The 144179-nt window shown below is 40.4% G+C and overlaps 1 protein-coding gene across 2 annotated transcripts; it reads left to right on the top strand.

Moving 5' to 3' along the window:
* Positions 1–44778: 44778 nt before the first annotated feature.
* Positions 44779–118769, top strand: LOC109886303 (cadherin-8). Of its 2 annotated transcripts, none has more exons than XM_031809652.1 (12): positions 44779–45018; positions 47496–47953; positions 76937–77231; positions 91799–91918; positions 95499–95666; positions 95869–96056; positions 99442–99689; positions 110929–111065; positions 112883–113004; positions 113625–113742; positions 116348–116599; positions 116727–118769. In XM_031809652.1, the coding sequence occupies exons 2-12, from the start codon at positions 47699–47701 to the stop codon at positions 117206–117208; spliced, it is 2385 nt and encodes a 794-aa protein (XP_031665512.1). In that variant the 5' UTR covers positions 44779–45018; positions 47496–47698; the 3' UTR covers positions 117209–118769. The 2 variants fall into 2 exon arrangements, with proteins under 2 accessions (XP_031665512.1, XP_020333611.1); XM_020478022.2 differs by having other exon boundaries at positions 44782–45018; positions 116721–118769.
* The last annotated feature ends 25410 nt before the right edge of the window (positions 118770–144179 follow it).

Here is a 144179-nt window from a genome sequence, read left to right as displayed (position 1 = left end):
CACTCCAGCAGGTATATCTCACTGGTCATCCCCAAAGCCAACACCTCCTTTGGCCGCCTTTCCTTCCAGTTCTCTGCTGCCAGTGACTGGAACCAATTGCAAAAATCGCTGAAGCTGGAGACTTATATTTCCCTCACTAACTTTAAACATCAGCTTTCTGAGCAGCTAACCGATCGCTGCAGCTGTACATAGTCCATCTGTAAATAGCACACCCAATCTACCTATCTCATCCCCATATTGTTTTTATTGACTTTTCTGCTCTTTTGCACACCAGTATCTCTACTTGCACATAATCATCTGCTCATTTATCACTCCAGTGTTAATCTGCTAAATTGTATTTACTTCGCTACTATGGCCTATTTATTGCCTACATTCTCACGCCATTTGCACACATTGTATATAGACTCTTTTTTAAAATCCTTTTTAAAATCCTGACCGGTTGCATCACCGCCTGGTATGGCAACTGCTCAACATCTGACCATATGGTGCTACAGAGGGTAGTGTGTATGGCCCAGTACATCACTGGGGCCAAGCTTCCTGCCATCCAGGACCTATATAACAGGCGGTGTCAGAAGAAAGCCCATAAAATTGTCAGAGACTCCAGTCACCAGAGTTATAGACTCTGGAGCGCCAAGTCTAGGACCAAAAGGCTCCTCAACAGCTTCTAGCCATAAGACTGCTGAACAATTAATACAATTGCCACCTGACTATTTACATTGACCCTCAACCCACTCTCTTTTGTACATTGCTGCTACTTGCTCTTTATTATCTATGCATAGTCACTTCACCCCTACCTACATGTACAAATGACCTCAACTAACCTGTACTCCTGCACCATGACTCGGTAACGGTATCCCCTGTATATTGCCTCGTTATTGTTATTGTTATTGTGTTTAACTTTTTATGATTATTTTTTACTGTAGTCTATTTGGTAAATATTTTCTTAACTCCTCTTGCACTGCACTGTTGGTTAAGGACCTGTATGTAAGTATTTCACTTTAAGGTTTACACATGTTGTATTCGGCGCATGTGACAAATAAAGTTTGATTTGATTTGTCCGCACAGAATGCAGACATCAATATTGGGATTTTTTGTTGTTTTTAAATGGGAATGGTGACATCGGGTCCGGGTTTCACTGCTGAAGGAACCGGGGGTGAATCAGCTGGCTCGTCCGGCTTCCATGCCTTAGCTGGCTCGAGAGGTTTTCTTGCCTCGGTTGGCTTGGCAGGCTCCCATCCCACATCATGATTCAGCCGGCTCGTCAGGCTCCCACGCCTCAGCCAGCTCATCATGCTCCCTGCCATCCCCCGTCATGCCTCTGCCGGCTCGTCGGGCTCCCATGCCTCCGCATGCTCATCAGGCTCCCATCCCACGTCATGCATTCAGCCAGCTCCTATAACTCAGCCGGCTCGTCGGGCTTCCACGCCTCAGCCGGCTCATCGGCCTTCCACATTTCAGCCGGGTGGGGGGGGGGAACTATCATGCCTGCTCCTGCTCCACCTCTCTGGCGCTCAGGGGTTGCCAGGCGGCCCATCATTACGCACACCTGTCACCATCGTTACACGCATCAGCGCTTCATGGGACTCATCTGGGCTTATATGTCCATTTAACCATTAACTATTCACTCCCTGTACTTGATTCTCGTCTCCCAGTGTCTGTCCTCACAATGACTTGGGTGGCTAGAGTCTTTGGCAAATGATTGGGACTTTCTCTCCTGGATGGCAGGAAGCTTGGCCCCAGAAATGTACTGGGCCGTACGCACTACCCTCTGTAGCACCTTACGGTTGGATGCCGAGCTGTTGCTTACCAGGTGGTGAAGCAGCCAGTTAGGATGCTCTCCATGGTGCTGCTGTAGATCTTTTTGAGGATCTGGGGACCCATGCCAAATATTTTCAGTCTCTTGAAGGGGAATAGGCATTGTTGTGCCATTTTCATGATTGTCTTGGTGTGTTTGGACCATGATAGCTTGTTGGTGATGTGGACACCTGTTCGGCCCTCCTTTTCCTGTAGTCCACAATCAGCTCCTTTGACTTGCTCACATTGAGGGAGGGGTTGTTGTCCTGGCACCACATGGTCAGATCTCTGACCTCCTCCATTTAGGCTGTCTGTAGTCAAGCCTACCACCGTTGTGTCGTTAGGAAACTTAATGATGGTGATGGAGTTGTGCTTGGCCACGTAGTCGTGGGTGAACAGGGAGTACAAGAGGGGACTAAGTACACACCCTTGAGGGGCACTCGTGTTGAGGATCAGCATGGCAGATGTGTTGTTACCAACCCTTACCACCTGGGTGTAGCCCGTCAGGAAGTCCAGGATCCAGTTGCAAAGGGAGGTGTTTAGTCCCAGGGTCCTTAGCTTATTTATGAGCTTTGTGGGCACTATGGTGTTGAACGCTGAGCTGTAGACAACGAACAGCATTCTCACAAAGGTATTCCTTTTGTCCAGTTGGGAGAAGGCAGTGTGGAGAGCAATTGAGATTGAGTCATCTATGGATCTGTTGGGCCGGTATGCGAATTGGAGTGCGTCTAGGGTTTCCGGGATGATGGTATTGATGTGAGCCATGACCAGTCTTTCAAAGCACTTCATGGCTACAGATGTGAGTGCTATGGGGTGGTAGTCATTTAGGCAGGTTACCTTGGCATTCTTGGGCACAGGGACTATAGTGGTCTGCTTTAAACATGTAGGTATTACAGAATCGGTCAGGGAGAGGTTGAAAATGTCAGTGAAGACACTTGCCAGTTGGTCTGTGCATGCTCTGAGTACATGTCTTGGTAATCCTTCTGGCCATGCGGCCTAGTGATTTTTGACCTATTTTAAGGTCTTGCTCACATCGGCTACCGAGAGCGTGATCACACAGTCGTCCGGAACAGCTGGTGTCCTCATGTATGCTTCAGTGTTGCTTGATTTTGTACATAATGTTTCTGCTACTGTCTATTATGAGAATTAGTCGACGAGTTGGTAACCCGCCTCTGCCATCTATCCTATTAGCCAACGTGCAATCACTGGAGAATGAACTGGATGATCTCCGTTCGAGTGATGCGAGCCTACCAGACAGGCTGAATGCCTTTTATGCTCGCTTCGAGGCAAGCAACACTGAAGCATGCATAAGTTACAAACAATGTGAAATAAACACACAAAACAGCACAATTAGTTGGGATCCTGTAAAACAGCATCCATCCCTCCGTCGCTATTATCAGGTCTAGCTAGGTGGCTAGGTTTTTAAAGTTAGTTAGCTGGATAACTTTAGCTAGGCTAGGGGTTAGGGTTAAGTTTATGAGTTAGGTTAAAGGGTTAACTTTAGGGTGAAGTGAAGGATTAGCAAAAATGGTTAAGGTTAGGGTTAGTGGAAGGGTTAGCTAACATGCTAAATAGTTGCAAAGTAGCTAACAATTAGTAAGTAGTTGAAAAGTTGTTAATGATCTAAAATGCTATGGTGAGATGAGATTTAAACTCACAACCTTTGGTTTGCTAGACATTTGTGTTATACACTCACCCATCCACCCCAAATAACCACTCTACTTTAGGTTTTGCCTTAATAGGGCGTTGGGCCACCACAAACTGCCAGAACAGCTTCAATGTGACTTGGCATAGATTCAGCAAGTATCTGGAACTCTATCGGAGGGATGCAACACCATTCTTCCATGATAAATTCTGTAATTAGTTTTTTTAGATTTAGGGGTGGAAAATGCTGTCTCAGGCGCCGCTCCAGAATCTCCCATAAGTGTTAGGTTGAGAGCTGGTGACTGACACACACACACACACACACACACACACACACACACACACACACACACACACACACACACACACACACACACACACACACATACACACACACACACACACACACAAACATCCATGTAGGATGAAAGGAGATCAGGTTTATACAAGCTCATGGCCATTCTCACTCACACATGAAAATATTCACACTTACTAATAAATAAATCTGTCAAGCCCAAAGCTTTTTGGAAAAAGGGATTTAAATCAGATTTGTTTGAGGGCGATGGATATGTAAAAAAAAAAAAATGTATATTTAGTTGATGGTTGGTCCAAAGCTCAGGGTTTGGTATTACCTTAGGTTCTGTTTCTGTGCAGTACCTTAAAATGATTCACCAATTACCGTCACACTTTCTGAAGATTTGCGAGGTGAAAACACAAATGTTGCCCAGGTGTGCATGGAAATACCACATTTTAAGACACCAAACTGAGCAATACATTTCAAAGTCTGAATGACTACTGAGGTCCGATCCAGTCTGTTGACAACTGCAGTTATTGTTTTGAAGTTACAGTTGATTGATCTCAGTAAAGCCGTGCCCTAAAACCGCTCATGTGTGACTTAATATACTCCAAGTCTGTGATCTGTCAACCTTCGAGGGCTACAACATTTTACAAAGACCTCAGATGAGAAATTGATCTGACAACCATTCAAGGATAAATCATTTCCACAAGTTAATTACATTGAACAATTTACATGCATGAAAATCTGAAGCATCCGTGCAGTGCGGTGGAGCCAGGTTTCTAAAGATCAAAGAGCTCAGTGAGAGTAAATGTTTCTCTATTTTTCTCTGTTAAAGTATTGAATCATGTCTCAGACAATCCTCACGTTAACCACATAGTCAAACATAGCTAGTAAAATTTGGATGATAGAGAGCCAAACTAACCAGTTTATGTATTTATTCTGCATTCTTGGTGGAACAATTTACAGTCCATTTTTCATTTGATTTGTGTGGTTTAATTACACTGAAGATAAATATGGAAATATCCTGTAAGTGGCTTTAATCTGGTCAAATTTTTCAATTTGTGCCATCCTTGAGAATAATACAGAGAGAGGTACGAGTTTTTATGGATAGCTAGTCAATAACATCAGCATGCACTCCTCTTCTTGGCTGGGATCCAACCTGTTAATACCATTAAAACAATATTGGTAAAAGGCTCTGTGCTGGCAGTGGAGAAAATCTATCAACTCTGTTTGATCAGATTGGATTCCCTGTGTATATGGGAACATGTGTTTCCACACTCCCCTGGAGTAGCTGTCACTTTCAGACATGATGGTTCTCCCTGGGCAAAGAGCACCCATGGCTGCTTACAAAACATTTATTGTTTTTTAGTGGAAGGTAGTCAGAACCCCCTCCCTCTATCCTCCAAACCCCACTAATCAGTGGCAAAGCTTTATTTAAGTGCTTCCTGTTGTGACCTGTTCATGACTGACACTAGCATTTAAGAAATACAATGAAATGTGCACAGTATCATCAAGGTGGAGAGGAAGAGTGGCGCGTAACATTTTAGTCTGAGCGTGCCACTAATATTTCCTCCCAGAACATGCTGTCATCCACAAGCCAGCACCCATCTCAATGTCATCAGTCATGGGTGAAATAGTTCATTCATGGTTGATGAGCACAGTAGGTGATCACCTGGTCCAATGAGAGGGCCTGATAATGAGAACCAGAGGTCCTACAGCAGAATGCTCCAATAGAGGCTGGCAGAGCAGTGCTGTGGTAAAGGTCAGCCATTAACGACTTGGCCTCATGACATCTATATCAGTGCACATCAGTCAATGTGGGTCTATCATCAACACATCGCTGCCAGGCATTTATCAAGGGGTCAAGTCCAATGATGTTGTTGCAAACAGAAGCACAACATCACTCACCAGTTTGTAAGAACAGTGATGGAAAGCAAATTTGAAGCATTTAGCGGGGAGAGAGAGAGAGAGAGAGAGAGAGAGAGAGAGAGAGAGAGAGAGAGAGAGAGAGAGAGAGAGAGAGAGTGAGTGAGAGATGTACCGAATGTAAAATACTAGTGTTGTTGTTAATTTTACAAACATTCTTTAGAAAAGTCAAAAGTGAACATTCTCAACTGTTATCACAGTTGAGAATCCTTCCCTGTAAGTGATGAAGCCCACAGACATTTGTAGGTTTGCGCAGCCAACCAAAATTCTACTCCCCACATGAAGCCCATTTTTTCCCCCTAAACCAATAATCCTGCCCTTTCCTACTGGGTTCACTTCCCCCTCTTTCCCACGGATCAGAACATCCCACATGTTGGTATTTGGAAACCTTTTTTTTTCATATAATACCTATCAGAGCAAGTCGAGTCTTCCAGCAAGATATTAATATTGAAAAGACATATGCAGGTGAGAAAGTGGAAGAAACAGTCGCTGTGCAATGAATGAAAAACGACAGGGGCGGGGTGAGTAAGGGGAGAGAATAGTTGTGTTGATGCTTCTTGTGTCAGATTCAAAGGGGATTTTCACATTATGATTCTGTAACAGTGTGTTCAAAGACCTTATTACAACGCCATATTAGCATTCATGTGCCATTCAAAATGTAAGTCCAACACCTGCATGGGTAAAAGGACAGAATTTGCGATTAGGGGAATAGCAGACATTCACAAAACAAAGGTAGACTTCTTTGGAAAGGAATAGATTATAATTAATACAGCTGAAGCTTTCCACTTGTATTTACCGTCAAGAGAGAGTGACAAACAGTGACAAACACTGTTTATTAGAAAATGTCAGAGATTAAGCATACAAATAAGTCTTGGAGAAGTTTGTCTCCAATTAGAGATGTTTCTGAACAGATCATGTATCACTACTTGGATGATGTATGTATTTTATGGAATCTTGTTTTCTTTACTTATTTTTTGTTATTTCTACACTGACTCAAATTCATAGCAATGGATTTAGCCTATTTTCACCCTCAGGATGTAGTTTGTTCACTTAAGCATGCGGCAGCTTCCGATGGAGGGCTTTGATGCAACTGTGCTCGCCTGGTACACCCCACAAGCTTTGTGGTGCTTCATTAACTTTTTGCTACGAGTTCATATTGTTGCGGGCTGTGCATTCAACTCAGCTTCATGTGCTGCCGATGGCTGAACACAGTCAGAGCTGGCTATGGTGACAAGCACATACCACTCAACTCTGGATGGTGAAATCGGCAGTCCTGAGATGTGCATGTCTACTTACCTACAGCAACTGACCTCAAAATAAAACAAAAAGTCTGTGTCGCTGTGGACATTTGTGTCAGAGAGAGAGAGAGAGAGAGAGAGAGAGAGAGAGAGAGAGAGAGATCAACTTGCGTTAGAGCACATTACTTCTGTAATTACGATGTACAGTAAATGACAAAGCATATCTGAGGAATTAATGATATACAAACTGTGCATTCAAATTTAAAAAACAATCTAGCCACCTTGTAAGTGGTAACCACAAACGTAGATTTCCATACCAACCAGAACCATGAACCAGTAACGTATATTTAGCCTGGCACCAGGAACAAACAGAGTGAAGATGCCGACAGTTGGCTGGATCAATAAGGCGGGTAAGAAGAAGTGGGTATAATACAGATGATTCCTAAATGGATGTGAGATGCTTCTGCTCCAATCCCTTTCAGTGATAGTCAGTTTGGCTGAGATTGGGGCACGAGTCTCTCATTATGTCATTCATATTAAATCCCACCACTAAGCCTTGGGAGCAAACTATGCAATACAGAGAAAATTGGTCTGTTTATCTACAGTTTACTCTGTTGATGAAAACTCTTCTTATTCCAAATTAAGGGCTTTTTGTAAAGCTCATTATTTGTTTATCATTACCTTGCCGATAAAAATACAACTTATCCTTAAGACTTTTTAAAATGAAATATTGCAGGAAATGTCCTTACATAGTGTCATTACAGAGTTGAGTACCAAACCAGGATAATGTACCACTGCTGTTGTTGAACTGTTTATTCTGAACCTGAAAAAAAACACTGAACAAAAATTTAAATGCAAGATTTAAAGTTTTGTCCCATGTTTCATGAGCTGAAATATAAGATCAGAGAAATGTTCCATACGAACTAAAATCATATTTTTTTGCACACGCTGGAGAAATGTGCTCTTTACGTTGTCATGACTGTCTTGATCAGGTCAGGTTACAGGAGACCACAACCCTACAGATTATCTCTCAACCCCAACAGAGGAGGAGAGATCTAGGGGTCTGAAGATGTGGGGAGTTTTATGGCCCCCACGCCCTGGTAAATCTCAGGCCACAGACAAATTCCTTTGTCCTGTTACTATGAAGAACCAGACTCAGAACATTAAACATGAAATAAAGGGACTTTGGAACAATGGTTTCCGTCAGCCACAATGGTGGTCATGACGATAGATGGACTATGAAAATGTATGTCATTTTTGTTCTGTTATTAAAGGTTAATAGATGACGTTATTACGAAAACATTGTAATGTGAAGGGTTTTCCTAGTATATGTTTGATGATTATACATTATATGTTGTATGGAAAATATCCAAATCAAAGAGAATGTTTTGGTAACGATGAAATGTGAAGTGTCTAAAATTGGATTTGAGAAAAACCTAGCCCTTGCCTCATTAACTTGGTACGCCCAGAGAATGGCCCTAAAGGCGGTTACGCCCACTTCTGACCCAAGGGTATAAAACCTGTGAGTATAGAATTTACGACAGGACTACGTGACCCCAGCTGCAGCACGGTCTGAAAAGTTAACCAACCCAGAACGCAACGCAAGTTTGTGTGATAACATGCATCTTGGTGAGAAGTGTAGGAGTCAGGCGCAGGAGAGCAGGGATGTCTGAGAAGCGTGTTTAATAATATAGTCCACCAATACAAAACGGCACAGACAAAAATCCCAAAACCACGCTCTCGAATACTCAGAAACTCGTGCAAACGCACGGAGGAACAAACACAGTTCCGACACTTTACATACACGTGCATAATAGCGAAAAAAACAACAAACATCAAATACAATCGAGCGCAATACACACAAGTCTAATCCTGCACGAATTACGGCAGGTAACAGGTGCCCTATATACCCACAGAAATCAAAGCAATTGAAAACCAGGTGTGAAAAGGAACACAGACAAAACAACTAGAAAAAGAAAAAGGGATCGGTAGCGGCTAGTAGACCGGCGACGCCGAGCGCCGAGCGCCACCCGAACAGGGAGAGGAGTTACCTTCGCTAGAAGTCGTGACAGTTTGAGGACAAAGAAATCCTTTTCTACCCAAGCTACGGATGAGTAGCTGTGTCTAAGCGGGTGAATTCAAGTCGAACCACCTAGCCTCCATCTCCCATCGAATCGTGGTATCTAAAGGGTTTCATTCCTATGAGCTGTCAGAGCTGTCTGGCCTCAGAAGACCCCTTCCAGAGAAAGGGGTGAGGGAACAGACTCCTAAGCCAAAAGGACACTGACACCAGGAGGACGAGCAGGGAGGTGCGCAGGAGAAGTGCATCATCGAACAGCGGAACGGTCCACGCAGAGAATCCCCGGAGATCATCACCACGTAATTACATCATTATATTCTGACCCACAAGAGCGGTAGTTTGAGGCAAGGCTAAGGTTAGAATAGCATAGCTGACAAATTCACCAAATGAATATTTATCTTGTGTACTTGTGCACTTCTTTTTTCTCTCTGTTTTGAAATTCCCATTGTGGGTAACACCCGCCATATTGTGTTGGCCCGTTATAGTAAGTTCTAGTCAATAGCCTACAATGTGTTTTGTTTATGTGTATCTTTTATCATCATTTTAGCTTTTTAGTAAATAAATATTCAACTAAGATTGGTGTGGTGCGAATTCATTCGAGGGACCCGGGACCGTGCAGATTCAAGGGCTATACGACATTCATGTTATTAGACTGATATAGGCAACTGGTTAATTAGCGGCTGTGGTAAAATCGATATTCTGATATACTTTGAGTTAATTTGGGAAATAGAAACTCAATAAAAACTAGGTGCCCAAGGTGCCCCAGGTTAATGAGTTAATAATTGCTTGATTCAGTTAATCACGTAATTAGAAAGTTGTAATCATTCGATGAGCAACAGTCATCACATTAACTAATACAACGTCACGACAACGTATTGAATCCTGGTTTCAACTGGCAGCCAGCGTGTATGGCGTTGTGTGGGTGAGCGGTAAAGTGATGTCAACATTGTGAACAGAATGCACCATAGTGGCGGTGGGATTATGGTATGGGCAGGCATAAGCTACGGACATCGAACACAATTGCATTTTATCGATGGCAATTTGAATGTACAGAAATACCTTGACGAGATAATGAGGCTCATTGTCGTGCCATGCATCCGCCACCTTCACCTCATGATTCAGCATGATAATGCACAGCCCCATGTTGCAAGGATCTGCACACAATTCCTGGAAGCTGAAAATGTCCCAGTTCTTCCATGGCCTACATACCCAACATTTCACCCATTGAGCATGATTGGGTTGCTCTGGATTGACGTGTATAACAGCTTGTTCCAGTTCCCGCCAATATCCAGCAATTTGCATATCCATTGAGGACGATTCCACAGACCACAATCAACAGCCTGATCAACTCCATGCGAAGGAGATGTGTCATGCTGCATGTGGCAAATGGTGGTCACACCAGATACTGAATGGTTTTCTGATCTAAGCCCAACTTTTTTTTACGGTATCTGTGACCAACAGATGCATATCTATATTCCCAGTCACGTGAAATCCATAGATTAGGGTAAAAAAAAAAAATCTTCAATTGACTGATTACCTTAAATGAACTGTAACTCAGAAAAATCTTTGACATTTTTGCATCTTGTGTTTATATTTTTATTCAGTGTACATAATGTCAATAGGAGAATCAAACAGTATTGGTTGTCCTAAAAAGCATTAGGTCCAATTTACCTACACAAATGTATGGTGCAAGTGTAGCAAGGTAATGTATGTTTTGCCAGTACATGTAGCAGCATTCACTGAATTGCCTATTGTGCCTATGGGTTCCCATACGGGAACTACACCCCCTCGTTGAGCTGAAACGGTGGCGCAGGGAATGCAAAAATATTATTAGAAATATTTAACCTCCACACATTAACAAGTCCAATACCTCAAATGAAAGATAAACACCTTGTTCATCTACCCAGCGTTTCAGATCTTTTAAATGTTTTACGGCAAAACGTAGCACATATTTATGTTAGACCACCACCAAAACAAAGACAATAGGCAGCCATTTTGTAGAACAAAAGATACAATCACAAAAGCAGGATTAAAAGAAAAATCATTCACTAACCTCTTGAAAATCTTCATCAGATGACAGTCATATGACATGTTACACAGTACATTTATGATTTGTTCGATAATATGCATTTTATATCCATAAATCTCGGTTTACATTGACGCCATGTTCAGAAAATTCTCAAAAGTGTCTGGAGAAATTATAGAAAGCTGCGCCAGATAACAGAAATACTCATCATAAACTTTGACTAAAGATACATATTCTACATATAATTAAAAAGATACACTGGTTCTTAATGCAACCGCTGTGTCACATTTTTTTTGAACGTTACGGAATTAGCCTACCATGCAATAATCTGAGACAGCGCTCAGACGTAACAATATTTCTCCGCTATGTTGGAGTCAACAGAAATACAAAATTACAACATAAATATTACCTTACCTTTGATGGTCTTCGATCAGAATGTAGTGGAAGGAGTCCTACTTCAACAATAAATAATTTTGTTTCATAATGTTCAATTCTAGCGTCCATGTAGTAGCATCTGCTACCACTTTCAGCTCAAACGCCCAAAAAATGACTTCTGGTCCAGAATAATTTTGCATCAAAACTTCCAAATTACATATTACAGGTCAACGAAACTGGTCAAACTAAGTGCAGAATCAATCTTCAGGATGTTATAAACGTACAAAATGAATGGCATTCCAACCCGGACAATCCTAATCCTAAATTCATCTGGGGCTGACTGGAACGGACAAAGCAGTCTAACGCACATGCGCCCTCAAGCACGTGAATATTTTGTGACACCGTAGCAAATTCCTCCCCATTAGGTCAAAGTTCACAGCAAATGCTCGATTACACTTTCTACTGAATGAGGACATCTAGTGGAAGACATAGAAAGTGTTACCAGATCCATAACTTGTTGGGAAGGGAGGGGGCGATGACGTCAAAGTTGCCCCAACTTTCAGGATTCCAAAACTAGTTTGGAAGATTGCCTGCCCTGTGAGTTCTGTTATACTCACAGACATAATTCAAATGGTTTTAGAAGCTATTCAATAATAGCTTTTTCTATTCAATAATAATAATAATAATAATATGCATATATTCGCAATTTAGGATAGATTTTGATGCAGTTCACTATGGGCACGCAATTCATCCAAAGGGGAAATACTGCCCCCTATCCTTAAGAAGTTGGTCTGTTTTGTCAGTGTTTAGCAGCGATATTACGAATAAAACACAGTGTTTTGTCCTGTCAAATACCACACATATTGCCACCCATAATGTAACCAGATGAGGCTCCTCAGAGGAGGAAGGGGAGGACCATCCTCCTCACTGAATTTCATAAAAATGAAAACAGTGAAAGAATTAAAAAGTTATCCGTTTTAGATAAAACTATACTATATATATTCACATGTCACCAAATAATATAATAAAACACACTGTTTTGCAATAAAGGTCTAAAGTAGCCTCAAAAGCACTCTGTAGGTTGTGTAGCCAGAGGACAGCTAACTTCTGTCTTCCTCTGGGTACATTGACTTCAATACAAAACCTAGGAGGCTTGTGGTTCTCAACCCTTTCCATAGACTTACACAGTTATTATGACAGCTTCCGGAGGACGTCCTCCAACCTATCAGAGCTCTTGCAGCATGAACTGACATGTTGTCCACCCAATCAAAGGATCAGAGAATTAATCTATTACTGAAAGCATAAGCTACAGATAGCTAGAACTGCAGTGCATAAAATATGATGAGTAGTTGACTCAAAGAGAGAGAAGGACAATACTTGAACAGTTTTTAACAAACATTTTTATTTTATTTCTTAAAACATGAAGGAGAAGATTTTTTGTTGTATTCTTTTTTCACTTTAACTTTCACTTACTTAGCTAGCTTGAATGCAGCTAGCTAGTTTAGCCTATTCAAACACCTGGTTCAAACAGAGAGGGATGCTATGTTAGCTAGCTGGCTCAGGCTGTCAGACACTGGAACTCTTCCAAGTTAGGGTAAGCTTTTGATTTTATTAATTTATTGCCACTTTGGCCTGCTGGTGTAACTGCTAAACTGCTTGCTGCTGACTGTACATTGTACTGCATAATTGTAGGGGTTTACTAACACATTAGTAGTAGCTATGTTGAGTATGATGTTAATGTGGTGAAAACTATGTAGGCTGTGTGTAGGGGTTATGATATGAAGGTTTGGCTTAGAATGTTTTTTATTCGCCTGGTCTCAAAAAGCTGATGTGTTGTGCACGGAAGTCCACAAACTAAGTAAAAAGGTGAGAGCAGAGTGCGTAGATTTGAGAAGTAATACAACAAACAAAAGGATCATGCTTTTTATGTGGCTGCTATGAAAGTGACCTATGTTTGATCAGGGGTGTATTCATTCTGCCGATTCTGTTGAAAAAAGTTTCTTAAACGTAAGCAAACGGAACGAAACGGGGATAAACATACCTGAATTTGTCCAATATAAACTCTCATTGGCAACTTTTGGACTAACGATTACACCCTAGATCAGCTAGATGCAGGCTAGAGTGTGCAAGGCAGTATTGAATGTGTCAATGTCTGTCACCTTGATTACTCAAATGTCACTCAACCTGTGCACATTTGTTGTAAATTCATTCATAGGCTAGGTTGTAGCAGCCTCATGATGGGTATAGGGAAATTTGAGTATCATGTAGTAGCCTAAACCTATCGATGTTACATTGAGCTGGGTGAATGGAATATGAATGACAGTCATCCAATATGCTGTAATAGAAATAAGGCCATGGTCATAAAAAAAATTTGCGTCCTCCATCATCTTAAACAGAACCGACCGCCACTGATTGTAACCCATTTATAGTGTAATGTTAGGTTAGATACTATCAGCAATCGTGGGTGATACAGTGCGAGAGGAGCTTTGGACCTCAGCAGTTTAACCATGGGTGGTTGAACAACAGTGTCCTTGATGTTCACTGTGATCAGAGAGTATGAGATATCTCAACATGGAGAGGAAAGCAAGATAAACAATGATCAAAGTGGAGAGGAAGAAAACAACCCGAACAGTAACAGAGGATATGTTGCAAATGAGAGTACTCTTAATTAGTGCCAGACGAAATCGATGCCCCCCCCCCCAATGGCAACCTGGTCTCAAAGCATTACGTATGATTCTATACATATATCCGAGACCTTCCATTTAGTTTGATATGTTACGTTTCATATGGTATGTATTAATTTGTGGATTCCATCATTCATTTTGTATGTTACATATTACAATTCGTATTAATTATTATAAATATGCAAAAGTACAATACGTTACACATTTTCTAAATGTATGATATGTTCCGAATTCATATTGGTTGTTGATAACGTTGTTATTGTTCAGGTTAGGGTTAAGGTTAGGAGTTAGGTTAAAGGGTTAAGGTTAGGGTTAGGGGAAGGGTTAGCTCAAAGGGTTAAAACTTCTTCAGGATTGGTGGGTCCCTTTCGGGACGGTTGAGCTAATGTAAGCTAATGCGATTAGCATGAGGTTGTAAGTAACAAAAACATTTCCCAGGACATAGACATATCTGATATTGGCAGAAAACTTAAATTCTTGTTAATCTAACTGCACTGTCCAATTTACAGTAACTATTACAGTGAAATAATAGCATGCTATTGTTTGAGGAGAGTGCACAGTTTTAAACATGAAAAGTTTATTAATAAACAAATTAGGCAGATTCGGGCAGTCTTGACACAAAACATTTAACAGAAATGCAATGGTTCATTGGATCAGACTAAAACTTTGCATATACACTGCTGCCTTCTAGTGGCCAATATCTAAATTGCACCTGGGCTGGAATAATACATTATGGCCTTTCTCTTGCATTTCAAAGATGATTGTACAAAAAAATAAAATAAAAATTATCTTTTACCAGATAATTTGTGTTACACTCTCCTACAAACTTCAAAGTGTTTCCTTTCAAATTATATAAAGAATATGCTTATCCTTGCTTCAGGGCATGAACTACAGGCAGTTAGATTTGGTTATGTCATTTTAGGCGAAAATTGAAAAAAAGGGTCAGATCCTTAAGAGCTTTTAAATGACTGACAGAATGCAATATGGAGTTTTATAAAATAGTTTGGGGTATGGCCTTGTCTCAGAGGAATGCTTCTCGGAGCCAGATTCCAATGACAGGTAGCGATTTGCTTGGCAGCTGACATATATTGTATTGTTTATCAGAAGAATATTTTTTTTTTCTCCAAATGCAGGAATGCAGAAATGCTCATACATTGGATATGTACAACCTCAAAAGGGAACAGAGCTGAAATTTAGAGTGCTAGACCATCGTCTCCCATAACCACAGCTGCTTAGAACGCTTTACAAACATCACTAATTTAGACTCCATGGCATGTTTAATGAATGTCTCCTACTTTGAACTTTAACATAATACATTGATCTCAAAATAAGGAAGAATAATTGATTTACCTAAGGCAACCCTGGGGTTAATTATTATTGACTATTAGCAATTATAAGGGGATGTTAGTTTCTTAGGTGAGAGTGATACATTTTATATGTTTTGAGTTTTCAGATTTTTCACTGGACACATATCCCTTTGCAATTGACACAATTGCACGGGGGTTAGCAGGAATGTGTTTCATTCTAAGCAATATGGGGTCTATGCAGTAGAATAACCCCCCTTCTTCGTCACATTTTTATTTTGGCAATGGTAAATTTGAGAAAAAAACTGCATTTCATTGGATCAGTCTTTCAAAAGATATCAGTAGACATGCTTTAGTAGTTATTTTATTTATGTTTGACATATGGAAACAGCTGAATTTATTGTAGACAATCTGTCTGTTTGGATGTGATCGTTTTGGCTTGCTAGTGCTTAATGGAACATGAGTTTCATAAGGGACAAGCCCTCTGACTTTGATGGACTTTATTTATCAGAGAGCATGTATACTTATAGACTGTGGTGGAACTGATCGAGGTTGAACAAATAATCTGCCAATTCCCTACACTGAAATGCGGAACCAACAAAAAAAAGCTAAGTCTCCCAACCTCTCATCCCCAAGAGCTGGATCAGCAGTTAACAGTAAAACTGTTGGAGAGGAAGATGAGAAGTTTAAGAGGTAGCATGTGAGGAGTGACTGCTTGCATTGGTATGTGTGCCTTCTCTTAATGTTTCACTATGTAATAATTTTTCTCTAAAAATTGAAATCCATTAGGGTGGTATCATCCATATGATTAATTAACTATGACCCATAGTCGAAAGCATCCTTCAGTTGAGTGGTTATGGTAGAACAGAGGTCATTAATTTTATATAATTGTGTAGCAGGTAGAACCATGGGAGGTCCATCACTGTGTGGCAATATTGCATATGCTGCATCCTTTCCATGTCAACCATACAGTATGAACAACTCTCTTGTTAAGAGCATTGGAGTTGTTTCCAGTACAGCTCGATTTATGGATTGCTTTCCTGCTTTGGGAGCAGCCAAACTAACAAGTGTGGTTGTCTGTCAGGGAAAAAAATGTAGTTAATCAATGAGCTCTCCTGGTCATCCAAGTGCAGGACTTGAACGTCAACATTCCGTCTCTACTTCACACACAAGCTGTCCTATCCAACAGTGTGGAAAAATATGCTGCTCGTTGCCACTCTACTCACATCTAAACTCAACACTTCTAATTAGCTTTTCCCTTTCTCCCCACCTGGCATCAATGGCTCACAGTCATGGACAATGTGTCGTTCTGGACACTAACAGCACATGGAAGGACATTAATCTCTGAACACAGATTTTTTTATTATCTCCCCTTTTTATTTAATTTTCATAGTTTCCCTTCTCTCCACTCTCTCGCAACTCCAATGACACGTCACCCATCTAACTTCATTTGAATAAAAGGCGTGGTACTTGGGCTGATCTCTCATCAAGCACAGAGCTTTAGTTGGTTTGTGAGAGAGCTGTGTGTGTTGATGTGCATGCAAGCATGTCTGCTACCTTTATTTCACGATTCTAACCCTCTCCTCATTCTGCTGCCAATTTGTGCAGGCTGGGAAGTGTTCCAGGAACCTTTCTAAAGCACCTGAATATTCATCTTCATTAAGGCATCATCACCCCAGCACACTCCACTGCTTATTCTTTTTAACATGGAGCAAGTAGTCCAAATGTAGGAGGTCAGACAGGAAGAGGTTAAGGTGCATTATTCCAACCTGGTCTCAGAGCATTTCGTATTCTTCTGTACATAAAAACTAAAGAGTAACAGATAGGGTGGGATGTTAGATGGATAATAAGTGTTGTCTCTGTTATAATGAACAACAAATACCACACTCTTCTCATTGAGAGTGAGAGTGAGGGGTGACTGAAGGGTTGATGTAACTTAGTAGGTGAGGAGAAGTAACAATCACAGTCAGAGAGAACAGTCATATGGAGATCTTGTATGTGTCTCTAGGTCTTGGTTAAACTTAGATGATTGAAGAAGAAGGGATGAGGAGGAAGAAAAATATTTCTGTGTTTGGTCTACCTTTTCCTCTAGATGCCAAATCTAAATGTCAATTTGTTGTTTGTCTTATCAGTTTATAGGCACCTCTCATCAAAATGAGAGGTAAATGATTATTACATTTGAAATTATTTCCACAATCAACACATCTGTAAAAAGGAGACCGTATAACTAAGTTGAGAACATGTTTGGGAGATGGAAACAGGTGGTTTAAGGGGTATACAAACAGTCTATCTTAAGGCATACAGTACATACACCTATGGGTAACAATGTTGCACGAGCAAGAGATAATTCCATGTAATATTTCCTGACACAAAGCAGGCTATTCTAAAGTTGCCGCTCAATGTGAGCAGTACATTAACAACCTTCACAGAAACAGGGCCTCGGAAGCAAAACAGTTACAGCCAATTACAGCATCCGTTTCTTCTGTATTATGTCTAGGAGGCATTGGCATGGTGAGCTCAAATTCAGTGATGCCTGTCAGATTGTATGTAGGGTGCTTAATCAAATGTTCCAGCGGGGTATTGTGATTTGTTTACAGTTTGTTTTTGTTGAATTTTCCATTATACAGGAATAATAAAATAAAATAAAAGTACTACCATTAGCATAGTAAACACATTTCATAATGTGTGGGAGTAGCCATCTGCATACGAACAGGGTTGGGTAGGTTACTTTCTAAATGTAATCAGTTACAGTTACTAGTTTTCTGTCCAAAATTGTAATCAGTATTGTAACTTTTGGATTACCCAAACTCAGTAACATAATCTGATTACATGCAGTTACTTTTAGATTACTTTCCCCTTAAGAGGCATTAGAAGAAGATAAAAATGTATGTTACCAATTGAACGACATCTATTGCAGTATAAATCAATGTTCAAATTTACATATCTGGCCATATACTGTATAGTTACATTTTACTTTATGGGTTGGTTATGAAGGCTTCTTCTAACCCATTACTTTCTACTACTTATAATAATACGATTAAATTATATCTTTACATTAAAAACCAAAGTCTATCTGGAATTATAATTAATTTTACTTTTACTTTTGATAATTAAGTATATTTTAGCAATTACGTTTACTTATGAAACTTAAGTATATTTAAAACCAAATTATTTTAGACTTTTACTCAAGTAGTATTTTACTGGGTGAAATACTAGTCCTTTTCTAAAGTGGAGAGCATTAGCAACACTTTTGCAGTTCTTAGTGATGTCTTTTTTTTAAAAGAAGCGCTAGAAAGAATTACCTACACATACTGAGCAGCTCATGTTATAGACAGAAGCATGATACATCGCAGACCAATCCGAACTCATCTCACGGCATGTCCAGTCCAGCCATTATCTCAGCCAGTCACAGCTAGCCGGAAGGTCCCTGACTTTTTCCGTGGCTAAACCAACTAGGCTCGTAATTGTATTTGTATTTAGAGCTAGCATACAAGTTTGTTATTAAGGCACGTGAAAGTTCACATGTTCCAGAAGGCATTTCGGCCCGAAAACGCATTTTGACAAAAAATGTATGTTTAAGTTAAAATGCCTCTCCTGTGAAATAGTGATGCGCAACATACGCCTAGTTTCCTGAAACGAGTCACATATGTTAGCTTTGGTTGTATACTAGGTTAAATGTTGTATGTGGGTATCGCAGGCTGTCGCACAGTCATGAAACTTTAAATCCCTTTAAATGAATGCAGAAGCAAGGAAGCATGAGGAATATATAAAACAGGATTTTACAACATTAACTTGGTGTGGCAGGAGGAATTATGAATTATACACTCTGTACATTTGGATTACAGTTGCTATTCTAAATGTACCTCCAACAAAAGCATCATCCCCTCAAAGTATTTTATATATATTTTCTTTTCTTTTTCTTTTAATAAAAGTATGATATAAATTGTCGGTGACAACCGCCACTCAAACTGATCATAAACTTGGACAAAGAGTCAAGAGTCAAGAGCCAAGTCCAGACTTTACACTATTTATAAACCTCAGAAATGGACAGGTTTGCAGTAAAGTGTGAAGGAATAAGGGAGAGTTTTTTTTCTTCCCCCAAAGCCTCTTATGACCTTAATGTCCAACCTCTATATCCTAAACAAGCATTTATTTCAATCATTGTCACAAGAAATCTAAAGAAACATACATTGGGATGGTAGTATAACGGATTCTTTGAAAACAGTACCATGTTTACATTTACATTTTAATAATTTAGTTGATGCTCTTATCCAGAGCGACTTACTACTGTAATTGATGCTTTATCTTAAGGTTAGCTAAGATAGACTACCGCACATCACAGTCATAGTAAGTAAAACAACTTCATCAATAAGTAGCTATCAGCAATTTCAGTGCTAGTAAGACATGTATTTATTTCTTTGTATTCCGTGGTTAAATTGCGATTATGTGGGTAGTTGAACTGGCCACAAATGTATTTTTCATGGTTGTTTGTACAGTAACTTAAATTCTACAAAATTATTACTACTGTTTGTGGTCTCCATTCTTCAGGTGCTGGAATTTTTTTCTTCATAAATATAACCCCTTGCTGTACTGACTATTTGAAGCAAACATTTGAATTTAATGTTCTAATATCCCAAAGGATTAACAAGATTATTGAATACAGATAGCTAAGTGACAATTGTGCATTATGGTCGGTACGTTGGACAACAATAATTGCACCATTTACTCTCAAATGACCAGATTGAGTAACAGTTTATCAGCTATCAAGGGTGATCAGCATGACAGTGTTGCCTGCAGTATGAGCTGTGTTATTATTGGATCTGATATGGCCTTGACACCCAGATAACATGTCATGTAAGGAATTCAATGAATAAATGCCCACATCACAATGCCCATGTCATTCTCCTCCTCTTTCTTTATAAAACAAATATTTTTGCTTATCTTACACTCCACCCCACAATTTAAAGGGGCCAATTAAAATGTAAACAACTCAACTTAGAATAATATAGATATAGGAGGGGTAAAGTCTCACTGTACTGTACTTGATCAGTTATGAGTTTTTGACAATTCTAAGACATACAACTTTGAAACACTTGTTCTTCAAAACTCCTTAGCAACCAGGTGTTAACAGTATAAGTAGTAACATCAATGGGTTGATGATTAGTTGAATCAGGTGCAACACCATGAATAGTACTAATGTAACCAATGATAACTGCTATATATACAAGGCAATACATACATGGATCAAGATAAAGGATCACTAAAAAACACTACTAAATATTTGGTCAAGATTCAACACATTATCTAGTCATCTACCTAGCGTCCATTCTTCTTTTTGAGCAATACTCTGAGATGCCACTGGCACTGCAGTTAAATCCCTTGGAGTTAAGAATGATAGAAAATGTAAGAAAATTATGAAGGATAATTTATGTTTGTCAGATATGTTATGCTCAATCAGTGAAAGGCCTCTAGAGTGCATCCCCTTAGTATCACTCTTCCCCTGAAAACCTGCCGCTGCCTCAATTACTTTACGCCGTTACAATAAAAGATTAATGGATGAAGTAGATTTTGGTTCACAGGGATTAATTATGTCTCATTTTCCTGCTCCCCCTAACAGATGAGATATTCACAGCTGTAAACCTGGTGGCAATTTTTGTCAACACATACAGAGGGAAATTAATAGACTTTCAACAAGCAATCTCCCCGGAGAAGATGTCTCTGGACTTGGGCGAAGGAAGGAGATGGTCAGAATCTGGTCTATTTTAGCTCTGAGATATTCATTGTGTTTTCCTTCACATTGTGGTGACAGTGTGTCAGTGTGTATACGTACATAGATGCTAGTTGTCTGACACTGCCCCAAAGCAATACATGCCCCCTGATGCCTTATGCGTGGTCTACTGTTTATAAAGGAGTTTTCTGAGGAGATGTAGCTACCACAGCTATCATGTAAATTCGTATTCGGCATGAATGTAAATATACATTAGCATGTACTGTATATTCATATTATTCATACTTCCTAGCGTAATATAGTTTGGTAAATATCATGCTGTTTGTAATATTTAACCTTTACTTGGTTAGAGAGAACAGGCAGAGAGGTCACTAGAGAACTAATTCTTATTTGCAATGACAACTTCGCCAAGAGGCAAAAACACAACAAAGTTAAATATGCAAAAGACAGCTATATGTGCCTCTATCTCAGCAGATATGATGTACACATGTTTATGAAGTTATTGATGTGTTGAATCACAAAATCATATAGTTTTGAGTGCATGTTTCTCTTTTATAATACAACTTGTGATAAAGCAGTACACAATCAGAGGCACACAAGGCTGTCCTTGGCATAACTCAATCTCGCTCCTATGACAGATAACATATTGTGTTGGTTACAGCCTATGGGTGTAAATCTGCCTGCGCCTGTAGTTGAGGCCATCAGGTTCCCACCTCTTTATATGCCCACTACTTGTTCATTAGTGTGGTGGATTGTCAAGGGCTATTCTAACCATTTAGAATTTTCAGTGATGGATATTGGCAAACAGCTTGCCTCTGTGAATAAGGATAACCTTCCATTTGATCAATCTTGCACCCGTCACTGAGACTATACTCCCCAATAAATCAATATCTAGGATTTGTTTGACTTAGCACTTTCTATTCTTCTCAAGCTATATGAATGTGTTCACATAGTAAATTGTAGCTATAATTTTGGTTTATGTATCAAACATTGCACAGGCCTAGATGTGATATATCGCTAGAGCGATTATTTCCATTTGTTTTTGAAGGAATATTTAACTTGGACACACTGGGATTTCATGTCCAACATGTATAGCGATGGGATGAAAAAATACTGTTAGTTAAACAGTTATCGTGTAAGCATAAGTTACATGCGTTCCTCAAGGAATTTCATTATAAGTATGTGTACTGTGTACAGACATTTATTCATTTTATGCCTAAATTATTTCATTGATTTTGGCTGCATGGTTCCTCTTGGAAATGTTTGTGTCTATGATTCTTGCTACTGGAAACTACAATGCAAGTTTAGATGCAGGCAAGGATTAATAGCATTTCAAAAGTGAGCACTACACAAGAAAGCAAAAATGAGGTACTGATGGCATTTGAGTGGAAGTCAAGACCAGTGTTATTTTTCATCAAACAATTTATTTAAGACTCAAAGTAAAGCAGGACTATGAGCTTTATAATGTTGTTCCATTAATATTATCTCAACTCAAAGAAAAGCTTTTTCCTTTTAATTTCATGTTAGAACAGAATCCTTATATTGTAATACTCACAGGAGAAAGTTTGTGGATGGTGCAATTACAATTTTAGAACAAAACACTTTTGGTGCGGCGGAGCAATCCCCCTGGACCCTTGGGCTCCTTCATACTATCTGTATATGAGATGGAGTGGGTATTTTCTAATGACTTTTCAAATAATATGATGGGATGTCAGCCACATACACCAATTATTAATTAGAGTGGTGGAATCCCATTGGGATTACTTCTTGGTAAGAATGTAAAATATGCAATCCCCCAGGTACCAAGCAAAATTGTATTTAATCTTCAAATGCAGGATTTGGTTTTAAGCACCACCATGAGATCGCCATACAAACATTTTGCAGTTTAATACAATTTTGCGTACTGGACTCTGGAGGCGCACTGGAGGCTTGGTGTGTGGGACGGGTACAGGTGGCACCGGGCAGAAGACACACACATCAGGGCGAGTGCGGAGAGGAGGCACAGGACATACTGGATTGTGGAGGTGCACTGGAGATCTGGAGCGTAAAGCTGGCACAATGCGTCCTGGCTGGATGCTCACTTGAGGAACGCAAGGATCGGACCAAGGTGCAGTGTGGTATGCGTACATTCTTATTTATTTAAAGAATGAACACTGAACAAACTAACAAAATAACAAAACAAACCGTGAAGCTATACAAACTAGTGCTGACAGGCACATAGACAAGATCCCACAAATACCAAAGGAGAATGGCTACCTAAACATGATCCCCAATCAGAGACAATGATACACAGCTGCCTCTGATTGGGAACCATATCAGGCCACCATAGACATACAAATCACCTAGACCTACAAAAACCCTAGACATACAGAAAACCCTAGACAATACAAAAACTAGCGTACCCACCCTAGTCATGCCCTAACCTAACCAAAATATAAAGAAAACAGAGATATCTAAGGTCAGGGCGTGAGAGCAATCCCACAGGTACCAAGCAAAATTAAGTTTAATCTTCAAATGCAGGATTTGGTTTAAGCACCAGCATGAGATCGCCATACAAACATTTTGCAGTTTAATACATCATAAGTATTAGTGTGTTGAGTGCAACCTTGACCTATCTTTGAACTTGTCTTCAACTACATTTTGATTGGAGATCAAGCATGCACTTATACAGTGTCATAGACTTGGATGTTGTCTACCAAGTCCATATGTTAATGTGAGCTAGTAGGTAGCTAGCTAGTTTAGTTCAGTTTGAAAAATAATTTCAATGTTACATAATTTCACCAAATTGGATATTATACATTTGAGGCTTTTTTGTTAACATCTGTGTCCTATTTTGTCACTGTTCATATTGCTTTGGGAAAAAAAGCTTCACCATTTTCCACACCTTTCATTTTCATCTTTTGTCCACAAAATAAATTGACAATAATCTCTCATTTTGCAAGAAGACAGATGGCACATCCCATCCTCCATAAGCGAGTGACTGTCTCTCTTAATGAGTGCTATTAAAGGTAACGCGAGTCATTATTACAGTACCTCTTCTATTTATTACGACCATCAATGTCTACTTTTAGAACAGATCTCAACACTCAGTGTCACATAAAACTCCATTACCATATATGAATGTCCAATTACTTCCTAAATCCTAAATCAGACTTTTGTAACTGTAGGCTGTACAGCAGGCTGTCATATTCATCAAAATACCAAATTTAATATGGATCTGTACCTCTAAGGCTCACTTTAACTAGTCTTTTATCTGATTCAAACCAAAGCACAGTGTGTTTCGGTTTTAGGTGTGGTCTAATACAGCTCGTACACTGTACCTAGATATAAACCCTTTGACGGTTAACAGTTTGCATGCATAATAGTATGCAACTACAGTTAATGTGCAACACACTATCACAGATGATCACGAAATATATAGAAACAAAAAAGTTAATTGTTTCGTGTCCACCATATGATTTTCTTCATATTGCATTTGTGTCCAGTAAATAATTTTTTTGTGTCTACCACACAATCTTCTTATGAATGAATTTGTGTCCATGACACAATTTTCTAGTTGTGGCTAATGTTAGCTATGTTAGTTAAGTGACTAACGTTAGCTAGTCTAAAGGTTAAGGTTAGAGTTAGGGGTTCAAGTTAGGGGTTAAAGTTAGGGTTTGGTGTTAAGGTTAGGTATGAGGGTTAGGGGTAGGGATAGGTAACATGCTAGCTAAATAGTTAAAGGGTTAATGTTAGGGTGAGCTAACATGCTAATTAAAAAGTAGTAAGTAGTTGCAAATTAGCTGAAATGCTTAAGTTGTCCATCATATGATTCGAATACATAATGTTTGAATTGCTACACCTTCGCATTATACACCCACCCATCCTCTCCGACCAACCTCCCTCCTATCGTTTCTGTCTTAAGGAACCTACTGCCTTCATCTGTCATTCAAAACCGTGTGGTGGACATTAATTATTAAATTTGTTCATCTGTCTGTCACGAATTTCGCATAAGTAATTTGTGTCTATTTCATGATAATTTGTGATAGTGGGTTGTTAATTAATGTTATGACAGTGGATACACATGTCACCTCATTGCCACAATAACGTACACTCACTGATGAGACAGAGAGGAAAGTCAATGTTGGCCACATAATTGGGAAATAAGTGAATAGATATGTGGATATGAATAAATAAGGGGCATATAATTAATATGGGGACCAATCTAAAAACCCATGATAATTAAATCTGCTGTGTTTTTCAATTTGCATGATTAAGATGTTAGTTATGTTGTTCATTTACGTTACAGGTAGTTCATTCTGAAAATGTCAACTTATCAAAAATCTCAACACTGCACTTAATTATCTGTGGGGCTTTACAACCATCAACGCTAAAGCAATTAACTTTAATTTGCTATCAATTAAAATGTGATTTTTAAGAATGTTAATATGCCAGGAATTATGCTATACCAATGCTGCTTTCTTTAAACACATATGTCGCCCAAAGCCCTCTGTGTGAGTATGCAGATATGCGTGTAAGAAGAAGGCACTTCAACTAGCATAAATATTACTCTTATGAAGTGTTCCCTATCTCTTTTTTGTATCTTGTTTTGGGTCAGGTGGAATAGAGAGTACATTTGGCACTATGCACTGGAGGGTTGATGGGTAAAATGATGTGAGTGATTTTAGTGGGACTTGTTGAACACGTTGTGACATGTTTACTAATAAGACTTTCAAGAGCGGTTTCAAATTTCAGACTCGATACTCGAAGTTGCAGTGCTGGGCACTGAAAAGTATGTTGACAACTAAGTAGAAAATATCTTAGGAACCGGGGATAGGTATGTAGGAAACATGCATGGTTTATCAACAATCTGCAAGCAACATGGAGTGTCACATTAGTTAGCAATGCATGGTGACAGGCTGGCACTGCAATGGATAGCTGCCGTTTTACTGGCTCCTTTTTAGACGCTGATCTTAATGTTTTTTTTACAATGTTTCCAGTGGTGTAAAGTGCTTAAGTAAAAATACTTTAAAGTACCACTTAAGTCGTTTTCTGGGGTATCTGCACTTTACTATTTATATTTTTTGACTTTTACTTAACTTCATTCCTAAAGAAAATGATGTACTTTTTACTCCATACGTTTTCCCTGACACCCAAACATACTCATTGCTTAGCAGGACAGGAAAATGATCACATTCATTCACTTATCAAGAGAACATCCCTGGTCATTCCTACGGACTCAGGATCTGGCGGACTCACTAAACACACTTGCTTTGTTTGTAAATTATGTCTGAGTGTTGGAGTGTCGTAAATAAAAATAAATAAATACAAAATACAATGGTGTCTTCTGGTTTGTTTAATATACGGAATTTGAAATCATTTATACTTTTACTTTGAATTTAGATACTTGCAGAGTAACTTTCATTAAGCTTTTTTAATTATTCAAAACCAGATGTTTTAGGTTTAGTTAAAGTGAAACACGTCAATTCTGTTGTTAATTTTGACATTTTGTTACAAAAGTGATATACACTGAGTGTACAAAACCTTCCTGATATTATGGACAACCCCCCCCCTTTTTGCCCTCCCTCAGAACAGCCTCAATTCATTGGGGCATGGATTCTACAAGGTGTCAAAAGTTTTCCAAAGGAAGGCCGGCCCATGTCAACGCCAATGCTTCCCACAGTTGTGTCAAGTTGGCTGGATATCCTGGGGGGTGGCCCATTCTTTATACACACAGGAAACTGTTGAAAGTGAAAAACCCAGCAGCGTTACAGTTCTTGACCTACTCAAACAGGTGCACCTGGCACCTACTACCATACCCCTTTCAAATGCACAAAAATATTCAAACTGTGACTGGGACACATACACAATCCATGTCTCAATTGTCTCAAGGCTTAAAAATCATTATTTAATCTGTCTCCTTCCCTTCATTTACACAGATTTGAGTGGATTTAACAAGTGACATAGGGATCATAGCTTTCACCTGGATTTGCCTGGTCAGTCTATGTCATGGAAAGAGCAGCTGTTCCTAATGTTCTGTACACTCAGTGTATTTTAGTAGTAAATCTCTTTTTGGCCCTAGTGGTTCAACTCTGCATTGAAATCGTGATGTAGAGGCACCTCTACGTCGTCTCGAGGGAGGGGTTCGGTATGACTGGGTGGCACCACCTCAAGGCTTACTATAAAAGCAGGTGACAGCTCGCCTTATTTGGCAATGGTCTTGGTAAGTGGAGTGTACCAATATATTTTGCATGATACCTTGATTACTAACATTATACAAAATTCAAAAGGCAGTGCGGTACATTTCCGCAAATGACCAAATTCAGCGTTTTGATCGTTTCATACATATTGTTTCATTGATTTGATTGTTTCATACACATCGTTAATACACAAAGAAAAAAAGCTTGTACTTTATGAGGATTATTTGCTCATATCTGTAGCTACATCCATCAGAACATGAAATCGATGACAATGGTGGTCATGTCAACTCTGTATTTTTTTCCTAACCGCTATGAATCATTGATAGCGGAGTCAAGAAGTGTGCAATTGCGGCCTGCAATTTGGGGCAATGCTGTATGTGGGCATTCCTGCATCTGCAGGAATCCCTCTTTATAATTAAATTTGTCAATTTTTAAGCTAGGAGGTAGGGACGCTCCAGTACACAATAACGTTGGATGCCAGCTATCGATGAATCCCACAGAAGAAGGGGCGAGGGCGAAAGCGGTAGCTAGCTACCCATACACCGGTAGACAGTGTCCTTCGTCCCTGCCTGTTAGGCGCTGTTTTCCCACAGTTATGTTAAAAATGGAAGGCGAAAGGCGGGAGTGAAGGACACTGTATGCTAGCTTAACCAGCTAGTCCGGTACACAGCCGGCGGGAGGCGGGGGCAACTAGATAGCTAGCACATAGTGTCCCTAACTAGCAATCTATCTAATTACCTAACACACAGTGTCGCCCTAGCCTCCGACCTGCTGTGCTAGCTGGATGTGGGGGCACCAGTAGACAGTGTCCTTCGCACCCGCCTGTCAGCCACGGTTTTCTTTGGTTCACAGCAGGCCGCACCACAGCCTCCCACCTGCTGGGATGACCGGTAGACAATGTCCTTCTCCCCCCGTTGGGCACTGTTTTAATGCAGTTGTGTTAACGACGGTGGGAGCAGGTGCTCCCCCAGGCGAGAGCGAATGACACTGTCTACCGGTGTCGCTCCCGCTAGATAGCAAGGGGGACTCTGGGAAGTGGGGGGGGGGGGCAAAACACTCAGATAATAATTCATTTCCCTTTTGACCCACATTCAAACAAGCATGAAGATGTTGTGCATTCATGCAGGAACCAATGGGGTGCTCGAGGGGGGACATTCATGCAGGAACAAATGGAATGATTGAGAGGGATGTTCAAGAAGAAACAAATGGGATGCACGAGGGGGGTTGTTCCTGCAGATGCAGGAATGCCCACATGCAGGAACGCCTCGAATTGCAAGCAAGCGGTACCAGAGCACCATATCTAGGACCAAAAGGCTTCTTAACAGCTTCTACCCCCAAGCCATAAGACTGCTGAGAAGACTGCCGAAAAGCTAATCGCTGTTTATTATCCACAGTATGCATAGTCACTTTACCCCTACCTACATGTACATATTACCTCAATGACCTCGACTAACCTGTACTCCCGCACATTGACTCCAGTACCCCCTGTATATAGCCTTGTTATTGTTATTATATATTATTATATTATATCCAAGATGGCGTAGCATTCAGACGTTTTTGTCCTGTCGTGTCCCTTGTATATATCGTTTTATATATTTTTCGTCACAATTCCTTTAAATTATTTTGCGAAACCTCAACATCTAAATACTCTCCTGCAACCCACCTCACCCAATGTGGCGTGGACATGCTTTTTTTTTCCTAAAGTATTTATATTTACTTCGGATCCGGAATCCCTCAACTGAAGCTAGACAGCTAACTACCAGCTATCAGTCAGCAAACCATTGCCAGCAGTCATCAGCTAACCTTCAGCTCAGAAAGCTCTCGTCGGTTCGAACAACGTGACTCTAACCAGAGCATAACGGACCTGTTATTTTTATCCCCGGATTCCTACCGCAAACGGAACATTTTCATCTGGATCTTCACAACTAGCTAACCGCAATCTCGGATGACTACTCCTGGCCAGCGTTTCCATCCCAGAGCAAGCACCAATTAGCTTGAAGCTAGCCCGGCCAGGGCTCCTGTGCTACCACTGAAGTATACTCCTGGGCTACAATATCCGGACCCCTTCTACAGCCGGTACGGGGCATGGAACCCCGCAGATCCCCTACCACCGGAATACCGACATAATCTGCCCGAGGACTCCAACAGGCCCCTCAGGCGCGACGTCCGCTGAAGGCCCATTATGCTAACCAGCTAGGCCTGCAAGCTACCTAGAGCTACTTGGAACCCTACTAATTCCACGACTGGTCTATCGACGTCACCGCACGAAGAGGCAAAAACAGACGTCCCCCAAAGGCTAACATCGCGACGTCCCCCAAAGGCTAACTTTCTAGCCCCTGCTATCTGCTTGCTTGCTAACCCGGTCTGCTAACTGCTAGCTTGCCGGGCCCGGTCTGCTAACTGCTACCTTGCCGGGCCCGGTCTGCTAACTGCTAGCTTGCCTGCCCGGTCTGCTAACTGCTAGCCCTTGCTAATTGCTTGCTAGCTAAACCGGTCTGCTAACTGCTAGCCTCTGCTAACTGCTTGCTAACCCAGCCTGCTAACTGCTAGCTTTCCCTGGTCTACTAACTGCTAGCTGCCGGACCCGGCCTGCTAACTGCTAGCTTACCTGCCCGGTCTATAACTGCTATCCCATGCTAACTGCTTGCTTGCTAACCCAGCCTGCTAACTGCTAGCTTGCCCCGGTCTACTACCTGCTAGCTTGTTTAGCCCCGGCCTACTAACTGTTAGCTTGTTAGCCTGCTAACTGTCTGAATCACTGCGTCCCCAGCCAGCCCAACCACTCACTGAACCCATATGCTCACCTGGCTATGCATGCCTCTCTCTAATATCAATATGCCTTGTCCATTACTGTCCTGGTTAGTGATTACTGTCTTATTTCACTGCTCAATATGCCTTAACCAACCATGTTGTTGCACCTCCTACATATGCGATGACATCACCTGGTTTAAACATCTCTAGAGATCTCTCTTCATTACTCAATGCCTAGGTTTACCTCCAATGTACTCACATCCTACCTTGTCTGTACACTATGCCTTGAATCTATGCTATCGTGCCCAGAAACCTGCTCCTTTTACTCTCTGTTCTGAACGTGCTAGACGGCCAGTTCGTATAGTCTTTAACTGTACCCTTATCCTACTTCTCCTCTGTTCCTTTGGTGATGTGGAGGTTAATCCAGGTCCTGCAGTGTCTAGCTCCACTCCCACCCCCCAGGTGCCCTCATTTGTTGACTTCTGTAAATGTAAAATCCTTGGTTTCATGCATGTTGACATTAGAAGTCTACTTCCTACGTTTGTTTTACTCACTGCTTTAGCACACTCTGCCAACCCAGATGTCTTAGCCGTGTCTGAATCCTGGCTTAGGAAAACCACCAAAAACCTTGAAATTTCCATTCCTAACTATAACGTTTTCCGCCAAGATAGAACTGCCAAAGGGGGCGGTGTTGCAATCTACTGCAAAGATAGTAATACAGAACTCTGCAGGCTGTCTATCTGTACCCAAACAATTTGAGCTTCTACTTCTAAAAATTCACCTTTCCAGAAACAAGTCTCTCACTGTTGCCGCTTGCTATAGACCTCCGTCTTCCCCCAGCTGTGCCCTCGATACCATATGTGAATTGATTGCCCCCCATCTATCTTCTGAGCTCGTGCTACTAGGTGACCTAAACTGGGACATGCTTAACACCCTGGCCATCCTACAAACTAAGCTTGATGCCCTCAATCTCACACAAATTATCAATGAACCTACCAGGTACAACCCCAAATCAGTAAACACGGACACCCTCATAGATGTCCACCTAACTAATTCGCCCTCCAAATACATCTCAGCTGTTTTCAATCAAGATCTCAGCGATCACTGCCTCATTGCCTGCATTTGTAATGGGTCTGCGACCAAACGACCACCCCTCATCACTGTCAAACGTTCCCTGAAACACTTCTGCGAGCAGGCCTTTCTAATCAACCTGGCTGGGGTATCCTGGAATGACATTGACCTCTTCCCGTCAGTAGATGATGCCTGGCTATTCTTTAAAAGTGCCTTCCTCACCATCTTACACAAGCATGCCCCTCTCAAAAAATGTAGAACTAGGAATAGATATAGTCCTTGGTTCACTCCAGACCTGTCTGCCCTTGACCAACACAAAAACATCATGTGGCGTTCTGCATTAGCATCGGATAGCCCCCATGATATGCAACGTTTCAGGGAAGTCAGGAACAAATATACACAGGCAGTTAGAAAAGCCTAAGGCAAGCTTTTTCAAACAGAAATTTGCATCCTGTAGTACTAACTCAAAAAAGTTCTGGGACACTGTAAAGTCCATGGAGAATAAGAGCACCTCCTCCCAGCTGCCCACTGCTCTGAGGCTAGGAAACACTGTCACCACTGATAAATCCACTACAATTGAGAATTTCAATAAGTATTTCTCTACGGCTGGCCATGCTTTCCACATGGCTACCCCTACCCCGGTCAACTGCCCGGGCACCCTCCACAGCAACCCCCAGAAGCCCCCACCAGTTCTCCTTTACCCAATTCCAGATAGCTGATGTTCTGAAAGAGTTGCAAAATCTGGACCCTACAAATCATCTGGGTAAGACAATCTGGACCCTCTCTTTCTAAAATTATCTGCAGAAATTGTTGCAACCCCTATAACTAGACTCTTCAACCTCTCTTTCATATCGTCTGAGATTCCCAAAGATTGGAAAGCTGCCGCAGTCATCCCCCTCTTCAAAGGGGGTGACACTCTAGACCCAAACTGCTACAGACCTATATCTATCCTACCCTGTCTTTCTAAGGTCTTCGAAAGCCAAGTTAACAAACAGATTACTGACCATTTCGAATCCCACCATACCTTCTCCGCTATGCAATTTGGTTTCAGAGCTGGTCATGGGTGCACCTCAGCCACGCTCAAGGTTCTAAACAACATCATAACCGCCATCGATAAGAGACATTACTGTGCAGCTGTATTCATTGACCTGGCCAAGGCTTTCGACTCTGTCAATCACAACATTCTTATTGGCAGACTCGACAGCCTTGGTTTCTCAAATGATTGCCTCGCCTGGTTTACCAACTACTTCTCTGATAGAGTTCAGTGTGTCAAATCGGAGGGCCTGTTGTCCGGACCTCTGACAGTCTCTATGGGTGTGCCACAGGGTTAAATTCTCGGGCCGACTCTCTTTTCTGTATACATTAATGATGTTGCTCTTGCTGCTGGTGATTCTATGATCCACCTCTACGCAGACGACACCATTCTGTATACTTCTGGCCCCTCCTTGGACACTGTGTTTACTAACCTCCAGACGAGCTTCAATGCCATACAACTCTCCTTCCGTGGCCTCCAACTGCTCTTAAACGCAAGTAAAACTATATGCATGCTATTCAATCGATGACTGCCCGCACCTGCTCGCCCGTCCAGCATCACTACTCTGGACGGCTCTGACTTAGAATACGTGGACAACTACAAATACCTGGGTGTCTGGTTAGACTGTAAACTCTCCTTCCAGACTCACATTAAGTATCTCCAATCCAAAATTAAATCTAGAATTGGCTTCTTATATCGCAACAAAGCATCCTTCACTCATGCTGCCAAACATACCCTCGTAAAACTGACCATCCTACCGATCCTCGACTTAGGTGATGTCATCTTTAAAATAGCCTCCAACACTCAACTCAACAAACTGGATGTAGTCTATCACAGTGCCATCCGTTTTGTCACCAAAGCCCCATACACCACCCACCATTGTGACCTGTACGCTCTCGTTGGTTGGCACTCGCTTCATACTCGTCGCCAAACCCACTGGCTACGGGCCATCTACAAGTCTCTGCTAGGTAAAGCCCCGCCTTATTTCAGCTCACTGGTCGCCATAGCAGCACCCACTCGTAGCACGCGCTCCACTGGTCATCCCCAAAGCCAGTTCCTTCTTTGGTCGTCTTTCCTTCCAGTTCTCTGCTGCCCATGACTGGAACGAATTGCAAAAATCTCTGAAGCTGGAGACTCACATCTACCTCACTAGCTTTAAGCACCAGCTGTCAGAGCAGCTTACAGATCACTGCACCTGTACATAGCCTATCTGTAAACAGCCCATCTATCTACCTACCTCATCCTCATACTGGTATTTATTTATTTATTTTGCTCCTTTGCACCCCAGTATCTCTACCTGCAGATTCACCTTCTGCCGATCTACCATTCCAGTGTTTAATTGCTATATTGTAATTACTTCGCCACCGTGCCCTATTTATTTCCTTAACTTACCTCATTTGCACTCACTGTATATAGACTTTTTGTTTTCTTTTTGTTCTACTGTATTATTGACTATGTTTTGTTTATTCCATGTGTAACGCTGTGTTGTTGTATGTGTCGAATTGCTATGCTTTATCTTGGCCAGGTCGCAGTTGCAAATGAGAACTTGTTCTCAACTAGCCTACCTGGTTAAAAAAAGGTGAAATACATTTTTATTTTATTGTTACTCTTTTCTTTTTTTTTACTTGAGTTAATTTAAGAAATATTTTCTTAAATCTTATTTTTCTTAAAACTGCATTGTTGGCTAAAGGCTTGTAAGTAAGCATTTCACGGTAAGGTGAAATTCGGTTGATGTTGTATTCGGCGGATGTGATAGACAAAATAGGATTTGATTTGATTTGCAGTTGCACACTATTGACGCTATCCACTTAACCAGTTGGCTCAAAGTTCAATGGTTGCAAATTCTAATCCCACATGGGGCGGATGTGTTATTTTTCTTCAAATCCTTTATTTACAATATTCAACCACACTTTTCTAATTCTGAAATGTGAAAGCGTACCTGTGATAGGAGTCATCCTGGTAATAGTTGTAGGTTTTCATAGACAAAGTCCATTCTGTGATTTAATTTGATGATTGGAAAAAGAGATACTGTGTAACTTCGGCATTGCGGGTTGGATTTAATTGAGCCACTAATCTTAAGTTTCAAGATGATGATTTTACTTTTCTTCCCAACACGATACCTCAATAAATATGAGTCCACATTTCAAAGATTAGTTGGGCAACCGATGGGGGATTTGAACACCAAAAGAGGTGATAGATGTCATGAAGTTGGTGTCTTACCACTGTGAGCTAACTGTCCAGAGCTGTACTTGCTTGCTGTGAACATCATTTTATTATAGGAGCATGCAAGTGTACTTCTGGCAAGTATGCTTTAGAGAGAATGTATGGGATCATGTACAACTAGGTTTACCCACCCACAATTTGAAAATTGGTGAGCAATTCCAAGACCCACGACTTCTCACCTTAATGCATTTTTTTAAATATATTTGAAGGAATTGGCCAAAGGCTGAAATTGGGGTTGAGATTTACCCTTTAAGTGTATTTGAGTAATTACATTTATACTTTTATACAAGTAGTATTTTACTGGGTGACTTTCTATTTAAACGAGTCAGTGGCCCAGGACATAATGCTCACTCCAGACCAGGCACTAATCCCAGAGACACAGAAAATGAAAAGATGGAGTAAGAAAGGCCGACATGCGGGCACCCTGACAAAATGATGTTGTCTGCCTCTACCCTCTGTTCTATTGGTGAATGTACAATCACTGGAGAACAAATTGGACGAGCACCTTTCAAGACTTTCAGGACCTAAAGGACTGTAATATATGTTTCCCGGAGTTGAGGCTGAACAGGGACATGAGTAATATACTGTACATCTAGCTGGTTTTTCTATGCAACAGCAGGATTGAATGGCAGTATCGAGTAGGTAAGCTCAAAGTGGGAGGTGTGTGTCTCTTTATTAACAACAGCTACTATCTCTAATACTAATATTAATGAAGTCTAAAAGTTCTCCTTGTCTGAGTTACAATACTTAATGATAAGCTGCAGATCATAATATTTGCTAAGAGAGTTTTCATCTATATTTTTTTACCACCACAAACAGATAATGTCGTTAAGATTGCACTCAACGAGCTGTATAAGTCCATAAGCAAACAATAAAATGCTCATCCAGAGGCGTTTCTCCTAGTGGCCAATGATTTTAATGCTGGAATCCATCTTACCAACTTCTACCATCATGTCACCTGTGCAACTAGAGGAGACAAAACTCTAGATCACCTTTACTCCACACAGAGAAACACATACAAAGCTCTCACTCGCCCTGGCAAATCATTCCAGAACTCTATCCTCCTGATTCCTGCTTACACACTCAATACGGAAGTGGTACAATGAAGCAGATGCTAAGCTACAGGGCTGTTTCACTAGTACAGCTGGGAATATGTTCTGGGATTCATCCGATGGCATTGAGGAGGCCGAGCTTGCCCCCATTCAAATTGATGGGGCTGTAGTGAAGAGGGTCGAGAGCTTCAACTTCCTCGGTGTCCACATCACTAAGGATCTTTCATGGTCCCCTCCCACCAAAACAGTCATGAAGAGGGCACAACAATGCCTCTTCCCCCTCAGGGGGCTGAAAAGATTTCGTATAGGCCCTCAGATTCTAAAAAAGATCTACAGTTGCATCATTGAGAGCATCTTGGCTGGCTGCGTCACCACTTGGTATGGCAAATGCATGGCATATGACCTCAAGACGGTATAGAGGGTAGTGCGTATGGCCCAGTTCATCTCTGGGGCCCAGCCCAGCTCCCTGCCATCCATAACATCTATACCTGGTGGTCAGAGGAAAGTCCTAACAATTGTTAAAACACTCCAGCCACCCAAGTCATAGACAGTTCTCTCTGCTACCACATGGCAAGCGGTACCAATGCACCAAGTCTGGAACCAACAGAAACCTGAACAGCTTCTACTCCAAGCCATAAAATAGCTAAATAGTTAGTTAAATACTGTAGTTAACAAAATAGCTACCCGGTCTATATGTATTGACAATTTTTGAACTAACTTTTTTGAGTCATCACATGAGCTGCTGTTTCTGTTTATTATCTAACCTGTTGCCTAGTCACTCTATTCCAAGTTACACTGTATATACAGTTGAAGTCAGAAGTTTACATATACTTAGGTTGGAGACCTTAAAATTTGTTTTTCAACCACTCCACAAATTTCTTGTTAACAAACTATAGTTTTGGCAAGTCGGTTAGGACTTCTACTTTATGCATGACACAAGTAATTTTTCCAACAATGGTTTACAGACAGATAATTGAATAGAATTCACTGTATCACAATTCCAGTGGGTCAGAAGGTTACATACACTAAGTTGACTGTGCCTTTAAATAGCTTGGATAATTCCAGAAAATGATGTCATGGCTTTAGAAGCTTCTGAAAGGCTAACCTGTCTAGGACTGGGAACCCCGTCCCGCTAGCGGAACCCCTCGCCAACAGCCAATGAAATGGCAGGGCACCAAATACAAATCAACAGAAATCTCATAAATCAAATTTCTCAAACATACAATTATTAGGCACCATTTTAAAGATACAATTCTCGTTAATTCAGCCACAGTGTCTGATTTCAAAAATGCTTTACGGCGAAAGCTCCACAAACAATTATGTTAGGTCACCACCAACTCACAGAAAAACCCAGACATTTTTCATGCCAAATAGAGGAGTCACAAATAGAGATAGCACAAATAGAGATACAATTAATCACTAACCTTTGATGATCTTCATCAGATGACACTCATAGGCCTTCATATTACACAATACATGTATGTTTTGTTCGGTAAAGTTATATCCAAAAATCGTATTTTATATTGGCGTGTTACGTTCAGTAGTTCCAAAACATGCAGTGATATTGCAGAGAGCCACATGAACTCACAGAAATACTCATAATAAATGTTGATGAAAATACAACTATTATACATGGAACTTTAGACACACTTCTCCTGAATGCAACCGCTGTGTCAGATTTTTTTTTTACTTTACGGAAAGAGCATAATCTGAGAACGGCGCTCAGAGCCCAAACCAGCCAGAGAAATATCCGCCATGTAGGGTAGTCAACATTATTCATAAATAGCATTATAAATATTCACTTACTTTTGATGATCTTCATCAGAATACACTCCCAGAAATCGCAGGTCCACAATAAATACTTGTTTTGCTCAATAATGTCCATCATTTATGTCCTTTCTTGTCGAATAGCTTCTTTTGTTAGGGCGTTTGGTAAATAAATCCAAAAGCGTGATCTGGTCCATTCGGACGAAACATTAAACAATGTATATTACAGGTCGAAGAAACTTGTCAAACTAAGTATAGAATCAATCTTTAGGATGTTTTTTATCATAAAAGTTCAATAATGTTCCAACTGGAGAATTCCATTGTCTGTAGAAAAGCAATGGAACGAGAGCTACCTCTCAAGTTAAAGGCCGTGACTGAGAACGAGGCTGTAGGCAGTCCCCTTAGTCAAACAGCTCCCTTTACATGAGCAGCCTGAAACATCGTTCTAAAGACGGTTGACATCTGGTTGAAGCCTTAAAATAAGTGTAAAATAACCCATATCCCACAGTGTATTCGATAGGGGTGAGTTCAAAAACCACAAACCTCAGATTTCCTACTTCCTGTTTGGATTTTTTCTCAGGTTTTTGACTGCCATATGACTTCTGTTATACTCACAGACATCATTCAAACAGTTTTAGAAACTGAGTGTTTTCTCTCCAATATGCATATATTAGCATCTGGGACTGAGTCGGAGGCAGTTCACTCTGGGCATGCTATTCATCCAAAAGTGAAAATGCTGCCCCCTACCCCAAACAAGCTAATTGACATAATTTGAGTCAATTGGAGGTGTACCTGTGGATGTATTTCAAGGCAAAGCTTCAAACTCAGTGCCTCTTTACTTGACATCATGGGAAAATCAAAAGAAATGAGCCAAGAACTCAGAAAAAAAAGTCTGGTTCATCCTTAAGAGAAATGTTTAAATGCCTGTAGGTACCATGATCATCTGTACAAACAATAGTATGTAAGTATAAACACCATGGGACCACGCAGCTGTCATACCGCTCAGGAAGGAGATGCGTTCTGTCTCCTAGAGATGAACGTACTTTGGTGCAAGAAGTGCAATTCAATCCCAGAACAACAGCAAGCCGAAGAACACCATCCCAACCGTGAAGCACTGGGTGGCAGCATCATGTTTTGGGGGTGCTTTGCTGCAGGAGGGACTGGTGCAATTCACAAAATAGATAGCATCATTAGACAGGACAATTATGTGGAAATATTGAAGCAACATCTCAAGACATCAGTCAGGAAGTTAAAGCTTGTGTCTTCCAAATGGACAATGACCCCAAGCATACTTCCAAAGTTGTGGAAAAATGGCTTAAAACCTCACTAGGCCGACATCCAGTGACATTGCAGAGCGCCAAATTCAGATACAGAAATGCTCATTATAAAAATTAAGATAACATACAAGTATTTTACATAGGTTTAAAGATGAACTTATTGTGAATCCAACCAGGATTCAGATTCAGATTTTTAAAATGCTTTATGTCGAAAGCATACCTTACGATTATTTGAGAACATCGCCCAGCAGACAAATTATTACAAACAGTAACCAGCCAAGTAGAAGAGTTACACAAGTCAGAAATAGAGATAAAATTAATCACTTACCTTTGATGATCTTCGTATGGTTGAAATCAGAAGACATTCATTTACTCAATAAATGTTCCTTTTGTTCGATAAAGTCTCTCTTTATATCCAAAAACCTCAGTTTTGTTTGCGCGTTTTCTTCAGTAATCCACAGGCTCAAACGCAGTCACAACAGGCAGACAAAAAAAATCACATTTGTATCCGTAAAGTTCATAGAAACATGTCAAATGATGTTTATATTCAATGACAATTAGGGTTTCTTCAAATTCAATTGTTTTTAGCCTAAATAATCGATAATATTTCAACCGGACAATAACGTCATCAATATAAAAGGTAAACAAGAAAGGCTCTCTCTCAGTCGTGCGCATGAAAAAGCTCTGTGACACAGCTGGGTCCACTCATTCAGACTGCTCTTACTCCCTCATTTTTCAGAATACAAGCCTGAAACTATTTCTATTGACTGTTGACATCTATTGGAAGGCATAGGATTTGCAATTTGAGTCCTAAGTCAATGGATACTGTATTGGCATTGAATAGAAAACAAACAAACAAAAAAATCCTACTTCCTGAATTTATTTTTCTCAGGTTTTCGCCTGCCAAATCAGTTCTGTTATATTCACAGACACTATTTTAACAGTTTTGGAAACTTTTGAGTGTTTTCTATCAAGATCTACCAATTATATGCATATCCTATCTTCTGGGCCTGAGTAGCAGGCAGTTTAATCCAAAATTCTGAATGCTGCCCCCTACCCTTGAGAAGTTTTAAGGACAACAAAGTCAAGGTATTGGAGTGGCCATCACAAAGCCATGACCTCAATCCTATAGAAAATGTGTGGGCAGAAACTGAAAAGCTTGTGCGAACAAGGAGGCCTACAAACCTGACTCAGTTACACCAGCTCTGTCAGGAACTTATTGTGGGAAGCTTGTGGAAGGCTACCCAAAACGTTTGACCGAAGTTAAACAATTTAAAGGCAATCCAACCAAATACTAATTGGGTGTATGTAAACTTCTGACCCACTGGAAATGTGATGAAAGAAATCAAATCTGAAATAAATAATTCTCTCTACTATTATTCTGACATTTCACATTCTTAAAATAAAGTGGTGATCCTAACTGACCTAAAACAGGGCATTTTTACTTGAATTTAATGTCAGGAATTGTGGAAAACTGAGTTTAAATGTATTTGGCTAAGGTTGTATGTAAATTTCAACTTCAACTGTACATATCTACATCAATTACCTCGTACCCCTACACATCGAGTTGGTACTGGTGCCACGTGTATATAGGCATGTTATAATTACTAATTGTGTATTTATTATTACTTTTATTATTATGTGTTTTACTTTTCTATTATTTCTCTATTTCTTTCTCTCTGCATTGTTGGGAAGGGCCCCATAAGCAAGCAGTTCACTGTTAGTCTAAACCTGTTGTTTGCAAAGCATGTGGATTTGATTTGATTATCAAAGAATGGTTTGTTTCCTGTGTGCTAATGGAGCGCCCTAATTTAGGCCTGCAGTGGTGACATGCTGAAGTCCCCGTCTAGGATGCCAGTTGTACACACTGCAATGGCTCCGTGATTAATTCCTCTGACAAAGCAGTAACTAATGATTGATTGAAGATGCCCTAAAGACCATTTCCCCTTCACTTACTTTGCCTTTTTCAAAGTCATCTGATATTTTGATCACCAGTTAGGGCCATGTCAGTACAATTACTCACATATTTAAATCTAAGCAATAGCCTGTCCTCATTTAGATAGTATACAGTGTTTTAGTGATTTCTAAGATGATGTTCACTTATTTCATTATATTTAATTTTATCCGGAAAAAAGTGTAGGATGTTAATCTTATTTAAAACCATCATTACCTTCACTCAGTGTGAAGAAAAATATTGGTTACATGCCAGTGGTGTAAAGTACTTATGTAAAAACACTTTGAAATACTACTTAAGTAGTTTTTTGGAGTATCTGTACTTTACTTTACTATTTATATTTTTACTACTTTTACTTTTACTTCACTACATTCCTAAAGAAAATAATGTACTTTTTACTCCATACATGTATCCCAACACACAAAATTATTTGTTACTTTTTAAATGCTTAGCTGGACAGGATAATGGTCCAATTCATGTGCTTATCAAGAGAACAGGAAGGCCCTAAAAATTGTCAAAGACTCCAGCCACCCTAGTCATAGACTGTTCTCTCTGCTTCCGCACGGCAAGCGGTACCGTAGCGCCAAGTCTAGGTCCAAGAGGCTCCAAAATATATTCTACCCCCAGGACATAAGACTCCTGAACTAGTCAGGAGTCAAATGGTTACCCTGACTATTTGCATTGTCCCCCCCACCCCCCACCCCCCTCTGGAACGTAGCTGCTACTCTCTGTTATTGTCTATGCAGTCACTTTAATAACTCTACCTACATGTACATATTACCGCAATTACCTCGACACTGGTTCCCCCGCACATTGACTCTGTACCAAAAACCCTTGTATATGGCTCTGCTATTGTTATTTACTGCTGCTCTTTAATCATTTGTTATTTTTATCTCTTACTTTTTTTTGGGGGGGGGTATTTTCTTAAAACTGCATTGTTGGTTAAGGTTCTTGTAGGTAAGCATTTCACTGTAAGGTCTACACCTGTTTTATTCGGCGCATGTGACAAATACAATTGGATTTGATTTGAACATCCCTGGTCATCCCTAATGTCTCTGATCTGGCAGACTCACTGAAGACATGCTTCATTTGTAAATGATGTCTGAGTGCTGGAATGTGCCCCTGGTTATCTGCAAATAAAATAAAAAACAAGAAAATAGTGCCGTCTGGTTTGCTTAATATAAGGATTTTTTAAAAGTATTTACACTTTTGATACTTATGTAAGTATATTTAAAACCAAATACTTTTACACATTTACTCAAGTAGAATTTTACTGTGGTCATTTTCTATTAAAGGTATCTTTACTTTTACTCAAGTATGACAATCGGGAACTTTTCCCACCACTGGTATATGCACAAAAATCCTTATCAAGATTATTTAAGAAGACGGAGTCTAAACACGAAAACTTCATCCTCTCACTGGTCCCAAGCAAGTTACATCAGTCTAAAGTTCTGTCAAGGAAGATAATACAGATGAGATTCCATAAAGCATAACATAAGCATAAAGATGTGTGACTCTTAATTTCAAATAGATGCTCCAATGTTAAATGGCATACTGTAGCATAAGCAAATGCAAATGGCTTGAGCATAAAATAAGGAAAATATTCCTACATAGCGGAGGCTCTTAAAAATATCAGTTTTGAATTCCCATCTGAAATATGCTGCAACATCAAAGTGTGAGTGGGCGGGAAATTAAATGGCTCATAAAAAATAATAGTAGAGTTGATATCTTTGCTAATTGGGATCTATGGCATCTCGGTCAAAGGCCCTAAGTAGTGAGTCAGGGGAAACATTTTTAGCGGATAAGGAGAAATCATGTAGTGTAAAACATTTTGAGTTTCCCGGAAATTAATGTCTGGTAAAAGATAGATTGACTTCTACCACTATTACTGCTACTTTTACAACTACTATTACTATTAAGTATGAATCAATAATATTGATAAATGATATTGAATTAGACTGGGAAATTGTGTCAATGTAATCCCAGTCCTGACACGAATATCAAAGGAACAGTAGGGCCTATAAGCATTAATGCATTATGTGCAGCACAGATGTTTAATAAGGAGGTCTCACAATTGAAAAACACAGACATGTCCCTGAGTGTTTACTGAACCTGACCATCCACTCTGACTAATAAAGCCCATTCCCTGAAGGCCTGAAGGACTGACCAGTCGGTGTCTCTCTCTGTCAAAGCTGCAGCTTAATAGGCTGCTGAACACTAGAGGGCTCTCACTGTTACTCTGTTTCACTGAGACACTACACTGCAGACCTATTCTGCTAGTGCACAGGCCTATATCTCACATTAAACATGGAGTGCTCTATATCATAATCTACAGCGTGACCACTACCAGTAACAATGGAAGTTGTGGTTAAGTTAGCAGTGGTAGTAGTTTATCTGTTGTTTTACCCTTCAGCTACTGTTTCCATGCAACAATAGCTTTGCATGAAGCAAGAATGCAATACTATCCCTTGTGTTTTGTATTGTATGAGTACAACGACTATTTCATCCTTAGTCAAGCAAATAGAGTGCCCTTTCAGTGAAAACATACTCTATGACAATATAATTATGCATACACCTTTTGTTATAGCCTGCTCATATGACCTACATCTAGGTTTTTCAGAGAAGACCATTTTTCTTTTGATAATAATTGTTTATGTTATTTTGATGAAGGACTTCAAGCAACACAATTCAATAAATGTTGTTTTCTCTCCATCATTTCAGCACCTCTGGCTGCAAATAATTGAGAGTGAGTAACCTTCTGAAGCAAACAGTGTTTTTAGTCAAAGGAAAGTGTTGCTTAGACATGAATAAGCATTTTAAGGAAATTGTCTGTATAAACACATTTCTACATAATCAGCTATAACTGAGGCAAAACACGGCAGTAAGCCCACATTTTGAAAAATACAAACATGTCCCTGGACATGGTTTCTATTCAATTAAAAAGTATAAGTATTTGGCTAAATGCATCTTCACCATACATGCTGCAAATTTACAAAGTACATTTCTCACAACTTCTCGCGACGTACCTGTTTGTGTATCAGGTGACCGTGCAGGCCTGCCTAAATGAGTAGCGGGTTAATTGATATATTTAATTTCACTATTGGAAAGGATGGGGGGAGGAAAACCCAACAACAAATGCTCTATGAGCTCATATAACTGGATTGAAGCAACTAATTGAAGTCCATTTGTTTCTATTGCTTTGTTCGACTGAAAACAGTGTAAGATACAGATACACTATATACACACAAGTATGTGGACACCCCTTCAAATTGGTGGATTTTCCTATTTCCACCATACCTGTTGCTGACAGGTGTATAAAAACGAGCACACAACCATGCAATCTCCATAGACAAACTGGCAGTAGAATGGCCTTACTGAAGTGCTCAGTGACTTTCAACTTGGCACCATCATAGGATTCCACCATTCCAATAAGTCAGTTTGTCAAATTTCTGCCCTGTTAGAGCTGCCCCGGGCAACTGTGCTGTTATTGTGAAGTGGAAATGTGCTAGGCCACCCAAGCTCACAGTACGGGAAGCCGAGTGCTGAAGTGCGTAGCTCGTAAAAATCGTCTGTCCTCGGTTGCAACACTAACTACCAAGTTCCAAACTGCCTTAGGAAGCAACGTCAGCACAATAACTTTTTGTAGGGAGCTTCGTGAAATGGGTTTCCATGGCCGAGCAGCCGCACACAAGCCTTAGATCACCATGCACAATGCCAAGCATCAGCTGGAGTGGTGTAAAGCTCGCCGACATTCATTGGACTCTGGAGCAGTGGAAACGCATTCTCTGGAGTGATGAATCACGCTTTACCATCTGGCAGTCCGATAGACGAATCTGGGTTTGGCGGATGCCAGGAGAACGCTACTTTCCCCAATGCATAGTGCCAACTGTAAAGTTTGGTGGAGGAGGACTAATGGTCTGGGGCTGTTTTGCATAGTTCGAGCCAGGCCCCTTAATTCCAGTGAAGGAAAATCTTAACTCAACAGCATACAATGATATTCTAGATTATTCGGTGCTTCCAAACAGGCCTAATCACCCAACATCAGTGCCCCACCTCATGAATGCTCTTGAAGCAAGCCCAGAAAGCAGTGTTTCAACATCTAGTGGAAAGCCTTCACAGAAGAGTGGAGGCTGTTGTAGCAGCAAAGGGGGTTCCAACTCCATATTAATGTCTATGATTTTGGAATGAGATTTTCGATGAGCAGGTGTCCATATACTTTTGGTCATGTAGTGTATATTTGAAACAATACTCTACCACCGACCCGACCATAAACGTTGTGCGGTGTCGGAGCGCGTGCATACATTTCCGAGGCTGTTGACCTGCCTCTTCATCAGTCCAATGAGCGCGGCAAAAGGGGAGGCTCTTCACACCGAACATTTCTCCTCCATCTCCTCACTTTTCTAGTCAGCAAGCAAGCCTGTCGGAGCTACAATAAGTAGTGCCACTGCGGGGTTACTAAACTGTAAGGATTTCCACCGTGTCTTCACACTTTTTGTTATATTTTTTCATTTGTAAACGTCTCTCCTTGAATGAAAAGAGAAACGCAATTGCAATGCTTTTAATCCATTTTTGAAAGGGTCAAATGGTGCAAGCACAAGGATGCGAGATACTGTAGTAAGTAACAAGGAAAATATATTAACAGGTTTATGAAAATGTTTGGGAGAGAACGGGGCTTTTGTTTGATCTTCTATTGCATGTTTGCATATCGTTCTGCATATCAAAACAACTCAGAGATTAGCTTGTGGATTAGGACAGCACAATGAGTCGAAAGAAAGGTTGACAAATGACCGGCTAACTATCTATGTGAAAACTATTTAGGAAGTGCAGCTTTCCAATGTCGTAGTCTATTTTCAGCTCCGTGTATTTTTATCTCTCTTCGATGGATAGAAAAGGAAACTACATGTGTTGAATGCTTAACTTCCAGGCAGTGCAGTTGAGACGACGTGCTGTCCATTTGCAGTGAAACCATAGTATGTAAGTAGTTTAACTTAGCAACTTGTCTTCGTTTTTTGTGTGGTTACCAACCATTTCAAATGAATGAGAAAATCATACATTGTTGACCAGGCGTTATGTTGTCACTGGACATTTATTCTGAATTACTTATTGCCTACGTGTTGTAGTCTATTTTGTTTCTCGACGATGCAGGCTAGGTGTAGGCTAGTACGGTAGTTGAAGCCCAACGTTACCTCATGTGGCGCTATCCACTCTGAGTGGTGCTGAAACCAGCCGGCAACGAGCTAATACGGCACCGGTCTTCATGTAATTCAATGAGGGTTTCAGTCATCATTAATAAGCATAATTTCAATGTTTGGATGTTTATGATGTTTCTATTTCTTTATTCCTTTATTCCAATTTCAGCAAGTGAACGTGATTAGGCAGCAGACATACAGATGCATTGTTAGGCTTCTGGGGTGTATAATTAACATAGCCATAGCATGTCTCAATGTAAACTTGCCATGTCGTCCACATTGAAACATGCTATGGCTATATATACAGACACATACATACATATATATATATATATATATATATATATATATATATATATATATATATATACATATACACACACACATATATATATATATATATACACACACATATATATATATATATATATATATATATGTATATATATATGTATATGTGTATATATATATATGTGTGTATATATATATATATATATATATATATATATATATATATACACATTCTACTGTAATAACCACGTTGACTATATTCAATTAATATTTGGCACAGAGAATGTTGTCATGTTTTACTTGGCACTAACAGTAGGTATTTGAAATCCATCCAGTTCATAGAGGGATTATGTCTGTCTACTGTCTGTGAAATGTCGGTATCTGCCTCAGCCTTGCTTTTATCCCTGACTTGTTTATCACAGTTTATTTGAGTAATTTCTAATAGCTATGTCGTACACAGGCCTTTATCAAGAAATCCCTATGAACTCCAATGCTGTCACTGCTGTCTTTTTTCTTTAACAACTTTGATAAATGGAGAGACCGTTTTTGAGTGTTTGCATTTGCCCATGAGATTTTTAAATTATTTTATTAATGAGGAGAATGATTGGTCGTTTCCCATTTCATATTGTTTAATCTCAATTGACATAATGTGGAAGATTCCCTCATTGGTCTGTATAGGCTATTTAAAATCCTATGAATTCTATGATTGCAGGACTAAAATTGGCATCTGTATGCACATTGCAACATGCCTCTCTTTTACTTTTTCTAGTAAATGAACATCAAGTTCTGTAGACATTTCTTGTATATTAGATTTAAGTACCATGAATGGTATATTTGTAAAACAGTTTATGTACCACAATGTTAACACTGATTTCTCTCTTTACAGTCAAAATAATAGTTGATTTTCATTCAATCACTTGTATAGAAGTAGTAGATGAGTTGATAAGCAAGATTATATCATATTACTCCAGGCATGATCTCATCAGGGATATAAGTACTTACTGAAATAGATTACCTGCTCTGATCTTTTCAAGCCTCAATTACAGTTATATGTGGGACATTTGACTCATATGGCTATGGTATTTGATGAAAAGCATATTAGTAAATGCATTTGATCCAAAGTAATATGAAAACAATTATCATAACCAACATGTAATTGCTCAAAATCTTTCAAGGATAATCTCCAGAACATCAGATTAAAGATAGGCAATCTCATGTATCAGACTGGACCAGATGTATAAGACCAGAGACACAATCATTTACCCTACATTGTAGCAGTCTGATATGAGCACAGGATCACACAGGGTAATGCTTTCTGCTGCTTCATACCATTTGTAATGAAGAGGACTTGCCTCTTCAGCTCTTCCTGCTCCTGTCATTATCTTTGATTAATAAATGGTTGATATCATTGTTATCGTCCATTGATTATCATTAACTAACTCTAGTGATTGTTTGTACGAGTTAAATATTAAATATTGCTTTAAAAGTCAGGTACCACTGATCTAAAGTGAGGACCTTGATTTCGCTCTCTCGGGTTCCTTCCTTTGAATACTGGAGTTGCCTTGAAATTTATACGATTAAAACAGATCACCTCTGTTTTCTCCCTTTTAGATCGTTCACACTGCTGGAACACCAAATGGATGGTGTATTGAGTAGTACATCCCCTCACCATTTGCAATGGAGGCAAATGAAGCCATGTGAGTGACCTTCATCGCACAATGAATTCAAGCTCTGACGCGCAAAGAAGGAAGAAGTAACCTTTGTTTATCATCTAAGGGAGAGCTGTTGATTTTGGGAAAATAAGTGTCATAACAATGCCCAAACGGTCCGAGGAGATGCTGACAGACGTGTGGACTTCCTTGTTGCTTGTGTGGATTACGTGTGTTCCTTATACATCCATGACCCCCATCATCAGCCAGTCCAAAAGTTTACAAACTGGTTCCACTGCGCTCCTACGTGGCCTCGTCGAAGGACAAAGAATACTTAGTCGAGCCAAGAGAGGATGGGTTTGGAATCAAATGTTTGTGTTGGAGGAGTTCTCTGGACCAGATCCAATTCTAGTTGGCAGGGTGAGTACTGTAATTGTCAGCTGTATATTAAGCTTGCTTATCGTGTAGAAACATTAATTCAGCCATTTAAATGCTCCACAATAGTTTTTTTCAACATTTTTGTGGGCTAGTTTTAGTGCTGGAGAGAGAGACAGACACTGGCCTGATCTCATGCAGGGTTTTGGAGAGAACAAATAAATCCACAGCTACCAAATTCTGCGCTGAGGCGTTTTGTGTAGTGTCCCTGAAATACGGAATAACAGAGTGAAAATGAATAACTAATGATGCGTTACATTGCAGTGGAATGACCTACAGTACAACCATGTGTACAGTAAAAATATCTACTCGTTGTTTTATTCTATCTTTTTCTTTTCCATTTTCCGTTTTCGTTCTTTTGTTGGCCAGGGTTTTGGGTGTGGTTTTCCTTTGAAGTGTTTGTCATAGGAACACAAGGATAAAAAGAGGGAATTTTTGCAACATTTCATTGTTGAGCATTTGAAAGAGCCCTATAATCCAAAGGATGAGGGACACCTGGTACCTGGCCTGTGTAGACGTGGCCGGGCCAAGGCTCAGGGCCCAGGGCCCAGCGAGGGTTGTTGACGAGGCAGGCCAAAGCAGCTTGTTCACAGCTCATTGCAAGAACGCACCTGGGGAGTCTCAACCTGGCAGCTACCACCTCTGACCATTACCCAACCACTCTAGCACATGCAACAGAATATGCCATCAAGGATAATATTTGACCCCACAGTAGCATGATTTACACATACCGTACTGCAGCTGTTTATTGATTTATTGATGAGGTTATTTCTTGCTGTATATTTTGTACCTTAATGCTGTCATGACATATACTACTAGTAGTTGGGGTCATGCTGAAATGACAAGGCAGCTATTATGTTGTTTGAATGATTGCTGCACCTATATCTCAATCCCTATCCCACCATTGCAATATGAAAAACACATAGTTTTATGTTCAATCATTGCGAAACATAACAGCGATAAAGAAGGAATTCATGATGATCATAATTAATAGCACAATGGTACTATAAAGCAAGGGCTTCATGGTTTGGTAGAAGTCTCTAAATATTAATGAGGTGGAAAATGAAGCCCTACAGTACTGTCTGAAAGCCTAAAGTTTGGCAGGATGTCACCAATTTAGCACTCTATCTTGATTTTTTGGGGTGATTATTGTCACATGGGTATATCATTAAATCACATGCTCAAATGCGGTGTTTACATATGTGTTTTCCAACTACCATACAAACACCAAAATATAGATAAATGCAGCATTCATATTTCACGAGTTTCAGTTAAACAGTCTCTGTCGGATCCTCTAATGGCTCTTCGTATCCCTGTAATGATCTCCAAGGTGTATCTTTGAATTAGATTGATGCAGCTTTTGGCATGCATATAGAGTTGGTCACACTGCTGGAGAGAATTGCCAGGAGGGTTCATGGCAAATAAGGATAGCACTCAAATCTGTTTGGTTTTAGGTGTGCATGAAGCCCCTGTTCTTAGTCGGGGATTGTTTTAAGCATATTTAGCCGTTCTCACTCAAAATAATTAGCATGTGTAGGCTGAAGGACATTGCAAGGATTGTAGGAGTTAGTTTGGTTGAGGATGGATTTGTCTCGCATTTGAGAGACAGTGTTGATGAGTTGCATTATTATTCACAAGGTTAAGTACTCATGAGCATGGCTGGCAGAGCAAAGATAAGTTCAATGTTGCAGTAAGATACAGGTGTAGGTTCTTCATTTGATCACCCTGTTGTTGCAGGAAATGTCCTGTGTAGCAGGAAATGCTCACTTGTGGGGTATTCAAGGTTTAAAAAGGCTTGTAACATTTTTTGATTTCCTCATGAAAAATGTATCAACCTCAACAAAAATGTCCATTAATTTTAATCCACACATTAAAACCTGTTGCTGCAGGATTATTTTCCTGCTGTGAGAAACTGGTCAAATTAAGATCCTACACCTGTATGATGTCTCTCTCTCTCTCTCTCTCTCTCTCTCTCTCTGTCTCTCACTCACACTCTGGCTCTCTCTTTCTCATGCTTAATTAAAAAATGAATCAAATGGAAGTGGGAGGTGTGATTCAGATCTCAGTTTTTCAGTGAAGCCTGTGGTTGTGTGTTGATTATTGAGGAACCCCAGGCCGAGATTAGACTCATTCCATCCTTTACATTTTATTGTGCGGCACTCTGATGTTTAATTATACATAGATCTCCTGTCTTTTCAGCGACCAAGATCCCCTTGAGTTCCTGCTGGCATTGGAAGGAGACTATTAGCATAAATGTAAAAGTGAGCGGTGTGGGAGTGTGAGATGGTCACAATGCAAGACAGCGTCATCCTTGCTGTTCTTTACAGCACCGCCAGTCTGACATTGTGATTCACTGAGCTGGATCTGCGTTACCCTGTGTCACTCCCATTTGAAGGGAACGCCTGTAAAACTGAAGCTGACGAGACAGCTGTAAAAGCTTGTTGCTCCAATGTAGAAGTGGTGTGCGGGGGATTTTAAGTTTAACCTTGATTGAGCAATGTCTCCAAAATAACAACTCATTAAGAGCAATGTGAGTGCAGGTGGGAGATTTGATTTGTAGAATGACATATTAACGGCATAAAGTGTATATTCTGGCATGACGTTTAATTATTATTATTTTTTTCTAATTTGACTAAGTCTTCCTCAGACTACTGTCCAAACATCTCACAAATCCTAGTCTAAGCCAGGATAGTACGTTTTCATGGTGACTTTTTAAAAACTTTTCATCCTTGGATTTAACTCTCTGTGAGTTGAACTCTCTGTGAGTTGAACTCTCTGTGAGTTTAATCATTTAATGTTGCAAAGTGCACAGTCATTTTAATCCACAAAACCAAACATTACACTGAAAGGAGAGATACATATTCAGCAAATCAACATTTTTTTCCCAACCTAAGAAAATTAGACTGTTTGTAAAGCGTCAAATTGATTATAGCCTGTGTTACAGTGTGCTGTGTCTCACATAGCGCTGATGCAACTTTCATTTTCCTTTTCCTTTGATCTCATGTATTTTAATGTTTTGAAGAATGGATAAGAATGGACTCCATTCTTCCCATTGTGGTGCAGATGTATCCAAATGATCCTGTTTCTTATTGTCCGATGCTTTTATCTCTGATTCAATTGTATGTGTTTTGCACAAAGAGAATTGATAATAAGCAATTAATATTCAACAATTCATACTGAGCTACAAGATTGTGAGGACTGACAGTAATAAAGAGATTGGGTTTGATTATTAATGCAGAAATGAACGTTTTATATATGTATATATTTTGGAAGAAGATGTTTCCTTTTGCTGTTCAAAACAAGATATCTGTAACCATAAGATGGATAGCATGCAAGGCCTGCAAAAGTGTGGGCTTGGATATAGATCCTGTATCTCACATCCCTACTAACTTTTCTTTGGTTATCAACTGATTTGATTAAAATCACCCATATATTGATACTAATTGTTTGATCAAAAGCTAATCACCATCACTATCATTTTGAAATATTGTCATAGGATATTTCACTAAGTGACAACCACTCTTAGTACACTGCTCCTCACAGGTGAAAAGACACTCATCGGGTATCCAGGCAAGTCCCAGATGTTTGTTTATCCCATAAGAGTACCAAGGAGCTGACTGAAGTTTTACTCCTATTCACCAGTCAGTTCGCTCTCTCCTTCTGTATGATAGGCTTTGTAAAGTGAGAGGGACTCTTGAGTCCTGGAAAGCTTGTCCTCAGGGGCGATGGAGTGTGTGTGTGTGAGGGGGGGGGGCTGACAGTGTTCAAGTTTCGTCGTATTCGACTTCAATAACGCGTGGCGGCAAGCTCTCTCTGGGTGTTGGTGCTGCTACAGACGACGTCCTCCTCGGAGCTTCCTGACAATTTTTTTTTTTTTTGTAGATCAAATTCAGCCCCGCCAAAGTGAACTGTGATCTGAGAAGATCCCACGCGTTACCCTGCATTTGCTTAGGTTAGGACAGAGTCAGTGCAGGGTCGAGTGGATATTGATCTTCGCCCTTGATTGAAGGCTTCGGAGTAGGAGTGAACACGAGTATTACTCCTCATTAATGAATGCTAATGTGGAGACCAAAATGATAGGTATTGACTACAGAATCAGTCTATAACATTTATAACAAATATTTCCTCCTTGTATGTCTCTCTGCTGTGGGTTATCTTACTCTGTTACTGCTAGTATATATCATGGAGGCCTTTGTATCATTGGAACATGAGCCCAGTCCCCCATTCCATTTCTACAGTGACTGTAATAAAACACCAGGCCCCAGAATTGAGTCTGATTGAGCTGTGGGATCACATTATTGTTTCCTTGGAAGAGGTTGACAGGTTGTCTATTGCTCTGTGTTGTCGTTTTGCTCCCCATTAACAAGGTGTATGTGTGTGGTGTGGAGGGGCACAGGGACAAAACCAAAAATCAGTAGGAAGTATAATCTAAAACACCACAGTCATGATATGAGTGCAATTGTAAAAGTCCCATTGCAATTGCTTTTGACCAGGTGTTGTATCATTAAAAATGCATACAATGCAGGACTTAAATAAATGCTGGTGTTCTATTTCTCTTCATGCTCCTCTCTAGGTCTCTCTCTCTCTCTCTCTCTCTCTTTCTCCCTCTCTCTCTCTCTCTCTCTCTCTCTCTCTCTCTCTCTCTCTCTCTCTCTCTCTCTCTCTCTCTCTCTCTCTGTCTCTCTTTCTCTCTCTTTCTTTTTCCCTCTGTCTGTCTCTCGCTCTCTTTCTTTCTTTTTTTTCTCTCTCTCTCTCTCTCTCTTTCTTTCTCTCTCTCTCTGTCTGTCTGTTTCTCTGTCTGTCTGTCTGTCTGTTTCTCTGTCTGTCTGTCTGTCTGTTTCTCTCTCTCTCTCTCTGTCTGTCTGTCTGTCTCTCTCTCTCTCTTTCTCTGAGCGGTCAGGGCAGGTGCTGTCTGTCTCTCACTCACTCTCTCTCTCTTTCTTTCTTTGATTCTTTCTTTCTTTCTTTTTTCTTACTCTCTCTCTCTCTCTCTCTCTCTCTCTCTCTCTCTGTCTGTCGCTCTCTCTCTCTCTGTCTGTCTGTCTCTCTCTCTCTCTCTCTCTGTCTCTCTTTCTCTCTCTTTCTTTTTCCCTCTGTCTGTCTCTCGCTCTCTTTCTTTCTTTTTCTCTCTCTCTCTCTCTCTTTCTTTCTCTCTCTCTCTGTCTGTCTGTTTCTCTGTCTGTCTGTCTGTTTCTCTGTCTGTCTGTCTGTTTCTCTCTCTCTCTCTCTCTCTCTCTGTCTGTCTGTCTGTCTGTCTGTCTGTCTGTCTGTCTGTCTGTCTGTCTGTCTGTCTGTCTGTCTGTCTGTCTGTCTGTCTGTCTGTCTGTCTGTCTGTCTGTCTGTCTGTCTGTCTGTCTGTCTGTCTGTCTGTCTGTCTCTCTCTCTCTCTTTCTCTCTTTCTCTCTTTCTCTCTGTCTCTCTTTCTTTCTCTTTTTTCCCCTCTCTGTCTGTCTGTCTGTCTGTCTGTCTGTCTGTCTGTCTGTCTGTCTGTCTGTCTGTCTGTCTGTCTGTCTGTCTGTCTGTCTGTCTGTCTGTCTGTCTGTCTGTCTGTCTTTCTTTCTTTCTTTCTTTCTTTCTGTCGCTCTCTCTCAGATACACCACCATGCACACCTACACCTTGTCTTATGGCAATAACACTGAGATGGTGCCTGTGTAAATCACATACAGTACGTGCACATACACACACATACTCTATTTCCTCTCTCATTGTTACTTTTTGACTGACTGTGAGATTGCACAATGAACAGCATGCATATATCGTCAGGCAAGATGTAGGAAGCAGGAGATGCCACAATCCCTCAGACGCAGTGATATATACTCTTAAGGTCATATATTATATAGAGTGAGACAATTGTTCCCTATACATGCATCAAATATTACAGTATTTGCATACAGTGTCCAAGTCTGTTTCCACAGAAACCCTGACTATATGACAAGGTAGCCATTGTTCACACCAAGGTGCTGGGTTAGTGAGTGTATGAGCAGATTCATACAGCTACTTATGGGTATTTTCAGGATTTAGTGCAGATTCATAATAAATGGGTATTTTGTGATATAACCTTGGAAAGGCTTGCAGTGATTAGTGCTCCCATGTCAGTGTTAGCGAGCTGATATGTGGTATTAACCTCTCCTCTAGCGACTGGCGGCTCTGCTTCCTGCATCCTGGCCCCGGCTCGATCTGTAGATGTGGTATTGGTGCAATGAGCGGCTGAACGGAGTCGGCTGGCAAAGTGCCTTGAACTCTGCTCAAACTAATAATTGGAATTAAGCAGTTCACCTCTAATGCTTTGCTTGTGCATTGCTTTGGCTAAATCATCTCTTTTTTGGGTTTCCCACTTTTCCCCAACCCAAAAAGCCATTTGTTTAATCCACAGGCTTAATGCTTTCAGTCTCACAGTCTTTTATTGACATTCCATCATTCATTGTCTTCTAGATATGCCAGTTAACTAACCCCAATTATTCTGGGGATATTATACATGCACCGTATGTGTACCACTATAGAGAGCTCATTATGGAGACATGTTGGGATGTGACCTTTATGTCACCCTCTATGGGTGAATGTAATGTAGGCCTATATTCATTCAAGACATGCACTAAACATTGGGCAGGCAGGATCAATTTGCCATAATTGAGGTTACAAATTACTCAAATCTGATTATTCAAATCTACGATTATAATGATCTAAAACCTACTAATTGGCCTCTTTCAGTGATCGTGGGCAGCTAAGATACCCTTTGAGCCAGTAGATGTTTGGCTCAGCTCTCCATCTCTCTCCTATGGATGGCATCCTCAGCATGAGTAGCTGCAGGCAGCACAGCTTATCCCTGTGCCTCTACTCCCATACACAGCCTAGGAGCAAAACTGGGACTACAAAGTAATCTTGTTAAGAATGGATGTTGTTATTGTGCATTTGGCTTCATGGTTAGCTAGGAGCACATGTGGGCTGCCGGAAGAAGACAATGGGAAGGGGTGGGAGGAAAGCCTATTTCTGGAATTCTCTAAGATGACAGAATCCGCCCCCCTTCCCCCTCGCACCTCACCCTCCTGTACCAAAATAACAACAAAGCCGAAATCAACAATGGCGCTGACATTTGCTTGAAGACCCATTTCTTTACCAATCTCCACTTGCAAAGATGATGATAATCATAGCAGAGTGAAAGGGAAAAAAGGTGCTAACCTTAGTCACTGTTTTGTAGCTATTATGGTGAGTTGAGCAGGAAAAATTGTAAAAGAAAGTATCCATGGAGAATCAATGGCCCAGGCGTTTCTCAGTGACACTGCCTCAGCCAACAGACTGTGCCTCTGACCTTTATCACAAATGAATTATTTCTGTTTAATGATCCTTTTTGCAAAAAGAAAGAAATAGCTGAAATAATTGCTGAAAGAATAAAACACCTTAAAATCCTCTGCCAATGTGTTTGGCTGTGTTTGCATCTCAATGGTGTTCATGATTCAACAGCAAAGCCTTACAAATAAAGATTTAACGTCCATCATATAGAAAGGACCTACTGGCAGGTAGTAGTGGCAATGCAGTGAAATGTGTGAAACCTATGGATATAAAATATTTGCAGATTTTTCAGTTTTTTTCTCGCTTTTCTTTTGGATGACGGAGTGGGGGGTGGGTGCGTGCATGAAAAATTCAGAACGCTGTAATATAAAATCCAGATCAGTCATGAATCCTTAATGGAAATCAGAACTGAACATGTAGGGTTGTGGAATAGTGCTCAAAGAGGGATGGCATTCTTTGTTAGCCGCCAATTGTGTTGGTAATGGGCTTCTGTTTTAGACACACACATGCCGTTATACAGCATCTCTTCGCTGTATTGTGTTGTTCAGACATGTGCCCTTGGCTGATAGTAAGCAAGAGGGATGGGAGGAATACGAGTAAGCCAACAATTGTGTGAAAAGCTATGACTTGCAGTACAGTGAAATGCATTATTCTTGGGGCGTAGCTATAATGGTATATCATCAGTTTGGTTATGCAACTGCGAAGGACATGTATGATAGTGTCCATAGAGATTCACAAGATGAGTCAGAATTTATTTTTATTTTGTTTTCCTCACTCTCTACCGTTCTATCGTACAATGAACAGTTACGATATGCATATTTTTGTTTTGTTATCAATAGAAGAGGGTCCATATTTTTTTAAAGTCTTTTGACATCACTGCCCATGTGGACTGACGTTTAACTTGAGCCCCATATCCCGAGCTCATCGGGTTACCCTGGAATAAACATCAAGGAGTTCACCTGCTCCACCACATAGTGAGAAATGGTACTACCTCATGTGCATGATCATTTAAATAGCACAACCAATGTCAATCACAGATACATCTTTTGGGAACTACTCAGATTGTAGATGTATGATGTTTATTGATCATTGACCTATGAGGAACAGGTACCCGGGGAAGGAGTGTACCTATATTTACAGTTGCTGTGATAGTTTCATCACTTCATATCTTCATTGATCTTAAAATGTATCACACTCACTCATAGGGGATGACCTAGCAAACCGAGTGCGACCTCTGGATTGATGCTGCCACACAGCACCGGATTTTTCACTATTTGTATATCCCCCTACCTGGTGATGTTTGTTCCAATCACAGTAGCCTGTATCCCCACTGCTAAAATGTGCCATGTTTATCAATGTTTTCTTGCACGCAAAAAAAAAGAATGTCATGTTTCTTATCTCCCATTTATAGAGGTACACAGTGTGGGCTGTGAAAATGCTAATGCTAGTGGTGTTTCCATGTTGATGACCTTTTCTTTTTGTTGATGCACAATGTTTTCATAAATAGCGTACCGATATCCCAGGCTGTGTAATTACCGCACTACAACACATGGAGCCTCTTTATTAGTTTTCTGACAATGGCCTGCCTCGTCACAGCCGGCGGGTAGGAGACACACTCCCGTTGTCTTGTATATACAAAGATGATTCCCCGTATGCCGTCCTCTCTTCACACAGTTCCTATTGCTTTTGATTAAGCTATCGCTTAAAGATGCATCTTCAGTGGAACATATTCGGCCTAGATTTAGGTTCACTTTAAGGCTGTTGAGTTACATATCATCGTCGTATTTCATTAATAAGGGCAAAAATGGAACATGTGGGCGTTGCAATAATACAGCTCTATCACTACATCTGATTTATATCAAGTAGGATAAAAAGCAAAGCCAATTAACACTGAGATTATGACTAGCTGACAATGGCTGTTGTATTATTCATGTTCATTTCTGTTCTTTTCATTTAATCATGGCAATGATGTTCAGACATTAAAATATGAATTCAATAACCTTTTCAACAATGTACTTAGTGAGAGATACTAATTTCAAGGTAGCCTGCTCATCAACTGACTGAACAGGTTCATCTCATCACATCTGAAAGGTCGGACCTTTGAAGAATCGGGATGAGTCTTTTGGATTGGATTATCAAACGTTTACAATGCAAGAGTAAGGAGATTCCATCCTTTGTTGCATCACTAGTAGCAAGGATGCTGTATTCTGAAAAGGTCTGTGCATATGTAATTGAATCCCACTCTGTCTGCACTAGCTTTGCACTTGTCGATAAGGATCACGCTCCACAGGTTCGGCTCTTGGGATTAGGGCAGAGGCGTTTGATCTGAGAAAGGAGAGGAAAACGGATTGCATAAAATCACAACTCCACAGAAACCATTTTGAAAAAGGCTGTGTCAGCTAATTGAGGCTATTGTTACATGCCCAGCCCTGGACTTAGCCTAGCTTATTGTGTCCTCAGGATACGTTTGTCAACAATTAGCTCATACAATGGTGATACAGTGCTAAATCTTTCTTCTTGCTCTATCCACATACACCCACACACACACCTCAGCACACTTTTCCAAACAAAAGAAACAGTGTTGCTCAAATCACGTTGGCCCAACCAACACAGCATGTCTCATCACACCGGAAAGTTAACTTGACTTTTATCTTACGAGCTGCGGTCTGCCTGGCAGATAACGGCATGCCCAGAAGTGCCTTGGATCAGCTATCTGGGTCCCCTGTGCCCGACTGGGATCAACACAGTAAAGGGGCTGGATGTGCCAGTTACGGAACATAATTACTACTAATGACCATTAGGAGTTCCGTTTTCACCCTCCAGGGGTTGGAGAAAGGGCTTTCGTCTTATCAGTTGATTAGAGCAAATAGAGGGGCCGGATCCTGCATGTTAAGTAAACGGGGGCTAAAATGTGTTGCATTATCTGGGGAAGACTAATGGAGCAGCTAAGAGTCCATCTCCCACTAATGTATGCCACACATACGGAACTGCTTACAAGAGTGATCAAATCTGGACACATTTGTTCCCCACTGAAATTACACCCTAACATACATTTCGGGCTTTTGACATTTCTCCAAATTCACTCTGTAGACCTTTGTTTTTCTCTGTTGTAGCACCTTGGCTTTTTATCACTCGCATTCAAATGTTGATGGCACTGATGTTGGTTTTCCTCCTGCTAGATTCATTTGCATATGTAAATGAACAATTGATATGGATCTTCCACTCTCCGATGAACATTTTGCATTTTGCAAATTGCCAAGCAAGTAATTACTTATTGACAGACTCATATTTTGGAGGAAATTATAACATGAGGTGGAAACAGGGCCAAGTTGAAAACCTCTGCTTAATCAATAGGTGGACATGAGTTGAGAGAGAGAGAGAGAGCACTGCCAATCTAGACTGAATAATTAACTTTGTGCTGCTTCAGATTCACCTCGTGTTGAGACTCATCATCATTATCAACCTCCCGTCCACCTTCAACTGCAGGCCAAAGTTGGTTGGTAACACTGTTTCACTAAAGTAATGTACATTTTTATCCTGAAGATACTCAACCTCCTAACATACAATCTTTATGAACAGTTGAGAATCAAATGCGGGCGAAGAAAATGTGCACAAAATAATGTTTGTTTTATTCACCAATGTTTTATTCACCAAGGCCTGTTTGCCAGGCTCACATATCCAATCTGGTGATGGCTGGACTCCAAGGCACCTCTAAACAACCAAATGCACCATGTAACCTTGAACACGGTGACCCCCTGTGACCTCGAACATTGGGAGTCACAAAAGTCAATAAGCAATTAATATCACTTTGGCCAGGCACTTAGAATTGTGACTGTGAACATTAGATCCGTTGTAATTATCCCATTCATAATCCTCCATCAATAATAACATTTCCTTTGTCTGCATCAGCCTTAATTGCTAAATATTTTCAATGTGTTTGCATCAGCCCCATTCCCCCTTAAATATCATCCTTCCCGCGAGAGTGGCACCATGAAGAAAAAAAAGAGAGAAGAAATCTGTGCAGCTGAGCTTTCTACCAAGTAATCGAATCCCTCAAAAATGGTTTCATTTTTCTTCATTTCTCTGGCACCACAGGACCTTTAAACAGACCTATGCACCAAAAGAAGGCACCATAGAACACAATTATAATTCCAATATAGTGTTGTAGAGAAAATGTAAACAGATAGCTGGCTGCAAAGCTTGTCCTCCTATTTTCCCAAAAGACTGGTAATAAAGTAGAACAGATGTAACAGTCGAAAGAGCTTTATACCTCTGTCCTTTTCTTGCTCCAGAAATTGAAAACTGCGGGCCAGTCAGATACTAGGAGAAGAAGGGATACCCTAGATTTATGGGAGAGGGGATTTTGCCATGGGCGTTAATGCGGTTTGTAAATAGAATATAATGTATGAGTATAAATCGTGTTCTCCAAAGCTGACATGCCTGCTTTCCCATACAATACGTCTCTATGTTTTGTCACAGGCTTAATTTCAAAGTGGTTAACTGCCAGACTCTGAGGGGAAAATAAACAAACACAGTCCCCCCAGATATCTGAACAAGTGCAAATTGGAGGAAAACTTTGATTTATAGAGTGCTTGTATATTGGCAAATCTGGAATTCTCCAGGCAAGATATGTTTATCTCCATCCATTTTGTCAAAATATTCTGTTTGTTGCATTCTGTCTTGGGGCAGAATTTGTTTTATGTCTGATTTAGTTTTCTTGTTTATACCCCAATCCTTACGATGCACAAACACTAGTGAGCTGCTTATCGTCATTGTCTGGCTGTGGTTACAACTGTTGTATTAATGACTAGTGGTGAAAGTTATGGGAGGCATACAATTAGTGCCTCAGGACAAATCATTGTTTTTGTCTTCATGTTCAATGACCAGAAAAGTATATCTGAAAACAAATATTGCATTTTTGCAAAGAAATGACAAAATTGTTAATTATAGTGTCTTTGCACAGTTACAGTTCTTTACATATTTAATTGGAGCGGAAATGTCTCTGCATTTGTGGAAGGGTAGAATATAGAAGATAAAACCTGTCAAATAATACAAGTATCCTCTTAGGAAGCATTGTGTTATGAGCCATTCGTCACCATGAGCAGAAAGTGTCCCTTTAAAATATGAATGCCAATTAGCAAAAACAAGTTCCATCCCCCAAACACATTAATTAGTCAATAGTTTTTGTTTATTTCCTTCTCGATTCACTTGTCGTTTTGTGGTAGTAATTAACAATAGTGTTGAGGAAAACACATTTCGGGATAGCTTAATTTACCCTACTACTGATGCCTTGGGATTCATTTCCGGCTCAGACCATGTAGGCCTTATGATCTACTGTCCTGACCTTTAGCATATGAATCCAATCTTGTGGAGTTAGTCACTTAGCCTGGGAGAAGGCTTCTGCAGGCAGTTAAAGTGACGATCCCAACTGGCCTAGCCCTCTGATGTGTGTAAATCAGGGAGCTAGGTCGGGCCAGGCACTCTGGCAAGCAGCTCTGGGAATGCCAGGCAGTGTGACTTCACTGTCTGAGAGGACTAGCAAGCCACTGAAGAACAAGTCATCCGTCTGCTCTGACACTGACACTGTAAAAGTTGTCCTCAGGCAAGGACTCCCTCTGTACAGCATGAGGAGTAGGTGTTAGCGGGAAAGTCTCATGGGCTCTCTCTTTTCCTCTCTTTTTCTCGCAACCACACTCTCGCTTTCTCCCACACACACACACACACACGCGTGCGCGGCACAAACATACACACACACACACACACACACACACACACACACAAGTACATAGACTGGTGGCTATGAAGACGGGGTTAGTCTAGCACCATCTGCCATATACAGCAAGCTCAGAAAATAACAATCCATTTTCAACAAATCATTGCAGATTTTGTGAGTGGATTTGTTGATTTGTTGTCAGGGGAATTTATATATTGACTTCTGATCATCTGATTAGGATATGATGCGATTTGCCCCATTGTGACTTCAACTAAATTGACTGTATCTATTGTATGTCATGTATTATTGCTATGCCTCATGTAGGTACCAGAAACCTATTGGTTTCCAATTTGTCACTGAATTACCCCAGTTTTTTTGCTAGTTTTCTTTCTACCAGCTTGTTCTCTTGAATAGAAGTTGTATTATGTTGTGATCCCTCCAATAACAAGCTGTTTGAGGTCTAGCTGGTGCCCCAGTTAGAGAAGGGCACGAAGTTACTGTAAGTTAGTTTAATGGCGGGCGCCTGGTAACCGTTCATGGTCATGAAAAGGCTGTGTTGAACAATGGCTAATCAAAAGCTCCACAGTATGAGTGACAGAATCAAAGTGGATCTGCATACTGGGGGAATTCTCCAACTTTCTGATTCTTTGCAATTAAGTCTGTTTGGGGAAAGAAAATCCGGTGAGGATTTCTTTCACCAGGCACAAACAACACGAGCACTTCTCAATTCTGCTGTGGTGCTTGTGTACATTATTCTCAACCCCTGGAGAGCAAGGAGTTGAGAGAATTCAAAATGAAGAGAGGGAACTAAAGGGTGGGGAGAGGGAAAAATACAATATTTTCACACCATTATTGTTGCAGAGCCTTTTTACAGCAGGAACAATGTTAGACAAATTATACATCGCTCAAGGAAACGCTGTTCTTCCTCTATTATAACCACAACAGACCCCAAATAAGAGCTAGTTTTTGACCTAAAATACTTGGAATTGATAGTTTCTGGCTTTAAAATGTCTTGGAAGAAGTATCTCTATATCTCCATTCATTTGCTCTAAATGTAAAAAAATATGGCATTTAACTCTTCTTATCTCTCCCTCCATATTTGTTTTTTTATCTACCCACACAGGTATTTCAGGTCAATAGATTTCACCACCCCATTTCTGTGTATGTAAGCATTTTTGTAAGCATCTGGAGCGACTAAAAGGATATTGGAACCTGTTATAGAAGCCAGAGGAGCATTGGACAATGGTGAGATTGATGAGTGTTTGGGTGCTTTCCCTGTGACCCTTCCGCATCTGGCAGGAACAGAGTCAGGCAGGTGTGACAGCCAGAATCCATCTCCCAGTCAGGGATAATAGGGAGGGGCACTCATACAGGGACAACCCCCTCCCCCTTCCTGTTATAGCCACCATTCCAGGAAGGACACTATTTGCTTCACTGTATGGATCTTGCTTTGTGCATGGGGTCGTTGTCATGCTGAAACAGGAAAGAGCCTTCCTCAAACTATTGCCACAAAGAATCCCCTTCACTGGAACTAAGGGGCCGAGCCCGAACCTTGATAAACAGCCCCAGAGCGTTATACCTCCTCCACAAAACATTACAGTTGGCACTATGCATTGGGGCAGGTAGTGTTCTCCTGGCATCCACCAAACCCAGATTCGTCCGTTGAACTGCCAGATGATGAAGCATCATTCATCACTCCAGAGAACGCGTTTCCCCTGCTCCAGAGTCCAATGGCTGCGAGCTTTACACCACTCCAGCCGACGCTTGGCATTGTGCATGGTGTTCTCAGGCTTGTGTGCAGCTGCTCGGCCATGGAAACTCATTTCATGAAGCTCCCGACGAACAGCTCTTGTGCTGACATTGCTTCCAGAGGCAGTACGGAACTTGGTAGTGAGTGATGCAACCGGGGACAGACGATTTTTACGCGCTACGTGCTTCAGCACTCGACGGCCCCATTCTGTGAGCTTGTGTGAACTACCACTTTGAGGCTGAGACGTTGTTGCTCCTAGATGTTTCCACTTCACAATAATAGCAATAACAAAAGTTGACCGGGGCAGCTCTAGCAGGGCAGACATTTTACGAACTGACTTGTCGGAAAGGTGGCATCCTATGATGGTGCCACGTTGAAAGTCATTGAGCTCTTCAGTATGGGCCATTCTACTGCCAATGTTTGTCTATGGCTGTGTGCTAGACTTTATACACCTGTCAGCAACGGGTGTGGCTGAAATAGCCGAATGCACTCATTTGAAGGGGTGTCCACACACTTTTGGTGATGTAGTATATTTGCATGAATATGTTATAAGGTAATGCATGTATATTCTGAAATGTACTGTGCTTTATCCCAAGATAACACTACAAGACAAGCTCTGTTTCATAGGGTATTTTCAGCATATCATATTTAAGTTATTTAATACTGTAGTAGGGAAAGTGACTAAATGCAGTCATGCAGAGTCTCTCTCTTGGAGATAAAAGCATCTCTATGCCGTGTGGCCGAGCAGCATTGTTCGAGTGCGTAACTCCGGAGCCCTGGAGTGTAGCCCTGTCAGTGGCATGGAAAATCCCTTTGTGGCTCAGCTCTGATGTAAATCACAGGTAAGGGGAATCTGAGCCTGGCTGATGTACGGTACCAGCAGTGTGCCGTGAAATCTCTGTTGACATTACCCATAGGCAATTCCAGACCGAGAGAGAAAAAAAGACACATGAACAATTCAAAAAGTCAGTTTTGACTCCTGTCTCCTCTGCTATGGAACTGAATTTGCAGCACTAAGGATACCATCCCTGACAGTAACTAGTTATAAAAAGAACTAATTTAACTGCTCGTTCTTACATTTACAATACCACAAAGACCTAACCTGTTTTCTTATTTTTTCTTGGGTAACATTTAAATAGACTAAGATATTTTCCAGATTTGATGGGGAAAGAAAAATAGATAACGTTCAAATGAAGTGAGGTTGATAGGATGAGTTACATGAAGCGATTTCCATGTTCTTTGGCACCGTAGGGAGAAATAAATTACTATCTTTCTGTAGCATATAACAATATTTAGTTGAAATTATCTAGAGTGAAGTGCTGGACTCAAATGGGAGCACTTTATATGAATGTTCAGGACCTTGTCTGTTATTTTGCTACATTCTTTTGAGTGGTGCAGTGTGATGTAAAAGGTCAGCCGTTTTGCCATGGGATAAAGTTATGTAATCCTGCGTATTTTGTCTCAAGTGACAGAGCATTGTGAACTGTGTCTCAGAGCTACAATGATAATGCACTTAGATGACTGAGTTTCTAAAGAAAGAAAAAACAGCATCACTGCTGTCTGAAGGGGGGGTGGGGTGGTGGTGGGGGGGGGGGGGTATGGTGATGTCTCTTTCCCTAGTCAATGGTTCCTTTTTCTCGGCAGTGTGAAGCACATACACACAAGCATGACTCACACAGACAGTCCACTCGGAGGTGATGTGACATCTTCAAACACAGCTTTGTGTAATTCCACATTCAACTAGACTATCTGCGTTGACGGTGCTGCCTAAGTGAGGGACCTTTTCTCTCCCCTAGCTATCTGAAGGGAGCTGCCAGCTGCTGCTGTGAAGAGCACTGCTTAATTGTTTTCCCGCTACAGCAATGCATCCTTTTCTTTTGTTCACCTTGGAACATAAAATGCAGCTGTTATTTGCATATCTAATGACAATCGAAAAGCCAAGCTTCTTAAGGGAGGAAAAATGTCAATCGGACCAATAACAGCAATGTTTGCAAATGTATTACATGCCTCCAGATACATTTCTCTCTGATAGCTATACATTAAATATCCCAATGGAGAGATATGCAAGCCATGTTTCTATAGAAAATACAGCTGTTGCTGTGTGTTTATTGCTGGATTTTCAACTTAGTTTAATATTCCTGCTAGCCACAGGGTACAGAGTCTTGTTATTAGTGCACTTGTGACATATTATTCAGTAGGACATACTTACAGAGAAAACTCTAACTGAAGTTGTCCATGACGCTTGGTCAAGCACTCAAAGTCTATTCTTTTGTTATTGAGATGTTGCACAGGTGGGCATCTGCAGTCACAATGGTCTGACTTTTTTTCCCCCATGGGAGGGAGCTCTAAATAAAGGTTGTTGCACTGCATGTCTCTCTTAGTGCTTCGTAATGTATGTCATGACTCATTGTATAGAACATGGGGGTATAGTCGTCTAGAAGTGTACTGGTTAAACTTATCGTAGAATAAGATTCAATGATTTTAGTGGAATTATTATGTATCATTAGCCTATTAGCATGATGATTGGTTGATAGGCTGTTCGAGAAGGTTTGAATCCTAAGCAACCTGCTTACACATTGTTTGAAGTACAATAGACCAACATATGTACAGTGCCTTGCGAAAGTATTCGGCCCCCTTGAACTTTGCGACCTTTTGCCACATTTCAGGCTTCAAACATAAAGATATAAAACTGTATTTTTTTGTGAAGAATCAACAACAAGTGGGACACAATCATGAAGTGGAACGACATTTATTGGATATTTCAAACTTTTTTAACAAATCAAAAACTGAAAAATTGGGCGTGCAAAATTATTCAGCCCCTTTACTTTCAGTGCAGCAAACTCTCTCCAGAAGTTCAGTGAGGATCTCTGAATGATCCAATGTTGACCTAAATGACTAATGATGATAAATACAATCCACCTGTGTGTAATCAAGTCTCCGTATGAGTGCACCTGCACTGTGATAGTCTCAGAGGTCCGTTAAAAGCGCAGAGAGCATCACGAAGAACAAGGAACACACCAGGCAGGTCCGAGATACTGTTGTGAAGAAGTTTAAAGCCGGATTTGGATACAAAAATATTTCCCAAACTTGAAACATCCCAAGGAGCACTGTGCAAGCGATAATATTGAAATGGAGGGAGTATCAAACCACTGCAAATCTACCAAGACCTGGCCGTCCCTCTAAACGTTCAGCTCATACAAGGAGAAGACTGATCAGAGATGCAGCCAAGAGGCCCATGATCACTATGGATGAACTGCAGAGATCTACAGCTGAGGTGGGAGACTCTGTCCATAGGACAACAATCAGTCGTATATTGCACAAATCTGGCCTTTATGGAAGAGTGGCAAGAAGAAAGCCATTTCTTAAAGATATCCATAAAAAGTGTTGTTTAAAGTTTGCCACAAGCCACCTGGGAGACACACCAAACATGTGGAAGAAGGTGCTCTGGTCAGATGAAACCAAAATTGAACTTTTTGGCAACAATGCAAAACGTTATGTTTGGCGTAAAAGCAACACAGCTCATCACCCTGAACACACCATCCCCACTGTCAAACATGGTGGTGGCAGCATCATGGTTTGGGCCTGCTTTTCTTCAGCAGGGACAGGGAAGATGGTTAAAATTGATGGGAAGATGGATGGAGCCAAATACAGGACCATTCTGGAAGAAAACCTGATGGAGTCTGCAAAAGACCTGAGACTGGGACGGAGATTTGTCTTCCAACAAGACAATGATCCAAAACATAAAGCAAAATCTACAATGGAATGGTTCAAAAATAAACATATCCAGGTGTTAGAATAGCCAAGTCAAAGTCCAGACCTGAATCCAATCGAGAATCTGTGGAATGAACTGAAAACTGCTGTTCACAAATGCTCTCCATCCAACCTCACTGAGCTCGAGCTGTTTTGCAAGGAACAATTTCAGTCTCTCGATGTGCAAAACTGATAGAGACATACCCCAAGCGACTTACAGCTGTAATCGCAGCAAAAGGTGGCGTTACAAAGTATTAACTTAAGGGGGCTGAATAATTTTGCATGCCCAATTTTTCAGTTTTTGATTTGTTAAAAAAGTTTGAAATATCCAATAAATGTCGTTCCACTTCATGATTGTGTCCAACTTGTTGTTGATTCTTCACAAAAAAATAAAGTTTTATATCTTTATGTTTGAAGCCTGAAATGTGGCAAAAGGTCGCAAAGTTCAAGGGGGTCGAATACTTTCGCAAGGCACTGTAGCTGTAACAGTATAGCTTCCGTCCCTCTCCTCGCCCCAAACTGGGCTCGAACCAGGGACCCTCTGCACAAATCAACAACTGACACCCACGAAGCATCATTACCCATCGCTCCACAAAAGCTGTGGCCCTTGCGAGCAAGGGGAACCACTATTTCAAGGTCTCAAAGCGAGTGACGTCACCGATTTAAACGCTATTAGCGCGCACCACCACTAACTAGCTAGCCATTTCACATTGGTTACATAGCTACTGTAGTAGGTCAAAGCTGTGTGCTGGAAAATCTTGGCAGACAATTTAAAACATAGTATTTGTGTTTAATAGACATATGACTTAATAATAGTGTGTTTCATTGTTGACCATGTTCTGTGATTTTTTTTTTTTAATTACATTTTTAAATGTATTTTTTATTTCACCTTTATTTAACCAGGTAGGCCAGTTGAGAACAAGTTCTCATTTACAACTGCGACCTGCAAAGCAATGTGACAAAAACAACAACATAGAGTTACACATAAACAAACGTACAGTCAATTACCCAATAGAACATTTAAAAAAAAATCTATGTACAGTGTGTGCAAATGTAGAAGAGTCGGGAGATAGGCAATACATAGGCCATAGAGGTGAAATAACTACAATTTAGCATTAACACTGGAGTGATAGATGTGCAAATGATGATGATGTGGAAGTAGAGATCATGGGGTGCAATATAGCAAGAGTGTAAGTAATAATATGGGGATGAGGTAGTTGGGTGTGCTATTTACAGATTGGCTGTGTACAGGTACAATGATCGCTAAGCTGCTCTGACAGCTGATGTTTAAATTTAGAGAGAGAGATATAAGAAAAGGCGGCCAAAGGAAGTGTTGGCTATGGGGATGATCAGTGAAATATACCTGCTGGAGCACGTTCTACGGGTGGGTGTTGCTCTGGTGACCAGTGGGCTGAGATAAGGCGGGGCTTTACATAGCAAAGACTTATAGATGACCTGGAGACAGTGGGTTTGGCGTGACGAATATGTAGCGAGGGCCAGCCAATGAGAGCATACAGGTCGCAGTAGTGAGTAGTATATGGGGATTTGGTGACAAAATGGATGGCACTGTGATAGACTACATCCAGTTTGTGGAGTAGAGTGTTGGGGGCTATTTTGTAAATGACATCACCGAAGTCAAGGATCGGTAGGATAGTCAGTATTACGAGGGTGTATTTGGTAGCATGAGTGAAGGAGGCTTTGTTGCGAAATATATCTATTTCTAGATCTAATTTTGGATTGGAGATGCTTAATGTGAGTCTGGAAGGAGAGTTTACAGTCTAACCAGACACCTAGGTATTTGTAGTTGTCCACATATTCTAGGTCTGAACCGTCCAGAGTAGGGATGCTAGTCTGGCGGGTGGGTGTGGGCAGCAATCGGTTGAAGAACATGCACTTAGTTTTACTAGCATTTAAAAGCAGTTGGAGGCCAAAGAAGGAGTGTTGTATGGCATTGAAGCTCGTTTGGAGTTTTGTTAGCACAGTGTCTAAAGAAGGGCCAGATGTATATAGAATGGTGTCGTCTGCGTAGAGGTTGATCAGAGAATCACCAGCAGCAAGAGCAACATCATTGATATATACAGAAAAAGGAGTCAGCCTGAGAATTTAACCCTGTGGCACCCCCATAAAGACTGCCAGAGGTCCAGACTACAGGCCCTCCGATTTGACACACTGAACTCTATCTGCGAAGTAGTTGGTGAACCAGACGTGGCAGTCATTTGAGAAACCAAGGCTATTGAGTCTGCCGATAAGAATGCGGTGATTGACAGAGTCGAAAGCCTTTGCCAGGTTGATGAAGACGGCTGCACAGTACTGTCTTTTCTGGCTGAGGTGCACCCATGACCAGCTCGGAAACCAGATTGCATAGTGGAGAAGGTACGGTGGGATTCGAAATGGTCAGTGATCAGTTTGTTAACTTGGCTTTCGAAGATTTTAGAAAAGCAGGGCAGGATGGATATAGGTCTATAACAGTTTGGGTCTAGAGTGTCTCCCCCTTTGAAGAGGGGGATGACCATGGCATCTTTCCAATCTTTGGGGATCTCAGATGATAAAAAAGAAGGGTTGAATAGGCTAGTAATAGGGGTTGCAACAATTTCGGCAGATTAATTTAGAAAGTGAGGGTCCAGTTTGTATAGCCCAGGTTATTTGTAGTGATCCAGATTTTGTAGTTCTTTCTTTGGATTTGGGTGAAGGAGAAGCGGGGGTTTGGTCAAGTTGCTGCAAGGGGTGCTGAGATGTTGGCCGGGGTAGGGTTAGCCAGGTGGAAAGCATGGCCAGCCGTAGAAAAATGCTTATTGAATTGACCTATTATCGTAGATATATCAGTGGTGACAGTGTTTCCTATCCTCAGTGCAGTGGGCAGCTCGGAGAAGGTGCTCTTATTCTCCATGGACTTTACAGTGTCCCAAAACTTTTGGAATTAGTGCTTCAGGAAGCAAAAATCTGTTTGAAAAAGCTAGCCTTAACTTTCCTAACTGACTGAGTATATTGGTTCCTGACTTCCCTGAAAAGTTGCTTATCGCGGGTGCTATTCGATGCTAATGTAGAACGCCACAGGATGTTTTTGTGCTGGTTAAGGGCAGTCATGTCTGGGGTGAACCATGGGCTATATCTGTTCTTAGTTCTACTTAGTTCTGAATGTAGAATGCCACAGCATGTTTTTGTGCTGGTTAAGGGCAGTCATGTCTGGGGTGAACCATGGGCTATATCTGTTCTTAGTTCTACTGAGTTAGAATGGGGCATGCTTATTGAAGATGGTGAGGGAAGCACTTTTGAAGAGCAACGGAGCATCCTCTGCTGACAGGATGAGGTCAATATCATTCCAGGCCAGGTCAATTAGAAAAGCCTGCTCGCTGAAGTGTTTTGGGGAGCGTTTGACAGTGATGAGGGGGGGGTCGTTTGACCACGGACCCATTACGCACACAGGCAATGAGGCAGTGATCGCTGATATCCTGGTTGAAGACAGCAGAGGTGTATTTAGAGGGCAAGTTGGTCAGAATAATATCTAAGAGGATACCCATGGTTACGGATTTAGGGTTTTACCTGGTAGGTTCCTTGATCATTTGTGTGAGATTGAGGGCATCTAGCTTAGATTGTAGAATGGCCAGGGTGTTAAGCATGTCCCAGTTTAGGTCACCTAACAGTGCGAACTCTGAAGATCGATAGTATAATAATACTATGTAAATTAGAGTAGGCCATCTCAACAGTCCAACATGAAGAACAGCAGCTCAAATGTCTAAGGCGCAATTCAGAGTCCAAAGCTGCGGATTGCTCTGTGGTCCATTGTGAAATATTCATCTGACTTTTGCAACCACCGTCCGCTGGACGCACCTCCCCAACATTCCTAACCGACCTGGTGACGGTTGGAGAAATGGCTTGAGACGTGCCAAGAATTTGAAAAGTATGAAAGGATGCGTAAATGTTTTTGGACTCTGATAAGCACTTACCATGTAACAATGTGTTGCTTGTAGTGGTGTCATTTACAATATCACATTGCATGTTGTACTGGAGAGTGAGATGCCTATCTTCTATCTTCTAGCTAATTCATTCAGCTGTTCAATAATTAAAAAACAAAAGAATGTTGAAATGTGAATTACAAACCCATGCAGCGCCATCTGGACAGCAATATTAATCTATCATAACGAAATTATGCATCAAATTAGACTTGCTACAGGTTCCATCTGTACCTTGCGAAATCAATCTCATTCTGATTTGAGTAGGTCAGCTGCGTGAAAAAATAAAACAATTTGCTCCTTGATTATTGTTGTTTTGTTCTGGCTTCTCCCCTGGCTTCTGGTGCATATATTTAGGCTCATAGGTAGGCTAATCATACTATGGCGGAGGTTAAAGCTAAAACCTACCCCCGTTTAGAACACCGCACGGCATCCATCTCCTAATGAATTTTTACAGCTACGGCTTCTTTGTCTCTGCACTCTACATAATGCAGAGGTTTCTGCTTGGGCTTAGACCTGTTTACACAGATTCTCAGAGAATGCATATGGAATAGGCTATACGATGGATAGAGATACTTATTGTGTCAAGTGCCTTGACTTTACTTTATAGTTAAATATTTTTCATAGCACACTTGTGAAGACGTCAGTAGCAGATTGATTGGCTCAGGTTGGGAAATTGTAAGAAATTAAATGAACAGTGGGAATGACTCTATAGGTATAGTTTCTTACATAACAAAGGTTATTCCCTCACTATAGCAGGTAAGGCTTTAAAGTGTACTCCAGAATAATTTTCTCTCAGCAGGCGGGCAGCCTGACGTACACCTTCCTCACACACACACACATATGGACGCACGCACGGACACACACGCACACACACACTACAAATTTCTCACGCACACACACACACACACACACACACACACAGACGCACACACACACAAACACATACACATTACACCCTCCTCACACACCACAACCGCACGCATGCACACACACACACACACACACACACACACACAAACAACATATTTTCATGGATGAGCACATCTAATTGCATTGGCCTCTTAGACTAAAGGTAGCCGAGTCATTTGCTCTGTGATCTTTTTGCCTTTGAATTAATCTTGTGAAGCAATAGTCTGGCTCAACAATAACACAATGGCTGCCATTTCTTCCTCTTCTCTTCCTCCATATGGTTCTGCATTGAGAGGTTGCACCATTCAAGACAGTGGATCTGACTGTAATTATTGTACCTCTCATTGGTGGAGTAGTGTGGTTCTCACTGAGGACATTTTTGTCAGATTTGATTAAAATGGTACTTTCATGGGATGGACTGCAGGGAAAATTGTCCCCAAGAATAGCTAAGTGTATCATATATCATGCATCGAGCCATCTGTTCCTTAAATTCCAAATGTTATTGCAATATTTAGAATTACAGATTATTCATGTAGGTGTAATTAACTAATTAAATATTTCTAATGAAATAGTGTCTATATAAATTGCTAGACTTTTTGCTCAGGATCAAGAAACTACATTAAGTAATTCCTTAGTGTAGTCTTAAGGTAAGTGGAATATACTTTATATACATATGATGCCATGTTTTTAGTACTACAGCCCCTATGATGGTATCTGTGACCTCATACAGTGAGAAATTATTACAGTGAGCAATGTGGACATCGTATCTGACCCTTTATCTGATTGTGATCCGACCATATGAGAACTAGTAAATAGTAATTCAACTAGGAAATAGTAATCCTCATTATCATACCAGCTGTAAACAGGGTTTCAGTTTGTTCACACTTGCTCACATGTTGCGTTGCATACAGTTGTAGTCAGAAGTTTACATACACCTTAGCCAAATACATTTAAACTCAGTTTTTCACAACTCCTGACATTTAATCCGAGTAGAAATTCCCTGTCTTAGGTCAGTTAGGATCACCACTTTATTTTAAGAATGTGTAATGTCAGAATAATAGTAGAGAGAATGATTTATTTCAGCTTTTATTTATTTGATCACATTCCCAGTGGGTCAGACGTTTACATACACTCAATGAGTATTTGGTAGCATTGCCTTTAAATTGTTTAACTTTGTTCAAACATTTCGGGTAGCCTTCCAGAAGCTTCCCACAATAAGTTGGGTGAATTTTGGCCCATTCCTCTTGACAGAGCTGGTGTAACTGAGTTAGGTTTGTAGGCCTCCTTGCTCACACACACTTTTTCAGTTCTGCCCACAAATGTTCTGTAGGATTTTGGTCAGGGCTTTGTGATGGCCACTCCAATACCTTGACTTTATTGTCCTTAAGCCATTTTGCCACAACTTTGGAAGCATGCTTGGGGTCATTGTCCATTTGGAAGACCCATTTGCGACCAAGCTTTAACTTCCTGATTGATGTCTACAGATGTTGTTTCAATATATCCACGCAATTTCCATCCTCATGATGCCATCTATTTTGTGAATTACACCAGTCCCTCCTGCAGTAAAGCACCCCCACAACATGATGCTGCCACCCCTGTGATTCACAGTTGGGATGGTGTTCTTCGGCTTGCGAGCCGCCTCCTTTTTCCTCCAAACATAGCGATGGTCATTATGGCCAAACAGTTTTATTTTTGTTTCAGCAGACCAGAGGACATTTCTCCAAAAAGTATGATCTTTGTCCTCATGTGCAGTTGCAAAACGTAGTCTGTCTTTTTATAATGTGGTTTTGGAGTAGGGGCTTCTTCCTTGCTGAGCGGTCTTTCAGTTTATGTCGATATAGGACTCGTTTTACTGTGGATATAAATACTTTTGTACCTGTTTCCTCCAGCATCTTCACAAGGTCCTATGCTGTTGTTCTGGGATTGATTTGCACTTTTTGCACCAAAGTACATTAATCTCTAGGAGACCGAACCCGTCTCCTTCCTGTGCGGTATGACGGCTGCGTGGTCCCATGGTGTTTATACTTGCATACTATTGTTTGTACAGATGACCGTGGTACCTTCATGCGTTTAGAAATTGCTCCCAAGGATGAACCAGACTTGTGGAGGTCTACAATTTTTTTTCTGAGGTCTTGGCTGATTTATTTTGACTTTTTCATGATGTCAAACAAAGAGGCACTGAGTTTGAAGGTAGGCCTTGAAATACATCAACAGGTACACCTTCAATTGACTCAAATAATGTAAATTAGCCTATCAGAAGCTTCTAAAGCCATGACATCATTTTCTGGAATTTTCCAAGCTTTTTAATTAAAGCCACAGTCAACTTAGTGTATATAAATTTGTGACCCACTGGAACTGTGATACAGTGAATTATAAGTGAAGTAATCTGTCTGTAAACAATTGTTGGAAAAATTACTTGTGTCATGCACAAAGTAGATGTCCTAACCGACTTGCCAAAACTATAGTTTGTTCACAAGAAATTTGTGGAGTAGTTGAAAAACAATTTTTAATGACTCCATAATAAGTGTATGTAAACTTCCACCTTAAACTGTGTCAGTTGGCTACCCACACACAGATTGCCCACATCCTCATTTTTAGAAAAAAAAGCAAGTATTTTGGGATGAATTTCACCATACAAATCAGCATATAAGGATTTAAGCTTCCAGGGCGAACAGCACAAAGAAACCCTGCCTAATTGAGCCTTGCGATGAGATTCAGATGGGGAACTGCTCTGACATGCTAGACGCCAGCTGACACCCAGTCTTACAGGGTGACAGGGAGCCCTCTCCCTCATACTCCCTCTCCCTGCAGAGAGGAGCAGCACATGCCCTCTCCACCACTTGCCCTGACAAGGAGCAAAATCATTAATTCGCCATGTAGGGCTTAACGCCACACATAAGTGTGGAGCCTGAGGCCGAGGGGAATGAGATGTTCCTCATTAGGATGCACTATTGTTCCTCCGATTGCTATAAAAGCTCATCTTGAGTATGGAGTGACATATTTTCTCCTGAGCTTGACAGTAAAAGCAGCCCCATGTGGCATTGATTGGGGGTACAGTAGGAAGAGGGTATGATTCCCCTCATTGTGCATTGAGATTCATAATGAAGCAGTGAACTATAATGCAGGCCAATAAGCGTGATGTCTGAGTTCTTACATGCAGAGGGGTTTCTAATAAACATAGATAAATAGATGCGTGATGGGAAGTCCGGATATGTGAGCAGTTTTCATTATCATGCAAGGCTGCGGTTGTGACATTGCTATTGGGTTATTTCCCACTCATTAATCTACTTATGCTTATTTAGTGCAGACTTGGTCTTAAGTGCAGTTTGAGGGTTTGAGTGGTTGAGTGTCTGTACCATATAACGTTATCGTTGCAATTGCAAACGTGGACAGAACAGTTTTAATGAACACAAAACGGTTAAGGTTAAGTGTTCCCAGAATGTCATTGTTTGCCGGTGCAGTTTTGTTGCCTTGCTAACTTGGATAATGATAGACAGCCTTGTCAGCCCCTTTTCTTTAATTCTCCTCTCTGATGATCACTTGTGCATTGTGGTGCAAAGATCATCTTATGAGAGGGAAAGAGGCACCATTTTCATTGGACAGTATGCACTGTATCTAGAAACATTCTGGTGAGAGTAGGTTTCTCACTGCTTACTATACATACATTTATTCATATGATGGGGGGGGCGACTGATATTTATTTTTGTTCCAAGATTAGAATAATGGATTAAATTATGCAAGGAAGACTTCATATCGTGTATGATTTTTCTTTGCCAGCTTTGTATTTTAAGACATATAAGCACACACACTTGTACGCACGCACGCACGCACGCACGCACGCACGCACACACACACACACACACACACACACACACACACACACACACACACACACACACACACACACACACACACACACACACACACACACACACACACACACACACACACACACACACACACACACACATATAGAGATAGCCTCCAAGTAAACTGACAGACATTCATTTGGGCTCATTTAAGGGGTTTCGTAGTGTGTGGAATGATGTGAAGCTGTTGTGTTAATGAGCCACATCTTTCATGTGAAACGATGGCACAATTAGGAAAACAAAAGTGCAAGGTGTGACAATTTAAGTGAATGTGCTTTGTCAGTGTCTGTGAACAGCACCTTTGAGACAGTATATGCATAAAACGGGTTTATAAAACAATCATGGAGGCTTTATAGAGGTCTGGATTTTTGTACACACATTTTACCGTGTTACTCTGTCCCCAAACATGGTCTCAAAGGAATACCTCTGGCAAATTTCAGGGCAGAAAATGAAATGGAAGTTGCTGAATAGGATGTTCTGGTGCAAGATCTTTACAAAAATACAAATTAGAAAGAGTACCGCTTCTGGACATGTTTTAGACCGATGCTGAACATTGTCCAATTTGCAAATGTTCTACTCTATGGTCCCCTCCCCCCTTCAATCCTTAGTCACTTACCTTTGGGATCAAGTTCCTAATATAAGGATAGAATAAAAACCAGCCATATCCGCTCCTCATTTGAAGAAAAAAACTGTCTCTTACCTTGAGCTCCATTTCTGTTATCGTCTTATTCCCTATGAATCTCTTTAGTCGTTTGAAACATGAAAAGGGTTGTCTGTACTTGAATCCGCTACTGTTCACACACTGTGTGCTCGCTTGGCAGACTGCAGTGTCAAAGACCTTGACAGGTGACTCTATATGTAGTGGTGGGAAAAGTACCCAAATCTCGTACTTGAGTAAAAGTGAAGATTCTTTAATAGAAAATGACTCAAGTAAAAATGAACGTCACCCAGTAAAATACTGAGTAAAAGTCTTACGTTTTAAATAAACGTTAGTATCAAAAGTCAATGTTATTTCTAAAATATACATCAAACCAGAATGCACAATTTTCTTGTTTTTTAAATGTACCGGATAGCCAGGGGCACACTCCAACACTTAGACATCATTTATAAACAAAGCATTTGTGTTTAGTGAGTCTTCCAGATCAGATGCAGTAGGGATGGCCAGAGATTTTCTCTTGATAAGTGTGTGAATTAGACAATTTCTCTATCCTGCTAAGCATTCAAAATGTAAATACTTTTGGGTGTCAGATAAAATGTATTGAGTACAAAGTACATATTTCATTTGGGAATATGGTGGAGTAAAACTAAAAGTTGTCAAAAATATAAATAGTAAGGTAAAGTACAGATACCCCCCAAAGTTTTATTTTATTACTTAAGTACTTTACACCACTGTACATATAGGCAGTGAAAGTGTTTGATGTTGGTTAGAACAAAAACCTTTGGCCATAGAATATTTTTCTGACTAATGTGTGCTGGCATTGTTATTTGTATAGTGTGCTTCATGATAAGATAATAAAGCAGACATGACCCACTTTCTATTGTGTATCAGTTGACCATATGTTTTATTCTCAGTGGGCCTTAGTTATCAATATATACAAAGACAAATGTTTATGACCACGCCAGTTGCGCCAACATTGGTTTTCAACATTCATAAAACTCTTATCAGTTAACTTAAAGATTATGCCAATGATAACAGAATACATTGTGAAACTTACCAATTCATTCCTTTTTTTCAGCTACACACAGATTTGGATGTTGGCAGCACACCAATAAAGTATGTCCTGGCTGGTGAAGGGGCGGGTACCATCTTTGCCATCAATGAGATTACGGGAGATATTCACGCCATGAAGAGACTGGACAGAGAGGAGAAGGCAGAGTACACTCTTACAGCACAAGTCACTAACAGAGACACCGATCAACCCCTGGAACCGCCCTCGGAGTTCATCATAAAGGTGCAGGATATCAACGACAATCCGCCACAGTTCGTTGAAGGCCCCTACCGGGCCTCTGTCCCAGAGATGTCTCAAGTGGGTAAGTCAAGTAAAGGCCTTCACTTCTCTTTCTGCAGGCATAAAACCCCATCTCTACATCATTTGAGAATATAATCTTTATTTATGTGTAATTGTAGGGTATTTAGGTAACTATCGTGATATTTAATAACCCAATTTTTTGGGGGGGGTGTATACTGATGACAACATTGGACGTCATTATAATACAAACATAGAACAGATTTTTGCCTGACTTTTCAATGACGTGTTACTATCATGAATTCCATGTTGTCATATTAAATATGGTCCTCAGCGTTGAGTAGTAACAATTCCTGCAAGGGGATACCATATACAGTACCAGTCAAAAGTTGGATTAAATAGATGTTTTCCCCTCGTCAATCTAAACACAATAACCCATAATGACAAAGCAAAAACTATTTTTTATAAAGTTTAGCAAATGTATAAATAAACCCCCCCCAGAAATAGCACATTTATATAGGTATTCAGACCCTTTATTCTGTACTTTGTGGAAACTCCTTAGGCAGCAATTACTGTGATGCTACAAGCTTGGCACACCTGTATTTTGGGAGTTTCTCCCATTCTTCTCTGCAGATCCTCTCAAGCTCTGTCAGGTTACATGGGGAGCGTCGCTGCACAGCTATTTTCAGGTCTCTCCAGAGATGTTAGATCGGGTCCAAGTCCGGGCTCTGGCTGGGCCACTCAAGGACATTCAGAGACTTGTCCCGAAGCCACTCCTGCGTTGAACTGGCTGTGTGCTTAGGGGCATTGTCTTGTTGGAAGGTGAACCTTCGCCCAGTCTGAGGTCCTGGGCACTCTGGAGCAGGTTTTCTGTACTTTGCTTGGTTAATATTTCCCTCAATTCTGACTAGTCTCCCAGTCCCTGCCACTGAAAAATATCCCCACAGCATGATGCTTCCACCACCGTGCTTCTCCGTAGGCATGATGCCAGGTTTCCACCAGACGTGGCGCTTGGCATTCAGGTCAAAGTGTTCAATCTTTGTTTCATCAGACCAGAGAATTTTGTTTCTCATGGTCTGAGAATCCTTTAGCTGCCTTTTGGCAAACTCCAAATGGGCTGTCATTTGCCTTTTTATGAGGAGTGGTTTCCGTATGGCCACTCTACCACAAAGGCCTGATTGGTGGAGTGCTGCAGAGATGGTTGTCCTTCTGGAAGGTTCTCCCATCTCTACAGAGGAACTCTGGAGCTCTGCCAGAGTGACCATTCCGAACCAAGGCTCTTCTCCCCCGATTGCTCAATTCGGCCAGGCGGCCAGCTCTAGGAAGAGTCTTGGTGGTTCCAAGCTTATTCCATTGAAGAATGATGGAGGCAACTGTGTTCTTGGGGACCTTCAATGCTGCAACCATTTATTTTATACCCTTCCTTAGATCTGTGCCTCGACACAATCCTGTCTGGGAGCTCTATGGACAATTCCATTCAATTCCAAAGATTGAACACTTTGACCTGAATTCACCACAGGTGGACTCAAATCAAGTTCTAGAAACATCTCAAGGATGATCAATGGAAACAGAACTTACGTGACCTCAATTCTGAGTCTCATAGCAAAGGGTCTGAAAACATATGTAAATGTTATTTCTGTTTTTAATATATTTGCAAAAAAAAATCTAAAAACCTGTTTTTGCTTTGTCATTATGGGGTATTGTGTGTAGATTGATGATGAATTATTTATTTTTTAATCATTTTTAGAATAAGGCTGTATTGTCACATAATATGAAAAAAAGTCATGGGGTTTGAATGGCTTCTGAATGAACTGGAGTGTGCTGTTCTCAATTGAAATGCTCATTGTATTTATCCATGAGTTTTGACAGTGAAGTGAGGGGAATTGCTAGTAGTGGGGTGAAAAGCAAAGTGCTAGTTGACTGCAGAGACTGGAATTTGCCAATGGGATTACAATATAAAAATGGAAGTTGGCTGCCTTTTGTTATTTCTTTTTTTTGGATCACTGCTGATTAATTAAACATTCACCAATGTTCTCTTGTTAGCTTGAAAGGCTTTTTGAAACAACTTGTTTCTGTCTTGTTAAGTTTTTATGTGTTGTGGTGTTATGGAAGGAATCAAAAGCTCTGGACATAAAGACAGAAACAAACATTCAGTGGGGTTTTTTCATCTTCCATCTCATATTCATCAATCTTTTGTGTTTAATTTCTATCACACTAAAATTAGATTTTATATAGAACTCTCTATTTTCATGTTGTGCTTTGAAATTGCAATAAATTCTATTGCGGAAACAGAGGAAAAATAAACTCGTATTAACGAGGATTTCTGACAAAAACATGTAACTCAAAAGTATTAAAAAGGTCAATTCCAAAACAGTAAGCTGTTATTTGGAGCTTTATCAAATAAAGGTTAGCTTTTTAAAATGTTTGGGCTGACATGCCTCTCATAGTACACATTCAAATATAGGCTATACAATGCCCCAGTGTCATCACAACCTTGGCAGGCAGTTACCACGAGAAGAAAATATAGGTGACGTGTGCAGGTAAGGTCTTCATGTTTCCTGTGTGCAGGCGAACACGAAGGTTAATAAAACATGCAGCAGAATGCCTTGTTCTTTCTGAAGGTGAGCTGGATAAGAATCGCAGCTTTGTTCGCTTCATATTACAGCATTTATTGAGTAACAAATCAAATAAAACCATTCACAGTTTTGGTTTTTGTTATTGGTGTACTAACATTCTCCATTGAAAGACAAAAGAGTGCAGAGTACATGTCATGACGTTTATTTTACTTGTGTGCATTCAACCTATAGGAGATTCTCCTGTTTTCTTACTCTGATCTGGTTCCCTGATAGTAACACTTAATGATCTCATTCTAAGAGGACATTAGAGAACAACATTTTTGGGGGGGGAATTCTGTATTTTTCATACCGGACTGCATGTCTTCAACATTATCTCAAACGGGACGTTATTGGGGTGTCTGTCGTATTCATTTTTATTACATCTTCCTATCAGCCTTTGAGTGTGGGCAAATACATTTTTGAACAAGCACCAAATATCCTGTTAAAGGTTTTATATTATTAATATTTAATACACTATACTCATCCATTCATTTTATGATACTGGAAGTGTGAAAATGCTGTATCTATATTCATGATATTTCTTTATTTCAATTTGTCTTAAATTCTAAATGAGTTTGCTACTTATTGGTATAGGTCTTCTCACAAGGGGAATTGTGCATCATTTGCACGGATTGGACAAATCTCATTGGATTATTGGATCTGTTTTCTTGTTGATGGGGTCTTTGACTTTAAGGCCAAGACAAGCAAGCAAATTCCCCCACTAGGTCCTCCAACCATACGCTGGAATTATAGAGCTCCCTGCCTTCTGGAGCTAACAAGGGGATTGTGATGTAGTTTAAATTACAGAGTCTGCTTGAAGTGACGATTCAGGTAATTAGAATCAGGTCGTCCGACCCTCCTCTCTACCAAAGAAAGGGTGTGAATGACAATAATTGCTACACAGAGAAATAAACTTGGAAAGTTGTTTTGCCACCTAAAACTCCAACGTGAAGCCTCGGGAGCCTTGCCTGTGCCTGCTTCATTATCAAGGCGATTAATAAACTGGTGGAAAGACAGATGGCATGTCGCTCCTCAGCCCTCCTCTCCTCGCAGCGCGGCCGCTCTCAACCCCCTGTAAAATGAGCCTGTGTACAGAAGCACCAGGCGTGCAAACGTGTCAGGATCTGCTAAATTGGAGCAAAGACATGAAATTGAAGTGACATTAATAGATTACCTGGAGTTCATTTGCATTTTGAAAGTTATTATGAACATCGGTAACAGGACTAACAGGCACGGTCTGTGGCTCTAATGATATTTCTGATTATGCATTGATCAATGATGGCAGCTTGGGAAATAAGTAAAGAGTTGTCATCATTGATTTTGACTTGATCAAGGAGAGACGTATGGAAATGAGTGCTACATGCAGACTTCCATTGGGCACATTATCATACAGTATACGTACATTAGACACCTCATTTTAATATTAACACAACTTCATAAATGAAACATATACAGAGTGAAACATAACACGTTTTTATATCAAAGCATGTGAGGAGAGATATCGATCACAAGTGAAAAAAGCGAAGGGACATAGGTGAAGACCCAGATACAGTATGGGTTACATTAGTCAACTGTGAGATGCTCTTACACACACTATTTCAACACATTACAGGTGTCAGACTCATATCAGGACAGCAGGGCTATTTTGATACCATTCCACGCTCCATTTAGGCCAGATGTGTTATACATTTTCCTTGCTTGATGACATCAAACACATGATCAGATCTTTGTTGTATAACGCTGATCTTGCTGTCAATTCTGAACAAAACCGTGGCTTTGGAGTAGTTGGAGGGTCATAGTCTTATCTTTGAAAACATACATTTTTAGACCATGGTCTTCAACTGTAACAACTTGATGGAGAACATTGGTACAGGGCTTCTGTCTGGTGTAACTCGCCTTTCTGATTCAGGACTCTAGGTTCTGGCAGATGGGCAAGGAGGCAGGAGGTTGTGGGCCTTTAACACTGTGTGCAGCTGGGCCATAGCAGAGTCACATCTGCCGTGCAGGCCAGGCACGGTGCTGTAGAAGGCCCATGGCCTCAGCTGAGGCAGGGGTCAGGCCAGTGAACCTGGAGTGACTCTCTCAGCCCAGCCAGCCCATTCGGTGCTGCTAAATAGGGATAGGACAGGAGTCCAAGGCAGAGGGGACGTCACAGACAAGCTGGGCCTAGCTGTAAATAACTTGCTCCTTCTATTTCACCTCATTCTGCATTTGGAGTGTCCTTTCTCTCTCTCTCTCTCTCTCTCTCTCTCTCTCTCTCTCTCTCTCGCTCTCTGTCTCTCTCTCGCGCCCTCTCTCTCTCTCTCTCTGTCTCTCTCTCTCGCTCTCTCTCTCTCTCTCTCTCTCTCTCGCTCTCTCTCTCTCTCTCTCTCTCTCTCTCCATATGGTTACCTATGCTTACATACAAATCTATATTACTCTTCTGAAACAGGCTTTTGATATGGCTTGTTGGATGAGGGAAAACAATTTCAAGTTTTGGGAATTTGTTGTTTTGTCAGACAAACAGTGTGAATATTCAGAGACAACAGGCATGTCTGGACTGGTTCTGCCATCATTCAGTTGAATCAATCACCTAGCTGCCGCATCTGTCGGGTTGTACCAAAATAATGAAAGAGCACACACACACACACGCACACACACACACACACACACACACACGCACACACACACACACACACACACACACACACACACACACACACACACACACACACACACACGCACGCACGCACGCACGCACGCACGCACGCACGCACGCACGCACGCACGCACGCACGCACGCACGCACGCACGCACGCACGCACGCACGCACGCACACACACACACACACACACACACACACACACACACACACACACACACACACACACACGCACGCACACACACACACACGCACACACACACACACACACACTGACTCACACATGACTTATTCATCACGTTATTTATTATCCAGCGTAACTCTGAATTATGCATGTAATATGATGAGTCTCTGGTCTTTCAAAGCCTCCTAAGGCATTTGTTCTTTGTAGCATACGGTATGTAGGCTTTCTATGTAGCATGCACTCTGTGGCACACCTAACATACCAACAACTGCATTAATACAACTGTGCCCTGCAGTTCCAAACTTGTTGTTGTTTGCGTGTCATTTGTCCTGCTCCCCTGTGTGGCTGAGCCTGATCTCTCCCTCTCTAATACCTCAGCTTGGTGAGTGAACAAAAACTACAGGCTCCCAGGTAATGATGCCCTTCAATATGTTCTGCATAAGATTGGCTCTGCGGATGAATGGTAAAGAGCTCAATGACACGAAGAACAAAACCCCAGAATGGCGCTTTTCAAAAGTCACCCGGCCATGAATCCCCAAAAAAACGAAGAAGAGATAAGAGACAACATGTGATAAAAGAGAGGGAAATGAATGAGCTGAAGTGTGTTTTTGTCCGGGCAGCTCTTGTGGTGAGAGGAAGGTACATAAACACCCAAGGCCAGTGCTAATGGGTCTGGGCAGCATTGTGTCGGCTGGAGTGATGCGACTGATCCCCTTTGACAAGGTAATCAGTACGATGCTCGACACTGACATTATCCCTCTCATGATGGAGAAGGGAGGAATGGAGAGCATGCTGAGAATGGAACATGCTATATGTGATACTACAGGCCTAATCAAGGCCCAGTGTATACCGTAGCTGCCGTCATATGATTTACATTGATATTACATTTATGCTGCCTAGCTTTTTACATACTTAATTTAGCTGGCAAGAGTAGTCCAGTTCCCACATGTAAAAACACAGTGAGGTGCTCATGTCACCTTCCTAGCATGTATATATATTTTGATGTTGTAATGAACACAATGGGAGACAGAGAGCTGGTTTCAAGTACAGGGCACAGCAGGTGTTTATTGGTAAAGGACCACAGGAGGAGGCAGGTAGCTGGGTCCAGGGGCAGGCAGAAGGTCATACACAGGGGGTCCAAAAAGGCAACAGTACAGGCAGGGAAAAGGCTAGTAACGAAACTATCATACAGGAGGATTAAATTACGGGGAAAAAACAGTGCTCCGCATAGAAGTGTGTCACTAAACAAACAATACCTCACAATGATGGGGTGCAAAGAACTGAACTAAGTGGTGTGTGATAATGACATACAGGTGTGTGAACGGGTGATCAGAATTCAGGGGATTGGGATCTGGAGAGTGAGCTGCGTTCAGGGGATCTACGTGTTTGAGAGTGTGAGTTGGAAGCAGATGTTCATTTACATTATTGACATTTGCATGGAAGAGATGACAATGTGAGAGTGCAGCTTTACATGCGCAAAGTTTTATTGGGCATATTATGAATTAGGCCGTTTGTACTGTATACCGGCCGGGGTATTGTGAAATTGAAGGTATGATTTTAAACTATATTTATATGTTTTTATTTTTTCGGTTTTGTGAGCAAGCCACTGAATATAACTTTACGTTAAGTATAACTATAAGAAATCTAAGATGTGTCAAATAATTGATATCCAGCTCAGTGCTCCAGCTATGCATTTGGTTTGCTAACTTGCTAGCTAGTGGGTAGATGTCAAGATCAAAGTTCTTGGTTACAGCAGAGATATGCAATCCCCTACTGGATCAAGATCCCTGTCGCCTAAATTGTTTAGTGTTTTATTTTTATAGCGCCCCTTGTGTGCACATTAGGTAATACCGTATACCCCAGTATAGTGCAGAAACGGTATGAAAATCTGGATACCGACCCAACCCTATTATGAATTGACTGGAGGTGAACAGGGAAACCCAAAGGCTGCATGATGGGTGGGAGTGAGGCGGGGAGTGATTGCTGAATGCGAAAGTGTTCTAATTCGCACCCCAGCATTGGCCATGCTTATTCATATCTGCTGGGGTGCCAGGTTGCTTTCTCACAGACATTCTTCAGTTAAAAATATTGCTCCACCCATTAATTATGCAGGAGGAGAGCTGCAGATATGTAATGTTGCGTTGAGGCTTTTTCTCTACAGCTCTCCCTCTCGCTCATGCTCTTGCTCTTTTTACTCCCTGCCTCTTTTCCCCGCTATCTCTGTGTATCTCTCTCACTATATTTCACTTGTTTTCCACCCCCAAACTCTTTCCTATGTGTGTGTGTGTGTGTGTGTGTGTGTGTGTGTGTGTGTGTGTGTGTGTGTTGGGGGAACAGTTGTCTATGCTCATGCTCTTCTTGCTCCTGGTGATTGTAGAGTACTCAGCAGTGAGTGCAGGATCCCATGCCCTCCCATCTTTCTCTGTCTGCATTATTAATTGTCATAGGTACAAACCCTAGTTGTTTGGTCCCCACAGGCACACAACCGTGCTCTCCCAAATTAAAAAGCACTGATTGCATCCTGTGGAGAAAAAAACAAACACTTTATCTTTATAGTCATTTCAAAAGGCTTAAAGACAGTACACAAAGTCAACACTTACTAGAGAAGAAAAAGGTCCATGATTCTACCCACAGTAACTTAAGTATGCATCTCCTCTTGGAGAACACAAGTGGAGAACACACACAAAAGTAAAGAGCTTTCTGAGTATCACTTCAGTAAACACACATGTATGAGTTTTTTTTGTGTGGGTGAGAGTGTTACTCCTCTGCTAACACTTCCTGAACGGGCCCAGCAGAAGATTCACGTGGCATGGCTGGTGGCAGGGATTCCATAAAGACACATAAATGGGAGGGAACACACATTCATCAAGGTGGCAGAGACTTGAGCAAAGATGCCCATCCAATCACAGCAGAGAATAAAGGGAAGGCATAAAAGTCCTTGCAGCAAGGTCATTTGAAAAAGAAACATAAGAACGTGAGATCAAGTGGTAAATCTCCTGTATGTGGAGCCTTTGTGATCCTCACAGATGCCTGTCCCATTAACAAAAGCCAATGTTCTGTTACACTGCCTCTGCTCATGCTTTCTCCACCACTTCTCTAACCTGTGTGTGGAAACCTTTAAACAGCACTCAGCACTCAAACAGCACTATGTTGTGTAGATGATGATTATTATTTGAGGAGTGTTTTTCTTCTTCACCTCCCTGCTCTTGTTGGTATTTGGCTTGTTTTTTCTGCAGCACGGTGCCATATTCCAGTTTCACTGTTAGTAAAATATTGACAGTTGCATTGCTCCTTACACCGGAGTATCGATTTAACCAGTCTGTGGTTTCTCCACGGTCATAGGCTGGTGTCCACAGTAGTCAATCCAGCACCAGTCAGTGAACAGGTATGACTATCTCACATAAGGGCTTCTGGGTAATTGGCTGCCCTTTAAAATTTCACCTCACTTCACGGAGTGTAAACAAAGCAGGAGATGACTTGGAGTTTGGAGGCGCTTTCCATTGTATTTGCTCTCTTCTTTGTGAGATCCAACTGTTGTGTGTTTTTGTGTGTGTATGCGTATGCGTGCGTATGCATTTTATAGGGACGTAGTGTAAGTGCCCACAAGCTTCTGTGTGTTCCCAATGATGGATTGCTCGTCAGGAGGCAGTAGAAATACTCCATATGCCTGACTGATGCATTGAGTCACAAGTCACGTACAGTGCTTTTGGTCTTACCTCTCAGATTCCTCCGGGAAGCATGTTAACCCTTTTGACTCAACGATAGGTTCTCCGGTGTTCCCTCTTACCCTCACATTGCCTCTGAGTACAAGGTGCATGTTTTGATACAGTTCTCTAGTAGGTGTCAGACCCATGTCAAAGGTTATACCTGTGGTAGTTGGTCCTATGTGCCATTCAAAAGTCCCAGGCTCACCCTCAGCTGCTGCCCCCCAGGTTATGGGACCTTTGACTACAGCGTTGTAGTGCGACGTAGGGGTCATTTGGATACATTTTACAAGACAAAGACAATTTACAATGCAAATCTAGGTATGTAAAAGCAGTGTGCTACACTCTATTTGTCTGTGTCAGTGTAGTGCATTGGACATTATTGTAACACTGTCATTCTTGGTTTCAAGTCTCTGTTGACCATGGCCAGTTTCAGTCTATTGAATAAACCTTAACCACACTATCACTTTCCAGAACTGTTCCTACAGCATATTGTAACTTGTTTTTCGAAAACATAATGTGTACTAAATATTTACACCCCTTGCTGTTAGAGTATTGGAAAGAACACCATTATGGTCACTTACTCAGGATGAATATATTCATTAGAACATATACCATGACTTTTCATTTGTTATTGCCCAGCCATTATATCTGTCCTGGGAGCAATTAAATATGTGAAGTGTCCCATTCTGTCTCTAACTTTCTTCCCTGAACTATCTGCATGTTGCACACATCTCCTAAGAACTAATTAAAGTGAATCAATGACACAACACTTTAAAATGGCGGCATATGTCACAGCCATCCGCGGTGAACAAAGGACACTCTTAATTGTTTTGTTCCTGTGGTTCCTGTAAACGGCTTGTCACGGCTCACACTCCACAGCCTGCTTGTTATGTAAGGTTTCCTTGTCACTCCCCCTACAACACGCACACACACACACACACACACACACACACACACACACACACACACACACACACACACACACACACACACACACACACACACACACACACACACACACACACACACACACACACACACACACACACACACACACACATTCCCTTCTAGTTTCTCAGTGAAGGCTTCCTCTGTGTCTTAGAAAAATACCATTAATTGTACTGCAAAAATGACAATGTAAGTGGTTATGTGTGACAGTCCCTTACACTTCACAAGCATGACGTACCCTATCCATCACTGGCTCAGGGGAGCAATTTTTTGGGGGATATTCTCTAGTTTCCTGTCTGGGCCTACACAGTATCTCTCTGATATTCAACACTTCTTTGATGTAAACACAATGGATTTTGATCCTCATAGATTCAGACTGCCCTGACCGTGCTGTCTTTTATTTCTTCCTCATATCCATTAAAGTAGCCCTACTTGCACACAATGTTAAGCATTAGTACGCATGACCAGGGTTATGATGAGTGATCTGTTGAGGGAGACAATGTTTTACTGACTGATTATTATTTCTTGTCAGACTTTTACCACATGCTCATGTCTCCTTATGAGCAATATGGCATGTGCTGTAACACCATTTTCAATGACAGTGCTAGTTGTAAATCATACTGGATTGAACATTGGGTGGGAAATTGGACTTCCATGTTGAATGGCAGATGACAAAGTTGACACTTTCAAGTCATTTCCATACAGACTTGTTTCAGAATTTCCATCAGATCCATCTGCCTCTAACCCATATAGAACCTGGTTGACAACTCTGATAATACATTGGTAGCTTTCCAAGTATGGCATTGCACCTACAGTAGATGGTTGTCTACTGAACCTTGTTTATCCTATTTCTATATTCAAGAGCTTTGGCCTGCTATTTTCATTTGACAACAGGACTGACAGTGCTTAATGTGTTTCCCAGTCTATGCATTTCAATCAACTGGGTCACACAGCAGCAGCATTCACCACAGCAAGCTAGCCAATCCACATGAGTCTCTTAGTCTGACCATGAGCTATTTTTTTTATCGCGGCATAGCCACAAAAGATAACAGTGCCAATATCTATCTGATGGCAATCAATACATGGTCATTCTCTTGTCACAAGGCTAGTGCATTCATAGACCATTGACTACCGGTCAGCCAGTTGAGGACTGGCACTCATTTGATTTGACCTAGAAACCAGAGGAGATGATGGACCTGGGGAACATCCATTCATCAACCTGATGAGTCATTGAAACCTAATTCACATACTGTATTATTCAATACGTTTGAGTATAAATATGTAAAGATGTGAATGAGTAATTCTTTCAAGGACATTCTTTTCGTAATATTTATTTGTATATTATTTGCAATCTCAGATAGAAAATGTGGTACATTTCGATGAGGCAAGACGTGAATAATTCTGCCATTCTAACCACTGAGCATGGTGTTCTTGGAGACAGACACCGTAGTCTATGTGCACCCCACAGTGCAGACACAGGGAGATAACAGCACTGGTGTATCCAAGGTTTTAGAGTTGGATACTACTTTCCGTATGTCTCAGTGACTGCATACATGTACAGGTGGCCACAGAGCCCCATTCTCTCTCACTGTCAGTGGCGAGCCAACCAGGATAGCCTGTCTGGCGTCCTGTTAGCCTCATGGGTCCCTGGCAAGACTGAAACAATTATGACACTGGGAAACAAAGCCATTGCACTAACCAAGAGCTCCCACTCCCACTGCCACAGTGCCACAACTGACATCACTAAGCCTCTGGATTTATCCCCTCTCCAGTTTTCAAGGAAGATTCCTATTGATTTTCTATCACTGTAGCAGTGTACACAGTAAATGGGAGGTGCCCTCTTAGTTTTTCATCTGACGAGACAAAAGGATATACCCCAACATCTTTATCCCGCCCTTGCTCTTGAAACGCTAGCTTTCACATCATAAAGACCATGACCATAACTCCTAATTGCTTAATAGCTTCATAACCTGTGGGCATAACATTTGTTTTCATAATTTGTGTAGCAATAAGTCCTCAGTACTCTAGTTAATATTAATGAGATTACATTAGGTTTACCACAAGAACACAACCTGTAGCATCTCTGGGTGTTTGTGGGCTACTGGAAGAAAACAAAGTCCATGACACATGTCTTTAGACAGGGGAATCGTATGGATTCATTCAATCATCTCAAAGGTAGTTCAGATACTACCACATACTGTAAGTGACATTTGTTTGAGAATTAACGTCAGTAGTGTGACTGCACACATCAGTCGATTTAGGCCTCTAACCTGCAGAGGTTTTGTCACAGACCCAAATCAGCTTTGGAATTTCATTTTTATAAGCGATTGTTATTTTTCATCTCCTAAAGTTGATAGGTATTACATCTTTGTAATTGCACCGGTGGGCTACAGGCATCAAATCAAACCAGAGACAATATTCCCACAATTGAGTTTCCTCGACCAAGGGCCCAGAGGTGCATCCAACTCTGCAGTCATGAGTGTCCCTGAATTCTCAGTACAATATCCAGGAAGGACAAGCTAATCTTTACTGATTTGAAACCGTGCCAAACAGAAGCTTTTTTAATCCCTCATATTTTTTTTTATCAGAGGAGTGGAGAATGTACACCTCTGTAAGGAAAAAGGTAGAGGGGGCTATTTCATGGCCCACTAGTTCCACTGTTTTGTTCCACACTTCAATCCCTATGTATTGTCACATAGTTTGGATTTGCTATTTGCTGCAGACACACCTTTCAAGCAATCAGAAGTATGAAGGTGCTTTCATAATTAAATGCAAATATGGCTCCATTTTCCCACTGCCATTGTAGTATTAGCAATTTAACTTTTAGGCAGATAAGACTTATTATCTCTGAAAAGTGGAGCAATTTCCTGTCCTGTCTTAATTTCATTTGACAATTGGCAAATACCTATAGCATATACCATATACATTATTCTCAACCAGCTTTGCAGGAATAGATTAATTTGTATTGTTGAATACATCAATAGTACTTCATTTGTAATTAATTTGTATTAGTTCCACACATTCCCTGCCCATTCCCTAAACAAAGACTTTGTGACACTTTCAATTAATCTAGGTTTACTGTTCTGGTATTGTAACAGTATTTGAAGCTGTTCTGCGATTTTCGACCACAGGGAAAACAGTGTATATGAATGATATTGCATAAAATGTCATGAAAGGGTTTGATACAACGTAGCCCATCTCCAGCACGCATACATGTACACACACACACACACACACACACACACACACACACACACACACACAGCCTTAGAAATAATAAGCAGTATGAAATGTAAAGGTAAGCCCTGGCAACAGTAAGGGTCATCACAGCACATACATTACCAACAAACACATGTCTCAAAGGGCCACTTGAGGCTCTCTATGTGAAATAATTGGGTAGCAATAGCAAAGCAGGTTTTTGAGTCAAAGTGCAATGATGGTCTATATGCTTTGTTTTGCTTTTGTAAAAGGGAGGACAGGGTTACTATTAATCATTGCTTGACATGTTTGGGCTGTATAAACAGGAAATGCATTCCCCACATGTGCAATATTTAATGACCCTCTCTCATGAAACAGTCTTGAAATTCTACTGGAGTGTGTCTTTATTCTGTAACATGTCATATGAACAGGCTCATGAGAATATTATTCAGTGTACCTGTAAAACTGATGATGAGCACCACATATTCTGAACTGCAGAATGTCTGTATCTACAAAGGCACAACTCATGCTCTCAGCCTCAAAAACATTTGCCAAGCCCCAAAGCCAGGTAATACAAGGTACAACAGAGGAGTTTGGGCCAACAGACTGTGTATTCCTTGCCAGCAGCTGCATGAGGGAAACATCTCCACCTGTATTCCACAAATTTTCTTTCAATGGTCCTAATAACAATCAGCAGAGAAATCAACTAGAATAGAAAGAAAGTCAGCATCCTTACATTAAAACTGAGAAGCACTATGTTAAACCGGCCTGGTGTTATTACTTTGTTTGTGCCAGATTAATGGCACAGCCTAATGACAGGCACAGAGGTGGCCTTAACTAGTGTTGTCCCCCACTATGACCCATTCTGTCTCCTGCAGACAACAGGCCTGGATACCTGTGGCTAGGCCTGATGCCTTCTGTAACCATGAACATTTACCGATGTTGTCAGAACACCTGAGAACATATTTTACAAAAAAAAAATTACCATACCATCTGTACTGTCAAGTTGCTTCCTACGAACAGCTTTCCTCCTTTTACTCTCTTCCCACCTGAGCCACAGACTAATGACGAGTTGGGCATCAGCATCAGCCCTGCTCTTTATTGTTCATTTTTCAAAGCCTTCACTGTACGATAGTGTTCTCTGTTGGGACGTTGTAGCACAGTATGCTGTGTCATTCATGTGTCTGGCAATAAGCTTGTCTTTAACCTTACCAATAAGTACCTCTGGCTTTATAGTGGAACCAGGAAGATTACAAGGGGAGAAGCTAGCTGTAAGGAGTGATTATGGGTGTCAGAAGTCCACTCTATTTTTAATAATGTGCCCTTTCTCACGTACAGGTACCTCAGTCACTAGGGTGACGGCCACAGACGCAGATGACCCAGTCTATGGAAACAGTGCTAAACTTGTGTACAGCATACTGGAAGGACAGCCCTACTTCTCCATAGACCCCAACACTGGTGAGTGGATTGCCATGGTGAAATACTAAATCAAATCAAAGTTTATTTGTCACATGTACAGGAACCAGCATGTGTAAACTATACAGTGAAATGCTTACTTGCAGCTCTTTCCTCAACAGTGCAAAATAAATGTAACTTTCAGGGTCATGGCATGTAAAGTTGTTGACCCTGAACAGATACACTCCTTTTTCATGATTCGATTGCAGTCAAAACAAGTGTTGTTTCAGCTACATTTACAGATCGAATGCATATTATCCATACATAGACAATTACTCAGCATACAGATTATATTTGCATTTTGAGGATATAACTCCCGACAAGATATTCAAGGACTGTTACATATAAATGACAGTGCTATCTTTTTTAATTCCATCTGCCGTCTGCTTATTCTTCAACCTTGACTTTGTTGTTTTCCTAATTGCATTTTCAGCCGACTTGTTAACAGTGTGTCTGTAAGCAACATGATTAAATAATGGTGAAATTACATTAATAAGCAATGAGATGGAAATCAGCTGCTCACAATTTGGAAAAACAACATACAATAAACAAGCTCCAAGAACGTCAAAACTCTATGTACATAACACATATATGAAGACATATTTCTACATGAAGAAACCCTGTTTCCTCCTCAACAATATGATGCATTTTAATCACTCATATCTACCACAATAAAATGGAGAAGGTATATTGAATCTATCTATCAAAGGACAATTTGAGGATCAGCGTGTACGCTTTGCATGATTACTGAGCACATGCAGATGGCTCATTCAAGTGAGCCAGATGTTTTAATGAATGTTAATGACAAATAAAAGGTAAGGGAAAAACAAACATTATAATCCATTTGACACTTCCAACACCATGAAGGAAATGAAAGGCATTTGATAAATAAATAAACATCATGCCCCAATCCATCACTTGGTTAATGGACGGTAGAAAAAAATCCTAGAAAATATCTATGGAAATGAGTGTTTGTCTTTCCATCCTTTTCCGTGATTAGGAATTAATTTGAATAGCTAACGATGATCAACAGAGATGACAGTAGAGTGAGCAACAGAGGATAACTGAAGTGCATACGTGTGAGTTTGTGTGTGTGTGAGCACTTCTTTTAGGGAGAGTTGTTCTTACCTGCTTCAAAGTCATTTGCATAGTGTAAAAAACATTTATTCAAGACAGTGTAGCATAAAAGTTATTTCTCTGATAATAGAGTCTAACCCCCCCCCCCCCTCTCCACCCCCCATCTGGCATAATATGCCAAGTGTGTCAGGCTAAAGCAGACCTTTATTAAGTGTTGATTATTTATTCGATTATTCTACCGGCCTCTGTTTTCTGAGCGGATTATCCTTGCCCTGAGCTGTTCATATTCTGCACTTTGCCACTGCAGTCAATAAGGTCCATTCTGCATAAACATTGTTTATATATATACTGTACCAGTCAAAAGTTTGGACAAACTAACTCCTTCCAGGGTTTTTCTTATTTTTTTCTACATTGTAGAATAATAGTGAAAACATCATCACTATGAAATAACCCATATAGAAACATGTATTAACCAAAAAAGTGTTAAGCAAATCAAAATATATTTTATGTTTAAGATTCTTCAAAGAATCAGTTGTGTTGTGACAAGGTAGGGGTGGTATACAAAATATAGCCCTATCTGGTAAAAGACCAAGACAAATAAGCAAAAAGAAGTGACAGTCCATCGTTAATTTAAGACATGAAGGTCAGTCAATGTGGAAAATTTCAAGAACATTGAACGTTTTTTTCAAGTGTAGTCTCTAAAACCATCAAGTGCTATGATGAAACTGGCTGTCATGAGGACCGCCACAGAAAAGGAAGACCCAGAGTTACCTCTGCTGCAGAGGATACGTTCATTAGAATGAACTGCACCTCAGATTGAAAGCCAAAATAAACTGTTCACAGAGTTCAAGTAACAGACACATCTCAACATCAACTGTTCAGAGGAGACTGCGTGAATCAGGCCTACATGGTCAAATTGCTGCAAAGAAACCACTTGGGCCAAGAAACACGAGTAATGGACATTAGACCGGTGGAAATCTGTCCTTTGCTCTGTTGAGTCCAAATGTGAGATTTTTGGTTCCAACCGCCGTGTCTTTGTGAGTTGGTGAAAGGATGATCTACGCATGTGTGGTTCCCACTATGCAGCACGGAGGAGGAGGTGTGATTGTGTGGGGGTGCTTTGCTGGTAACACTGTCTGTTATTTATTTAGAATTCAAGGCACATTTAACCAGCATGGCTACCACAGCGTTCTGCAGCAATAAGCCATCCCATCTGGTTTGAGCTTAGTGGGACTATCATTTGTTTTTCAACAGGACAATGACCCAAAACACACCTCCAGGCTATGTAAGGGCTTTTTGACCGAAGAAGGAGAGTGATGGAGTGCTGCATTAGATGACCTGGCCTCCACAATTACCTGACCTCTACCCAATTGAGATTTGGGATGAGTTGGACCACAGAGTGAAGGAAAAGCAGCCAACAATTGCTCATTACATGTGGGAACTACTTCAAGACTGTTGGAAAATCATTCCAGGTGAAGATGGTTGAGCGAATGCCAAGAGTGTGCAAAGCTGTCATCAAGGCAAAGGGTGGCTACTTTGAAGAATCTAAAATCTAAAATAAATGTAGATTTGCTTAACACTTTTTTGGTTACTAGGTGATTCCATGTGTGTTATTTCATAGTTTTGATGTAGTTTTGATGTCTTCACTATTACAATGTAGAAAATAGTAAAAATAAAGAAAACCCTTGAATGAGTAGGTGTGTCCAAACTTTTGACTGGTACTGTATATTTTTTATTCTCTGTAATACAAAAAGCCACTTAGCAATTTTATAATATTGGCTTTAGCTATGCCAGATAGGTTCCCAATCTCCCATAACTAGCTACCACAAAGACATTTCAGGCTATCAATCAAGTTAGAGCAGCTAGCTTGTCTAACTATCTTAGCTGGCATGCCTGCTGGCAAGGTTGGTAGACTTTAGAAAAGCAAGCAAAATACTAAATGCACTGAATAAGACATTGAATCTTTTACAGAGATGCAGAGAATCATATTTAGTTTATTTTTACAGACAGCTCAAAAGGTATGCTTTTTTAATTTTTTTTACATACAATTAAGTATAAAAATGATGACTCTAGATTTCAGGTAAAAACTGTTTCAGCTGTTAAAAAAAAAGCTAAATTCTCCACCCCCCAGCCATCCTCATGTACTTGGTGTCCCTTCAGATTTTCAGGGTGCATTACGCACCTGGACAGCATAATTTCCATTCAATCAGAGCACAAATTACTTGCAGACAGCAGTACAACACTTCAGCAATCAAACACATTGATTTGCAATGCTATCCACAGGATCAGAGCTTCTCTCCAGGTGTTCTGTCAGAAATTCCACCACTGTTTAATAAAATACATGCTTAAAGGTTGTAATGAAGGATACTGCAACACTCTTAAAGGTGCAGTGAAGCGATCATGTCAAGCGTTATGAATGCCTTTGTATACCCCATTCTGTTCATTTATGTGTATGTTGATTTTTTGCAATAACAATATATTTGATGTTCATTTTTTTTGCTTTCAGCGATCATTAAAATTGCTTTACATGGGATGGATCGAGAGATGCGAGAGGAGTACCTGGTCGTCATTCAAGCAAAAGACATGGGTGGTCATATGGGAGGGTTGTCAGGGACAACAACAGTTACTGTCACACTAACAGATGTCAACGATAACCCGCCAAAGTTCTCAAAAAGTAAACAAAATGTCCAATTCTCTCTCCATACACTATAGTTAGAACCCATTATCGGCAAATCTGAATGTATTTGTTGTTGTTTTGCTGCGTTGTGTTTTTTCATGAATTTCCACAATAATCAGAATTGTACTAGTTATAACGATGCATAGATAAGGAAACATCTACTGTTAGGGTGAAATAATCATGGTGTCCTATTCTTCAGGTCTGTACGAGTTTGTGATCCCAGAGGAGCTTGGCATTGGTCAACCTGGTGGCAAGGTAAAGGCAAATGATAGGGACATTGGCGAGAACGCCAAATCAACGTACAACATCATTGACGGTGATGAGAAGGACGTCTTCGAGATCACTACAGATGCCCAGACTCAAGAGGGGATCCTTCGTCTGAAGAAGGTAAGGACCTGATGCAAACTGCTTTGCCCTAGGGTTCCACCAACAACCACTTCATATCTTTAACAGCTTCAACTTAAACAAGGGCCAAATACTAGATTGCAAGACGGGGTATCAAAGGAGGAAGATTGTTCACACAGGCTACAGGTCAGAACTGTATATCTAGAATGATTTCATTTAAATTGACCATGGGGAAAAAATGCTATTGTACTACATATATCATGCAAAGCAGTTTCAATGGCGAAGATGCATAAAGATGGCGACCCCCATTAATGCACCATTGAATTGATCTATAAGACTATATCAACAACAGCTACCAAATGTACACTGTTGATTTGGTAGATGATTAAATGTACGAAAGGGAAAACAAATTATATGTCATGTTTGCCTCCAGCAATCTAAATGTTTACTGTTACACAGCAATATACAGTATCACACATTTTCTGTAGAACTGCGATGATAGAAGAAGGAGCTACTTCAGGCCTGAAGTATTCAAGTGTATACATGAGTGATGGATGTGTGCTCACGTCTTGACTCATGGTTAGTTTAATGTCTAGAGTTAGAGCTATAGATCATTCATGCGCAATAGTATGTCATTGCGTTTGGATTCTAAATGACATCACATTAGGACATCCACTGTGTCTTCCTGTAACTATGAACAAGCTATTGGATGAAATGAAATCATATTTTTTCTGATGATCTGCCTTGAATAGATTATACTCTACTAAACAAAACAGACGGCTTGAGAACAAACTAGACATGATCAATAAGACCTTTGAGATACTTCCCTCTAGTATTTCACAGTGACAGCAGTGCTGTGGCTCTGCCTCGTCACTTTATTCTCGTATACTTGGCCTGGAATCTGTTGCCTGCATTGCTAATAGCATGATGGATGAGATTGCATGTGAAAAACAGGAAGTCAACTGCCTACTCTCTTCTCACCTCTACATCTCCAGATGGTGAAGTTCAGATTACTTTAGCAGAACTGGTATTTCTGCTTCCGTTCCGCACTCTGAACAACATATTCTTGGTTTCAGAGCCCTGTTGCACCAGCTTGTAGAGTTTTTCTTAGCCAATGTGGAATAACAAAGGATGAAATGGAGCAAATAGCACCACCACACCCACAGCAACAAAAATAGCTCAATAAACTGCTGTCAAATACCAAGAGCAAATTATTAAAGATTCTTTGCGGCAAGGTTAAAAAATATTGATCTAAACATGACTGCAGAAACACAAACTAGGAAGTGGCTTTGTTGTTTTGGGTCTAAGCTTTTTATCTTCCACCCCTCAGGTCTATCGGGGGATGTTAGTGGGAAGTTCTGCTTCCTCCACCAGCCAGCACTGAACTTTGATGTCTCTAAATGGCCTGTGTGTATACATACAGATCCTATCCTGAGGCTCATGGGAATTTGATGCATGGCACAGGAGGGCTCTGAGGTGGGGACATCAACAAGGGGCAAGCATGGGGAAAATGGAGTGAAAAAGCTGCCCCATCTTCATGTGCACATACTGTAGCAACACAAGCCGGTCTAACACTTCCACTACCATGTTCCATCAATATGAAAACCAAAGTGCTGCTCTCCGGATTATAGAGAGTCAAGTGCTGCATGAATTGACCTCCCCCAAAACAATGAGTAATGGCAGAGTGGCATAGAGGGCCAATTCAAATATGGCTGACTCAGTGGAGAGGTCAGATGTCATTGAGGATCATTTGAGAGGATGCAAATAGGAATACTATCTTCAAAGTTCTATTCTGAGGTAAAACTGTTGAGGTAGAGTCGCTTGTTGAAACGATCATACAGTGTTAAGAGACAAAAAAACATACTGCTTTGTTATAAGGTATGTTCAATTATGGTCAATTATGCATAACATTTTAAAAGTACAAATATAACAGCAATGCAGTATGGAGTCTGACTTGCAATGCAGTATGGAGTCTGACTTGCAATGCAGTATGGAGTCTGACTTGCAATGCAGTATGGAGTCTGACTTGCAATGCAGTATGGAGTCTGACTTGTTAATTGTTGATCTTAATCGAATACAAAAACAGAATAGTGGTGATCAGGAAATGGTGCTGAATAGTTTAACTATTGTGGTATTCCTTTCTTTAACTGCGGTGTAATCAATCTGACAATTGACCCCTGTACACTTTTAGCCCTGGGCTCCTTTATACTTGGTATTAAGCTGGAATCCTTTGAAACCAATGTTTGCTCTTGGTCCAGCTGTTCACTCCTCTCAACATAGAGGAGGAGGAGAAGAAGGTGGGGAGAGAAGGGAGAGGAAGGGCGGTTAATAATGAAAATGCTCCAAATAGCTTCTCAGACAGCGGAAGACTGGGCTGCAGGGCCCTCTCCATACGGGTGCCCTGACGCCAGACGTGTGGACTTCAAAGCCCCCTGTCAGTCCCCGTCCCCAGCTGCTTTTCTCTCACAGCTGGGCCTGCTGCCGGCACTGCCCCAGCGCTGGCCCGACCCAGCCTAGGGGACCATTGGATTCTTTTTATTTCTTTGTGAAAAGCTGGAATACATTTTTTGATCCCTCTGCTAACCCCTCTCATTCCCAAAGCCAACTCAGATCCCCTCAAGCGGCAAGGCCCAGTTTTGATTTCCCTATAAATCCTGTTTTTTGAGCGTGGAAGTGACTTGATCCCATTATTTGAGTATTATAAGAGTGGCCAGAGGTGATTCAAAATACAATTGTGAGAGTCTGGGATGGCTGCTAAGACACCAGAGAGTTAAATGGTGGTGTTTTTACATGTTGCAAATATTCAATGATGTGTAAAAAAGTAGTGGACATTGGTTCTCAATGTCCTTCTGAAATAGGAAAGAGACCATCTGTAATTTCAGGGGTACGTTTCTTGCCACAGAAGCACTCATAGGTATGCAATTCCCCCTAGGAAATGTCATTATTATGTTAGAATTCCTGAATACACATCCACTTCTATTCATGTGATGATAATGCCTCAATAATTGCTATCCTTCAAATGATTGCCGGCAATAATTTTGTAACAGTGTTATCGTGCACTACCAACAAAATTATATTTTCAGGTAGCACAAACCTACAAATAACATTATTTTTAATGATTTCCTAACACATTTGAACCAGATTGGTGTGATACCAGATTAGATTAATCTTATTTACAGCCTTATTCTATCCTAAAGCAGATGTGGTAACACATGGATTACTTGAGGTGAGATTGTGGTTATTGCTAATAATTACAAATGTTGTTCCACCCTGTGCTTGGATTATTTCCTTAAATGTTTTTGATAGGATCAGAGATCACACTATTAAATTTCAACTCCGAAAGTTCTTCTCCATCCACATCAGGTGCATTTTTTTCTTGCAGCTTTGGACATCAGTGAAAGGTATTTGTTTCTGTCATTTTCCACAGCCTCTGAACTTCGAGACTAAAAAGTCATATACACTGAAGGTGGAGGCGGCCAACATTCGATTTGATCCCAACAGTGGTTCCCCCTTCAAGGATACAGCCACGGTGAAGATTGCAGTGGAAGATTCAGATGAACCCCCTGTCTTCTCCAAGCCCACATTTGTCCTGCAGGTGGATGAGAATGCCCCCATCAACACGGTTATAGGAACAGTCACAGCCCGCGATCCTGATGTCACTGGCAGTCTAGTCAGGTAAGAAACAAGATGATATTCACATATTGCCATGGAATCACATACATATTTTTTTAATATAGTCGTCCCACTGTGCATGTTCCTTTGGAGGTGAAATGTGAGCCGATGGCTGCGCTTGTTTCCTTAGGACCACAATGTAGTAAACTTGAAAAAACAGCACAGATAGACTTCTCTTAGTGGTGACTTTGTCTGCTGCGTTTCAGTTGTGCGACTTATTCTTAGACATTTCACAAGGGCACCTTGTATAGGTTATACAGGCAATTTCTCTCCATCCACTACGTCATTTCATTAATTCTCCAGTGACTTGCCGCTTTCCCCGGACAACACTCAACAGGTTGTGTAATTTCATGGTGAACAGAGTGTGAGCTGGGAATCATTTATTGGCTATTGCCAAAGCAGGGGAATTCAACCTGGTTCCATCTTCATCATTTAAAAAAAAATAGGCATACCAATATAATGTAACCTGTTCTCATGTTTGGGTGTCTCTTTCCTTTTCCTTCTTTTTTTCTTCTTCTGTGACCCCAATGTTCTTTTATGTTGCACATTCACAAAGTTTTTCATTATCACTGCGCTGCGCATGCATATTTATTGATGTGTGTAGTGTGTAGATATGTGGTATATATTATTCTGCTGATCTATGTGTGATAAGCACTGCCCTATTTCATTTGTATGTGAACATGTCTGTCCAAGTGATTGAAATAATTGTCATACACGTACTATATTGTACTATATTGACATCTCAGACTGGCAATTAGGAATAACATTTTTTCTCCTGTGTAATGATGTATTAGGTTGTTTTTTCAATCTGGACTTTCTCACTGAAAATATACTTTTTGATGTTTATTTCTAATTCCTTGTTTTCTGTTTTGAATGAAAGAGCACTTCATGTATTTACTATTTTGTGGATAAGATTACACATTTCGATAAGTGAATTGAGGCTGTAGGATATTATGCCAGTGTTTGTAAGGCTGTCCGAAAGCTTTCAAGCAATCAGAGTTAGAGGACGCTTTACGGAACCTACTTAGAGGCTGTAAGAGTTTGAAGCCAGAGGAAAGTAGTGATTTTCTGTACGTAAGTGGTTAATGTCACATTGCTTCCCATGTCTGCCAATGTCAATGAAGGCATTCAACAGTAAAGCCATTCTGTTAAGGAGAGGAAGGGAATGGCTCTTACACAGCTTGAGATGTTCCTGCCATCTTGTGTTGTTTCCCAATACTGATCATTTGCTCCACAGCAAGATGGAATGTACCTTTAAAGTCCCATGCAGTCTTTTAAAAATTATTATTCACCACTGTATGTCTAATAAATCACTGTGTGTGTTTATTTCATGAAAATAATTTCCAAAATATTTATCATTTTTTTCCCTGAGCGGCCATTGAAATGCTCAGTCTGATCATGTCTTCTTGACACAAATGTTAATATATGTACATACACAGACCTGATTGGCGGATAGGATCGCCTAGACCAGGGGCCTCCGACCTTTCAAGCATGAGAGCTACTTTTAAATTATGGAACATGTCGCGAGCTAATCATACATTTCTCACTTTTAATTTAGCTGGTTTGTGATTTTTTTCAGTTTTTCTCTCAACATTTTTGAATTACTCTTAGAGAAACAATGAAATTGGATGTTGGGAGTCCATGTCAATGCTTAAATCCCATCAGAATATACTTTTTGAGTGTAATACACCTTTAGAAAGAGGAACGTGCTGGTCTAAGCGATGTTTTTGCTGCTGCATTATGTCATGACATGAGATTGATACAAATAATCAAGATATAATTCTGCCAGGTAAGCCTACATTGTCGTCAACATTTTACTGAGAAGGTTTTTGGGAAATTCTTTGTGTCTACCCAGAAGACAGATATCATTATGGCTAACAGACTTACAGGGGCAATATGAATGGATATAAATAGGCAGATATTGTGTTACGTTTGGCTTTTCAAGCCAATTGTGGCTTCAGCGCCTTTAGAAAGTATTCATACCCCTTGACTTTTTCCACATTTTGTTGTGGTACAGCCCGAATGTAAAATTAATTACATTCAGATTTTGTGTCACTGGCCTACACACACTATTTAATGCATACATAATACATAATGTCAAAGTGGAATTATGTTTTTTGAAATGTTAACAAATTAATTAAAAATTTAAAGTTAAAATGTCTTGAGTCAATAAGTATTTAACCCTTTTGTTATGGCAAGCATAAATAAGGAGTTTCTGGAGTAAAAATGTGAATGACCGCCTCGATTTGGTCTTATGTAGCAACATTTGAAATTGTGTTATTTTTACATTGGATACAAGTAGTATATCATACACAGCAGTTAATCAACAATGGGAAAGTAATTATGCTTTGACAGTGGATAAACCCACTTTTGAGAAAATGGCCTTGAATATTTTGGTTCACCTACTGAAGAGCTCCTCTTTGTCGACACCCATTCAGCATCGTTCACACCCTCTTAAGCATTAGCCCCACCCATATTTTTAAGGATTCACATGTGAGGCCATGTGGTAAACACACCCTATGTCAAATAAATTCTATGCTTATTTGTCACATGCACAGGATACAGAAGGTGTAAACGGTATAGTGAAGTGGTTACTTGCATAGTAGCAATATCAAAAACAGAATGTGTCCAGAAAAAAAATATTTTAGAAATATTTTAGAATTGTTAGATGACACTTTCCTGACACAATTGTCTAAATTGATGGGTCATGGGAAGGAAATGCTATAAACACCCCCACGCCACATCTAGCTAAGTGGATGGGTCACTATTGTCTAAACATGTACACATGTACATGAAATATAATAGATGGCTGTAATCACCCCAGACGCACCTGGCTAATTTGATGGGTCATGTAATAATCGGGCCGAAGTGGGGTCTTTCGTTTAGACATGTAGCTAGCTACCTAGCTAGCTAGCTAAACAATGAACCAAAATAATCCCAATTTATACAATACAAATATTGTAATAGTTATAGTATGAATCTGCAGGTAGCTAAAGCTAACAAACTAGGTTCAATATTAGCTAGCAAACATTAGGCCATAACTAGCAATGCACATTGATTTCTGATTCAAATAATATTACTACACAGATCATACACGTAACGTCAGCTAGCAAGCCAGCAAGCTAACCTTTGCTAACAGTACGCTTTAACTTGCAATAAAAACAACTTTCTGAACCTTATATCTGAAAATGTAGCTAGACCCTTACCCGTATACATGGATGAATGCTTCACGGCAGACTGGGACCATTTAACTCAGTTTTGTTTGTAGCTACATCTTGTTTGGCCAGCGTTGTATCAAGTCACTCCTGGTCACACTGACCGTGGCGTGTGCATAAAGTTGCCCATCACTTTTTCCAACTGATCTGTCGATCGCGCCTGCTAAATTCAGGGCGTCAATGTTGTTGAGAAAAGTAGCAACATTTTTGTAGTTCTTGATGGCTAACATTTTATCTTTCAAAAACGGCGTGGTAGAAAGGACTGTCAACACATACTGAACAGCTCACGTTATAGACAGAACCATGCTACATGGCAGACCTATCCAAACTCATCTCTCGGCATGTCCAGCCCACCCATTATCTCAGCCAATCATGGCTAGCCGGAAGGTTCCCAACTTTTTCCATGGTAAAAACCAACTTGGCTCGTAATTTAACTATTTTATTCCTATTTATGGATGGAATCCAAGTTAGTTATTAAGGCACATCAAAGTTCACATGTTCCAGAAGACATTTCTGCCAAAAATGCATTTTGATCAAAAATGTATGTTTACATTCAAATGCCGCTCCTGTGAAGTAGTGATGTGCAACATACGCCTAGTTTCCTGAAATGAGTCACAAATCGGCTTAATAACAAGTCACATAATATGTTGCATGGACTCACTCTAAGTGCAGTAGTCATTTTTTGAATGAGTTCTGTATTTCATTTTTGAATGACTACCTCATCTCTGTACCCCACACATACAATTACCTGTAAGGTCCCTCAGTTGAGCAATGCATTGCGAGCTACTCATGGGTGGGCTGAGAGATACTGGTAGCTCGTCATCAACCTGTTGGAGACCCATGATCTTGAGTCTAGACTCTAGAGCAGGGATGGGGAACTTGCCTTCCATTTGTAGGAATTCAGTCTTATTAAAGTTCAATGCAGCAGTTTTCATCTCAATATCAAAGTGTTTATTGGTAACAATTAAGCACCTTACTGTGATTGTTTTAAATTAAATTGGTCAAAAATAGCAGTTTCTCAAAAAATTATTTTGCAAGGACTGTCTGGAAGTGGTCTGAGTAGGGGGGGGGGGACTGACAACTATCTTTTATTGGCAGAGGGGTTTGGAATTCTCTTTCTTATTGGTCTATTATCTGATTTATGTCACCAGGCATAACTGGTGATGTCACCAGGCAGGCCAAAACTTCATCCGACCAAAATAGATTGAAATTTCAGGTGGTCTTTTCAAACAGCTCTTACACTAGTGCCCCAACCCCCATCAACATTGCCCATCCCTGCTCTAGAACCTACCCTACATACAAAGTGTGAGGATACATATGCAAATACAATTGTAGGCAGGTCTGTTGTTCAAGAGCACTAAAAGGGCATTATCATAATTTTCACAATTTCAGTTTTATTTCGATCAAAAGTCAAGACATTTTCCCTGTAGGTTTTCATGATGTGTCAGATCTATAATGTACCTGTATGTCAAGTGCTTTTCACCACACATAACATGGCATACAATATTACCATTGACAGTTAAATTTATTAAATTGCTTTTAATCTCCTTGAGATTCTATCATTTTAAAGTGATCTATTTACATTATTTCATGTGTAATTTTGAATGTGCGGTAATGTGTCATCATAGTACTGTCTCTCAGAGACCTAATGAAGAAACAACCAATGGAAGTCTCATCCTGTTTTTATCATGTTTTCATTAACATACTGTCTTTGTATGTTGCCACAAAGTGTTACATTCTCATTGTAAGGTACCACCAGGCAGAGGATGCCCAGACAAACGTTATCCTTGACATAAAATGCTTTGGATAGAGTGCCTCTCTATGGAGTGATAATAAGCAATGTTGTGACCATCGTAGAGGTAATAGGCTGAACATTGTTAGTCTTAGCTAACCTTAGCCTGAGCCTGATCTCATAGACTAGACAAAACCAGGTAGATGCGAACGTCTAGCAACCTGAAGGTTGCATGTTTGAATCTCATCACGGACAAGTTTAGCATTTTAGCTAATTAGCAACTTTGCAACTACTTATTACTTTTTAGCTACTTTGCAACTACTAGCATGTTAGCTAACCATTCCCCTTCCCATTATCATAACTTTAACCGTTTAACCTAATTCCTAACCTAAACCCTAATCTTAACCCCAACTCCTAGCCTAGCTAACATTATCCTCCAAGCTAACGTTAGCATTAACAACCTAGCCACCAAGCAAACATTAGCCACAACAAATTAGTATTGGTAACATATCATAAAGTTTTGCAAAATATTAACATTGTATGAATTGGGATTCGTAACATATCATACAAATTGTCATTTGGATTCTATAATACGAAATAGATGATGTACATCCACACATTTACACCATATGAAATGTAACATATCATACTGAATGGAGGGAGACAGATTTACATTCACTATGTTACGTCTACCCCTGAATCCAGGTTGTGAGTAAAACACTCTCACACCGAAATGACTCACAGTCTCTCAGTCTGACCAGGATGACTCAAGGCCTGGTTCCTCACTTAGACCTCGACCCTCAATCTATACTTTATGCATTCAACCAAGGTTTCAGGTGGACTTCATAAAATGCAACACAATTCCTTCAGCGTCCTCCAATACTCTGTGAATAGGATTTTATTCTTGAATTATCATTATGCTCCAGAACTTGGGCGTTACATGGACACTATTGCTTTGAAGGCTAAAGTAAGAGCCAATCAAGGGTCTCATTACAGTACCTGGTATTGATGATGCCTTTTAATAATACATTATGGCTAACCTAGGTAGTTGCTCAAAACACCATGTAGAGAAACATTTGTACATTGGTGGAGTTGAGTGAGACATGCACACAGCACTGAGGGTTTAGAAGAGGATCATAGCACTACAAAAGTTTATGGGTAATGAAAGCCAGGTCTGTCAGGTGACTGTGTAAGCTTGTCTGCCTTTCTTCAGGCCCCGCTACATCATTTACTTACCTTGACAGCTGACATGTTGCAAATGTTAATACAAGGAGTCATGTAAAAGAGATTATGTAAAATGAATGTAAATTTAATGTCAAGTAGACTTTCTTGTCGAGAAACAAGTTCAGGACATGTTCAGGGAAAACAGGAATACATCTGTCCTTACAAAGAGCTGGTTAGCATGCGGAGGCCAGCGAAATTAGTTCTACATCTGTGATCCTCCCAATAGAATTACTGACCTTATATAAGACAGAAATGTCATACATTTGTTCTCTGTCTCACACTCACACATATTACTGGCTTTATGGCTTTTAACCAGCACATTTTAACTATCACTTATAACATTCCTGTTTGTGACCCGGAGAACAGCTTAGTAAATGTAGCTTACAAAGTGTTCAAACCTAAAATAATATTAAGACAGTATGTAAAAGTTATAAATGTCATGTGATTGAATGAGAAACATGTGTTTAGGGGAGGGCTGCCCAATGTAATTTGAGTCAGGTATTGAAGGAGTGAAAAGTATCAGGTGCTAATTTGCATCGTCCTTTCCCGGCATTGTATTATTCACATCCAGTGGTCCGCTCCCATACACATCCTCACACCTTTGACAGTCAGGAACATCTAATAATTGTATATGCTTTAATTCTTTTCACATCACATTGTCAGTTTGATTGACACGTGGCAGAACATTTCAGGGTCGGTCTCCCTCCACGTGAAGCTGTCAAAGCCTGCCTGGAATCCACTCCTTCTCCTGGAGACTTCTCCCAGGTGGTTTGGGCTGTCTGCCTGTCTTGAAAGTGCTCTGCGTCTGTTGAGGAGTCCTCCTGGACCTCCCGCCTGTCGTCTGAGGATTTACACCATTTCATCAACAAAAAAAAGAAATGTCATGGCTCAATACGTCTCCCACAGTTGGAATCTAGGGCAATGGCTTATTTATTTCATTTTGTGTTAGCTCGTTGTTTTCATTATTATTATTACTTGGTCATTGTTGTTTTTTTTCTCCCCTATTTCTCATGCAGAAAATACATGGCTCTGTCAACAGGTCTGTGCTGATAGGGATGAGCTGTTCCACAGTGAAGTAGGATGAGACCCAAGGTCGTGTGTAAAGGGAGATGGGGTTGGGAGGGTGGTTGGAGGAGGTTTGCAAAGCACATTGGATAATTAGATTACTGAAAAAACAAGGCATTGACCAAACTTTTGACTTGCTTTGAGAGAGGCTATGTTTACAGGGAGGGACATTTAGTTTAAAGGGATATACATGTATGTTCTGTGTGTCATTGAGTGCATTCAAATAATGAATGCATGCATTCACATGCATATGTGACTCACCACCTGGATTATGTCTTATATAGCAACATTTCAAATTGTGTTTTTATTTTATTTTTACATTCGATAAAGGTAGAGACTCAGAGCTACAAAATGGTATATCATACTGCATTTTTGAGGAACAATGGGACAGTAATTCTGCTTTGAAAGTTGATTAACTTGTTAACTCACTTTTCAGAAAATGGCCTTTGAATGTTTTGGTATCTGGTGAAGAGCTATTTGTCTACACCCATTCAGCATCGTTCACATCCTCTTAAGCTTGAGCCCCACCCATCTTTTTTCACCCTCAAGAGTGTGCAGAGCACACACTTGAAGCTCTGGCCGATGATTTGTTTACCTATGGATAACATGAAAACAGCCTAACCAGCTATGCTGGCAACAATTGCATTTTGCTTCTTTGCAGAAGTTTACCGACACCGGACGTATTCAACGAGTGATGTACACTTTATTAAGACATATACAGTTGAAGTTGGAAGTTCATATTAACCTTAGCCAAATACCTTCAAACTCAGTTTTTCACAATTCCTGACATTTAATACTAGTAAAAATGATCTGCATTAGGTCAGTTAGGATCACCACTTTATTTTAAGAATGTGAAATGTCAGAATAATAGTGGAGAGAATGATTTATTTCAGCTTTTATTTCTTTCATCACATTCCCAGTGGGTCAGAAGTTTACATTACACTCAATTAGTATTTTGAAGCATTGCCTTTAAATTGTTTAACTTGCGTCAAATGTTTCAGGAAGCCCTCCACAAGCTTGCCACAATAAGTTGGGTGAAGTTTGGCATAGTGCTCATGATGCCATTTATTTTGTGAAAAGCCCCAGTCCCTCCTGCAGCAAAGCACCCCCACAACATGATGCTGCCACCCCCGTGCTTCACGGTTGGGATGGTTTTCTTTGGCTTGCAAGCCTCCCCCTTTTCCTCCTCATTATGGCCAAACAGTTCTATTTTTGTTTCATCAGACCAGAGGACATTTTTCTAAAAGTATGATCTTTGTCCCCATGTGCAGTTGCAAACCGTAGTCTGGCTTTTTTATGGCGGTTTTGGAGCAGTGGCTTCTTCCTTGCTGAGCGCCCTTTCAGGTTATGTCAATATAGGACTCACACTGTACTCTTACTGTAGATATATATACTTTTGTACCTATTTCCTCCAGCATCTTTACAAGGTCCTTTGCTGTTGTTCTGGGATAGATTTGCACTTTTCGCACAAACATACTTTAATCTCTAGGAGACAGGTTGCATCTCCTTCCTGAGCGGTATGATGTGTTGTTTATACTGGCGTACAATTGTTTGTACAGATGAACGTGGTACCTTCAGGCATTTGGAAATTGCTCCCAAGGATGAACCAGACTTTTTTCTGAGGTCTTGGTTGATATCATTTGATTTTCCCATGATGTCAAGCAAAGAGGCATTGAGTTTGAAGTTAGGCCTTGAAATACATCCTCAATTGACTCAAATGATGTCCATCTGTTGAAAGGCACAGTCAACTTAGTGTATATAAAGTTCTGACCCACTGGAGTTGTGATACAGTGAATTATAAGTGAAATAATCTTATATCTTAAATAGTCTTTAAACAATTGTTGGAAAAATTACTTGTGTCATGCACAAAGTAGATGTCCTAACCGACTTGCTAAAACTATGGTTTGTTAGCAAGAAATTTGTGGAGTGGTTGAAAATGACTCCAACCTAAGTGTATGTAAACTTCCGACTTCAGCTGTAGCTAGCTAGGTAAACAATGAACCTAGCTAGGTAAACAACATGTAAGATCTCACATGTCACGTAGCGTTAGCTAACGAGTCAGCCAGCTAACATTAGCTAGTTAAACAACAATGAACATCGTGCCAAATCATGTCGTTACTACCATTCATGAATATGCTGGGAGCTAACCATCCAGGTTCACTGTTAGCTAGCTACCATTAGGCTCTAACTAGCAAAGCAAACAGCTGTGGGATTCAAATAATAATGTCAGCTAGGGAGCCAGTCAGCTAACATTAGCTAGCTAGCTAACAGTGCACTTTAGCTTGATATGAAACCACTTTCGGTCAAAATTAGAAACATTTCATATCTGAAAATGTAGCTAGCTAACGCTACAATATCTTACCTGAACACATCATCATGCATGATGGTCTATCATGCATGATAGTCTCCCTGTCATGGATGCCCTGCCACAGTTGCCCTTAGTTTGAAGATGTAGTCCAGAGACAGGTGTTTTCTCCATCTCTTTAGCTATCATAGTCTAATTCCACTGATTTCAAAACTTGATCCTCCAGAGAGTGGAGAGCAACACTTAGCTATTCAGATCCACTACACAAAACTTTTAAAAAAGCTGCGTTCGACAGGATTACCAACACAGACTGACCAGCTCAAATAAAGTCAGAAGTCTTCTATATGGCAGACCAATCCAAAATCCTCGCTCGGTATATCCAGTCTACTCATTATCTCAGCCAATCATGGCTAGCAGGAAGGTTGCTGATTTTTTCTGTGGCTTAACCAACAAGGCATGTAATTTAACAAATGTATTTATATTTACAGACGGCATACAAGTTCGTTATTAAAGCACATGAAAGTTCACATATTCGAGAAGGCATTTCTGTCAAAAAACGCATTTTGATGAAAACATTTTTTTTTAAATGTTCAATGGGCTCTCCTGTGAAGTCGTGACTTGTGACATATGCCCAGTTTCCTGAATCGGATCACATATAAAATACCTTTTAAAGGCCTTGTTGCTCTTGGTGACTTAGATCTTTCTGACGGGCAGCCTTAATTTAGAGCAATTCATATTTGTTGATAACATGTTGTATGGTATTGAGTGCATTTAATTATTGAATGTACACATTCAAATTAACATAAATAAAACAACACTTTTCACATCAATAACATGTTTTTCACATGCCAAGTGTGCACGTGTCCTTTCTGAAAGCGTTTGAGGAATTGGCACCACACAATGCATTGTGACAAATCCAGGTCTAAAGTTACAATGATTTTAGAAATCCATATAAATATTAACTTGAGGCTTTTTTTAATGGTCAATGTTTCATCATGTTGTTGCTATTGGTGAGGTTGTTGAATTATATATAAGGTTGTTGCCCTTGAACTGCTCCTTCCGTCTTGCTTCAATCCACAGTACAGGGACATCAGAGTAAACGATGTCGATTTGGATTTGAATTTAAATGCAACTTTACATTGTATCCCTTCTACCTTGTGACTTTCCCACCCCTCCTTAGATTGAACCCTGTGAAGTTTTCAAACGAGGTCAAGGTAAAGTCAAAAGGAAAGGAGAGAATGTAAAGAAGGATGATGTTGCTGATCCTGCTGGGCCCTGCAGACTTCACGAATAAAAAAAAAAATAAAAAAAAGTTTATTTGTCACGTGCGCCGAATACAACAGGTGTAGACATTACAGTGAAATGCTTACTTAGAGGCTCTAACCAATAGTGCGGAGAGAAAAAAAAGTTTAAAAAGACATTAAGGAGCCACTGTTTGGAGACCAAACCAGACTCACGTCCACTTTAGTTTTTAAAGAGCCTCCTAAACCGTATTGTACTTTAATGTCCTCTCTTGATAATCTGAGGCCTGTAATGAATCCTTTGTTGATAATTGACTTCCTACTGTTTTTTCCCATACATTCATCCACAGGAACCTCTTGATGGATACGTCTCCATTAGTCAGTGCACCCAAGGGATTATCGAGAGCGGTTAGTTGCGTGCTGCATGTAGAACTTCTCATGATTTACTCTTCTTTTGTAGGTACTTTATTGATCGCCACACCGATCTGGAGAGGCAGTTCAATATTAACGTAGATGATGGGAAAATAACGTTGGCCAAACCGCTGGACCGAGAGACAGATATGTGGCACAACATCACAGTAACAGCCACTGAAATCAGTAAGTAACATTTCCAATAGATATTTCTAAACGCTGTTTGTGGTCTACTACATAATTAACTCAATTCAATTTCCTTTTCAAATCAGTGCAATGATGAAGGACAAGTGTAAACTCAGGGGGAAGACAGCTGCTTGTGAACATTCAGATCTGTTTACTAACACAGTTTGAACAACTTCATTGCTGCCTCCAACAAAGGACTGACTGGCTTTCATAATCCTCGATAAAATGGCCGTAGTGTGGTACAAATAATTAGAGTTTGAATTCACAGGCGTGGAAAATATGTGAATCTGCAGAATTTTGATTGAATTAAACAGCTCAGTAGTCAATTTGTGGAAGTGCGAGTACATTTTAAGAAGTATCAAATAAACAGTTGTAAACACAAATACCGACGTTGTATGCACCAATGCCAGCCAGAAACTGCCTGACTATACAACATATTTGAGGTAGTACATACAGATTGTTTCAGGGGGACTGTATGTTGCGATAAAATGTCATGTACACCTTGAAGCTATTGAATGAGAAATGTACAATACTTGTAACTTGCTCTCCCTCACCTTTCATAATCAAAGTGTAACACACTAATTGCCACAACCATTAAAAGAAATGCTGTAGAGCATACATTCGTAGCATGTTATTGTAAATGCAATGTGTCTCTGTTGATATTTATGCTAGCTTTGTCAAGCCTGGTCTTATACATCTCACTGTGCTTTTCATGACTTTTGCTAAACTGACTGTGACTCAAGACAGCAGCATCACTGAACACACTTAATAGAAATTTACCAAAATAAATATGTCTGTTTACTATTCTTTGTGGATTGGAGGCAAGCAGGAATCCTCTCTGGCGTGAAGAGGAAGAATTGCATTCCCAGTCCAATTCCGTTGTCATTTGCCACCCAAACGGTGTGGCGTTCTGCTGCTTGCACCAGTTGACATCTGACTAATCAGATGGCAATGCTTGCTGTGGTGGAGTGAAAGTCACATTAACAGAGCACAAGGAAAACGTGGACACTTCTTTTTTTTCCCACTCTGTCCATCTATCACCTTCTAGCAAACTGTCTATTTTAGTTTCTCTCTGTTTCCCACTCTTTTTCTCCTCTCTTATGCTCACCTCTGGGCATTTTGTCCTGAAGCATTCTTAAAATTAAGTGTAGAATCCTCCACTTGCTGCAGTATTATGTGAGCGAGCTAAGGGGTGCTTATATCACAACCTTGTATCTCACAACCATATATCAAAAACATTTTCTGTTTTTTATGTGACAATATGCATCATGTACATCATTGTTTTGAATGTTAGCTATCAGTATGGTCTCCCAAACATACAAAGAAAGGAAAGGTGTCAACAGCCAGAGCGACATCTATTGCTCTATGGACCAAATTAATAGCTCCAAGTTAGTGGTTGCAGCACTTAAATACAATAATTTATCTCAAAAGGGACTGTCAATTACAGGCGATGAATAATCCCAATAAAAATCTAATCTAATTAAATGGCCCTTTATTATCTTTTTAGACTTCTGCTGCCGTTGATTCATTAATATGCATTTTTTAACCCTCATGCATAAAACATGAGCGTGTTCAGGGGATTTCAAAAGCACTTTGAATGTGATTTTTTTTTCTCACCACTCCTGTTTTGCATTCTTGATATCAGCTAAAACTCAGATTGATGTGGCTTCTCATCTGTCTTTATCAGTCTAGGGAATTAAATTAAATAACAGAAAAAAATGTATCTGGGTCATGAAATTTACCTGGGATTTAATTTCCCGCTGTACAGTATCCAATGTTATTGTATTCATTGTCTGATGTTGGGTTTTGTTTATCAGGAAACCACAGCCAGATATCACGGGCGATCGTGGCCATCCGAGTGCTGGACATAAATGACAACGCCCCAGAGTTTGCGACGGAATACGAGGCTTTCCTCTGTGAAAATGGCAAACCTGGCCAGGTACGGGGCATTCATCAAGGCTGTCATTGTTGTCTCCCCCTGCATCTCCTCAGTAATGATCACCCATGGTGAATTATAGCCTATTTATTTCAATGGGAAAGTACAGAGGCAGGAGTGTGGCCTTTCTCTGAGACTCCTCCCCTGACACAACACACAGAGACTGAGGGAAAATGAGAGCAGTCAGCATTGATCAGAGTGAATCATAATTCAGAGTTGTCTTTCATGTCCTCCTCCAGATGGCACAATGGATCTCTTGCCAAAATTCTGCACAAGTGCTTTGCATTCTCCTTCACATCAATCCTATTCATTCAGACAACTACAATAAAATAAAAAAACACCAATGACCAAGATAGCTGAATTTTCGTTTCTAATCAATCACAGACATACAGCTTGATAAGAACTATGATGGCAGATAAATAGATGAACCCAGGAACAAAAAGTGTGCCAGATGAGACAGCACCACATATAACAATTTCAAATTCCTGGAATGAATGGAGGATATTTTTCATTTTCTCTGAGCCAATGTCACGGTCAGGCTTTTTGTGATGGCAAAAATAAAGTAATGGATGACCTCTCTCTCTAATGGCATTGGGCTCCTCTCTTTCTGTCTGTTTCCACAGGTGATACAGACGGTCAGTGCTGTCGACAAGGATGACCCAATACAGGGACACTACTTTGAATACCGCCTCATCCCAGAGATGCTAAACAATCCTAATTTCACGATAAAAAACAATGGAGGTAAGGACAGAACGTGAGAGAGAATGACCTGCGGCATATTAGTCCAATCAAAGATTAAATCTGGTTGGATTACCGTACCCAGTAGTTAGCAGATGCGCAATAGCCTGGTCATCAGCTACTTTTACTCCCCAGTGGATTTTGAAAGAAAGTCAATTAGTTGAATCCAAATAGTCTGCGGGTAGTCTTGCAGCTCAACGTAGGGTGACTTCCTGAGAGCTGTTGCCGCATGGCAGATGGCACTACATTTGTTTGCTAAATACGGTGATTGGTTTAGCAGGCTTTCTGGTCTACTTTCTCCCCCTCCCCTGCTCTTTTCCATTACTCTCACTGAAGAGCCCACGCTCATCCTGATGTTGTTGCGTAATGTTTTCAAAGAGCTTGGGGCGAAGAATCTTCATCTGGTTCTGTCCGTCTGTTTTGATGCGAAGGCTGCAGGCAAGAGGAACTGCTGTGTCTAGTTGTTAGTAAAAGGAAAATATAGAATCAGGACATTAAATGCACCAGCCTCTTTATCTAAATGGAAACCTGCCACCATGGAAACAGGTGTATTAGGAGACAAATCGGATACGTTCCTGAATCTAGAGGAATTTGTAATGAAAAAACCATAGACAACCTAGAAGCAATATTTTCACATCTAGATATCATTAAGATATGAATTAAACTGCTACAAACTGATACATATATATACACTTATCGCTAACAGTAGAGACAGGTTTTTACAAATTTGACGTTCACATTTTCTCAGCAAAAATGGGATAGTTTAAGAAATCACTATTCTTGTTAAAGTCTACACCTAGCTGTTATGAACTGTCAGTATTCTACATGAGAAATATAAGCACAGCACGTGTATGACTATTTCCATCTGCATACTGCAGGCAGAGCCACTCCAGCGAAGAGTAGTAGACCTTCTGAACCTGTGTGTGCTGGTTTGTTTGTGATGATGACTCTAATTGCAGTGAATGTGCTGTGGAGAGGATAGGGTTAGCCAGGGCTAGGGAACAGGGTCAGCCAGCTAGGATATGCTACTGCACACAAGCTGTTTAGGCTTTAACCTCATAATCTTAAGTTAAAATACCTCTGAGAAACTTTCAGGTATATATTGTGATCAATGTAATACTGCTGTATTGATTGCACTAAAGATTGACACGATAGGAACCAGCATTTTACCAGATGCTCTTATCTAAAGCGACTTACAATAGTGAGTGCAAACATAATTATATTTTTTGTAATGGTCTCCTGTGGGAATTGAACCCAAAACCCTGGCGTTGTAAGTGAAATGCTCTACCAACAGACATATGCGGAGTCTACAAAACAAGACAGATTGACCAGGTGAAAACTATGATCCCTTATTGATGTCACCTGTTAAATCCACTTCAATCAGTGTCAATGAAGGGAAAGAGAGAGGTTAAATAAGGATTTTTAAGCCTTGAGACAATTGAGACGTGGACTGTGTGTGTGTCCCATTCAGAAGGTGAATAGGGAAGACAAAAGATTGAAGTGCCTTTGAATGGGGTATGGTAGTAGATACCAGGTGCATCGGTTTGAGTGTGTAAAGAACTGCCACGCTTCTGGGTTTTTTCATGCTAAATAGTTTCCTGTGTGTATCAAGAATGGTCCACCACCCAAAGGACATCCAGCCAACTTGACACGACTGTGGGATGCATTGGAGTCAACATGGACCAGCATCCCCGTGGAATGCTTTTGACATCTTGTAGTCCATACCCCGACACATTGAGGATGTTCTGAGGGCAAAGGGTGTGCAACTCAATATTAGGAAGGTGTTCTTAGTGTTTTCTACACTCTCTGTATACTGACTTACTGTATACTGGACTACTGTTGACCAAAGCCACATAGGGTTCAGCACATGTTGAATCAATATTATAATTTTTTTCACACTTTTGGTATGAAGATGCTACAATGTGATGGACAACATGTTTCCTTTAGGCTTTATTGCTAATATTTCACGTTTCTCTGCCATGCATGCTCAGACAGAGGGTAGACAATTGAACTTACCTTATTCATTTCCCATGTGAAGTGTTCTAAAAACACGTTTTCATTTGATCACGTGATCTCATGTGAAGTTAATGTGATAACATGTGACAAGAAACATATTTTCTACTACACCGGCTTGAGTAGACTCTAACAGGAATAAAAGTATTTGACAATATGTGTGTGAGTGGATATGATTAGCTAGATAATAAACACAGAGCTCACAGAAGTGTCATCAAAGAGCCCCTGGCACCGCTCAGCGTTGCCTTGTACCATCTTCTAAGTCAGTGTCGCACTCACGTCGCTTCATTTCCACATCTTAGTGAGGGTATGACAAAATAGGGTTCAATCTCTTACAGAGTTCTGTCATTGGAATATGTTGAGGAGGAAGGTGACTGAAAGCCATCAACAGAATATAAATCTGAGACCACAAACCACTTGGCAGCCAGTGCAACTGCTGTTTTTCTAGTGTCATCACCTCAACCTTATTTCATTTTTTCTTTTTTACTGGATGGCAAAACATTTTGGTTTGTCACTCTACGAAAAAACATGCTCTTACTCAGCAGAAGCTAGTTTTTAATTTTTTTATTTTTACAACTACTTTCTCTCCCCACAGACAACTCCATCAGTGTTTTAGCCAAGCATGACACCTTCCGGCGCCAGAAACAGGAGATGTATTTCCTGCCCATAATTGTGACTGACAATGGAAATCCTCCAATGAGCAGCACTAACACGTTGACCATCCGGGTGTGTGGATGCAGCAGGGAGGGAATAGTCCAGTCATGCAACGTGGAGGCCTATGTCCTACCCATTGGCCTCAGCATGGGAGCTTTGATTGCCATTCTGGCCTGCATAATACTACTTTTAGGTAAGATAATACTGATACTTAATGCAATTTGATTACTTCTGAAAAATAGACATGTAACAAAAATCTACAAACTCTGTCTCTGTGAGAGCACATGACTTTGACATGTCCTCTTTTTCGGCAGTTATAGTGGTGCTGTTTGTGACGCTGAGAAGACACAAGAACAAGCCACTTATCATCAAAGATGACGAAGATGTGAGGGAGAACATAATCCGGTATGACGATGAGGGGGGTGGAGAAGAAGACACTGAGGCCTTCGACATTGCCACACTGCAGAACCCTGATGGAATCAATGGTTACCTGCCCCGCAAGGATATCAAGCCAGACCTGCAGTTCATGCCAAGGCAGAGTGGTGGCCCTAACGGTGTCGACGTGGATGAGTTCATCAATGTCAGACTCCACGAGGCGGACAACGACCCCACAGCCCCTCCCTACGACTCAATTCAGATCTATGGCTATGAGGGCCGGGGCTCCATTGCTGGGTCTCTGAGCTCCCTCGAGACTGCGTCCTCAGACTCAGACCAGAACTATGACTACCTCAGAGAGTGGGGTCCGCGTTTCAGAAGACTTGGGGAGCTCTACTCAGTGGGTGAAAGTGATAAGGAGACTTGACCTTTGATCAGCAGATACCCTTTGATTTTGTCCACATACTTGTGTATTATGCTAGGGTTTGCCGGCTTATAGAAACAGCTGTTTAAAAAAGGGGGCCACCTTTTGTACTCTTAGAGTGAAGTATAGCGCTCATCATCTATCACGTTAAGCGCTTTGTATTGTTGAGCCAAACTTAACAATGTCGATTTATTAGGAGGTCTAGGATTCTTGTGGAGTGTAATTTAGATTCCGTTGTGGAGTGTCTAGCAGTATTTTGGGTATTTGTCATTCTCTGTGACTGCCAGAAGCATAAAGACCTGGATTCTTGGTAGTTGCCTGATGTAAGAATAGAGGGATTGTGTGACGTTCTACAGCCTTCTTGGACAACATGGAGATTCAACCACAGAACAATTGTACTACTGAGTGGCCCTCATCTCAGATCTCTACCCACCACCCAGATAATCAGAGATAAAATAGGAAACTAAAAGAAAAAGCAATATTTGGTCTACAATACAATGTTGAATGTATGTATGATTTGAAAAAGCAAAATGAGAACCACTACAATATTGGCTTTAAAATGAATTTGTTTAGAAATCATTTGATACCAGGTGGCCACATTTATAAACTGTCTGAGCCAGACAGCTTGCTTTATACAACTATTTGTATTTACACGCTCCAAGTGTGGTTTGCAAATATTATTAGCCTATAAAAGACTAAAGCGAAAGACAAAAAAAGAGAAATGTAGAAACTTTGAGGCCTTCTTTTTACAGAAGCAAGCATTAAATGCAATTGTATTGAAATGTTTTTCGAAAATGATCGTCTTGATTCTTCATTATCGTTGTATGATTCGTTTTTTATATATCTGTTCTTATTTGCGTTTGTTTCTGTGCTTCAGGTTATAAGTGAGTGAGAGTTTAGAATGATCCCTTTTCTCAACTGTTCTTTCCACCGCTGAAGCTATTTCATCACAGCTGAACTTGTTGTTTAGATATTGCTGTTAATAAAGTATACAGAGAACAGGAATTACTGAAAAGTAAAAGATTGGATGGAAAGGGAACTTTTACACATACAAAATGTATACTGTTTATCATTATTCTGTATACAGAGTTACCAGTGACCATTTAAGCACAATAGCTGGGATAATTTAATTGATGTGAATATTCGACCCCTCAATTTTCAATTTCATTTAGGAACCACTGGTAACAAAACCCATAAAAATAAAATACAGGCTCTTGCATATTGTGCTACACTGTATATTGTTAGACAAAAAATACATGTACATAGTTACTGATAATATCCGTAGCTTTCATTGAGGTGGTAGGTTTTGTCTATGCACGTTAGCTCTTGCACATGAGAATCTAAAATGGCACTACAGCTGCGTGCATACTCAATTTGTACTGATACAGTATATGGCAGTTCTCAGTAGACTTAACAATATATATGAAATAGTGTTACATGCAGATCATATTTTCTACTGTGCTTTAATGCTTATAAATGTGTATGTTTAATTATTCACTCCCTGTAATGTAATCTAAGATACCCTGTATTGTTTCCTACTTTGTGAAATATATTTTTATAAATATTGCTGAATGAGTTTGCCTTTCTTTAGCAGCTAAAATGTTTGGAATAAGAGAGATTTGCATAGTTCCTACTTGAATTGTCTATGTTCCTCATTGTGCATCAGTAAGTACCTATATCAACATGTCACATATCTTAGAATTAGAAATTATTTATTTGGTAGTTGATGCAATGAATGGTTTTGAAACCTACAGTCAGGGGAATTATTGGAACCCTTGATAAAGATGAGTCCAGAAGCCCCGAAGCCCTTAGTATCTTGTTCAAGCAAGTTAGTATCTCACTGGAATGACTAAATTGTTATTGTCTAATTAGGCCCCATTTGTGACTGACCGGCTCAAATCGGTCTTACGTAGCAACATTTGAAATTGTGTTTCATACATTGGATAAGGTAGAGACTCAGAGCAACAAAATGGCATATCATACACTGTATTTGAGGAACAATGGGCAAGTAATTCTGCTTTGAAAGTTGATAAACTTGTAAACTCATTTTTCAGAAAATGGCCGTTGAATGTTTTGGTACTGTATCTACTGGAGAGCTCTCATTTGTCTACACTTATTCAGCATTGTTCACACCCTCTTAAGTCAGCCCAATCCATCTCTTTAAGGATTCACATCTAACTAAGATCATGTGCTAAACAGTGAGTAGTGTAGTAAAGATGAAGACTAAAAGTGGTAAAAGTAGTAGCCTACAATAAGGAAAAAAATCGAGTTAAACAGAAAGTGTCCAGATACAAATATTGTTTAAATGTTAGATGCCACTTACCCAGACACACTTGTCTAAAATGATGGGTCATGTGAAAGGAATGCTATAACCCCCAGCCACATCTTGCTAAGTATGGGTCTCTGCAGAAGGTGAAAACGATACAGCCATATGGTTACTTGCATAGTAGCTATATCAGATAGTGTCAATATAAATAAAATAATACACAGTATGTACAAGAACAATAACAATATCGGTGATAGATATACACTGAAAAAATCTATGTCCTTAATCAGTATAAAGGAGGAAATGTTGCTCACTTGTTGAGCAAAATCAAAGCTATAATGCATCCTGATGTCTTTGCTTGCTAGTTCAGTAGGGGCCCCCAGAGACAACTGCAGGTCTTCACAGGTGGTCTTGCAGTCAGCAACCATCTTCCGGTAGACAGACCGCTCACTCTGAACAAGCAGGAGATGCTGCTCTTGCTTCTTCAACTTGCCTGACTTAACAGCTTCTGGCAGAATGGCAGATCTGAAGACCTGATAGTTGTTCCTCTGGCACTGCCAGCACAGGTCTGTCCTGGGCTTAGTGCTTGAGATGTGGGGCAGCAATTTTCCCCACAGATTCCTGAAGGAAGACAGCACGACTACACATACCTCTGGAAAATACAGAAATAATGTGAAATCAATAAAAGTAGTGCCAATCATGATGTAGGTCAATTAAATAATCAAAATGTGTTGTTTATGCTTTACATACCAAGTGTTGTCATCGATTCCTTGTAGAGGCACCACACTGCTGCTTTTGTCACATGGGATGGCAGCAGCTTTCCACCAAAGTGTTTGTGTACTGGGTGTCGTCCTGGTAACACTATTTCATTATCCTCTGCATAGTTGTTGATGAAGTTAACCACTTGCTGCAAGTCCTCATGCTTCAGGTGTAACCTGTGCTTGCTTGGGCCAGCTCATTTTGATGGGAGGCATTAGACCATTATCCTGGTGTCATGAACTGGCTCGCAATCCGTAACAAAGAGGGAGACAACGTGGAGATCAAGGAATAACACAAATATATTTATTTTAAAAAGTAAACTATATACTCGGAAAGTTACCTACTCATGTAAAAAGGTTTCTCATGGAATAAATGGTCCTTGATTATATTAATTCAATTGAATTCCATTGTATAACTGTGTGTTATATAGTAATAATAGTCTGTCCCTCATTGTGTTAACAAACAAAAGAAAGGCTTAGAGGCATTGCAATTTTCCCTTTTTTACTCACATCTTCTTAAACAGATAGATTTATTTTGAGAATCAGCTTCTCTTGTGGTTAATCCTGCTGAAAGATTAGAGTTCAATCTTATCTGATATTGTAACGACTCTTCATGAATAACAAAATAACTTGATCTTGTCGATTACTGACTGTGCTTGAATTAATTTCTATATTGTTACACAGAAAGAGAGTGGGGGGGGATCATTTATTCCTGTCTTTATTTATTTGAATCCCATATACTTCATGGGCAGTTAGAAATGTGGATATACTGTAGAAGTTCACCATTAGCACTTGTGTGGTGTTCATGTTTTTGTTATTCACCCAATGTTCGCGGGTCTGATGGACCCACAACATTAGTGTTTTTAAAAACAATACAGCCATAACAATTTACTTAGATGTGGACTTATATCAATTACAAGCAATATAGGCAGCATACATTGTTAATATTTGCCATTTTCCTCTGCTAGATCACATTTATCAATACAAGCGCTATTAGTATTTTCGGATAGAATGTGATTTTAAAACAAAAGAGGAGTGAGAGAGGAGAAGGCTTTAACTTGGAAACCGTAACTACGTTGCCAAAAGTGCTGCCTTTAAAACAAAAATCGATTATAATCCATTCATGGGTGGAATAAATCATGTTTATCTTGAACAATTATAAATTAAACAAGGTTTTCATCACAACTGATATTTATTGCTTTGAATTGAACATATTGGGAGGACACATTTTACATACAGCCCTAGAACATGCCCTAGAACACACACGCATGCAACAACATCGCTCACACGTACTTCGGGTGTTGGAGTTGTTGGTTCTGTGGGTCGGGCGGATGGGGCACCAGCATCCTCCTCCTGAATCCTCCTCACGATGGCTGCGGAAGCTGGGGTCTCGAGAAAGAGCTCCAATCTGGGTTCAATGCTATCCAGATGACAAATGTGTTGTACTCCGAGATGTCCAAGATATTGAAGAATATCACAAGTGACCAGCGTAGGGTTCTTCTTTTGCAGCTATAGCCAGTCACCAGCTTGTCTAAATTGTCCACCCCTTCTTTTGTGGCATTGTAATCCATTATGATTTCTGGTTTTTGATGTTCCTGGTCACAGATTCTCCCATCCCTATATAGAGTACTCATGAGTACCACATTTTTGCTTTTCTTTGGCACGTAGGACACTAGGGACATGTCTACCGTGAACACAAACTTAGAGGAATAGGCCTGTTCCATGTATTCAACAGCTGAGGTGGGACTCTGACTTTTTTTTTGTACTGTTCCTACCATCCTCAGCTTCCTCTTGAGGAGCTCCAGTCCCAGCTTGTGTGAATAAAAAAAGTTATCGCATGTGATGTTGTTGCCACGGAGACCCTGTGTCACATCCAGGACAACCCGCATCCCGTGGTTCTTCTCAGGGGCTCCTCCATCTGGCTGCCCTGTATACACTTGCAAGTTCCACATATATGATGAAGCAGCATCACAGGCAGCCCAAATCTTGATTCTATATTTAGCCTGTTAAGACGGTATGTACAGCCTGAAGGGGCAGTGGCCCCTAAATGTCATAAACTGCTCATCAACAGTAACGCTGGGCTCAGGGTTGTAAAACAGGGGAAAGCGGTCCACCCACTTGTACAACACTGACCCGATTGCAGCTAGCTTGTCTCTCTGCCGCCGATCTGGTCTGGGGTCTCGGATATCGAAGCGGATAATCCTGGAAATAATGTGGACATTTTTCAGAGACATTTTTGCATGGAAAAGTTCTCTGCCAGTTTCTGCATCCCACAGGGATTCTGTGGATTCCCCAATAGATCTGAGAACACCAGCAAGGATAAGAACCCCAATGTTTGCATGTAAATTAGTTTGGTCCATCGCCTTCCATCTCCCTCAAAAAACACACCTTCCCACCAAATTAGTGCAGTCCAGAATGATTTTCTGGATGGTGTCTGGGATGAGCAGTTCAAAAGAAGACTTTATGTCCTTAACATGAGTAACCACCATCCGCGTCGGCCCTGGTTGCATCCTTATCACATTGGCAGCCATTCCTTGGGGAAGAGGACCATTCAATTTCACAATTTTTTGACATCCATATTGCTCCTCCTGTAGGCTGCTGATGGGCTGGTTGTTGACGGGCTGGTCCTGGGGCTGGCTGAGGGTCAATCTCATCTTCTTCTTCTAACTCACTGTCAGACTCCGAGTTGATAGAGACATGATCCTCATATTCGGAAAATTCTAAGTGGAAGACGCTCCATCCACACTAGCTTCTCTCTCTGCGGAAAATAGTTCTAACGCCCTCTGAGCAAAGATTATTTTTGCCATACTGATTGATTATGGTAAGGAGCCACACATGCAAAAGCTTTTTATTTATTGTGTCCCTCCCCCAATTTGCACGTGACTGGGGTAGAGTGTGGGAAAACACTGAATTGTTCTAGAATGTATCAAAATAATGTATCTAAGTAATGTATTGTAATAACATTGTGCAGGATCCGCAAGACCTTGTGTAGTTTCACACAATACAAAGGGTAAAGAGTTGCGAGAAAAGCTGTAGACAGGCAGACAGGCAGAGAGACAGACAGGTTATTTGTGCTATGTTGAAACAGCAAGCCCAGGGAGGAGGAAGACAGAGTGAAGGCATGCAGCAAACCTTTTGGTTTCATTTTTACTTGTTTTCACCTACACACACACTAATCCACACTTTTATTACCCTCAGGTCCAGTGGACCCGAACACCACATATGTAATGTACATGTGTAGTGTGGTCCACATTGTGCACTCACTAGTATACTTTACTGGAAATTATACTGAACAAAAATATAAACGCAACATGTAAAGTGTTGGTCCCATGTTTCATGAGTTGAAATAAAATACCACAGAAATGTTCCATATGCACAAAAAGCTTATTTCTCTCAAATTTTATGCACACTGACTGCAGGAATGTCCCCCAGAGCTTTTGCCAGAAAATGCTATGTTCATTTCTCTACCATAAGCTGCTTCTAACGTAATTTTAGAGAATTTAGCAGTACGTCCAACCGGTTTCACAATCGCAGATCACAAGTAACCTTGCCAGCCCAGAACCTCCACATCCGGCTTCTTCACCTGCGTGATCGTCTGAGACCGGCTGATGAAACTGAGTAGTATTTCTGTCTAAAAAAGCAATTTTGTTGGGAAAAACTCATTTTGATTGGCAGGTCCTGGCTCCCCAGTGAGTGGGTCTGGCTCCCAAGTGGTTTGGCCAATGCCTTCCCAGGCCCTCCCATGGCTTCGTCCCTGCACAGTTATGTGAAATCCATAGATTAGGGCCTAATGAATTTGTTTCAATTGACTGATTTCCTTATATGAACTGTAACTCAGTAAAATATTTGAAATTGTTGCATTCTGTGTTTATATTTTTGTTCAGTTTATTTAGAAATGAAGTTTGTCTCCTTGATTCATATTTATTAAAGTTTTGACACACTCCGCAAGAAAAGTGAATCCAACATGTGTGACCCCGGCAGACCAACCGGCTCATTTGCAGTCACGGTTCATGAAGTCCCAGTTCCTCCAGTCACAGTTATGTTTTTTCTGCAGGTCTGACACAGGCTGCTTAACTAAACAGCAAATCTAATTATCTTTCCACTTTTGTCACGTAATGGAAGTGCCCCTCTGGTGACAACCTTGCACATGTTCTCTACTGAGTTTAAATACTGTCTTGTGGCTCCTGATGGTGTGGGGAAACTGTAACTACGTTGCCAAAAGTGCTGCCTTCTATCATTAAAGCCTGCAACACATGCAAATGTAAGAATATGTTAGTCTGCAGCTTAATTATATAGTCTGTTTTTGCATTTTGTTTTGCATTATCTGTCTTCATGACCTTTGTCATGACTCTTCTGTCTGACTGTCCATAAACCACATTTATACTGATATTATCATTACCATCAATACCATTCTGTCTATTCCCGGTTTCTTTACACTTGGCATTATAATGACCAGAATGCCTCATAGCCCAACTCGGGAAGGTGATATTACTAGATCCTGCCTACTGTGACCGGATTTCACCGGATGTGGGCACAGATCCAATCACAGGATGGATGTTATTACTAAATATGAAAAGGCTCATTCATAGTCAGTGCAGTCACAGCAGACACCTAGGCCAGTGCTGTAATGTGGTTTCATGTTAAGCAGTTAATTAGTGTTTACAATATATAGACGTCTCACAACATCAAAAAATACTGTTTGTAGTAGTTGGTTGCTACGTCTTCAAATGCCAAGACTAAGTTTAAATTGACCACATTATAATTGTAGCATTCATTATATGATTAAGAGCATTTTACCTATCGTCACAGTCAAATTTAATTTATTATTTAATGTGAATGTTTTGATTGAATCTATTTTTAAGAGCAGGGTTGTGGTTATTGGTAATGTTGTAATATAGTGGGGCTGATCATGCACTGTGGAGTGCGAAATTGACCCACTCGTGTAATTAGCATTAATTAGCACCTCTGTTGGCGGATAGCACGGCTGAACCTGGATGTCCTGTAGTTTGGACTGTGCACTGCTGTCACTTCTACAGTGAGCCACATGAAAACTATCTGGCTACTTTGGCTGCAGTGGCTTTTCTCTGCGAGAGCCAGTATCAGTGACCGAAAGAATGATGGGATCTGAGGTGCACACACTTTCTGGATTAATTGAAAAGATACCCGTAAATATAGCAAATGTACATTTGCATCACAGTTTCTTCAAACCTCTTTGTTCTTTGTGCCCTTTCGTCAATGTTCACTTTGCACTTGAGTACAAAGAAGTTTGTTGAACTTGAAGATATTTAAACATTTAATTTCTGTAACACATGTCCTGGACAATCAAATTCTAAGACTTGGGCAGCATTACCAACACAAAAAATCTAAATTGGATACGTATCGAAACTTTACAACCTTGGAAGCTGACCAGTGTAATACTTAATACTGGAACATCATCATAGTTGTCCATAATTTAATTATATTGGCACAACATAAGGAAACCGTATCAGTAGACATTTGCAATATCCATGACCTTGTATCTAGCAGTATCAATGCTATAGAGAACAACAAACTTGCTGTTCCAGGTCAGGAAGTTTGGGGTGATGGAATGGCAAAATTGGGTTTATTGTCTTTATTTTCTATCACATACAACTGCATCAGTAAAAAGGTACAGCCAATATCCATATATAGATTTGATGTTATTTTAATGGAAAAAACATTGGAAAAAACAATGTGCTTTTCTTTCAAAAACAAGGACATTTCTAAGTGATCCCAAGCTTTTTAACAGTGGTATATACAGTGTGTATATATATATATATATATATATATATATATATATATATATATATATAGACCACCATTAAAAAGCATATATACCACCGTTAAAAAGCACTTGGGATCACTTAGAAATGTCCTTGTTTTTGAAAGAAAAGCACATTGTTTTGTCCATTAAAATAACATCAAATCTATTAGAAATACAGTGTAGACATTGTTAATGTTGTAAATGACTATTATAGCTGGAAATGGCAGATTTTTTTATGGAATATCTACATCGGCAATTAGAGGCCAATTATCAGCAACCATCACTCCTGTGTTCCAATGGCACGTTGTGTTAGCTAATCCAAGTTGATCATTTTAAAAGGCTAATTGATCATTTGAAAACCATTTAGCAATTATGTTAGCACAGCTGAAAACTGTAGTGCTGATGAAAGAAGCAAAAAAACTGGCCTTCTTTTGACGAGTTGAGTATCTGGAGCATCAGCATTTGTTGGTTCGATTACACACTCAAAGTGGCCAGAAGAAAGAACTTTCTTCTGAAACTCGTCAGTCTATTCTTGTTCTGAGAAATGGGAGGCCCCAGTGCACAACTGAGCAAGAGGACAAGTACATTAAAGTGTCTAGTTTGAGAAACAGATGAATGTGATGGTAAATATATTTAAGCTTTCCGCACTTAGAGTAACATATCTAAATCTAGACCCTAATGTACTTGTCCTATTGCTCAGTTGTGAGAGCCAGTTTGCACTGTTCTGTAAAGGGCGGAGTACACAGCGTTGTACAAGATCTTCAGTTTCTTGGCAATTTCTCGCATGGAATTGCCCAAATAAATTCTTCACAGATTTCAAGTAACAGACACATCTCAACATCAACAGTTCAGTGTAGACTGCATGAATCAGGCCTTCATGGTAGAATTTCTGCAAAGAAACCACTACTAAAGGACATAAATCAGAAGAAGTTACTTCCTTGGGCCAAGAAACACGAGAAATGGACATTCGACCGGTGCAAATCTGTCCTTTGGTCTGATGAGTCCAAATATGACAATTTTGCTTTCCAGGTGAAGCTCATTGAGAGAATGCCAAGAGTGTGCAAAGCTGTCATCAAGTTAAAGGGTGGCTACTTTGAAGAATCTCAAATATAAAATATATTTTGATTTGTTTAGCACTTTTTTGGCTACTACATGATTCCACATGTGTTATTTAATGTCTTCACTATCATTCTACAATGTAGAAAATAGTACAAATAAAGAAAAACCCTTGAATGAGTAGGCGTGTTTAAACTTTTGACTGGTACTGTAGATTTAGAGTTCGAAAAATCCAAGTTTATCTGCGAGGACATTTACAGGATATTACCCTCCACGACATAACATTCACTCCAAATCAAATCTCCAAACCTACAGCCTGATTTTGGACAAAATTACCTGGGAAGAATTCATACTTAAAAATATCATTTTTTCCAAAGTCTATACAGCAAATGCTCTGGCAAACCATCGACCAGCAAAAGAAGCACTAGAAACCTGAAATCTCCATCCAACCTAGAATTGAGGTAGTAATGTTTAGTCTGAACCTACTTTTGAACCCAAGAAGAAAAATACATTACAATGATATATTTTACTTTATAAGGTTGACTGCTAAGTTAGGGCTACCAAGTTTGCTAGAACAGAACAGATCTGATCAATTAGCACTGAAGTGTGAAGTGAGAGATGTCAAAGCCCTTGAGTTTTTTGAAATGTTTGGTCAAAGTTTACAGGTAACTTATTAGATAATGTGTAGTCATGTTGGGAGAGTTGGAACCGGTGTTTTTCTCAAAATTGACATTTTGGAGATATAACAATGGAATTTATCGAACAAAATTGACAATTTCTGATGTTTATGGGACATATTGGGGTGCCAACAGAATAAGCTCTTCAAAGGTAAGGCATGAATTATATAGTTATTTCTTATAGTTATTTCTGAGTTTTGTGTAGCGCCTGGCAGGTTGAAATATGATTGTCATGTGTTTGTTTGATGGGGTGCTGTCCTCAGATAATTGCATGGTTAGCTTTCGCCGTAAAGCCTTTTTGAAATCACTGTGGCTGGATTAACAAGAAGTAAAGCTTTGATTTTGTGTATTGCACTTGTGATTGTATGAAAGTTAAATATTTATAATAATTTAACTTGAATTTGGTGCTCTGCCATTTCCCCGGATGTTGTCAAATCGATCCTGTTAACGGGATTTGATCCCTAAGAAGTTTTAAGGTTGCTGCCCTTATCATCACCAAGCATATCTCTGACCTTAACTTGACTCTCCTCTCTGGGGAGGTTCCTATTGCAGCCACAGTGCATCCTTTATTTAACCTCTCTGGGATATGTGGAACGCTAGCTTCCCACCTGGCCAAAAGCCAGTGAACATGCAGAGCGCCAAATTCAAATAAATTACTATAAAAATCTAACTTTCGTGAAATCACACATGTAAAATACCAAAATAGAGCTACACGTGTTGTGAATCCAGCCAACATGTCAGATTTCATAAATGCTTTTCGGTGAAAGCAAACAATGCTATTATCTGAGGCTAGCACCACCGTAATCAAAGAGAGAAAACATATTTCAACCCTGCAGGCGTGACACAAGATGCAGAAATAAAAATATAAATCATGCCTTACCTTTGACAAGCTTCTTTTCTTGGCACTCCAATATGTCCCATAAACATCACAAATTGTCCTTTTGTTCAATTAATTCTGACGATATATATATCCAAAATGTAAATTTATTTGGCGCGTTTGATCCAGAAAAACACCGGTTCCAACTTGTGCAATGTGACTACAAAATATCTCAAAAGTTACTTGTAAACTTTGCCAAAACATTTCAAACTACTTTTGTAATACCACTTTAGGTATTTTTAAAGTAAATAATCGCTAAAATTGAAGACGGGATGATCTGTGTTCAATACAGGAAGAAAACAAAACTGACGCTACCTTTCTGGTCATGAAAAGAGAGTGACCTCAAAAAAAATAATCTGAATGGTTTGTCCTCAGGGTTTCGCCTGCCTGTTATACACAGACACGATTCAAACAGTTTAAGAAACTTCAGAGTGTTTTCTATCCAAATCTAATAATATGCATATCTTATCTTCTGGGGATGAGTAGCAGGCAGTTGAATTTGGCATGCATTTCATCCGGACGTGAAAATACTGCCCCCTGTCACCAAGAAGAACCTGTTGAGGCGAGGGGTCCCCCTACAGGAACTCCATCCCCCCGTTCAGCTGAAAAGCTGGCGCAGGGAATGCAAAAATATTCTTTAGAAATATTTAACCTCCACACATTAACAAGTCCAATACCTCAAATGAAAGATAAACACCCTGTTCATCTACCCAGCGTGTCAAATTTTAAAATGTTTTATGGCGAAAACACAACATATATTTATGTTAGACCACCACCAAACCAAAGAAAAAACGTAGCCATTTTCCAGCAAAAGATAAAAATCACAAAAGCAGGATAAAAAAAATCAATCACTAACCTCTTGAAAATCTTCATCAGATGACAGTCATATGACATGTTACACAGTACATCTATGTTTTGTTCGATAATATGCATTTTATATCCATAAATCTCGGTTTACATTGACGCCATGTTCAGAAAATCCTCCAAAATATCCGGAGGAATTATAGAAAGCTACGCCAGATAACAGAAATAATCATCATAAACTTTGACTAAAGATACATGTTCTACATATAATTAAAGATACACTGGTTCTTAATGCAACCGCTGTGTCACATTTCTTTAAAACGTTTTGGAAAAAGCCTAACATTGCAATAATCTGAGACGGCGCTCAGACGTAACAATATTTCTCCGCCGTGTTGGAGTCAACAGAAATACAAAATTACAACATAAATATTCCCTTACCTTTGATGATCTTTCATCAGAATGTAGTGCAAGGAGTCCTAGTTCAACAATAACTCGTTTTGTTTTATAATGTTCAATTCTAGTGTCCAATTAGCAGCATTTGCTATCACTTTCAGCTCACATGGCCAAAAAATGACTTCTGGTCCAGGATAACTTTGCATGAAAACTTCCAAAACTTCCAAAAGACATATTACAGGTCGAAGAAACTGGTCAAACTAAGTGCAGAATCAATCTTCAGGATGTTATAATCATATATATCCAATAGCATTCCAACCGGATCATTCATTTTCATCTGGGGCTGATTGGAACAGCCATGGCATTCTTTTGCGACACCGACTACTTTCCTTCCCATTAGGTCAAAGTTCACAGCAAATGCTCCATTACACTATCTACTGAATGAGGACATCTAGTGGAAGACGTAGGAAGTGTTTCCAGATCCATAACTTGTTGGGAAGGAAGGATTTCAAAACTTGTTTAGAAGATTGCCTGCCCTGTGAGTTCTGTTATACTCACAGACATAATTCAAACAGTTTAAAAAACTTCAGAGTGTTTTCTATCCAATATTAATAATAATATGCATATATTAGCAATTTAGGACAGATTTTGATGCAGTTCACTATGGGCACGCAATTCATCCAAAGTGGAAATACTGCCCCCTATCTGTAAGTGGTTTTAACCTTGTTCTGAACACCTCCAAAACAAAAGTCATGTGGTTTGGTAAGAAGAATGCCCCTCTCCCCACCGGTGTGATTACTACCTCTGAGGGTTTAGAGATTGAGGTAGTCACCTCATACAACTACTTTTGAGTATGGCTACACGGTGCACTGTCCTTCTCTTAGCAAATATAAAAGCTTCAGGCTAAGGTTAAATCTAGACTTGGTTTCCTCTATCATAATCACTCCTCTTCCACCCCAGCAGCCTAACTAACCATGATTCAGATGACCATCCTACCCATGTTAGATTACGGAGATTTCATTTATAGATCGGCAGGTAAGGGTGCTCTCGAGCGGCAATATGTTCTTTACCATTCAGCCATCAGATTTGCCACCTTATAGGATACATCACTGCACTTTATACTCCTCTGTAAACTGGTCATCTCTGTATACCCATTGCAAGACCCACTTTTTGATGCTTATTTTTAAACCTTATTAATAAGGCCTCACTCCCCCCTATCTGAGATACCTACTGCAGCCCTCATCCTCCACATACAACACCCGTTCTGCCAGTCACATTCTGTTAAAGGTCCCCAAAGCACATACATCCCTGGGTCGCTTGTCTTTTCAGTTCGCTGCAGCTAGCGACTGGAACTAGCTGCAAAAAACTTTCAAACTGGACAGTTTCTTGCAATCTCTTCATTCAAAGACTCATTCATGGACACTCTTACTGACAGTTGTGGCTGCTTTGCCTGAGGTATTGTTATCTCTACCTTCTTGCCCTTTATGCTGTTGTCTTTGTGCAATAATGGTTGTACCATGTTTTGTGCTGCTACCATGTTGTGCTGCTGCCATGTTGTAGCTACCATGTTGTTGTCATATTGTGTTGCTACTATTTAAAAAAATGTATTTCTTTATTTCACCTTTATTTAACCAGGTAGGCCAGTTGATAACAAGTTCTCATTTACAACTGCGACCTGGCCAAGATAAAGCAAAGCAGTGCGACAAAAACAACAACACAGAGTTACACATGGGGTAAACAAACATACATTCAATAACACAATAGAAAATCTGTATACAGTGTGTGCAAATGAAGTAAAGAGGGAAGGCAATAAATAGCCAATAGTGGCAAAGTAATTACAATTTAGCAATGTACACTGGAGTGATATATGTGCAGATGAGGATGTGCAAGTAGAAATACTGGTGTGCAAAAGAGCATAAAAACAAAACCAAATATGGGAATGAGGTAGGTAGTTGGTTGGATGAGCTACTTACAGATGGGCTATGTACAGCTGCAGTGATCGGTAATCTGCTCTGACAGCTGACATTTAAAGTTAGTGAGGGAGATATAAGTCTCCAACTTCAGTGATTTTTGCAATTCGTTCCAGTCATTGTTCCAGAGAACTGGAAAAAAAGGCGGCCAAAAGAAGTGTTGGCTTTGGGGATGACCAGTGAAATATACCTGCCCGAGAGCGTGCTACGGTTCAAATCAAATCAAATTTATTTGTCACATACACATGGTTAGCAGATGTTAATGCGAGTGTAGCGAAATGCTTGTGCTTCTAGTTCAGACAATGCAGTAATAATCAATTAGTAATCTAACCTAACAATTCCAAAACTACTACCTTATACACACAAGTGTAAAGGGATAAAGAATATGTACATAAAGATATATGAATGAGTGATGGTACAGAACGGTATAGGCAAGATGCAGTAGATGGTATAGAGTACAGTATATACATATGAGATGAGTAATGTAGGGTATGTAAACAAAGTGGCATAGTTTAAAGTGGCTAGTTATACATGTATTACATAAAGATGCAGTAGATTATATAGAGTACAGTATATACAGTGGGGAGAACAAGTATTTGATACACTGCCGATTTTGCAGGTTTTCCTACTTACAAAGCATGTAGAGGTCTGCAATTTTTATCATAGGTACACTTCAACTGTGAGAGACGGAATCTAAAACAAAAATCCAGAAAATCACATTGTATGATTTTAAGTAATTCATTAGCATTTTATTGCATGGCATAAGTATTTGATCACCTACCAACCAGTAAGAATTCCGGCTCTCACAGACCTGTAAGTTTTTCTTTAAGAAGCCACTCATTACCTGTATTAACTGCACCTGTTTGAACTTGTTTCCTGTATAAAAGACTCCTGTCCACACACTCAGTCAAGCAGACTCCAACCTCTCCACAATGGCCAAGACTAGAGAGCTGTGTAAGGACATCAGGGATAAATTGTAGACCTGCACAAGGCTGGGATGGGCTACAGGACAATAGGCAAGCAGCTTGGTGAGAAGGCAACAACTGTTGGCGCAATTATTAGGAAATGGAAGAAGTTCAAGATGACGGTCAATCACCCTCGGTCTGGGGCTCCATGCAAGATCTCACCTCGTGGGGCATCAATGATCATGAGGAAGGTGAGGGATCAGCCTACAACTACACAGCAGGACCTGGTCAGTGACCTGAAGAGCGCTGGGACCACCGTCTCAAAGAAAACCATTAGTAAAGAAAACCATTAGTAACACACTACGCCGTCATGGATTAAAATACTGCAGCGCACGCAAGGTCCCCCTGCTCAAGCCAACGCATGTCCAGGCCCGTCTGAAGTTTGCCAATGACCATCTAGATGATCCAGAGGAGGAATGGGAGAAGGTCATGTGGTCTGATGAGACAAAAATAGAGCTTTTTGGTCTAAACTCGACTTGCCGTGTTTGGAGGAAGAAGAAGGATGAGTACAACCCCAAGAACACCATCCCAATGATGTATCAAAAACTTACTGTATGTCATGCAATAAAAGGTGTAAACATCATTCTTTGGGGATGCTTTTCTGCAAAGGGGACAGGACGACTGCACCGTATTGAGGGGAGGATGGATGGGGCCATGTATCGCGAGATCTTGGCCAACAACCTCCTTTCCTCAGTAAGAGCATTGAAGATGGGTCGTGGCTGGGTCTTCCAGCATGACAACGACCTGAAACACACAGCCAGGGCAACTAAGGAGTGGCTCCGTAAGAAGCATCTCAAGGTCCTGGAGTGGCCTAGCCAGTCTCCAGACCTGAACCCAATAGAAAATATTTGGAGGGAGCTTAAAGTCCGTATTGCCCAGCGACAGCCCCGAAACCTGAAGGATCTGGAGAAGGTCTGTATGGAGGAGTGGGTCAAAATCCCTCCTGCAGTGTGTGCAAACCTGGTCAAGAACTACAGGAAATGTAATTGCAAACAAAAGTTTCTGTACCAAATATTAAGTTCTGCTTTTCTGATGTATGAAATACTTATGTCATGCAATAAAATGCAAATTAATTACTTAAAAATCATACAATGTGATTTTCTGGATTTTTGTTTTAGATTCCGTCTCTCACAGTTGAAGTGTACCTATGATAAAAATGACAGTCCTCTACATGCTTTGTAAGTAGGAAAACCTGCTTGACCTAGGGTTTTACCAGCCCTGGTTGCGCAATCGATATGTTGACACAATTTAGGGAGTCTTGTTTTCAGATTAGCCTTGTTAAAATCCCCAGCTACAATGAATGCAGCCTCAGGATATGTGGTTTCCAGTTTGCATAGAGTCAAATAAAGTTCGTTCAGGGCCATCGATGTGTCTGCTTGGGGGGGAATATATACGGCTGTGATTATAATTGAAGAGAATTCCCTTGGTAGATAATGCGGTCAACATTTGATTGTGAGGAATTCTAAGTCAGGTGAACAGAAGGACTTGAGTTCCTGTATGTTGTTATGATCACACCACATCTCGATAATCATTTGCCTCTTTTACGACGTCGTTGTTTTGGGTCGCCGGCTGGGATCCGATCCATTGTCCTGGGTGGAAGGCAGAACACAGGATCCACCTCGGGAAAGTCATATTCCTGGTCGTAATGATGGTGAGTTGACGTTGCTCTTATATTCAGTAGTTCCTCCCGACTGTATGTAATGAAACCTAAGATTACCTGGGGTACCAATGTAAGAAATAACACTTAAAAAAACAAAATACTGCACAGTTTCCTAGGAATGCAAAGTGAGGCGGCCGTATCTGTAGGCGCCAGAAGTCAAATGAGTGGGTGTTGTGTTGCTATGATGACCAGTGAGCTGAGATAAGGAGGAGCATTACCTAGCAAAGCCTTGTTAATGACCTGGAGCCAGTGGGTTTGGCGACGAATATGTAGAGAGGACCAGACAACGAGAACTATGCTGGGTTGTCATGTATTGCTGCCATGTCGTAGGTCTCTCTTCATGTAGTGTTTTGTCCAATATTTATTTATTTATATATATATTTTTAAAATCCCAGCCCAGTCCCCGCAGGATGCCTTTTAGTAGGTCGTCATTGTAAATAAGAATTTGTTCTTAACTGACTTTCCTAGTTAAATAAGGGTTAAATAAAAATAAAATGTGAACTTTATGAAGCATTTATTTGGCTGCAATTTCTGAGGCTGGCAACCAGCTGTGTAAAGTACTTAAGAACAAAACATTACTACTCATGTAGTTTTTTGGGGGTATCTGCACTTTACTTTACTTTACTATTTACTGGGTGACTTTCACTTTTGCTTGAGTCATTTTCTATTAAGGTATCTTAACTTTTACTCAAGTATGACAATTGAGTACTTTTTCCACCACTGCTGGTAACTAATGAACTTATCCTCTGCAGCAGAGGTAACTCTGGGTCTTCCTTTCCTGTGATGGTGCTCATGAGAGCCAGTTTTATCATAGCGCTTGATGGTTTTTGCGACTGCAATTGCAGACACTCATGAAATTTTACGGATTGACTGGCCTTCATGTCTTAAAGTAATGATGGACTGTCATTTCGCTTTGCTTATTTGAGCTGTTCTTGCCATAATATGGACTTGGTCTTTTACCAAATAAGGCAATCTTCTGTTTACCACCCCTACCTTGTCATAACACATCTGATTGGCTCAAACGCATTAAGATGGAAAGAAATTATACAGATTAACTTTTAACAAGGCACACCTGTTAATTGAAATGCATTCCAGGTGACTACCTCATGAAGCTGGTTAAGAAAATGCAAAGAGTGTGCAAAGCTGTCATCAAGGCAAAGGGTGGCTACTTTGAAGAATCTCAAATATAAAAAACATTTTGTGATTCCATATGTGTTATTTCATTATTTTGATGTCTTCACTATCATTCTACAATGTAGAAGTTAAAATAAAGAAAATCCCAGTAATGAGTAGGCGTGTCCAAACTTTTGACTGGTACAGTTTAAACACACACTGAGTTCACAAAACATTAGGAACACCTACTCTTTCCTTGACATACTGTTAAATTGTCACTTAAATTGTCATCGACTTTAATCCATGTAGATTAAATATTTATTTTTATCCTTGAGACAATTGAGACATGGATTGTGTATGTGTGACATTCAGAATGTGAATGGGCAAGACAAATGACTTACGTGCCTTTGAACGGGGTATGGTGGTAGGTGCCAGGTGCACCGGTTTGAATGTGTCAAGAACTGCAATGCTGCTGGGATTTTCACACTCAACAGTTTCCCGTGTGTATCAAGAAGGACATCCAGCCAACTTGACACAACTGTGGGAAGCATTTGTGTCAACATGGGCCAGCATCCCTGAGAAACTCTTTCGACACTTTGTAGAGTCCATGCCTCATTTCTGAAGGTAAAGGGGGGGGGGGCAACTCAATATTAGGAAGGTGTTCTTAATGTTTTATACACTCATTGTATATCCTGTATATAACAATTGGGATAATGGGGAACATTGGAAGAAGCGTATTCCAAATCGTCATTGGTAAGGAGAGCTCATTAGCTCAAACATTGGAATGTTCTTAACAAAACTACGAACTGATCGAATCCACAAGAGATGGGGAGAGATATAAAGCAAGCAGTCTCGATTTTTGCTGCAAGTCAGATATATAGCTCGACCACTTCACAAGAGCAGTATGCTGGAAATCAATAGTGTCTGGTCAGAGCTCTTCTGCAGCACTTACTCCAGTGCAAGAACCCTTTAAATGACTGAGGGTGGGTCCGTGGCCCAAACCACAAAAGATTTAACTACTTTTTATTTACAGAACTTAGTTCATCTTGCTGTCACTATATTTTATCAACTTGACGAAGATAAGATGCCTCACACCATCCGTGATTAAATTGAGACATTGATCCAACTCCATCAATTGAATCCTACACTCTCTTTGCATTGACTTTATTTTATCTCTAGAAAGATCATGCACGAGCCCCACTGGAGAGATCCAACTGGTTGGTCAGGTTGAAAAGGAATTACGTCATCTTTATGGGATTCCAGGTAACACTAGGGACACTAGTCTAAGTACGGTGGTAGAGTGTTCCGGATATACAGTACAGTGAGTTTAAAAAGTATTGGTACTGTGACAATTTTTGTTGTTGTTTTGCCTCTGTACAACATCACTTTGGATTTGAAATGATAAAATTGAAGTGCGGACTGTCAGCTTTAATTTAAAGGGTATTTTCATCCATATCGGTGAACCGTTTAGAAATTACAGCACTTTTTGTACACCGTCCTCCCATTTTGGGGGACCATTACTGATAATCCTGAATGAATCATGAATAATAATGAGTGGAAAGTTACAGATGCACAAATATCATACCCCCAAGACATGCTAACCTATCACCATTACCATAACAGGGGACGTTAGCATTTTTGGGGGGTATGATATTTTAGTGCATCTGCATCTGTAACTTTCTCACTCATCATTATTCACGATTAATTCGGGATTATCCGTAATCATGGTAGCATCCACATTCATGTAGAAGTGTTTGAAAACATATTCTATTATTATTGCCAATAAAAGTGACTCTGAAATGACACAATACATTATCTACCATTAATTTCGATTGGGCACATATCTGAAACACAACCAAAACAAACAGAAAATGCATCTCAAAAAGGTATAGAGTCACAATTTTGATGAAGTCATTGCATGCTATGAATATGGGACCAAATATTTAGCTTGTTTCCTACTTTAATCCACATAAGTGAATTTGTTCCAATACGTTTTGTCCCCTAAAATTGGGGGACAATGTACAAGAAGTGCTGTAATTTCTAAGCGGTTCTGTCACGATCGTTGTAAGAAGCGGACCAAAGCACAGCGTGGTGTGAATGCATCATTTTAATAGATGACGAAAAACACGAAGTAAACTGTACAAAACAATAAACGAATAACGACCGTGAAGCTATAATAAGAACTGTGCTGACACAAGCAACTAACATAGACAATCACCCACAACCCACAATGACAAAACAGGCTACCTAAATATGGTTCCCAATCAGAGACAACAACTAACACCTGCCTCTGATTGAGAACCATATCAGGCCAAACACAGAAACAGACCCCCCCCCCACCAGCTCCGGACTGGTTGACGGCTCTGGCGGCTCCTGGCTGTCCAGAGCTGCTAGAGTCTCCCGTCTGTCCAGAGCTGCTAGAGTCTCACATCTGTCCTGAGCTGCTAGAGTCTCCTGTCTGTCCTGAGCTGCTAGAGCCGCCAGTCTGTCCTGAGCTGTCAGTCAGCCAGGAGCTGCCAGAGCCGTCAGTCAGCCAGGAGCTGCCAGAGCCGTCAGTCAGCCAGGACCTGCCAGAGCCGTCAGTCAGTCAGCCAGGAGCTGCCAGAGCCGTCAGCCAGCCAGGACCTGCCAGAGCCGTCAGCCAGCCAGGAGCTGCCAGAGCCGCCAGCCAGCCAGGAGCTGCCAGAGCCGCCAGCCAGCCAGGAGCTGCCAGAGCCGCCAACCAGCCAGTAGCTGCCAGAGCCGCCAGCCAGCCAGGAGCTGCCAGAGCCGCCAGCCAGCCAGGAGCTGCCAGAGCCGCCAGCCAGCCAGGAGCTGCCAGAGTCGTCAGTCAGCCAGGATCTGCCAGAGTCGTCAGTCAGCCAGGAGCTGCTAAAGTCGTCAGTCAGCCAGGAGCTGCCAGAGTCGTCAGTCAGCCAGGATCTGCCAGAGTCGTCAGTCAGCCAGGATCTGCCAGAGTCGTCAGTCAGCCAGGCGATGCCAGAATCACCCTTCACTCCGGAGCTGCCGGAGTCTCCCACCTGTCCGGCGCTACCGGAATCCCCAGTCCATTCGGGACCCATGTCTAGGGTTCCCTGTCCAATGTCGGTGGCGAGGGTCGCCGTTCCAAAGAGGCCACGGAGGCGGGCGAAGAGGCGCATTAGAACTATGGTGAAGTGGGGTCCACGCCCCGCACCAGAACCGCCACCGCGGACAGATGCCCACCCAGACCCTCCCCTATAGGTTCAGGTTTTGCGGCCGGAGTCCGCACCTTTGGGGGGGGGGGGGTACTATCACGTTCTGACCTTTATTTTCCTTTGTTTTGTCTTTATTTAGTATGGTCAGGGCGTGAGTTGGTTTGGGCAGTCTATGTTTGTGTTTCTATGTTTTTCTATTTCTGTGTTTGGTTTTTAATCAGAGGCAGCTGTTTATCATTGTGCCTGATTGAGAACCATATTTAGGTAGCCTGGGTTTCACTGCTGGGTTGTGGGTGTTTGTTTCCTGTGTCAGTGATTGTGCCACACGGGACGGTTTCGGTTTGTTTATTTCACATTATCGTTTATTGTTTTGTATTTCATAGTGTTCAGGCTTTTCTTATTAAAATCATCATGGACACTTACGACGCTGCATCTTGGTCTGATCCTTACTCCTCTTCAGACGAAGAGGAGGAAATCTGAAGTAACAGGTTCACCCGAAATGGATGAAAATACCAAAGGCATTAATTCTGACAGTCTGTTCTTTAATGGATTTGATTGTAATTGTTTTTGTCAACAATACACACAAAATACTCTGTAATGTCTAAGTGAAAGAAAACTTTTTTTTAAACCCGTAAAGTTTGAAAAATAAAGCACTAATATATCTTGATTAGATAGATTACAGCTTTGCACTCCTGGATTGTACAATATTTGCGCGTTATATATATTTTTATTCATCACAGCTCTGTCAAATTGTTTGTTTGACAGCCATTTTCAAGTCTTACAATAGATTTTCAAGCCGATTTAAGTCAAAGCTGAAAATTGGCCACTCGGGAACATTCAATGTCATCTTGGTAAGCAACTCCGGTGTATATTTGGCCTTGTGATTTAGGTTATTGTCCTGCTGAAAGGTGAATTTTTCTCCCAGTGTTTGTTGGAAAGTAGACTGAACCAGGTTATTCTAGGATTTTACATGTGCTTAGTTCTATTCTGTTTATTTTCATCATCAAAAACTTCCTAGCCCTTGCCAATGACAAGCATATCCATAACATGATGCAGCCTCCACCACTCTTGAAAATATTAAGAGTGCTACTCAGTGATGTGTTTGCCACATTATTTGCAATTTGAATTAGTTTTGGAACATTTTTATTCTGTACAGGCTTCTTTCTTTTCACTCTGTCAATTAGGTTAGTACTTTGGATTAACTACAATGTTGTTGATCCATCCTCAGTTTTCTCCTATCACAGCTTTTAACTGTAATTGTTTTAAAGTCACCATTGGCCTCATGGTGAAATCGCTGAGTGGTTTCCTTCCTTTCTGGCAACTTAGTTCAGAAGGATGCCTGTATCTTTGCAGTGACTGGGTGTATTGTAGTGACTGGGTGTATACAGCATCCAAAGTGTGATTAATAACTTCACCACGCTTAAAGGAAAATGTATTAATTTTGTGCATCTACAAATAAGTCTCATTCTTTGTGAGGCATTGGAAAACCTCCCTGGTCTTAGTGGTTGAATCTGTATTTGAAATACACTGCTTGACTGACATAACTTACAGATAATTGTATGCGTGGGGTACAGAGATGAGGTAGTCATTAAATAATCATGTTAAACGTAATCATGTTGCACACAGAGTGAGTCCATGCAACTTACTATGTGACTTGGTAAGCAACTTTTTACTCCTGAACTTATTTACCCTTGCCATAACAAAGGGTCTGAATTCCTTTTGACTCAAGACATTTCAGCTCTTAATTAAAATGTTTAATTAATTTGTAAACATTTCAAAAAACAAAATTCCACTTTGACATCATGGGGTATTGAGCAAAAATCTAAATGAAATCCATTTTAAATTCAGTATGTCACACAACAAAATGTGGAAAAAGTCAAAGGGTGTGAATAATTTCTGAAAGCGCTGTACAAAATCAATAGTTCTTGTGCCACACTTGTAATTAATTCATACATTTAAAAGTGTGTTAACCTTTCTGATTTTTAGAAAGGCTCAATCTTTATCATTGTTGTCCATAGTAGTGCATGGTTCCGAGTTCTTTATTATTGAATGAGTTGCATCAACTTCGGGCTGAGAGGTCTTGTTGAGATGCAGCCTCACTCTCCCCTCGCCGTTGATAGTGTCATGCATATTTCATGATCAATGTAATGTCAATGAGTCCTATACTAATCCACCTGAGAGCCAGAGCGAGTAGACCCAATGATCAGGGTGAGTGAACTCAAACAGACTGGGATAAATATTGTATTTTGAGAGGCAGAGGTAGAAGATAGAAATAGAGAGAGAAAGGAAGGGCAATATAGAGAGCCTGGTATTTACCTTCCTCTTTTGATAACAAGTTGTAGATTTAAGATTAAAACCTGAGGATTGCTATTGTGGACACCGAGGCAGACATATCCCCAATCTAATTGCTATCTGCAAGTAGTGTAAAGTTGATATTTTGCCCTATCATTCAAGGGAGAAAAAAAGGTGCAGAATTAAATTTAGAGTGTGGGATAATTGATTGCAAAGTGGGTATGTGTCTTGACAAGTCAATAAGATGTAACAGCCAGTGCATTCAATGTATGCCCTGCTGTGCTGAAACAGAGTTCACACACGATTCCAAAATATCACAATAATAGTATATATATATATATATATATATATATATATATATATATATATATATAAAACTGTACAGTGAGTTTACAAAACATTAAGTAAACCTTCCTAATACTGCATTTTTCTTACCCTCAGAAGCGCCTCAATTAATTGGGACATGGACTCTACAAGGTGTCGAAATTATTCCACAGGGATGCTGGCCCATGTTGACGCCAATGCTTCCCACAAGTTGGCTGGATGTCCATTGGGGGGTGGACCATTCTTGATACACACGGGAAATTGTTAAACGCGAAAAACCCAGTGTGCCTGGCACCTACTACCATACCCTTTTCAAAGGCAATTAAATATTTTGTCTTGCCCATTCACCCTCTGAATGTCACACATACACAATCCATGTCTCAGTTGTCTCAAGGCTTGAAAATCAACTTCTTATGGCTGGGGGGCAGTATTGAGTAGCTTGGATGAATAAGGTGCCCAGAGTAAACTGCCTGCTACTCAGGCCCAGAAGCTAACATATGCATATTATTAGTAGATTTGGATAGAAAACACTCTGATGTCTGTGAGTATAACAGAACAAATATGTCAGGCAAAAATCTGAGAAAACATCCAGAAGTGGAAAATCTGAGGATTGTAGGTTTTCAAGTCTTTGCCTATCCAATATACAGTGTAAACTTTGGTCTCATTGCACTTCCTAAGGCTTCCACTGTATTGAATTTGGATTTGTGAACTAAACGGGCAAACAAAAAGGAGATATTTGGACATAAATTATGGACATTATCCAACAAAACAAACATTTATTGTGGAACTGGGATTCCTGGGAGTGCATTCCGATGAAGATCATCAAAGGTAAGTGAATATTTATAATGCTATTTCTGACTTCTGTTGCCTCCACAACATGGCGGGTATCTGTATGCTTGTTTTGGTGCCTGAGCGCTGTACTCAGATTATTGCATGGTGTGCTTTTTCCGTAAAGCTTTTTTAAAATCTGACACAGCAGTTGCATTAACTTGTTATGGCTGCAATCCCACTAACAGGATAAGTGTCATCAACAACCGCTGAATAGCATAGCGCTACATACAATAAATATTACTAAAAATATTTATATTCATGAAATCACAAGTGCAATATAGGAAAACACAGCTTAGCCTTAATCTGACAGCTGTCGTATCAGATTTTGAAATTATGCTTTACAGCGAAAGCAATCCAAGCATTTGTGTAAGTTTATTGATCGCACGACAAAACATTAAGTACACTTAGCATCAGGTAGCTTGGTCACAAAAATCATAAAAGCAATCAAATGAATCGTTTACCTTTGTTGATCTTCGGATGTTTTCACTCATGAGACTCCCAGTTACACAACAAATGTTCCTTTTGTTCCATAAAGATGATTTATATATCCAAAATACCTCCGTTTGTTTGGCGTGTTATGTTCAGAAATCCACAGGAAAGAGCGGTCACGACAACGCAGACAAAAATTCCAAATAGTTTCCATAATGTCCGCAGAAACATGTCAAACGTTTTTTATTATCAATCCTCAGGTTGTTTTAAAAATATATAATCGATAATATATCAACTGCAAATGTCTTTCACAGTAGGAGAGGGAAAGGCAATACCTATCCAAACTCTGTTGCGCGAGCAAAACTAATGTGACCACTTGACCCGATGTTATCGTTCTGGCTCATTTTTCAAAATAAAAGCCTGAAACTATGTCTGAAGACTGTTGACACCTTGTGGAAGCGATAGGAAAAGGAATCTGCTTCATATCCCTTTAAATCCAGCAAAGGGAGGCTATGGAACATGGAGTTTTCAAAATAAAAGCCACTTCCTGTTTTGATTTTCCTCAGGGTTTCGCCTGCCATATCAGTTCTGTTATACTCACAGACAATATTTTGACAGTTTTGGAAACTTTAGAGTGTTTTCTATCCAATAATAATAATATGCATATATTAGCAAATGAGACGGAGGACCTTGCTGTTTACAATGGGCACCTTTTCATCCAAGCTACTCAATACTGCCCCTGCAGCCATAAAAAGTTAAGGAGAAGTATATATTTAATTCCATGTCTAACACTTGTATTTACATCAACATTTATGATGAGTATTTCTGTAAAATTATGTGGCTCTCTGCAAAATCACCGGATGTTTTGGAAGCAAAACACTACTGAACATAACGTGCCAATGTAAACTGAGATTTTTGGATATAAATATGAACTTTATCGAACCAAACATACATGTATTGTGTAACATGAAGTCCTATGAGTGTCATCTGATGAAGATCATCAAAGGTTAGTGATTCATTTTATCTCTATTTCTTTATCTCTACTGACCTAACAAAATCGCATGGTATGCTAAAGCCTTTTTGAAATAGGACACTGTGGTGGGATTAACAAGTTTATCTTTAAAATGGTGTATAATACTTGTATGTGTGAGGAATTTTAATTATGAGATTTCTGTTGATTGAATTTGGTGCCCTGCACTTTCACTGGCTGTTGTCAAATCGATCCCGTTAACGGGATTTCAGCCGCAAGAAGTTTTAACCTGTCTCGTCACCTTCATCAACACTGATGAAGTTGATTTAACAAGTACCATCAATAAGGGCTCAAAGCTATCACCTAGATTTACTAGTCAATCTATGTAATAGAACAGTTGTTCCTAATTTTATAGTTCATCTTACATCACATTACAGGTAATTCTGACAACTTGAAAGCTTCATTTCCCTAAAACAATATGTGTAGATGAAGATCAAGGTTATCAACTGAATTCACCCTCAAAGTAAATCCATTTTTAAGTGGGATGTCCAGTGGGAGGTTTACCAAAGACACCCCTGTGAGCTGATTGGTTGATACTTCCTTTTCAATGGGAGCAGAGGGACTACTCAAA

Source organism: Oncorhynchus kisutch, linkage group LG3 (assembly GCF_002021735.2).
Source record: "Oncorhynchus kisutch isolate 150728-3 linkage group LG3, Okis_V2, whole genome shotgun sequence".
Classification (NCBI taxonomy): domain Eukaryota; kingdom Metazoa; phylum Chordata; class Actinopteri; order Salmoniformes; family Salmonidae; genus Oncorhynchus; species Oncorhynchus kisutch.
This window is presented reverse-complemented; position numbering and strand designations above follow the sequence as displayed.

Excerpts from the sequence above, each read along its gene's own strand:
- LOC109886303 (XM_020478022.2), top strand. The coding sequence starts at position 47,699 with ATGCCCAAACGGTCCGAGGAGATGCTGACAGACGTGTGGACTTCCTTG. Across the intron at positions 91,919-95,498 it reads CTCCATAGACCCCAACACTG|CGATCATTAAAATTGCTTTA; the intron begins GTGAGTGGATTG and ends TTTTGCTTTCAG. Across the intron at positions 116,600-116,720 it reads CTGCATAATACTACTTTTAG|TTATAGTGGTGCTGTTTGTG; the intron begins GTAAGATAATAC and ends CTTTTTCGGCAG.